At 45.6% G+C, this 144,179-nt stretch overlaps 1 protein-coding gene and 2 pseudogenes across 1 annotated transcript; all 3 read right to left on the bottom strand.

The window, feature by feature from the left end:
* Positions 1-15,007: 15,007 nt before the first annotated feature.
* Positions 15,008-15,911, bottom strand: LOC148519702 (uncharacterized; annotated as a pseudogene).
* Positions 15,912-20,939: 5,028 nt separating this feature from the next.
* LOC148519703 (protein kinase C delta type-like) lies at positions 20,940-66,886 on the bottom strand. The gene is made up of 9 exons (XM_088476196.1): positions 66,574-66,886; positions 54,038-54,135; positions 41,587-41,757; positions 40,739-40,830; positions 38,636-38,698; positions 31,816-31,945; positions 29,564-29,719; positions 28,750-28,878; positions 20,940-20,994 (listed from the first exon to the last, which is right to left on the bottom strand). The coding sequence occupies exons 1-9, from the start codon at positions 66,884-66,886 to the stop codon at positions 20,950-20,952; spliced, it is 1,197 nt and encodes a 398-aa protein (XP_088332322.1). The 3' UTR covers positions 20,940-20,949.
* A 72,002-nt stretch (positions 66,887-138,888) lies between these two features.
* On the bottom strand, positions 138,889-139,805 carry LOC148519704 (uncharacterized; annotated as a pseudogene).
* Positions 139,806-144,179: the final 4,374 nt, after the last annotated feature.

Raw genomic sequence — 144,179 nt, forward strand, 5'->3', positions numbered from 1 at the left:
GTAGCACGAACCCGGGAGATCCGTGCTACATGCATCTGTGTGATTGGCACAGAGCAATGACAGGTCCGTGAGACCCGTCTGTGCTGCTGTGGTAAAAAAAAAAAAAAAAACCTGTGTAAAAAAAGAAAAAAATGGCGTGCACCCCCCCAAAAAAGAGCAACCAGCCCCGGGCATTAGTAACCCAGTGCTGGGTGTGCTTAAATACAGGGGACAAACGACGTAGGGGTCCCCTGTACTTAAGCACAACCAGCACCGGGCTAGTCAGAACCAGCGCTGGTTGCCAAAATACGGGGGACAAACGACGTAGGGGTCCCCTGTATTCTGCGCAACCAGCTCTGGGCTCTGATCCGGTCCTGGTTCTGGAAATATAGGGGACAAAAAATGAGTAGGGTTCCCCTGTATGTTCCAGAACCAGCACTGGACTTTTTCTAGCGGGGGGCTGATGCCACAGCCAGGGGAGCCCTTTCACCGGGCCCCCCAGCCGCAGCATCAACCCTGACCGCTAGTCAGCCCAGGCCGGGGATCCCTGGAGAGCTGGGGACCCCCCCAATAAAGGGGTCACCCTCTCCAGGGCACCCCAGGCCCAGGCTGATAGCCCGGGGCTATCCCCGCCACCCCTGGTGGCGGTGGGTGGCGGGTTGATTGTGTGGTGTGGTGTAAATAAAGAATATCAAACATTGTCTTTACAAGTAGAACTGCAAGTCCCAGCTAGCCTGCCCCGCATGCTGGTACTTGGAGAACCACAAGTACCAGCATGCAGGGCATTAAGGGCCCACTAGTACCTGTAGTTCACCTGTAAAAAAAATGTTTAAAAAAACACAGGACACACACACCGTGACAGTATAAGTTTATTAAACATACATACACACACACACATGTACACATACTCACCTATGTAACCTGTAGCATCGGTCCACTTGTCCGGTAAAGTATCCCTAGGGGACCTGTGAAAAAAAACATACTCACCATCTCCTATGCGAGGTTCTGTCCTCTTCGTTCCAAAGTAGGCATCCCCGGACTTGGCAAAAAAAAAAAACGAAAACGCGATCCACGAACTTAGTACCGTTCTATAGAACGGTACTTCCCGAATGAGAGCTTAGCGGCGGGGTATCACCATGGAAACCCCGCTGCTAAGCGTTCATTGGCTGAGAGAGGTCATCTCCCGTCTCTCAGCCAATGAACGGCTCCCTCCATTGTAGTCAATGGTGGGAACCGCAGGGTAAACTTTAATAACCTTGCGGCTCCCAGCATTGACTACAATGGAGGGAGCCGTTCATTGGCTGAGAGAGACGGGAGATGGCCTCTCTCAGCCAATGAACGCTTAGCAGCGGGGTTTCCATGGTGATACCCCGCCGCTAAGCTCTCATTCGGGAAGTACCGTTCTATAGAACGGTACTAAGTTCGTGGATCGCGTTTTCGTTTTTTTTTTTTTGCCAAGTCCGGGGATGCCTACTTTGGAACGAAGAGGACAGAACCTCGCATAGGAGATGGTGAGTATGTTTTTTTTCACAGGTCCCCTATGGATACTTTACCGGACAAGTGGACCGATGCTACAGGGTTACATAGGTGAGTATGTGTACATGTGTGTGTGTGTGTGTGTGTGTATGTATGTTTAATAAACTTATACTGTCACGGTGTGTGTGTCCTGTGTTTTTTTTAAACATTTTTTTACAGGTGAACTACAGGTACTAGTGGGCCCTTAATGCCCTGCATGCTGGTACTTGTGGTTCTCCAAGTACCAGCATGCGGGGCAGGCTTGCTGGGACTTGCAGTTCTACTTGTAAAGACAATGTTTGATATTCTTTATTTACACCACACCACACAATCAACCCGCCACCCACCGCCACCAGGGGTGGCGGGGATAGCCCCGGGCTATCAGCCTGGGCCTGGGGTGCCCTGGAGAGGGTGACCCCTTTATTGGGGGGGTCCCCAGCTCTCCAGGGATCCCCGGCCTGGGCTGACTAGCGGTCAGGGCTGATGCTGCGGCTGGGGGGCCCGGTGAAAGGGCTCCCCTGGCTGTGGCATCAGCCCCCCGCTAGAAAAAGTCCAGTGCTGGTTCTGGAACATACAGGGGAACCCTACTCATTTTTTTCCCCTGTATTTCCAGAACCAGGACCGGATCAGAGCCCAGAGCTGGTTGCGCAGAATACGGGGGACCCCTACGTCGTTTGTCCCCCGTATTTTGGCAACCAGCTCTGGTTCTGACTAGCCCGGTGCTGGTTGTGTTTAAGTACAGGGGACCCCTATGTCGTTTGTCCCCTGTATTTAAGCACACCCAGCACTGGGTCACTAATGCCCGGGGCTGGTTGCTCTTTTTTTGGGGGGGAGGACGCCATTTTTTTCTCTTTTTACACAGGTTTTTTTTTTTTTATTTACCACAGCAGCACAGACGGGTCTCACGGACCCGTTAGTGCTCTGTGTCAATGACACAGATGCAAGTAGCACGGATCTCCTGGTCCGTGCGTGCATCTGTGTCATTGAAATACACAGCAGCACAGACGGGTCTCACTGACCCATCTGTGCTCTGTGTCACTGTCAATCACACAGATGCATGTAGCACGGATCTCACGAGTCCGTGCTACATGCAAATGAGCACCATAATGCTGATTGGCTGAGAGCCGTGACAGACGGCTCTGTCAGCCAATCAGCACTTTGCCCATTAAAGGCAAAGGCATTTTTTTTTAAATGGCCGCTCGAGGCAAAACCTCGAGATCCGACAGCAGATCTCGAGGTTTTGCCTCGGGAGAGGGATCCGGGGCAGACAGGGAGATCCGAGCTTGGGCTCGGATCGCCCCGGATCCCCGAAGTTCGGGTGGGTTCGGTTCTCAGGGAACCGAACCCGCTCATCCCTAATATATATATATATATATATATATGTATATATATATATATATATTTTTTTTTTTTTTGCAGAGGTCACGTGTGTGTGGGCTCTCCACTACCGCAGTACACAGTTATGCCAGCAGTTATTTAGTATCCCATGCATAGAGCTAGGCACTCCTGGCTCCGCTGACCCAGAGAGCTGCCCAACACTGCGTCAGTTATTACCACAGTTGGGACCATGGCGCACGGAAAAAGTGTAGAGAGTGTAGCGCCCACCCCTGCACACACACTCCCTGTACTGAACTGAGCTAGTGGGGTATGACCAGCCTGCGGGGGAATACTGGAGAGAGGAGTAGAAAAAGCAGACAGTGGCAGTTTTTCTACTGGGCATTGAGGTCCTATTGGTGTAATAGAACGCTTTAGTGATGCACTATCTGACATTAATGGGTTGCTGCTTTGACACTGCCTTATTTAAGTATAGCACCTAGGATCTAACTGTGATCTCCTTTGAATCATTGATATAAATTGATGAAAGAGATTGTATTATTTATTCTGAGCATTTAACTTACATTGGCAGAATACATGTGCTATAGATAAATTCCACAGGGTGCACAGTATATAACTGCAATTGCTGCCCTAAGCAGCATTCGCTGTAGTGGGAACACTTATGTTAAGCTACATTCTTAGCTATGCTCCTACTTAGAAAATATATATTGCACCTATAGTAATGTGAGTAATACTATTCATGTTCTGTCTACCACCATTATTATTAATCCAGGTCTCCTAATAACAATAAATAAATATCCACCTATTTAGGTTATAGTGCAAACTAACCCCTATGTGTTTCCAGGACTTTTTATGTTTCTTACATACTCTGAGAGCTTTTCTTTTAACATTCGAGTGTTCTTGCCCATATATTTGTGTTTGCCGCCCCCTATGTTCCCTCCCATAGGAACATGTGATATCCATAATAGTGAGATCGATACATAGGAGGGTTATGTAGTCAGGAAGCCGGCTTCCTGACTGTGAAATCCCGGCATGGGACTAATGATAGGCGTCTACATACCGACGCCTATCATCAGCCCCATGCCGAAATCCCGATGCCCGGAATACCAAATGTAGGTAAGCCAGGCGACGGGACCTGTTAGCCGCGAGGGGGGTTAGGTTTAGGGACTCCCGGAGGGACATAGGGTTAGGCACCCCCCTGGGAGGGTAAGGATTAGGCTAGAGGAAGGAAGGGTTAGGGTCAGGCATCCCTGGGGGAGGTTAGGGCTAGGCACCCCCCCGGAGGGTTAGGGGGGGTGAGAGGGGTATGCAGTCGGGAAGCCGGCGGACCTAATCCCGACAGCCGGCTTCCCAACTGTCATATCCCGGCAAGGGTCTAAAGACAGGCATCGATATGCCGGTGCCTGTCATTAGACATACGCCTAGAGCCCGACGCCTGGCATCCCGAGGAAGGGACGCCGGGCGCCAAGCGTGGATAGCCATGGGGGGGTTAGGATTAGGGTTCCTGGGGGGGGACTTAGGGTTAGGCCCCCCACCGGGAGGTTAGGTTTAGGCTAGGGGAAGGGGGGTTAGTGTTAGGCACCCCCGGGGGGGGGTTAAGGGTTAGGCACCCCCCCGGGGGACTTAGGTTTAGGCGGCGGGGAAGAGGGGGTTAGGTTTAGGCACTTAGAGGGGGGATTTCGGTTAGGCACTGGGGGGAAGGTTAGGGTTAAGCACCCCTAAGGGAGGGTTAGGGGGTATAAATAGGTTAGTATATACAACCTTTGATGATCGAGATTTCCTCCTCTGCCCGGATGCCACTGTCGGGATTCCAATCGCCGGGCATGGGTCCGGCGGTAAATCATACCGATTCCGTGGGAGGGGAGGGTTAGGATACCTACCAGACGCCGTTGGGATCTTCATCTGCCGGACTTTCGGCATCGGTATTTCAACCGCCGGGCTTATGTCCGGCAGTATGTCATACCGATTCCATAGGAGGAGCCTAAAAATACCTCTGTGTGTATGCATCTCACCACTATTAGGTGAGTGTAAAAAAATCACATTTCCGTTTTGGGAATGAAAACATTGACTATTGAAATAACAAGGTGTTTTGTCTTCTGAGAATATTAAGAACCAGCAGGAACAACAACCAAAATAGAGAAGACACATTATTTCCAGGAGACTGCGGTTGTTGGAGCACTCATACTTGTTTGTGTTATTGGAGGGGTGGTGCTCCTGAGTGTGGACTAAGCAGCAGTCCCAGGGCGCAGGTTGAAATATCTTTCCTGTCTATTGTAGTTAATAAAAAAGACATGTAACCTTTATATAGCTTAGATACCATGTGCAGATCGGCGGTCCCATCCTGGCTTCCGGGCGTGTGCATGGTGACGCACATCGGACGTCAGCTGGTGAAGGTTGTTACTAAGACTCCCAGTATAGTTGCAAGCCAGACAATAAAGAAATCATCAAGTATATAAATATTTACAGAAGAATTGATAGATAAATAATCTTGTTGAAGACTATACATATATACATTTGTACAACATACTATTATGTATAACATGATTGTCCAAGATTTTCATTTAGCCGTATTGGAGCCACAGTGTCAGATTAAAGATTCGATGTATTTCCAGCTGAATTCGTTTTTTGTCTCTGTCCCCTCCTCTGGCCAGAGGGGGTCATAGTTAGTTAGTTTATATGTCAGAGACAGCTAATGAATGTCTAGGAGCTATAAAGTGGCAGGTCACAGGCTGATCCACTAATCTCTGCCCTTCAACACCAGTCATATTCAGATCTGTGTTGAGCAGCTCTTTCTTTTAAAATGACATGTAATTTCTGGCTGTAGGGTCCCAATCACCACGAGGGGAAACCAAAGAGGACCTGGGAGATCCCAGCCAGGGTTGTACCAGGGTGAAGTTCCTCCGCTGAGTGCAGGACACCTGGAGCCATGGATACAGAGAGTGCAGGCCCTCTTAGGGCTATTTCACACATGCTGGCTTCTGCCGGCCGGGCTTGTGCTGCTGCTGCTGCGCATGCCCAATAGGAAAAAAAACCCCTCACATAAAAAGCGGATCAAAGCCGTTGCTTATGAAAGGCACTGAGTGCCTGAAAAAAGTCGGCCGGCTACCGCTCGGTTCTTGCCTGGCTGGCCAAAACCGTGGAACAGAAGGCAGTACAGCCGTACCAGGCTCCATGGTCATACCTCGCTGCAGCATTCCCCTGTGGCCGGCTCGTGTCAGCTTCACTGTAATGTTATACAGATGGGGAGTGGACCCCCACACACACAAGGTACATGCCCACCCTCCTCCCAGAGACTCTGCAAACCTCCCCTCCCACACACACACATCCAGTAAACTCTCAAGCACCTCCTGCTCCCCCACATATTAAAACCCAGGAGTCGCCACCTGTCCCCCCACATCCAGAGACCATCTATTTCCCTGCACTCCAGGGACCCTGCACACACACCCTGTGTCCCCACATCAAAAGACCATCTCTGTGCCTGCAAACTCAGGGACCCTGCAGACACCCCCTCTCTGCCCCCCACATCCAGAGACCCTAAATGCACCACCTGTATGCCCACATCCATGGTCTCTGTCTCCGTATGCCCAGGTTACCTCCATACACTCTGTCCCCCCAAATCCAGTGACTGTTGCTGTCCCTATCCTGTGACCCCCACTGTCACTGCAAATCCAGAAACCTGTTTCTGGGGACCCCATCTGACTGACTTATTGTAAGTGGTGATGAAGAGCTGAGCGCTGGATCTGGCCTGATAGACTGCCTTCTGTGCTCCTTTGCTCACCTGCATATTTCTGTTCCATGACACAGGTATCTCACGGGACAACTGGCACAAGCACAGCAAGACAAGAAGCCCTATCACAGAAAGTATGAATTGGGCGTCCAGCTGCTAACACCAAGGTTGGAAACGTGTGTTTATGTTTACATACACCGCATGGGTCGCAATCTGCTTAGCATATGGGTTTTTGTGATTGTTCCGCACTGTTGTGTGTATATTTGCCGGAAATTTGGGATTCTGTGTTAGTATCATGGGGGGAAGGTATTTGGAATGTGGAAGTTTGGGGTTTGTCACTGCAGCTTAAAGGTTGGTGAGTGTTGGGGCCACTACATTACCAAGCATATTGATACCAACCGCTTCACACAGGTGTAATGTTTTTCTAATCCCCCCTACTTTGGTTTGGTTTTGACCAGGTTAACCTATAACTATGCCCAGTCCAGATGTTAGTGTCGTCCCACCTACTAATGAATATGTTTGCATAGCTAGGTGTAATCCTGGTCCCCACCACTGCCCCTGTCTTTTATAAGTAGTGTTCTCCTTAAAGCCAGAAAATGTTATATTTCAGAATGTATTCTTCCATGAATTGTGAAGTGGTTCAGCTTAAGGTCTATGGTGTCATCTTCCTGACAGACCTCTGTATATCCAGGTAGGTTTCTTATATATTAAGGCCATTTTAGGAAGAAATCTGAGAGCCTTCAGTGAGTTGACCTGGTTCTGTGTACTAGAGTTGGTGCATATACTGTTTTTGGCCTCCCCTACATTCTTCTCTAATACTTTTAGTTATCATTTGTGAGTGTTTGGGGTTGTAGTTGTGTCCCTACTAGTTCTGAGCACAAATATAACAAATGGGTCTTCCATAATTACTTGGTCTGTGTTTGATATATATTTATGGTTGATGGTCTTGTTCACCAGTGTTTTTTTCGGGCTAGGCTTGTGTTGTCTGAGTGATTGTGTGCCTGTATCCCTCCCCTATTTGCTGTCCCTCTCAGTATTCATGGGTACTCCCTGATGATCTAGTGTGAGTAAAGTAAGGGGTTTGTTGGGTTTCCCACCGAGTGCTGGGTCTTTCTATTCTTGGCTGTATTCTTGATACTAAAATTATCTCTTGATAAATATGGATCTATTAATGTTTATGATATGTTCTCCTCTTGTTTATCTGTTTCTAACTATTGTTTCAAGATTGGTATTGTTTCCTTTCTGTAATTCTGTAACTACACACCTAGATTGTGTATGGTCTTGTCTAGGGGGTTCATTCTTTGTTGTGTGTTGATATTAGTCGAATGAGTCAAGTGGAGCATTCAATACAGTTAGGGCCATATGAATTTGCACAATGACACAATTTACATAATTTTAGCTCTGTACGCCACCACAATGGATTTGAAATAAAACAATGGAGATGCAATTGAAGTGCAGACTTTCAGATTTAATATAAGGAGTTGAACTAAAATATTGTATGAAATGTTTAGGAATTGCAACCATTTTTATACACAGTGCTTTATTTTCAGGGGCTCAAAACTATTCTAAATAAAATGTTCATTTTTAATACTTTGTTGAGAAACCTTTGCAGGCAATGACAGCCTGAAGTCTGGAACCCACGGACAGCAGCACATGCTGGGTTTCCCCCTTTGTTATGCTTTGCCAGGCCTTTACTGCAGCTGTCTTCAGTTATTGTTTGTTGTGTGTCTTTCTGCCTATAGTTTTGACTCCAGCAAGTGAAATGAGATCAGGTAATTAACTCGTTTATTGCAGAATATTCCACTTCTTCGCCTCAAAAAACAAATGGGTTGTGTTTGCAGCATGTTTGGGTCATTGTCCATCTGTACTGTGTGAAGCACCATCCAATCAATATTGCTGAATTTGTCTGACTCTGAGCAGAGAGCGTATCCCTTATACACTTCACAACTCATCTGGCTGCTTCTGTCTTCTACCCATTTTCCAACACTTTTTACTTTTTCACCCCAATAATGGAAATTAACCACTTAACTAAAAAAATTTCCCAGAAAACCACTCAGAAATGGTCCGGTTTCTTTTATTATTTAATAAAGTTTAAAAATGATTTTTAACAATATATTTAAATAAAAGTCTATCTATCTATCTATCTATCTATCTATCTATCTATCTATCTATCTATCTATCTATCGGGTGTATTGCAACCCCCCATCCCTTTGTGTCCATAGGCCTTCACTATACAATAACTGCCCACCCCCTATAGATAATAGACCCCCAGGTGTCATAAATCCTAATAATAATACCTCCACACCCCCATTAGTAGTAATAAATATCCCTATTTTTTAAACCACACCCACCCTATAAAAAGACAATTTTTCTATTCCCACCTCCTCCTCCTACCCTCTGACCAGTATTTATTTTTAATTTAAGCCCCACTCCCCCCTCCAGAGTCAAATTCTCTTTATTAGCCTCCCACCCCCACTGATGCTAGATCCCCCTCCCCCCAGTTAGCCCCATCCCCCAGAGGCATATACACCCCACCCCCATATGCAAAGTGAAGCGGAGCGTATGTCAGGGGGAACCGATCATAAGTCCCCCCTGCTGAAGCTGCTCTCTGTACTTACAGAAATCATCTAAATAGTGCTTGGAGGGGATCGAAGTTCCCCTTCTCGCAGTGCGATCCCCGGAACATGCGCCCCAGAGCTCTGTTCGCACGGCATTCTGGGGCACGATTCCGGAAGTGATGTCAGTGGTCATAGACAGCCGCGTCATTTCTGGGGTGTCAGAGGAGATCCGTTATGCACATGTGCGGAAAAGGGTCTTCTGCAAAAGCCGGGGGAAGCAGCGGGGCGGAGTGGTTGCATGTTTTTTTCTAATTAGTCATTTAGGAGGGTGTCCCAGTTATTCTGAATTAAGTCCTTACATTTTTAGCCAAAAATAGGGGTTTTGTACAACTTATCCCCTACTCAGAAGGTGGTGATAACATTTTGCATCATAACGCTATGGAGAATTCACTCCCCAAGTGCATATCTATAATGGGTGCAAGGTATGCAGTGCACACGAAGCCTTGGGACCAGGGGGCCCACACACCGCAGACCCTGCACCCAATGAAACCCAATTTAAAATACTTACATCTCCATATATTTACCTCTCCACGACGCGGGTGCCATGTTCCCGGAGACCTGCACATGCACAATGCCAGAGTCTACTGCACTGCCGGAGATGAGGGAGCCCGATTGGATCCTGCACACAGGCCCCTCCTCTCTTAAAGCGACTCTGTCGCACCCCCTTGACACCGCGGCTAATTGGGTTGCACGATAATCATTAGTTACAAAAAGTTCTCACATATGAAATGGGGGAAAAACGGGTTATTGCGGCTAATAGGATATGGCCCTAAATCTTTAATATCTAACCAAATGTTTACATTTATCATTATAATGTTCCTAATCTCATTGCTCCTCTCTTCAGCATCACCCTGTACTTTCTAGTGAAGACAATGGAAGAAAACTGTTACTTGTAAATATATACAGTCTTATTACATAGTGATGTATCAAATACTGCAGATAAAAATAGTTACAGTATAATAGCAGTAGCTTTACCTATTAAGGTATTATATGTAGCGCAATTGGTTACACTTTGAGGTGGGTTATTGGAAGGAAATGAGGGAGTCTGTGTTACCATACTGACAAATCTGTGTTCTCCAAACACTTTAATAGTCAACTTGTTTCTACTGTCCAGATGTTACTTTTATGTGGACACTGGGGGGGCTATTTATGTAATGTCAGGCTACTGGTGGTATCAAAGTTTTTTTGTAAAAAATGTAATTATTAATGTAATGGGTTGGTGGTACCATGAACATATTGTAGACACTATTGATGCAATATGGGATCACTATTACATGCTGGGTTATACAGTTTTGTTGGTGCATTTTAGGAAAATAAGATTTTTTTATTTGTTATTAATTTGATATTGGGGCTGGTTGGAGGGAAATAAGTGTGTTTATATAATGTGAAAGCTATGAATTTAATATTAAACATTACTTGTGGGGAAGGAAGTATATATATATTCAACATGGTTGCCTTTGATTTAATGTCTGAGCTAGTTGGTGGAGGGAGATCTTGGGGCAGATTCACTAAACTCACTAACATGTATTTTTCGTGTAACCTTATAATTCCTTATAAATAATGCAACTTCTGAGGATACCGGGTGTATGCGTGCATTATTTTCACCTAATCGCCCTTCACCACCTTGTACAGTACCCCGGTTCCTTTAAAGAGTCCCTTTAGATCGCACAGGAAATGAGGCAATAGCAAAGGTACGTTACCTTTATTTACATACACACTAATTCTACATGTAAAACAGCAACTACAAACTATTATACAATATATACAGAAATGCCAGTAGTATTAGCTACACTTTGGGGACCCCACACATATGTCCCTACAGCAGAGGCCCCTGTTAGTGTAGAAATGTGTACAGTTACTGTGTCCTGCATAACCACCTTGGCTGGGGAAAACTATGCTCGAGAGAGGCTGCTGTGTGACTCCACACTTCTCAGGGAAATGGCTTTTCCGTCCTTGACTTACTGTTCCCGGCCTGATTGTCCTCTGCTCACCAAGAGCAGGGCGTGCTGGCCAGTCACCTAGCTCCAGCTAGCACACCAGCCGCACACCTCGGGACCGCTCCGGTGGTAGCATACGCGTTGGCTGCATATCTTTCACCAGACCTCCTCCTTATAGCCAGGTCTGTGGATGGCAGGATCTCCCGACTCCTGTGCCCAGCCCTGCCTGTATCCTGCCCCTCCGGCTAGGAACTCCACTCAGATCTCAGATCAGAACTCCCTGCAAAACCCTCAGTTTGCCATTTCCCACCATGAGGTGTCACCCCTGAGCCCTATTGGGTGAAGTTAGTGGTCATGTCTTACCTCACTCCAGAGGTGAGGATTCCGGTGCCCATGTGTCTGGCATAGACCCCTTAGGACAAAGGCTACTCCATCACATTGACAAGGGGATTTAGCATATCAGGGCAATAAAACCAGACACTGTTAACCCCTCATAGTCATTTGTGGTGTCACAAGCCATTCAGCTGGCTATGATTTCCTTTGGGGGATTTCAGCAGGCATACAGAGATACCTGGCTGCCTGTAAATGCCAGTGGGAGGGGGGATGTCTCCCCCTGCATTTTTGACTATAAGTTAAACTAATATTGGTGACTGCACAAAAAGAACGCACATGACAATAACCACAAACAGATCAGACAAACACACACACACACACACACACAAGCCAAGCATTGGTGATCAACTCTCCTTTCTGCTCAGCACCCTTCAGGGTGGTATAGCCATTTCCCATCCAGGACAATTGGCTGGCACCTTACGCTTTCTTTCTTTTATTTTTATTTATTTTTATTTCAGTAAGGAACATTGGAAAATGACACAAAAATGTTTTCTTCAACAGTGTCACAATTAACATTATATAATTGAGAAATAAAGTAGATAATGTATATAATCAAGAACAAAAGTACTTCTCAATACAGAAAAGGAGTGAGAGAGACGTAATAAAATCAGAGATCGAAATCAAAGCCAATAGGCGTGGCCGGCACATCAACCAAATAAAATCTAAAGTACCGTTGTTTGCATAGTTTTTGGTGCATCTCCCAATAACAATCTGGTTTCGTACCAACTTGTGGAGTGAAAACATTTATGTAATTGATTTTTTAGGTCCCCTGATAGAGAATCAATAAACCTGCCTTTGCTTTTGTGAGATCCAGAGGGTCATGTTATATTTGGTAGTATGTAGATATGGCCTTTCCATCAGACGATGGTCTAGTTAGTGTGACGTTGAGAGGGTTGTACCAATCATTTGCAGAGAGATGTCTCACAATCGAGCTAGCATAATGCTGAGCTGATATATAGCTAGAGCGTGTGATTTGGGCTAGGTATATTTTTCTGCCATTACTTGTATATGAAGAGTTAAATGAGATGTGTGATCTACTAAAGCTGTAACCTGAGATATACCTTTAGAACACCAGGAAAGGAAAGGTTGCGCTGCTTGGCCATTTGGGAATTTGGGGTTGGCTATCAATGGAAGAAATAGCGAGTGATGGCTATTAAGACCCATTGTGTGTCTGGTGGTGTGCCAAACCATCCAAGAAGACATCAGGAGAGGATTTTGCATATACTATGGGAGTTATTTCCTGTTGATGATTGTGTAAGAACAATAAGAGGTGCTGTTGTGGTAAGAAGGATTGATCAATATCAGAAATTGTGCAATGATCCGTACCGTGAATCCAGTCTCGGATGTATCGGGGACACCTGCCTGGTTATACTGTATAGTTTTATATCTGGAAGATTTATCCCCCCACATTGTCTATAGGCTGTTGTAGTTTGATTTAACTTATGTGTGGTCTCCTATTCTGCCAGATACATTTTCTAAATGTGAAGTTTATTCATTTTGTATCCGCTACAGACAGCAGAATCGGAAGTATCTGAAATGGGTAAAGGATTTTTGGGAATGTATTCATTTATAATATATGTACCCGTCCCAGGTAGGATAACATTAAATGTTGCCTTTTCTCCAATTCCCCTAGTGCTTCTTTAATTATCTTTTGTATGTTCAAACTATATAAATTATGTATATTTTTGGGAAGGAAAATTCCAAGATATTTAATAGAATTGGAAGTCCATTTAATCCTATCATCTGCACACCAAGGGGGGGGGGGGGGGGGGGTTGGGGTTGTGTGATCCTGGGAGCCTAGTAACTTACCCTGTGATTTATCATGATTAATGGTAAAACCAGAAATCTTTCCATAATCTCTCAAAATATGTAATACAGATGGTAAAGTGGTTTCCGGATGTGGCACCTTACTCTTTCAAGGAGAGCGCACCCACTAAGCATAATTACTCACATAACTTACCAAGTGCTGTTCTTTTCTAGCAACATACAACAAGCCTCAAACATACAATCAAACAACAAAGAGGGAGCGAGGGTGGGAAAACCTGGAACAAACAGACAGATTTACATGAAGCTCTCCCTTAAATACCCCTAGGCTATCCCCCCATGAGTATTCATTGGCTGCCTAAGACCATCTTGACTTAAAAGGGCGCTAACCAACACCTTATTGTGGCAACACTCAAAACACTCGTGGTTTAATGTCCCTCATGCCTAATTGTCAGCCTTCGGGAATACTAAACTCACTAACATGTTGTTTTCGTGTACCCTTATAATACCTTATAAATAATGCAACTTAACTGCTAAAATAAATACACAGACAACAGTGTTGGCGTTTTAAAATCTGTCAATTTTATTTTTGACAAACACTAAAAATTTTGACTATAAGTTAATATTGGTGACGGCACAAAAAGAACGCACAAGACAATAACCACAAACAGATCAAACAAACAAACACACACACAAAAGCCAAGCATTGGTGGTCAACTCGCCTTTCTTCTTAGCACCCTTCCGGGTGGTATAGCCATTTCCCATAGAGGACAATTGGCTGGCACCTTACTCCACTTTTAAGGAGAGCGCACCCACTAAGCATAACTACTAACATAACTAACCAAGTGCAGTTCTTTTCTGCCAAGCGAGGCCTAAACTGATGCGCCACCATCATACCTCAAACCTACACACAGAAACACCGTATCCAGCAGAAAATACCTTCCAGAAAAATAGCCACACCTGCAGAACTAAGGTGCACACCATCACCCCGATACAAGTGAATATCGTGAAATTGTATTAATACATGCTCTACCACACCACCACCAGTCTCTAGCATGTACCCTCCCACTGCAGTATTGACTTTCTCTCTAGCCACATCAAGTCACGCAGCAGACTCAGCATTCCTCCACACACGCCTAGGGACAATGAAGGACCACACCAACTTACAGTAAGGCAAAGTTTCCGCAATCAAATGAAAGTCCCTGATGATAACAGAGCTCAAATCTAGAGCAGTTCGCTTACCTAAGTCATTCCCACCCAGATGCAACACTATCACCTTAGGCAACCCATAAGACCACACAGCAGACAAACCTACATAAAAGAGAGTCCCAGCACATCCCCTGAAAACCTAACCACCTAATTAAATGCAGCTGAGAGAAACTGCTAGTATCATAAGCTAATGGGGATCGAGCAGCCCAGAATATATAGGAATGCCCTAACACCCAGATCGGCTTAACATAAAATCCACCTGAAAACATGTGAAAAAGAAAGGTAAACATGGAAAGAAAAAACATACAAAACAGCCAAAACACACACACGCCATACCAACAAGACATGGAAGCATAACATAAAGAAGGGCAGGGGAAGGGGAACAACGTAGCCAACCGGACTTGAGGCAAAAACTAAAAAACCCCGGAGTAAACTATTAATCACGCCATTTCATGTAATTGAGAATCCAATTGGACCCTGGGGGAAAAATAAAAATTCCTCATAGACTCCCGCAGTATGTCGGCGAATGGTTAGGCCTCCGGTGAGCTATGTTGGAACACAGATAAACCCAGACGAATATAGCGACGAAACACAGCAGAGCGCCACCGACCCAGGGATTGTATATCCCTGTCGGATAAACCAGCAGAAGCTGCAGTTGTAGCAGCTCCATTTCTTAATGAGTGAGTGCCGAACTTACCCGCCTCGAGCTCTAAAGATGCCAAGCAACGCTTCAAGACATGACAAAACTGGTATTTCGTAACCGGGGACCCATCCTTGTGCATCAACCATGCCCCATCTCGTTCACCTCGCACATGTTCGAAGGCGCGCACCAGCGCCACTCGACATACCGCAGGAATGGAACATGGATGAAGGGAAAGCTAGCGCCCTCTACCAGCCTGGTCCGTCTTGGAGCGTCCTATAAGGCAAAGGACTGCGCCTGGACGTACAATCACATCCGCAACAGTGAGTGGTGGGTCAGCCCTCTTAGAAGGGGCAACTAATTCACAGACCCGAAACGCTCCGTAAAAAGCCATGGCAAAACTCAACTGAAATAACAGGCATTCGACCTGTGAAAAACAAACTGCAAGGACCGCAGCCAACAAGCGATGCAACAGGGAAATGTCAATGGAATGCCTGGAGTCGACTGCTGTAGGGGTCGACCTGGACCAACCCCTCAAAGCCAACGAGACAAAGAAGGACCTTGAGGGATCGGGCATGTTATATAACCCAGAGATAAACGACACGCCTGCATTATACTCTACATCACAGCAAGCGCCCTTGTGAGTACAGATCACAAATAAAAGCCAGCATGACTTGCTGCAAGCTCTTACCTGCCTGGGCCACCGACACATGGAAACGCTCCCATTCCAGCCAACCCACCTGATAACAGCGCAAAGTCCTGGGGGCAATGGCCCTTAAAGCTAGTTCCTCCATGCCAGCCTGACGATCTGCCAAACATAATGAGGACACAGGTCACCAGACAACTCAGCCTGGGGAGCTTACTCCCTAAACCGGTGCCAGTTGAATTGTGATAAAGCATCCGCCATCGCATTTTGTACACCTGGCACATGACGGGCAACAAAATGGACATTCAGCAGCATGGCAACGCAGCACCAGTCTCGCTAGCAGACGAACAACCGGAAGAGATTATGAACTCTGACGATTGATCGCATGCACTACATCCTGGTTGTCACACCAAAATGTGATGCTAGCGTTCCTCAAGCGGTCCCCCCAGAGTTCTAGAGCAACTACAATGGGGAACAGCTCAAGCAACAGCATATTGTTAGTGAACCCTTCCGCAGCCCACGTCAACAGCCAAGGTGCAGCACACCACAGACCGTTGAGGTAAGCTCCAAAGCCAGTCGCGCCAGCCGCGCCTGTAAATAGTTGCAGCTAAGTGTTACTGCGCGGTGGGACAGGCCATATACTTACACCATTAAACTGGGCAAGGAACACATTCCAAACAAGCAAATCGCGCTTGATCTCAGCTGATAAACGGACAAAATAATGAGGGCGAAGGATGCTAGCAATAGACCTTTCCAATTTCCGGCAAAAGATCCTCCCCATAGGAATGACCCTGCAGGCAAAGTGGAAAAGTCCAAGCATGGACTGCATCTGATGCAGGGTGAGTATACCCACGGTTAATGCAAACACAATAGACCCTCGCAACATATCCAATATGAGACGGCAGCAACCAGCCAAGGTATCGATCTCAATACCCAGGAAGGAGAGCTGCATCACTGGACCCTCCATTTTTTCGCTCGTGACTGGGACCCTGAAAACACAAACAATGACTGCATTGAAAAAAGTAGCTTACTGCAGCGAGGGGAATCAGCTGGACCGATACACAGGAAATCATTGACGTAGTGGGCCACCCTGACCTCTCCTGTGCCAGCAATAACACACCAATGGAGGAATGTGTTGAAACACTCAAAAAAGGCGCATGATATGGAACAGCCCATAGGCAAGCATTTGTCTATGTAGAAACCATTCTGCAGACGAAAACCCATGAATCTAAAGGTATCCGGGTGTAGTGGCAACAGGCAGAATGTCAATTCAACATCAATCTTAGCCAACAAGGACCCAGGGCCAGATGCCTGATCCAGCTCCAAAGCCTGGTCGAAGGACTTTAACTGCACGTGACACAATTCCAAAGGAATAGCGTCATTAACCGAGGATCCATGCAGGTAAGACAGGTGCTGAATGAGCCTAAATTTACTCTACTCCTTCTTATGGATGATGCCCACAGGTGAGAGAACCAGGCCCGACAAAGGGGGGGTCAGGAAAAGACCAGCCATCAGTCCCAGTTCTACCTCCTTCATGACTTTCGCGAGCACAACTTGTGGTAACTACGACGCAGACTTCAAATTCTTGGGATAACCAAGAGACACAGGGCCAGAAAGAAGTAAATGAAAACCGTTGTGAAAAACCCCAAAACTAAAACTCAGCCACCTCCCTATGGGGATAAAGCCACAGCCAGCACAGCATGCGACTCAGGCGTATAGGGGATGTCGCCTTATATAGATCCGGCACTGGCAGCTGGATGGCCGTGGGCTGTACCAGACTTGGCACGGAAGCAATCCTTTGCAGGGTAAGGCACCCCACATCGAAGGCAAGCATTCCGGAACCTGCAACGGGCTCCTGCAGTGCAGCTGGAACCATTGAAGGCATAGCACCGTCCAGTAGTAAGCGATGGGGGGGCCCTCGAAGGCAGCTTGTGGGCGCCTAGGGGGAGGCACCGAAGGGGCAGGGACCGGCTGAGTCACCTCCAGCCAGACCTCCACGTCCTTGCAACCAAAATCAGTGATCGAGGAACCCGACTGCTTACGTTGGAATTCCTAATCATATGTCCTCCAGGAGGAGATACTTACAGAACGGAACATTGAATGCATCAAGTGAAGATACCTAATGGCATTAAAGTGTTCCTGTGGGCGGGATTCCAGATGCAGCAAATATAAAGAAACCCGCCTGCCAATTCAAGTACGAGCAATATGTCTCTTCCCCCATACCCCCGTGGCGTTTTACCGCCCTGAGTACCTTCCTAGCTTTTGCCGTAAGGGTAAAAACATTGACATATTTTCCCCTATTAATGTTGTCATGGATCCTCCGCCGCAGCCCTCTAAGCACAGCCGTATTGTCACAGTGCACCCCGCCACCCTTAGATGCCCCTGGAGAAACTGAAATATGCTCACTAGAGGATTGTGACCTCTTAGACCTACGGAGGGAATGGCGACAGCGTCTACTCGACCGCTTCCTACCCCTATCCCCCGAGCTAACAGTGTCTGAGCTGGATGGCGAGGACAAAGAATACGCTCGCTTACCACCCTTACGAGCAGGCGCAAACAACTCACTGGGAGGACCGGAACAGGCAACAGCAGCCAATCCAGTGTTTGCCGCAACAGGCACGTCTGTCATGGATGTGGAAGAGGTACCTGCAGGAACAACAGCAACACCAAAAGACACAGGTGCTGCAAGAGATATAACAGGTATAGGTGGAGCAGAAACCAGAGGAGGCGATAGAATGGGGGTCTGTATGCTAAAGCAGAAAGGAGTTGGGCAGCCAAAGGGGCCGGTTGTGCAGGCACTTGAGATGGCGGAGACGAGGACAGTGTTACACAAGCACAAGGAGAGACCGACGTGGCTGACAACAAAGGAGTCAGCGCGCCCGCCAAAGATGACAACGTACGTAGCGCAGTCATGGCCTCGCTAGAGTCCAGGGAACAGGACAACAAGTCAGGTGCTACCGGAGGCGATGCAGGTGTCGCCGAGTCGTCCTGCATCCGCAGAGCTCCCATCCAGAAGGTATGTGGCCAGTGGGGCAGGGGGACCTGAAATGTGTCGGGGGCGAGGCATGGCAGACAGGAGAAATAGGAAGGATGAAGGAGAATAAAAGGGATATTAACAATGACAGGGAGAGTGAGGAGAGGAGGAGAATCAATATAGAGTAGAAGAAAGAATTGAATGAAAGAACTAAATATTATCAGTAGAATAAACTGTAAATGCACTTCTCTGTCCTGGAAAAAACTGGAAGAATTAGACAGATTTACATGAAGCTCTCCCTTAAATACCCCTGGACCACCCCCCTATGAGTATTCATTGGCTGCCTAAGACCACCTAATCTTAGAAGGGCGCTAACCAACACCATATTACACTGGCAACACTAAAAACACTCATAGTTTAATGTCCCTCAAATAAAGTTTATTTTGTCTAAATATAGATATTATTTTAATAACAAATTGGCCTAAATGGAGTCCGGCCTCCACCTCCCCTGATTAGCCGGACAGTCTCTCCTCAGATGTTATTCATTACATGTCTTACCATATTATGTTTTCATTATTAATTTTAATGTTAATATTTAATATAACGTGCATTAAATAAAATGTGCATGCTTAAAATATGTTTGCACAACATACTTAAATTATACTATTATTTGTATTTATTATTTTATTATTAAGTTTATTTTGTCCTAAATATTGGCCTAAATAAAATATTTTAGTTAATGGTCTGGCCTCCACCTCCCCTGTCTATCTAGCCAGTCTCACTCCTCCGATGTTTTTCATTATATAGCTTACTACATAATATTTTCATTATCAATTTTAATATTTAAAACTATTTTAATATTTATTATTAAATATTAATTAAATAAAATATGCATGTCTAAAGATATTTTCAAAACATATAAAATTAAAATAATACTATTATTTATTTTTTTGTTATTAAGTCTATTTTCCCTAAATCTAGAAATTGTTTTATTTACAATATAGTATTCTGCTAGTGTATATTTATATAACATTAACAATATATTGGTCTAGATAAAACATTTTAATTAAGGGTCCGGCCTCCACCTCCCCTAACTAGCCGGCCAATCTCACTCCACTGATGTTATTTAATAAGTTTACTCTCCTCCAAAGTTTTTCATTATTTAACTTTCTACATAATATTTTCATTATTTTAATATTTAATCTATTTTAATATCTACTATAAAATCTTAATGAAATAAAATATGCATGTCTAAAAATATTTGCAAAACATGTACAATGAAAATAATTATATTTATTATTTTATTATTAAGTTTATTTTATCTAAATATAGAAATTGTTTTATTTACAATATAGTATTTTGCTATTGAATATTTATATAACATTAACAACAAATTGGTCCGATTAAACATTTTAATTAAGGGTCCGGCCTCCACCTCCCCTGACTAGCCGGCCAATCTCACTCCTTTGATGTTATTTATTTAGTTTCTTTTGTCCAAATTTAGAATTTATTTTATTGTTTATTATTGCATATTTATATAATGAGACATATTAATGAAGGGTTAAGGGTCCGGCCTCCACCTCCCCTAACTAGCCGGCCAGTCTCACTCCTCTGATGTTATTCATTATATGTCTCACTATATAATATTTACATTATTAATTGAAATATTTAAACATTTAAATTGTAATATAACAAGTTATGCAACTAAGTTGATTAAAAATGCACATCTGAAAATATTAACCAAAAATTTAAATAAGACTTATTTTCTATTTTTATTATTTTACTATTTTTTTCTTAGTATATTATTTAGTATTTTTCTATTTGTATTAATATTTTGTCTAGGAAAAGAAGAGTTTTTACATTTGTTTATTACCTGACCTTACCTTAGTTAATTAGACGCTGTGAGTGCCTCAATCTCTGTCTCCAGTACTTTCAGAGCTTTGGAGAACATAAGTGTGTTAACTGATGATAGGCGATGTTTGCCACATTACATAACTCGGACTGACGGTGGGGCCGGATGTTCTTATCGGACTGATCTTGTATTGCAGCTTCTTATGAATGGAATGGATGTTAACTGATGATAGGCGATGTTTGCCACATTTCATAAGTCGGGCTGACGGTCGAGCTGGATGTTCTTAAGCGGGCTGATCTTGTATTGCAGCTTCTTATCAATGGAATGGAATGGAGGGCTGCCCACTCCTGTGTTTGATATTTATTCCTCCAGCATCTGGGGAGGTGGAGGTCCCTTCATTGGTGGCTGCAGGTAAAAGACAGACAAATTGCACAAAAAAGAAGTAAGGGAAATCTTCTGGACACATACGATAACTAAGGTCTATCTGTAACTAGTGCTGCATAAAAAGTCTAATTTCTTCAGGGTTCATAGGGCTCCACAGGGGGACACTGGGGTGTAGGTGGGACCAGGAGGACCGTACACCAACAGCAAAGCTTTTTAATCCCAGGATGTTCCAGTCCTTCCCCACATAACCTGCCCACAGCCTGAGGGCACTTCAGTTTCGTTGATGTCCGGTAGGAGCTGGACCACCATTATAACAGAGGGCTGCATTAAGCAGCCCAAGCTTTAATTTTATGATTTCATTTATTTTATTTTTTTTTACCAAATGGGCGAGCAGCACCAGGCTTTCCTCCAGATGTCTGTGCTGGTGCCCTATCACCCCTCCACAGCGCCGTTACACCAAGCCTGTGCTAGGTACTCCCGGTGGGGCTCCAAGGGGGACGAGCCAGCAGGCTCCCTGAAACCCAGTCTGCAGCTGGGAATCCAGGGTAAAGGTAAGGCGGTTAAAAATGCCACCTTGCTGATTCATACTGCAACCTCCTTGAAGGAGACCACAGATAGACGTATAGAAGCATGTCATAAATCTATATACTCTCTTACAGGAGCTATTACTCGTCCTGCTAGGGCTACGGCCTGGGTGGCGAAAACCATTGAGAATTGGGCAGAGGCCCTAGAACAGACTTTCCCCCTGATGCTTTGAGGGAACAGCTGTCCTACAGATCTCATTTTAGAGATGCAACCTTCTACTTAGGTGAAGCAGCTATGGATATGTCTCTCCTGGCCTCCAGAATATCTGCCACTTCGGTAGTGGCCTGCCGTATTGTTTGGCTATGTTCTTGGAAAGCAGATTCAGAATCAAAACAGGCTCTAGAGTCTCTGCCTTATGCAGGAGACATCCTATTTGTTCCAGAATTGGATAAAATTGTGACTACTTTGGCGACTAACAAGATGGTGTTCCTGCTCTTTGCTCTTTGCTGTCATCGTTTAGGTCCTTTCACCCTCAAGGCAAAGCCAAGGGTCAGTCCTTTCCACGGCAACAAACATCAGCCAAGGCTTCCAAGCCTAGGGCCAAACAAGCCTGGGCTACTAAACATCCACCTGCCAAGTCTGAGGACAAGCCTACAGTCTGACGGGGAGGGCCTCTCCATGGGGGTTCACAGGATGGGAGGCCGCCTTCTTCAATTCACCCAAGTTTGGCATTAAACTACGTCAGATGCCTGGGTAAGATAAGTGGTCTCCCACAGATACGCCCTCTCCTTCCCCAACAGTTCTTTTGCACAGGACCTCTATTGGACTCAACCAGGGCCCTGCTGCTCCAAAAAGCCATTCAGTCCTTACTGAATTCAGGAGCAATAATTCGGGTCCCCTCCTTACAACGGGGCAAGGGCTATTATTCTACACTTTTCTTAGTTTAGAAGCCCAAAGGTTCTCATTGACTCCACCTCAAGTCTCTGAACGTGTTTATCAGGGTGCCCAGGTTTCGTATAGAAATTCCCCTGTTCTATTATCCTAGCTATGAAGCCTGGAGATTTTATGGTATCCCTAGACATTCAGGACGCTTACCTACATGTACCTACAGCGCCTTCTCATCAACAATATCTCTGGTTTGCTACACTGCAGCAACATTACCAATTCCAGGCTCTGCCGTTTGGCCTCTCAACATCCCCTCTGGTCTTTATCAAGATCATGGCAGTTATGGTGGCCTTTCTTCGTCGTGAAGGGATTAAACTGTTCCCGTACTTAGACGATCGCTTTCTGTTGGTAAGCTTCCCAGAGACTCTCCATAGCCATCTGCAGGTAACCATTGCCTTTCTACAAATGCACGGTTGGCTGATCAACTGGAAAAAGTCTTCCCTGACACCCTCTCAAAGGATGGTACATTTGGGAGCCCTCCTGGACTCTCAAGTTCAGAGAATCTTCCTGACGGCGAACACGATTTCAGTGCTACAGGACGGACTACTCAGACTGCTTCACAATCGCAGAGTGTCAATTCACTCTGCAATGCAGGCCTTGGATAAATAGTGTCCACCTTCGACATGGTAGAGTTCGTCCAATTTCACTCCAGGCCCCTCCAACACCTGATCCTTTGCAGGTGGAATGGGGCTACCCCTTCTGCTGAAATCCCAGATGATGAGCCTCCTCCCAGAGGTTCGCCTGTCCCTAGCGTGGTGGCTAAAGACTTCCTATTTGAACCAAGGTTGTCCCTTTTGGATCCCGGACTGGGCTGTCCTCACCACAGATGCATCCTCGGAGGGTGGGGCGCAGTAAACGGCCAGCACTCCTTCCAGGGCCCATGGTCCCCAGTCGAGGAAGTGTTGTCAATCAACATCATGGAACTTCGAGCCATCAACAGAGCTCTCACTCTGGCTCCGAATATTCTGAAAAACAGGCCAGTACAAGTATAGTCCGACAACGCCACGGCTGTGGCCTACCTCAATCACCAAGGGGGCTCTTGAAGTCAGTCAGCAAAGTCTCCCGCATTCTCACTTTAGCTGAACGCAATCTCCCAGCCATCTTTGCAGTGTTCATCCCGGGGATTCTCAATTGGGAGACGGATTTCCTCAGCCGTCAAGACATGCATGCAGGAGAATGGTCTCTACAGTATATCCAGAAGTCTTTCAGCTTCTAGTGGACAAATGGAGTCTTCTGGAGGTGGATCTCATGGCCTTCAGACACAACAACAAACTTCCAATTTATGGAACCAGAACAAAGGACCACGACACGCCTTTCATAGAAACATTGTCTGTGAAATGGAACTTCCATTTAGCATATCTCTTCCCTCCATTATCCCTGCTTCCTCGAGTGCTTCGAAAGTTCAGACAGGAGGTAGACATAATCATGTTAATAGCTCTGGGCTGGCCCAGACATCACTGGTACTCCATAGACGTTTCTATTCAGCTTCCTTTATGAGTAGACCTGTTGTCTCAAGGTCCATTTCTACATCTGGACCTAACCTGTCTGTCTTTAATGGCTTGGCTCTTGAGACATCCCTCCTAACGGCTAAGGATTTTTCCAGCTCTGTGGTCCAGACTATGCTAAAAGCATGTAAACAATCCTCAGCCAGGATTTACCACAGAATATGGCATACATATTTCCAATGGTGTGCTCCAGAAACTATGACCTTCAGGTGTTTAAGGTTTCTAGTAGGGATGTGCAGGCTCGGATAGGTTCGAATTTGCACCACGAGTTCGGATTTTTGTCTCCAAAAAACGGGACTCAGAAAGAGGCAAAATGTCATCTTGCATGGACAAACATCATCATTCCTGGACTTGTCTCTTTCTGAGTCCCGTTTTTTGGAGGGAAAAATCCGAACTCGGCGTGCAAATTCGAACCTATCCAAGCCTGCACATCCCTAGTTTCTAGAATTCTTGCCTTTCTTCAAGCTGGATTGGATCTAGCCCTCTGCCTAGCATCTCTGAAAGTGCATGTCTCTGCTTTGTCTTTTTGGTTTTTAGTGCAGAATTGCTGCTATGCCGGGTGTTTAACCCTTCATGCAGGGTGTTCTACGAATACAACCTCCCTTTGTCCCTACTCTGGCTCCATGGGATTTGTCAGTGGTGCTCCAAGCACTTTAAGAGCCTCCATTTGAACCCCTGGAATCAGTGGATGTCAAGTGGCTCACTGAGATGACTCTGTTTCTTCTGGCTATAACATCTGCCAATAGGGTATCGGATCTAGGGGCACTTTCATGATGCTCCCCCTTTTTGATATTTCATCAGCACAGGGCTGTTCTTCGAACATACACCAGGCTTCCTTCCCAAGGTGGGTTCTCACTTCCAGCTGAATGAGGAAATTGTGGTTCCGGCCTTTAATTTACCAGACCTCTCGACTGGTGAGGCCTCTTTGGATGTGGTCAGTGCTCTAAAGATCTACGTGGACGTACTGCTTCCATCCAGAAACCGGACTCCCTCTTTGTCCTATATAGATTCCACATGAAAGGATGGCCAGCTAACAAACAGATAGATTTGCATGACTATCTCACAGGCTTACACGCAGACAGGCCTTCCGGTCCCGACTACAGTCTCTACTCATTCTACTCGCTCTGCAGGTCCCTCGTGGGCAGCCCGGCATGACACCTCAGCTGAACAGCTATGCAAGGCAGCCACTTGGTCTTCTGGTCTTGGGTTTTCTTCTCCTGGTCACTTGTTTCATTCTCTGTGTGAGAGTGTGATTCATCATTGTACCAGTCTTCCTTCTCTCCTATCCTGCTCCTGCCTTGGGCTTGTTAACAAAACTGAAATGGTCTCAGGCTGTGGGCGGGGTATAGGGGGGAGGATCGGAGCATCCTGGGATTGAAAAGCTTTGCTGTTGGTGTCCGGTCCTCCAGGTCCAACCTATACCCCAGTGAAGACCCTATGGACTTCGAAGAAAGAGAGTTAACCAAGGTAAGTTTTACCATAAGTCTACTTTTTTTGTCTTCCCTGTAGTGGAAGCATAATCAATTACAGCTGTGACATTATTGCTGTCTTATGCATTGTCATTACTACGTTTCTGATTACTCCCAATGATATAAGTTGTTTTATCCTGTGACAGCTGTTTGTATCCGACCAGTTCTAATCCAAGGTATATGTCTGTGGGCACAGGGTCTGGGACCACTGGGCTGTAGATGAAGCTGTGTTGAAATTGGCGAGTGCTTTAATGATGCTTATTGCTGGAGTAGACTCTGGGGGTAACGAGCTAGACAAATAACCTGGCTGTAAGTGGTAACACTGGAATTGGGAATACTGAATATTGGTTTGATACCGGTGGGACTGAACTCCAGACTGGACTGGTGACACTTGAACTGAACACTGGGCCAGAACCGGTGGAACTGGACACTGGGCTAGAACCATTCGACGAGAGCTGGACACCGGGCTGGAACCGGTGGTACTTGATGCTGTGGTAGCAGTGGAACTGTAGCTGGACACCGGGCTGGTACCACTGGTGCTGGATACTGGACTGGGACTAGTGGTATGTCAGCTGGACACTGAGCAGGCCTTAGTGGAACTGGAGAAAAGACAATGATGGAGATGTTGCTGTACACCAGTGGTGTCAAACTCGGGCCCTTCAGCTGCAGTGAAACTACACATCCCAGCATGCACTGCCAGACTTTTGCTATTACGGCATGCTAAAACAGTGGCAGGGCATGCTGGGATATGTAGTCCCACGGCAGCTGGAGGGCCCGAGTTTGACACCACTGCTGTACACTGAGCAGTACTCAGCGGTGCTGGAGGTATTGCTGTACACTGAGGCCGGGAACCCAGCTACAAGATAAGATCAGCATGTCACCTATGGCTAATTGCCTGTCCGGATGCTGTGAATCCTGAGAAGAATAGCTGTGATCCCTCCAAGTGCATTATGTATTATACAGGGAGCAGCATACGTCAAATCAATCATTTTAATAATACATTTTTCTCTGATATCAATGTAGCTAGTAGAATATATTCTATTCTATATTCATATTTATATGCCAGTCATATGACTTGTGCCGTGCTTGGGTACCAAACTTATTCACAAGGCACCCAGTATCTACCCAAATAATTTATCTAACTTATTCATGTTCCATATGTCTATCATATGCCTACGTGCATATATTTATATTCTGTTTATTTATACTAATATTAACACTTGTTATTTTTAGGACACACTACATCATCCTTGGGCAGCAGGGATGGCATAGTGGTTAGCACTACTGTCTCCCAGCACTGAGGTCATGAGTTCAATTCCTAGTCATTGCTGACCCTAGTGTGTGTGTGTGTGTCCATTTGATAGGGAGCATATATTGGAGCATGAGCTGATGTGAATTACTGAAATATACTGTTAAGCCATGTGGAATATGTGTGCTATATACATAACGGCTAATACATAAATATATATTTATACTAAAAGTGTATACCAACACTCCACCTGCATAATTTCACAAGTAGAGGGTTGGTTTTAGGCAAGGAAGAGAACATTTAAAAAACATGAAATTACTGTTGGAAATTGTCAGTGTTGGAGGTCAGCCGCTAATGAGGTACAGTCCATCTTCTAGCATTCCCCCAGGCAGCAGAACAAGAAAAGTACTTGAGTTTTATGTTTTTATTCTTTCCTAATTTAATAAACTATTTTCAATTATCTGGATGTCAATATTTTATCCTCTTGTTTAATAAGCCTGGTGAGTCGTCTTTGTGTCCTTAAAGAAGTTGCATGTGCATTAGGTTTTGTTATTTTACTGCTACATTTAAGCAGATTATTAGGTTTACAATAACTCTTATGAAATGAGGTTGATATTGTATTTTGAGATAAGTCAGGGATGAGACTTCCTAAAGAGTTAGCTCTCCAGGCAAATCTTAAGGAGCATTCACACTGGGCAATCAAGGAAAGACAGTACGATTACGACATCGTAATCGTACCGTCGTTCCTGATCACCTGTAGTGTCTGCACTGAACGTTCAGATGTTCAGTGCAGACACGGTCCATCATTCCTGAACATGCCAATCTGTAGTTATCGGCAGATTCACCTGCACGTTCAGGCGATGGACAATGTTGGAAACGACGAGCGGGCGTGCGCATCGCTGGTCGTTTCTCACATAAAAGTGCACGACTTGTGCACGATTACTGAGCGATTGCACGATTACTATGTCGTAATCGTGCAATCGCTCAGTAAAATCGGCAAGTATGTACGCACCATTAGTGGTGGCAGAAATGGGTATTAAATAGGCAGTGCGAGATACAATTATGAGGGAATTTTGTCATTCTTAAGACACACATCCACTAGACGATTAAAGTGAGTGATTGAACGATAACAATATTGTTAGATAATCGTTTGAAAATCTTTGGTGAGTTAGAAAGCTATCATCGTACAAATATGTTGTACAACCTGACAATAACGTCAGGTTCAGCATGTTTGCAGATGATTGATGTGACCACTGCTCGTTCAGTGTAGGCACATCACAGACAGACAAACGACTGCACGATTACAATGTCGTAATCGTGCAGTCTTTTGCCTGTCGTCTAGTGCAGGGGTTCTCAAACTCGGTCCTCAGGACCCCACACAGTTCACATTTTCCAGGTCACCCAGCAGGTGCACAGGTGTATTCATTACTCACTGACACATTTTAGAAGATCCACAGGTGGAGCTAAGTATTTGACTTGTGATTAGATTATGAGGAGACCTGGAAAACATGCACTGTGTGGGGTCCTGGAGACCGAGTTTGAGAACCTGTGGTCTAGTGGATGTGTGCTTTTAGATGACCTTATGGTTTTGTTTTGACTAACCCTTACGTGCTGATGTTTGTCTTGTTATAATTAGAACAAACACGAGTGGTGATAAAAGCCCAGTGTCTATTTGAAAATGTACTAAGAACCTATAATTTAAAAAAAATGCCCAGTGTCTGGTAACACAACATAATGCCAACACCTCTCCCCATGAAAGGATTTATACCAGTGGTTCTCAATCTCAGTCCTCAGAACCCCACACAGTTCACATTTTCCAGGTCACCTAGCAGGTGCACAGGTGTATTCGTTACTCACCAACACATTTAAAAAAAATCCACAGGTGAAGCTAATTATTTCACTTGTGATTCTAATTATTTCACTGGTGATTCTGCGAGGAGACCTGGAAAACATGCAGTGTCGAGTTTGAGAACCTGTACTTTAGACTATCCCTCCCATGACTCCCATAATCTAATGAGGGTTGTGATTAGCAGGTGAACATGATGAGATTCCTATACGGTACCTTCCAGTTCTATGCACTTACTCTGCCGGGTATGAATGGAGGCTGTACTCGCAGATCTTCTAACGCCAACCAATCCATACCCGCGAAGAAAGGATGATAACAAATTTCTCCATTTACTCCCAGACGGATCTGAGGATCTGTACACAGGAGCTGAAAAAAGCAAAAAAAATGCATCTGAAATGACAGTTCAGCTATAATTTGTTCCCTTATAACTACATATTTGGTAGCTATATAATTAATTCAAACAAGAAAGCATTAATCTTTTACCCTAATCAGAGGATGTGCATCTAATTTACACTAAAACTAGGATAGAACATGTCAGTGGTAAAGTGACTCCTGCAGCACTGATAGATCTGGCTTGGAGTTTTCTTCAGTCACCACTTGTATATGAGTGTTAGATAGGTGAAGGGGGCGTGGCCTCTCAAAAGGGGGCGTGGCCTTAAAGCCCCCCCCCCCTTTCATCACTGCCGGGGGCCCAGAGTGAAAAGACGATGACTGTTTCAACATAAGTTTTCCCACCCATGGGACACTGCGGCTCGTGAATTTAGACAGCAGCCGTCCATCTGTTTCAGCGGGGTGCCACCATAAGTGCTGGGCACACTTTAGCATTTCAAAATCGGGCAGGGCGCGTTCTTTGCTAAAACAGCCTAGCGGAAACGCTATAATACAGATAAGTTCTCCATTTATAGATGACTGATCGTTCATAGCAAGAATAACTACAAGACAGGTACTAGAGAATGGAATGTGTATGAACATAACATACTGATTATAGGGACACATTGTTCATGATATTCTTGTAGGTAATGCTGAGTCCCAAGTATCTACTCACACTGACCTGTTCAAGGATGTCTTCTGCAATAGGACTTAGGTGACAGTCCGGCAACACAGAGAGCTTGCAGAAGAGCCGGGGTTTTCCTGTGGTCAGTTGGAATAGTACCACCCCAAAGGAGAACCAATCTACCCCGGCATCATACTGCTGTCCTGAGAGCATCTGTCAGTAAGAGGAAAACAGGTCACTAGGTTAGACGGTATTATAAATAGGAGAACACAACTGAGCCGTGAGCACTGTACAATAGTCACATAAAGGACACAAAGAGGGACAGTACTTCATACTACATGGAAGTACAAGGTATCATACCTGCTGATATTTTGGCTGCTGCCTCTGGGAGGGGGCAGCAAGAAGTGAGGAGGGGTGTGTGGTGCAGCAGTTTCAACATTGTGGACCCTCCTTCACTATGCAGTGCTGCAATTCCTGGCATTGTACAGCGAGGATGGCACCACAATGATGGGATTCAGTGATAATTACATAATGAAGCCACCCATAGCAGACCGTACTGTACCATAAGCACATAGAGAAAGTACCAAATATTACTATCACACCACAGACTGGGACAGACAGTAAGCAGGGGCCAGGGTAGGGCAACTCGCTGAAGCTAGCAGAAGTCCGGGGTGGGAACCCATTTAGACACGGTCAGAGGCAATGATGGGGAGGAGACAGTGGAGCAGAGCACTGGTGACATAGGGGTACATTTACTAAATTGAGAGTTATTAGAAGTGGAGATATTGCCCATAGCATCCCGTTGTTTGTGCATGTGCAGTGCAGGGAAAATGCCCAGAGTCTATAACTCCGGCGCTGGCCGGGCACAGATCAGAGCGCTGCCGAACAGAGAGGAGGGGGCCCGTGATGGAGACTGCACTCGGGCCCTCACCTCACTAGAAACGCCCCTGCTTCCAGCTCTATGTCCTTGTCCTGTATTGTCTAGTACTGTAAGTCACTGTTTTCTTTTTCGCTAAGTTTTTCATGTACTGTGTAAGACGCTGCGGAACCATTGTGGCACCATATAAATAAAGGATAATAATATGGTGGTCACTTGGATGCTCTCTGTATTGTATGACAGTCACTAGGGTGGTAATTCTTCTTGGGATAAGCGCACACCTACTACCATGGCCAGGGTTCTGTCATTCTTTTAGTACATGTATGCACAGGCAATATATATATTTTTATTACCTTGTTCTGCTTTACAGCCAGCCAATCATAGGGCCTTATTCAGAGATGTACGTTAACCCAATGGTTAGCGCACATCTAAGATGGTGGGTGTACTGCGCATTTGCAGCCCATTGCCTGCGAGTTCTCAGTCTGATTGACAGGCTGCAGCGTTTGGGAGGCGGAGCGGGGACGTTCCCTGGCAGCATTCCCGGAAACTGGGGGGTGTCGCCCAGATTCTGAGGCAGGGATGAGGCCACGGTCTGTGACAACATTTGCGACTGATGGTCGTGATTGTTCCGATGGTGACCAGGGCTGCGACCTCAGTCACAGCGCTGGGATCACGCAGATGCAGCAAGGACGTGTCTGACACCACTTTCTTTATTTGCATTTGAAATGGACGGAATTGCACAGCCGCTTGTGTGCGCTCTGCAATTCCGTCCATCACTGAATCAGGCCCATAAGCCACCAGGAATGGGAAAAAGCCTGTGATTGGCTGGCATGAAGGGAAATCCTTATTAGATGCAATTTAGATCATTAAGCAGTGACTGTGCATAGTATGCAGGTTGCTCATTTCTTATGAGAATCTTTCATCTTTTATTATTAGTACGTTAGAGGATGATCACCCAGTGATAAAATAGGATTTAACACATTCCGCATCTGTAAATTGGGTGTTTCTGTGTTTTGAATCATATTACGTAGTGTTCACTCTAGGTCCGGCAGCGGGCAGGGCGCCGGACCTAGAGCTAGGACACTTCTGTGCGTGCCCAAATAGGGGGCATGACCAAAGAAAAGGGGGCGTGTCTTTATGACGCGTCCCCTTTTCGTCACTCCTGGGGGCGTGCCCGGCACTTACGGACATGCCAGGCAGCCCCCAAGCTGGCATCCATTCACCGGTGGTGACTGCTGTGCCGCCGTTTTGACTACCCGCAGGACACTGTGAACCGCGGGTGGAGACAACCCGCAGGCTGGCAGGCACCCCGCTAAAACCGCCTAGCGGGAACGCTATTACGGCCACACTGGGAATCATCAGATTGGGCGATTTGATCATTGCACATGCTGCATGGTAGTGATGTACCATCTGTATAATATTATAGCCTTACCTCTGGGGCAATGTACCCTGCTGTTCCTGCAATGCCCGTGGCTCCATGAAAGGTGGTCACCGCCAGCCCAAAATCTGCTATTTTAATATGGCCGGCGTCATCAATGAGTATGTTCTCTGGTTTTATATCTCTGTAAAAGGGATATTTTGCATTTAGAATGTGGATCATAATCTGTCATAGCAAACAAATACCAAGTACTCAATGAAGAAATACAAAGTATTATAAGTGAGTAAGGCTAATTTGTGACTGTGGAAACATGCGCCACCTAGAGGATAAATGCCTATTACACCTGGCCGGATCAGGGCAGTCCATGTTATGAGGCCAGTACCAAGGACTGTGATGGGCAGTGCATCTGGGCAGAAGGGAGCAATCCCTCTGGCATCAGTGCCACCTACTGCACATCTGTCTTCTGTGCAGGCGCCAGCACCTTATTTCTCTGGGGGGAGGGTCCCATGCAAATATCTTGCACACAGGTTCCCTGATTTCTATAACAGCCCTGATGAAATGGGTGTGCGCCTTGTAGTGTGGTTGGGCTGCTGGTATAGTCCTAGAATGCTGAGGAAGCCGCTGACAAGTTGTGGAGGCAGGGAAATGTGTTATTGCCACTAAATGACACCAAGTGGTACCTATTTGTGCCCTGGAAGTTTGCTGCACTTGGAGTCCTGCTCCCCCCGGTATGGCTGCATTCTAGGTCTACACCAGCAGCCAGGAGGTGCTGAATCAGGACACCGCATACAGGGCCTGATTCAGAGCCGCTCGTAAGCGGCCGCTCGTTCGCTCTGAGCGATGTTCGCAAAACTGCACATGCGTATGGGTCGTAATGCGCATGCGCAAAACAGTCATTGCGGTCAGAAATCGTGCGCTCGTAAGACAGCGAAGGGCTGCTACTTTGATTAGCAGAATGTACCGTTTGTGGGTGGTAACAGGGGAAGGTGTTTGAAAACGGGGGAGTGGAGATCCGAGCGCAGGCATGCCTAACGGTCAAAAGGGCGTTTAATGGGAGTGCATAATTAGTAAAGGAGCATCATCGACCACGTCACTTGGTTGTCTTTCAGCCTGAACTGCTCGCAGTGATAGCGGTAAGTAAATCCTACTACAAGCACTGCGAGCAGTTCAGATGCCTTTCGATGTACCCAATTAATTTAATAAATACCGGAGATGACGTGTGATGCGAACGGCAAAGTGGCGTCTTTACAAAATAGCGAGTGCATTTTTCGGACGCTCGCTCAGACATAGAGGCGTCAACACACCGCAAAGAGTGAGCACTCAATTTAAATATCTGGCCCCTTTTTTAGAACGAGCGCCCGGCTCTGAATCATGCCCACAATCCCTATGAGAATGACCAGGTAGAGTAACCATTGTATACATTACTAACCAGTTCTTGATGAGTTATACTAATCCAAAGTTTCCTGGCCAGGAAGAAATATAAAATAACTCAGCAAGTAAAGCAACTTACATTAAGGCCCGTATTCAGTTTGAGGTGAAAACCAGTTATCGGCGATAATTTATCGCCGAAAACGTAATTTCCACCTGTTTCAATTATCCCGTATTCAATTTCAAAGACTTTTCGTTGGTGCAAAAAGTCTTTGAAAAAAAAGGAGATAAGTTTTCTCCACTGAATAGGTGGCAAAAAAAAGTGCAGAATCGGGGTTTAGGGGTGCAGGCTTGAAAAAAATAGCCTGCACCCCTGGGAATGTCCCTTAAAAGTTTCGTGTGTCAAAAAAAGTAAGAACAAAAAAATTAGGACACCCCAAAAAATGAACTTTAATTTTGGGGGTGAATAAAAATGGGGGACAAAGTTTTAAACTAGCGAAATTGATTCCAGAGGGGTTTCCATGTATGCGGCAGGTGTTTTCAAGAATGCGGGTGGTAGTGGCAGGTGCATTTTTGAAGCATTTTTTAAAATTAGTTTAGGGAATTAAAAATATGCTTACATCCATTTTCATGTACCCCAAATTTGATAGACATAGTTATTTTTCCCCAAAAAAATAGCTAAATGCTATTCTTCACCCCTTCTTATGCACCTGCCGCGGCTGTTTTAAAACCCCGACTACCTTCTGCAGGCAAAAACGGGGGTAACCATAGTGAACTCCCATGTATGAACATCTTTAGGTGGGTGCCAGGAACATTTCCCGAAAATTCCCTATATTTTTTAATACTTACATTTCCGCCGGGTCCCGTTTTCGCTGGATCCTAATTGAATACGGGCATAAAGCGGGCGCGTGCCCAATACTTTATCCATGAAAAACCTGCGATGATGAAAATTGCTGATTGTCATTTGCTTTCATACCTTACCAGATTTTCATTCCAACCAATCAACTAGTTGGCTGGTTGGACAGATAATCTTTAGATGTGTGGCCAGCTTTACTCTGGAGGTGCGAGAAAAATAGATGCTGTGATTTACTGCGTCCCATTTTTAGTCCCCTAATTGAAAAGCAAAATGCAGCGGCTGCGTAACAAACCTTGCACCGCAAGTTTTTTAAATTTCCCTCCCGCAATTGGATACCCCCATTAATGTTGCTTCACTAACAGAATAGACCATTACATGGTCTTGGACATCCCTAGGGCTGCTAACTATGGGCCTGATTCAGCAAGGATCGCTATTCTGTTAATACGCACGCTATGCATGCGTAATATCAGCTGTGAAATCGATTATTTGTAATCGCATTGCGATCACAGCCTGACATAAGGGCTCCCACTTCCCCTTACTCACATCCATATACTTGGGCAACTTAGCAAAATAATCAGTAACATCAAGTAACATCGGACCCATACGCACAGTTAGGGCAGGTCAGACCTCACTCAGGAATTGCTAACTTCAGCACACGCTATGAGGCCTCAGGCTGCGTATGGCCACGAAGTAGATCATTTATGCACACCCCTTCAATGGCCTTGCAACGCACTGGCATGCCTGCGTTCGCCCGACCACCCCCAAACTGCGCTTACTGCCAATCACTCTGCCATGGGTCTGCGTAGCCTCTGCAAGCACAGTTCCCATCATAATTGCTAGTTCGCGTACTCGCAATGCATGCGCAATGCAAATTAATCAACCGATTGTGTGCGTATTGGCAACTGCGTTCAGGCCCTATGTGCTGTGTTTTCTTATAAACCAGTTTATATATATTGTGATAATTATATGAATACCGGCTGGTGTAATTTTCCATATTGCGTGTTATTTATGTTGAATACGCTTGTGATAATAAATGCTGATTGCTAGCACTTCCTTCATCTTGATTTGTATTCTTAATTAACGCCCCCATAAATCAGCAATCGATTGTGGCAATTCTGCAATTTGCAATCGATTGTGTATAAAAATCTGCAATGTATGAGCTTCACAGATCGCAGATTGCAACCAAAAAGTGATTGGAATTGTTATATCAGATTGTCCAACATGTTGGATTTCACAGATGGATTGGGGCTGCAGATTGCTAGTGTATGGACATGATCAGCAGATTTGCAGACCGTTACTAGTAAAATGATGGGCCTTTCAAGATTGGCAGATCTGTATTTGCTGCAATCGATCTGCAAATCACTGAAAAAGATCTGTAATGTATGGGCGCAGATTGCTAGGTTGGGAAATCCTAAAATCGGGCAATAAATCTTCAAATTGTTCAATTGTGGTTTTCAGATTGCTGATGTATGGGGACCTTTACTTGTATGGGTTGAGTTAAGGGCCCCATACATTAGAGACAGATTGCCGCGATCCTGCGATGCTGGAACCCGGGATCGCAGAAATCCAACATGTTGGATTTTCTTGATTTGTTGATTGCGATCAAAAAATTATTGTGATTGTCTAATCGGGGATATTTAAAATGTAAAATTTCAGCGATCCGGTGACGGAACGCTGAACAGCGATGGTGGCCGGCCGGCATTTCCACCTGGAAACTCTGCATTTCCCATCGCATCGCCGGATCGCGACAATCAGTCGCTGATGTATGGGCACTTTAATCGCTATTTTGGAAAGCAGCAGGCAATCAGTAAATTGTACTAATTAAAATTGGTGCCAGGTGCAATACTTTTTGTATGCAGTACAAGTCTGCATTTTCTGTGGCTATTATTATAGAATATCATTATACTGATCATGGATTATTTTACTCCTTTTGGTAGTTAATAATGAGTATTGCCTTCCCTGCATTTTCTGTGGCTCATATAGAATATCATTATACTGATCATGGAACATATTACTCCTTTCGGTAGTTAATAATGAGTATTGCCTTCCCTGCATTTTATGTGGCTCATATAGAATATCATTATACTGATCATGGATCATATTACTCCTTTTGGTAGTTAATAATGAGTATTGCCTTCCCTGCATTTTATGTGGCTCATATAGAATATCATTATACTGATCATGGATCATATTACTCCTTTCGGTAGTTAATAATGAGTATTGCCTTCCCTGCATTTTCTCTGGCTCATATAGAATATCATTATACTGATCATGGATCATATTACTCCTTTTGGTAGTTAATAATGAGTATTGCCTTCCCTGCATTTTCTCTTGCTCATATAGAATATCATTATACTGATCATGGATCATATTACTCCTTTCGGTAGTTAATAATGAGTATTGCCTTCCCTGCATTTTCTCTGGCTCATATAGAATATCATTATACTGATCATGGATCATATTACTCCTTTCGGTAGTTAATAATGAGTATTGCCTTCCCTGTATTTTCTCTGGCTCATATAGAATATCATTATACTGATCATGGATCATATTACTCCTTTCGGTAGTTAATAATGAGTATTGCCTTCCTTCCCTGTATTTTCTGTGGCTCATATAGAATATCATTATACTGATCATGGATTATTTTACTCCTTTCTGTAGTTAATAATGAGTATTGCCGTCCCTGCATTTTCTCTGGCTCATATAGAATATCATTATACTGATCATGGATCATATTACTCCTTTCTGTAGTTAATAATGAGTATTGCCGTCCCTGCATTTTCTCTGGCTCATATAGAATATCATTGTACTGATCATGGATCATATTACTCCTTTCTGTAGTTAATAATGAGTATTGCCTTCCCTGCATTTTCTGTGGCTCATATAGAATATCATTATACTGATCATGGATCATATTACTCCTTTTGGTAGTTAATAATGAGTATTGCCTTCCCTGCATTTTATGTGGCTCATATAGAATATCATTATACTGATCATGGATCATATTACTCCTTTCTGTAGTTAATAATGAGTATTGCCTTCCCTGTATTTTCTGTGGCTCATATAGAATATCATTATACTGATCATGGATCATATTACTCCTTTCGGTAGTTAATACTGAGTATTGCCTTCCCTGTATTTTCTGTGGCTCATATAGAATATCATTATACTGATCATGGATCATATTACTCCTTTCGGTAGTTAATACTGAGTATTGCCTTCCTTGCATTTTTGTACTTTGCACTTGTGTAGTTATTCAGTATAAGACAACACGCTAATGGGAGCCAAACATTATCAGCCCCACATATACACCAATAGCATACAGTACTTCCCATGTGCCCAATGTCAGTGGGATAGTTGGGAGGTATTATATTCCCTTCTGCTGTGCTCTACCAAAGGTGCATGCAGCAGTGACAGGGTGGTAGGTCTACTGGAGGGAGACATAAGGGTAAGCCTACTGCTCCACACCATGGTAGTGTGGCCATGCCCTTCTGATACCCAGCCACACCACTCCATTACATGGTCACACCGCTGTCCCAATCTTTACACCTTCAGTGTTGGGAGGGAGGGCAATAAGGAGGCAGTTTGAATGGTGCCATGGCACAGGGAGGGTTGCCCTGGGGGCAGATCTGTCCATGTTCTTCCCCCAAGGTAACACCACCGCAACCTGTGCCCTCTTGGCTTCCATGCTGTGTGGGGAGAGTTGTCATGATGTCTCCCACAGTGCAGTGGAATCTGTAGTATTGCCCCTCGGATCATCGTTAGTATACTCTGAGCAGCAGCGAATGTATTTAATAATGACACTAGCAAAAAGGACAGCATATTTTGGAGAAATCAGTCTGTACCCCAAAAAAAGCCTCACTGACCCTTGAAATCAATACAGAAGAGTATTAATAGCCCTAATAAGTATTGAGTGATCTAAAATTTAGTCAAATGGCTGTTATATGTATGTTTGCATAAGTGTGAAAAAATTATATATTGCAATTTTTTCTTGAGCAAAATAAGTACTGCAGGTAAATCTGGGGTACATGTAAATGGGTGCTCGTATGTTTTGGTGTCTCTAAAGTGAAGATTTAAAAACTCAAAAAAATACACCTCCTGCAGCTTCCTGCAACCTTATACACCTGTCTCTACCTTATAGCCCCCCAAATACTAGGCCCACTGCTTTTTACCCATTTTCCAACACTTTTTACATTTTCACCCCAAAAATTACGTTTTTTGGGGGGTGAATTAAGATAATGTAACTTTTTTTTTTTGCATAATTAATCATTAGGGGAGTGTCCAGGGTGTTCAGGGTTCTGAACCAAGTCCCCACATTTGTACCCCAAAATATGGATTTTGTGCTTCGTTTCTCCTGTCCTTTGCTGGAGAAACTTTTTCGCCTGTTTTTGCCTATGAAGTTTTCGTCAAGGTGACAACTCCCGGGAACTGAATACGGAGATACTTTGAAAACAGGAGAAAAGCTGAAATCGGTGAAATCTTTTCGCCGATCGCTGCTTTTCACCTTTTTTTCTTTTCTAAGGATGTAATTACTTTCATTCATTTAACATTGTAAGAACAGTTACTTCTGGGTATCATGGTATGAACATGGGAATCCCAAAAGTGCCATTTCTTCTATACATAATGACATGAGGAGAGAAAGGTAGTTACCGATGTATGAAGCCCATCATGTGGAAGTACTGGAGACCGGAGACGATCTCTGCAGCGTAGAATCTGTAACAATAGAAATGTAACATTATTGTAATGTCCCAGATCCTGTTCTCCATGAGGATTCCTTACATACAGAATTAGTGTGTACATGGAATATATAATAAGTGTGAGGACTGTATAGATTTGCTATCTGTCTGGTTTTCCTCTGACATCTCTTCTCTATCTCACACATATGGGGTGTACACACGGTCAGATTTTCTGGAAGATATGAACAATAACGATTGCAAAAATCATTATATCATTCATATCGTTGACATGTTTGACATGCATCGATGAACGATGCGCGTGCCCGCATGTCAGATAACGATATCTGAAATCAACTGTGATTGCAGTCAGATTTGGACGATTTCATTCATTTAAATATTGTCAGAAATCGTTCATGAAATCGTTGGTAGAATCGTTCAAATCACATATAGTTGATCTAGCAAGTCTGACCGTGTGTATGCACCAATACTTAGTGTAGTGGATTTCCCAGTAGGCACGTGCATAGGGGCGCCACCTGCTGGGGGTGGCACAGCAAGCCATTCCCTTCACTCAACCCCGCATCAGAGCAGCTGCTGATCCTTTTTTTTATGTAGCAGTACCAACAGGAGATGGGGGAGGGGGGTCATGGGTGGCAAATGGGATCAGTGCAGTACAGGTTGTGCCATATTTATGGGACCATAAGTCACAGGTATAAGACCCTTATAAAGGAGGTGGTGTGAATGTACCAGACAGCCACTGCATAGTTACTATAGCACCAATCTGCTTACTTCCTCCCCCATGGCCAGGCTCTCCTCCTATCTGGTCCCGCAGTGTGTACATAAAGAGGTGCAGTAGTTATTACATGGTCTCTGATATATATTGGGCAGTGACTCGGAGGTGGCTATTCAGATGTAGGAGATACACTGTCTGATGGGAGTGTCACATAACTGGTCATACACTCAGAGGCTTAAATGCTTACATTGATGGCCATAATCTGATGGAGAATGGGCTCCTAGCATGGGACAAGAATCTACATACACACAAACTGTACATCACAGTCAGACATAGGCTTGTACACCAGGGGAAGGGATGATACTAGCATTAGTATAAAGTGGCAGACGCAACTACGGCAGAAGATGGTAATGCGGTCTCAGAAGAGTGCGACTGACTCAGCCCCATACTGTGTATATGGGGGATAGAGAGACACATTGTGGGATGGGGAGAGTGTAAGGGAGCTATAGAGAAGGGAAATAAGGACAGTGTATGCAGGAGAGAGTGAGAGATTAAATGATGAGTGACCAACAAGTGGGGAGGGGATAACATATATTGCTCATGTGTGTGTGTACATGTGTGTGTGTGTACAAGTGTGTATGTGTGTGTACATGTGTGGCTTTGTATCTACACGTGTGGCTGTGAATGTGTACATGTGTGGATGTGTATATGTGTACATGTGTGTGTGTACATGTGTGGCTGTGTGTGTGTACATGTGTGTGTGTACATGTGTGGCTGTGTGTGTGTACATGTGTGTGTGTGTACATGTGTGGCTGTGTGTGTGTGTACATGTGTGGCTGTGTGTGTGTACATGTGTGAGTGTGTGTACATGTGTGGCTGTGTGTGTGTACATGTGTGGCTGTGTGTGTGTACATGTGTGAGTGTGTGTACATGTGTGGCTGTGTGTGTGTACATGTGTGTCTGTGTGTGTGTATATGTGTGGCTGTGTGTGTGTACATGTGTGCCGGTGTGTGTGTGTACATGTGTGTGTGTGTACATGTGTGGCTGTGTGTGTGTGTGTACATGTGTGTGTGTACATGTGTGGCTGTGTGTGGTTTCTGTCCTATTTCTTCTTTTCTATCTGTAATGTGGTTGTACCTTATGGAACACACAATGTGGTGATCAGTGGTGGCCAGTGCTGGTATAGTCAGTAGGGTAAATGTAATGAAGGCAGCGTATGATAACTGTTCTGCCACTGCATGTATTACATAATGTATCTCATTCCCCACACTGTAAGCTCCTATGTCTCACATTGTCCCTCGCACATAATTACACAGAGGCTCACGTCAGCTCATTGATGGATCTTACCTTGCAGCGTCCATCTCAAGACGGCCTCTTTTCTGCAGGAGCTGTAGTAGGTCTCCTCCGCTGGCATAGTCCATGATGATACCTAAATGCTCCTATCCCAGGACACAGACAGAACAGTCACATATGTGCTATTTACTCTAGCACAGTCATTTATTCTCCATTTACCTGGTCTGGGTGCCCAGAGCCTACAGCAGGTACCATACTCTCCACCATATTACACAGTGACAATTACTGTATGATATGTCGTTTTGAGGCATATTGCAACGATATGTTGTACAGATCGCTGTTGGCCGTGCTGTATGGTCAGTCAGAGGATATCATGAACGATGTGGTGCGCATCGTGTAGTGTGTACGACCAACCGGGCAACCAGGGGATATGTCGTTCCGATTTGGCTTCTGAAGACGCCTGGTTGTTCTAGTGTGTACAGGAGCAACGATAAATCATATACAAACCTCACATTAATTTGTTCTTCGCTTGAAGGATTACACAGTTTGTACACTCAGTATTGTTTGTTCTGGGATGAAGGGACATTGGGACGTTAAAGATATTTTCAATGATGTTAAGGAAAATCGTGCAGTGTGTACACCCATCCAAAAGACCATAAGATATATTGGTCCAATCTTTCCTCTGTCGACATCACCTGAACTACCAGGTATCTATACAATGATCGCATAGTGTGTGCAGGAGAAAAGACTAATTGGATACAATCCTCTGACATGATATATTGTGCTGTCGTTTGGAAGATTGCATCGTGTGTACGGTATTTATTGCTTGTTCGGGGATGTAGGGAAAGTGGAGTGACCATCGCGTTATTTGCATGTTGTTCTGATGTGTATTATGGTAATACCTCGGTCTGGAATGTCAGGAGGCTGTGCATGAGGAAGGGGCTTCCTGATGTAGCTTGCAGAGCTCTCCTCTCCATCTCTGCGCTGCCCACTTCTCTCCCTGACATCCCGATCTTCTCCAGGAGCTTCATGGCGACGTTCTTCTGTGCCACCCTGTCGTATGCCAGCAGGACCTGAATGTGTCAGAGATATAGATATATTACAGGGTGGGGAGCACAAATGGCCGTTCCAGTGTATAATGAAATATTATGAATATAATTAATGAGGACTATTTGCACTGTGAATACTTTCCATATATTAGACACTAAAATGAGCTCCTAAATGTGATGCAGGTGGTGACATCAGCTGCTTACATAGGCTGCCTTCAGTCCCGCCCACATTCATAACGTTACCTATAAGGAAGACGCCCAACCAAGAGGGACTCTCAACCTAGATCTCTGTTTCCATCTGTTGAACAGTGACTCTAATGCCTGTAGTGCGAATAACTAGCCCAGTCTGCAGGATATCCCTGACCACATAGCTCTTTCTAAGGAATATAAGTGTTGGCAGTGGCAGGAGGAACATTGTTGTGAGAAACAGCTGCACTATCTATTCAACAGCATAATTATTGCTGGGAGAGAAGCCTCCCGCACATCTGTATTACTTAGGTGAGGCACTTAAGCTAATTGCGGCGGTCGAAATCCCAACGCCGGCATCAAGACAGGGTTAGGATACCGACACCTATTGTTAGGTATCCTAACCCTCCCCCCTCTTCCTACCCTAACCCTCCTTCCCCGGTGCCTGAAACTAACCTTCCCCCCTAGTGTCTAAACCTATTCCCCCCCGCCACACCCTAAACCTAACCCTCCCCCCATAGTGCCTAACCCTCCCCCCATAGTGCCTAACCCTCCCCCATAGTGCCTAACCTTCCCCCCATAGTGCCTAACCCTACCCCCATAGTGCCTAACCCTCCCCCCCATAGTGCCTAACCCTCACCCCATAGTGCCTAACCCTCCCCCATAGTGCCTAACCCTCCCCCCATAGTGCCTAACCCTACCCCCAGCCCCGCTACTTACCTTCCAAATACAAGTCTGAAATATCTCTGCTTCCTTCTACTTTGCTGTGTTTTATCAAACCAAATGTGTATATTGCACTATTTGTACAGCTCTATGCTACTTTATGTGTCAGAGTGGTAATAATTTGTTATCAGACTGACTAACAAAACACAAGTTACGCTACTGTTTGCACTGTGATGTAATTTAGGATTGTGTATTGTGTGGTGCAGTGGGTCTGAGTACATAGATGCTAGTACATTGTACACAGCAGCACTGTAAATACCAGGTTACATAATATTGTGCCATGTCATTTGTGGAATGGCCATGACACTCCCATGATGATCCTACTAGAACGATCAGATTCGTACATACACAACATCACTGCCCAGAAACACCTATCTCACGGTTAGTGTAGTTTGTCTGAGCATGGATCATTCTGTACATAATGTTGACCTCCGTCTATGTGTTATTAGTCTGATTAGCTGTATGCGCAGCTGCCAGTTTCTTTCTATAACCAATAACTGGTGTGGTCGCATGTAATGTGACTGAGCCAGAAGTGCTTCATCTGGCAGGGCTGCATTATCATGTGACCACACCAGCCCTCCCCCGACTTCAGCAGGGGGGATACGTTCTGCACAAGTGGTCTGTGACTGCCAACATCACTGCCAGAATCACACCCCAGAATGCCTTGTGAACAGTGCACTGGAGGTCATGAGGGGTCGAAAGTAAAAGTGCAAGGAGGGAACATAGGGCCTGATTCAGACCCAATCGCAAGCCTCGGAGCGAGAGAGAAATTCTCTTGCTCCGTGGCTCACTACATAAGGGCGGTTGTCGATGTTGATCGACAGCTCGCCCCATTTTGTAGGCGTGGTGGGGGGGTGGCTTCACAAACGGAGGCGTACCCATGCGAACGCTTGCCGTTTGTGGGTGGCCCCATTGACATCACCAGTGATGTCAGTGGGAGAGCTTCCGGCTCTGTTAGAGCCAGAAGCTCTCTGGGGCTTGCGGCCACGAGACCCTACCACAAGGGTCTCGTCGCAAGCCCGATGGTCGCGATGGTCTTGACCATCGCTACCATCATCCTGGCCACTCGCAATAGCTGTGGGTGGTTACCCACAGCTATGCGAGTGTGACACCCATGAAACGGACACCCCTAGGACTGTGAGGGGTTAATACCACTTTGGGCAAGGAAGGAGTTAATACATGTCTCCCCAGCATGTGTGAAGCAAGGGGACAGCTGGTGCTGATTGGATGAGCCTGTCCTGTCTCTCAAGCTGGGGGGTGTGGTCAGGTGCCCGCGAAGAAGAGGGTGAAATATAGAGGGCGTGCCAGGAGCTGAGGAGAAGTGTGGTGTGCAGCACGAGGACAGCGGGCAGAGACCGCCAAGCTGCAAAGCTCTAGTGGAGTGTGGAGCAGCCGAGCCGGGAGCGTGGACGCGGAAGATAGACCGGGTCAGGTGAGCCACAGCAACGAAGAGCAGCACACCATTAAGGCGTCCAGCGCAGCAGCAAGAGCCGCTCGTGGAGGTACACAGCCACAGTGGCAACACGCAGTACAGGGTAATCATCCCCCCTGCCCCATACCACAGCAGCAGCCATCATAGGGTAACTTCAAAGCACCCTCATTTCAGTTATACTACTTATAAGAGAAGTCGCTGTCCTATTGTGATTTATAACTTTTTCTGCCAACCACAAGATGGCCGCAGGCCAACAGCAACAATTGCTTTGAGTTGCCATGCTGCCAACCACAAGATGGCCACCGATTTACTGCAGTATAGACATACAGCTCCAGCAGTGGAAAAGTTACATAGCCTTGCACCAGAGGTAGCTACAGGAGTGGTGAGTGGAAGATTGATTGCACCACAGGCAGAGCTGCACTGACACTCAGTAGTACTGGACTTTCTCATACCTTGTTGCAAATAGCAGAACCTCAGTGTTACTTTCACTTTCAGTATATAGGAGTTATCTGCTTCACTGACCAAGCTCACCAATATTTACCCTGCATGTTTTCCGGATCACACCAAGACTGTCCTTGATACTTGAAAGCTGGAATACACTACTGAAAGGAGATAATATAGCCCTTCAACCTGGGATAGAACTGCGGGACACTTTACAGTAACAGTTGTTTAGGAATATTGAATAACCTGATTGCCTGAGAATTGAATGTGCTTATAGAGAGAAAAGTGGAATTAACATTCAGTGACTGAATTGCTGTACTGTGTACAGGACTTCCATATACACATTGGCGATTCTTCCCTCCCAGATTTAATACTAACAAATGCTACACTAAGTGGGACTAGTACCATGGTCAACTTAAACTGATCTATAAGAGCTCCACCAGCTGCAGCAGCGAAGACGGGTAGGAATACAGTGTTTTGTGTTTAAGGTCATCTGGACATTGAAACTGTTAGTTTAGTACTGACATCATTGCTGAATTGTTTTCTTGTAGTGTGCAACCGTTTGAGATAAGAATGTATGCTCAATACTGAATTCAACTGTGAATAGTAACGTAAAAGTTGCCTTACATTGTATGGTCATACTGCCGAAGTATTATTACACCAATCCATATGGTGCCGTACAAATGCCATTGTTTTTATGTGTAATCTCATTATTGATGTTTTTTCCCACTGATGCAATACAAAGGCTGCCTCATTGAGTGAGGTGTGTTATTTATGCAAGTGCCCTGCTGACTCTCTAATAAACCTGTGTTCACAAAATAAAAACCACAAGCTGCCTCGTCACCCCTTCATGTGCTTCCATTACTCTCACCTCTCCGTAAGTCGAGTGAAGATTGAACCACAACACACAAGGTAAACTCTTTACTTACCACGTAAAGTCAAGGTTACCACAACTGGCGTCACGAACAGGATTAACGGAGTCCAAAGTGAGAAGGTTGGAAGTATAGAAGAGCCATGTCGACCGATCCACCAACCCAGGCAGTACCGCCTGCTGGCGCAGGAGCACCGATCAACCCACCTGTGGCACAGATCAATCCTATCACGCTCCCCTATTACTTCGGAGCCCCGTGGCTCCCCACGTATTCTGGTGAGGACCATGGCACAGAAGGAAGCACTCTCACCGAGTTTAAAAGGAAGATGACCTCCATGTTCCGCTTGTACCCGCTAAGTGATCAGCAGCAGGTCGAGATACTCATTGGGCAATTGAAGAATTCGGCACTCAGGGAAGTGACGTCCTGGCCCGCCAGAGAAAAACAGAACGTAGAACAAGTCCTTAAATGACTAGCGACCACTTTTGATGCCCGTACCTTATCCACCTTGAAAATGAGGTTATATGCATGTAAACAAAAACCTGGGGAGAGTCTGCGTGACTACGCCCTCACCCTGCAGGAGGCCTTGAGGGCAATCCAGGCTGTCGATCAGGAAGAAGTCAGGAACCCGGATGAGACCTTGGTCACCCAATTGATAGAGGGAGCTAACAGAGAAGGAACACGAGTTCAACTGCGACTACTGTGACTACAACTTCCGACGCATACTTTCTTAGACTTTAAAGAAGTGGCTATCAAAATGTTGGGCACGGTCGAAGAGCATAATACGGAATTCCCAGAATTACCAAGTCAGTCCTACTCGGCAGAAGCTGGATTACGGAATGCATGTCAGGCACCCAAAGAAACCAACCCCGCCTCCCATGGGCTGCAGCTGCCATCCCCTGACCCAATACAACTGTTGAGGAAACAGATGGAAGAAATGACATTGGGAATGGCAGAGATACGTAGGGAGGTGCATAGCCTAGCTCAATCCCAACCAGCGGATTATGAAGAGCCGCAGTGGCGGCCGAGAAGACAAAGGGCTGATGACTGGTGGGAACCACCACGGGGACAAGGGAGAAGATCAACAGATCGGTTTGATGCTCAAGGCTGTCCCATCTGCAGGCGGTGCCAGAAGGCAGGTCATGTGGAGAGACACTGCAGGCAAGAGGAGACGTTAAACTGCAACACCCCGAGGGTGGGGGTCAAGCCTCGGGGAGAACAGGAAGAGTAGACCCGAATCCTGAAGAGTGGTGGCCCCGGTATGTCGGGACGTGTCCGACAGTCCCAATTGTCATAAATGGCGTGGAAGTTTTGGCCATGTTAGACACAGGATCCCAAATCACCACCATACAGCTACCTGCTTTTCAACGCTATTGGAAGGAGGGGCAGTTGCTGATGCCACCTCCCTCATGGCTGCAACTAATTGCTAGTAACGGACTGGGGATCTCCTGCGTGGGGTACTGGGAGGCTAATATGCAGAGCTGAGAAACCCTCCTTCCACTACAGGGGTGTCTGATCACTGAGAGCAGTGAAGCTAAAGTAGCACCGGTGATTCTAGGAATGAACATCTTACAGCAATGTCCGGAGGAGCTATTGGCCACACTAAGGAGTGAATTGTCTCAGTTGGTCACCGGGGAGCGAAGAATCATACAGAAGACTATCAGGGTGCTTCAAGGTCACCAGAGGTTCGCTCATAATGAGGGAGAGATTGGAAAGGTTAGACTAATAAATGGTACGCCCATCAAATTGCAACCCAATTCAGAGACCATCCTCTGGGGCAAGGCACGATGCGGACCAGCTGGCAGAAGCTATGAGGCCTTAATTGAACCCTGTTTAACGTCCGCTCGCCAGGAGGCAGTAGTAGCTAGTACCCTAGTCACTGTGAAGAACGGACGAGTCCCAGTGCGGATCTTAAATCCCCATAATTATGCAATCAAGTTGTATCGACGCCAGCCACTGGCCCGATTATTGTGGACCTCATTTCAAGATGTCGTATATCCATCCTTACAAGCTAATCGGTGTCAAGTAACCACGGAGAGTAGTACAGCTGACGAGCAGGAAGATGAATGGTGGGCAGAGATTCAGGTAGGGGATGGCAGTACACCGAGAGACCATAAGGCCGGAATCCTCCAGGTTGTGAAGAATAATGCTGAGACTTTCAGCCATAGCCCTACAGATCTGGGTATCGTGAAGGAGATACACCATCGTATCCTGACAGGGGATGCCCCACCCATAAAGGAGCGGCATCGCCCATTGGCACCAGCGCTATATCAGCCCGTACGGCAACTGTTGGAGGACATGAAGAGCAATGGCATCATCAGAGAGAGTCATAGCCCATGGGCAGCCCCATTGCTGTTAGTTCGCAAAAAGGATGGCCAGCTAAGATTCTGTGTAGACTACAGGAAGCTGAATGCTATCACACATAAGGATGCCTATCCTATACCCCGAATTGAGGTGTCTCTGACGGCGCTTAAATCTGCCAAATATTTCTCAACCCTAGATTTGACCAGCGGCTACTGGCAGGTTCAGATGAAGGAAGAGGACAAGGAGAAGACTGCCTTCGTCACACCAATGGGGCTCTATGAATTCAACCGTATGCCATTTGGCTTATGCAATGCTCCCGCACCACCTTCCAACGCGTGATGGAGCATTGTCTAGGACATAGGAATTTCGATGTGGTTCTCCTATATTTGGATGACATTATCATCTTTTCAAAAACCTACTCTGACCATCTGCAACACTTACGGGAGGTTTTCCAACAGCTGACTAGATTCGGTCTGAAGCTGAAGCCATCCAAGTGCCACCTGCTCAAGCCCCGAGTTCAGTACTTAGGTCACATTGTAAGCCCTGAGGGTGTGACCCCGGACCCCGAAAAGGTGAAAGCGGTATTGGAATGGCCCATCCCACTGACAGTCAAAGATGTCCGACGGTTCCTTGGATTTGTAGGATATTATCGACGGTTTGTGAAGAACTTTGCCAAAGTCGCCGCCCCTCTATTAGAAATTCTACGAGGGATCCCTAAGGATAAGTATAACAAACGAATTCCCATAGAGTGGACGACTGAACGACAGACAGCCTTCGACCTGCTGAAGAAAGTCTTGACAGAGGCCCCTGTGCTGGCCTACCCAGATTACAACCACCCGTTCCGGCTGTACACGGATGCCAGCAAGCAAGGGTTGGGAGCTGTACTTGCCCAAGTTCAGGAAAATCAAGAGCGTGTGATCGCTTACGCTAGTCGCAGTCTACGTCCCACCGAACGGAACGACGCCAATTACAGCGCCTACAAACTCGAGTTTCTTGCCTTGGTGTGGGCAGTGACAGAAAAATTCAGAGACTATCTAGCGGCAACACCGTTTGTAGCTTATACGGACTGTAACCCACTGGCTCATCAAGCCACCACCCCTCTAGGAGCTTTGGAACAAAGGTGGTCCTCCAGACTGGCCAACTACCAGTTCAAAGTAGTATACAGAAGTGGGCGAAGTAACGCGAATGCCGATGCACTCTCCTGGCTACAGACGGGCGAAAGTGAATTGGAAGGAATAGACAGGTGGGAGCAGATTGAAACTCCCAACTTCAGTTTGAAAAGAAGAGCACCGGAACAGAATGCTATGGTTCCCATCCCTGCGAGAGTGCAGGAAGTTCAGGGCTTGGAGATGGAAGGAGATTGGACTGTCTGGCAGGACGCAAGCCCAACCTTAAAAAGGGTGAAACAGTTGCTGGCCTCTCGTCAGGGGTTGACCCGAATTCAGAGACAAGCTGCAACCCCGGACCTAATCCAATTGTGGCGGCAAAAGGACCGTTTGATGTTGCGAAGAGGCCTATTGCTACGACAGAGCACAGATCGAAAGACAAATCTGTTGATTGAGCAGTTGGTGGTGCCCCCTGCGAAAATCGATCTTATCCTACGGGCCTATCATGATCACTCTGGCCATTTCGGCTGTCAAAAGACCGAGACGACCCTACGTCGAAGATTTTACTGGGGGAATATGCGTCAGGATGTGGAAGACTGGTGCAAATCTTGCGACATATGCACAGCACGTAGACCGGCTCCATCAGAAGAGAAAGCACCGCTGCACCCCATTGTTACCCGACAACCACTAGAACTCGTAACTATCGACCATGTGAAGCTAGAACCAAGTAGCAATGGATATCAATATGCTGTAACCATAATTGACCATTACACCAAGTTTGCCGTTGTACTGCCAGTTCGGGATCTCACGGCAAAGACGACAGCAGAAATCGTCTGGTGAGCATTTGTACGGCCCTACGGGTACCCTGCTAGTATTCTGACGGATCAGGGGCCTGCGTTTGAAGCCCTACTCTTCCAAGAACTATGCCAGTTGTACGGGTGTGTGAAATTGCGCACTACAGCATACCATCCTCAGGGCAACGGGGCCTGCGAAAGGATGAACCAAACTGTGATAAATTTACTCCGAGCTGTACCCCTTCCACAAAGACGTGAGTGGCCCACTCTGCTAGCAGAACTGATCTTTGTCTACAACAACACTGTGCACAGCTCCACAGGATACACGCCATATTATCTGCTTTTTGGACGATCTGGGAAACTACCCGCTGACGTTCACTTAGGCCTGGCTTCGGATGATGCCACAGATTCTTGCTTCCAAGGGGATTGGGTCGTAGAACACCAGCGTAGATTACAGACTGCTCGAGCTCTTGTGGACCAACGTATGGATGCTATCCGTGATCGACAAAAGGATCGATACGATGCGACCGCACATGCCAGACCATTAACCGTAGGAGAAGTCGTGCTAAGGCAAAATAATCGGCGGCACAGCAAATTGGATTCGCAATGGGAGCCTGATCCATATGTAGTTACCGGCATTCCCAACGCTGAAATAGCCGTGTACCAGATTGATAAGGTAGAAGGTGGTCAACCGAAAGTTGTACATCGGGATCAACTCAAATTGTGCCCTAACCCTCACAGAGCTCCAGAATTACTACCTGATTCTCCACCATCACACCCAGCCCGAGATCAGTTGTCGATGCTAAATGACCCATTGAGTCTTGTCCTGAGTATGTATTGGCCTGTCGTGGCCGGTACCCCGACCCCAGAAATGAGGCAATCGCCTGTGGTTGAGGAAGTCATTGCAGACGTCCCTGAAATTGGTGAAGTGAGACGCTCGACCAGGAGCACCCAAGGAATACTGCCCACGCGTTACAGACAATAGAGAGGTCAGTAGAGGCACCTTTAGTACTGTTTATATTTTCCTGATTGCACTAATCTGTTTGACATTGATATGTTGTATTTATGTGTACATTTGTGCTAGTGTGATAGTTAATGGTTAGGCGTAGTCAGGATCATGATCTATTCATCCTATGTTCATTGATGCCCAGGATTTGTGACTTACAGATGCCAATACTCTGTTATTTGGGAATTATCCTTTGTTCTGTTTCCCTTTATTATTGGACCAAGCGTGAGGACACGCATCATTTCAGTATGGAGGGATGTGACACCCATGAAACGGACACCCCTAGGACTGTGAGGGGTTAATACCACTTTGGGCAAGGAAGGAGTTAATACATGTCTCCCCAGCATGTGTGAAGCAAGGGGACAGCTGGTGCTGATTGGATGAGCCTGTCCTGTCTCTCAAGCTGGGGGGTGTGGTCAGGTGCCCGCGAAGAAGAGGGTGAAATATAGAGGGCGTGCCAGGAGCTGAGGAGAAGTGTGGTGTGCAGCACGAGGACAGCGGGCAGAGACCGCCAAGCTGCAAAGCTCTAGTGGAGTGTGGAGCAGCCGAGCCGGGAGCGTGGACGCCGGGGACCCGCGGAAGATAGACCGGGTCAGGTGAGCCACAGCAACGAAGAGCAGCACACCATTAAGGCGTCCAGCGCAGCAGCAAGAGCCGCTCGTGGAGGTACACAGCCACAGTGGCAACACGCAGTACAGGGTAATCATCCCCCCTGCCCCATACCACAGCAGCAGCCATCATAGGGTAACTTCAAAGCACCCTCATTTCAGTTATACTACTTATAAGAGAAGTCGCTGTCCTATTGTGATTTATAACTTTTTCTGCCAACCACAAGATGGCCGCAGGCCAACAGCAACAATTGCTTTGAGTTGCCATGCTGCCAACCACAAGATGGCCACCGATTTACTGCAGTATAGACATACAGCTCCAGCAGTGGAAAAGTTACATAGCCTTGCACCAGAGGTAGCTACAGGAGTGGTGAGTGGAAGATTGATTGCACCACAGGCAGAGCTGCACTGACACTCAGTAGTACTGGACTTTCTCATACCTTGTTGCAAATAGCAGAACCTCAGTGTTACTTTCACTTTCAGTATATAGGAGTTATCTGCTTCACTGACCAAGCTCACCAATATTTACCCTGCATGTTTTCCGGATCACACCAAGACTGTCCTTGATACTTGAAAGCTGGAATACACTACTGAAAGGAGATAATATAGCCCTTCAACCTGGGATAGAACTGCGGGACACTTTACAGTAACAGTTGTTTAGGAATATTGAATAACCTGATTGCCTGAGAATTGAATGTGCTTATAGAGAGAAAAGTGGAATTAACATTCAGTGACTGAATTGCTGTACTGTGTACAGGACTTCCATATACACATTGGCGATTCTTCCCTCCCAGATTTAATACTAACAAATGCTACACTAAGTGGGACTAGTACCATGGTCAACTTAAACTGATCTATAAGAGCTCCACCAGCTGCAGCAGCGAAGACTGACATCATTGCTGAATTGTTTTCTTGTAGTGTGCAACCGTTTGAGATAAGAATGTATGCTCAATACTGAATTCAACTGTGAATAGTAACGTAAAAGTTGCCTTACATTGTATGGTCATACTGCCGAAGTATTATTACACCAATCCGTATGGTGCCGTACAAATGCCATTGTTTTTATGTGTAATCTCATTATTGATGTTTGTTCCCACTGATGCAATACAAAGGCTGCCTCATTGAGTGAGGTGTGTTATTTATGCAAGTGCCCTGCTGACTCTCTAATAAACCTGTGTTCACAAAATAAAAACCACAAGCTGCCTCGTCACCCCTTCATGTGCTTCCATTACTCTCACCTCTCCGTAAGTCGAGTGAAGATTGAACCACAACACACAAGGTAAACTCTTTACTTCCCACGTAAAGTCAAGGTTACCACACAAGCAGCCAGGAGGCCGCTCCAAAAAAAACAAATGCCCTGATTCAGAGCGATTGCTCTTTCAGAGCGTCCGTCTCTGAATCAGGCCCATAGTTCCCCTCGGAGCGCCAGTATGCTGATCTCTGTATGTGCAGAGGGACTGATGAGGGACCTAAATGACATCTGCAGCAGGGGAACTGATAGTCAGTCCCCCCTGCCTGACGCTCCACTGCGCTCTGCAAATGTCAGGGGGGCGGGGCTAGTTGACAGGTGGGGGGTGGGGCATCTTTTGGATCTGAGGGGAGGGTGGGTTATGCAGGCAACTAAAATATTTTTTTGGGCTGGGGGTGACGGAGTTATCTAAATTAGTTTTTTACATATATACAGAGACGCATGGGGTGGGCGAAACTTAATTGGGCACCGAATGTCCCTGGGGGCGAGGGTGGGGCTTTGCCACAGGGCCCTATTAGCACTAGGAGGGGGGAAGTTGTTATTGCTGGGGATATTGTGACACTGGGGGGGCTAATTTTGATGGTGATGGGACGTAAAAGTACAATGGAGGCCCACGGACACGGTTGTTGGGGGGGATGCAAAACTACCCCTATGTACATTTGTTGTATATAAAAAGTTTAAATATATTAAAAAAAAACACCTTTTAAACTTAATTAAATAAAAATAAAAAAAATAAACATTTTCTGAGCTAATTTGATGAAATAAATGAATCAGATAAGTGGATAATGCAGGCACAGTTTGCTGATATCCTCATTACCACTTGAGTCCTGCTCAGAATCAGCCTCAATGACATATACAGACAAGTGTTTTTACAATGATTCTCCCTGAAGAAACTGCTAGATGATATGGATTCCGTAGTCACATGTGCACAGGCAGTGTAATGTAGGTACAGAGCTGTCATACAGTCACCTATAGGGAGCTGTCCTTTATGGTGCAGCGTATAGTACAGATATTACTGCTGTACTGTAGGTACAGAGCTGGCTTACAGTCACCTATAGGGAGCTGTCCTTTATGGTGCAGCGTATAGTACAGATATTACTGCTGTACTGTAGGTACAGAGCTGTCATACAGTCACCTATAGGGAGCTGTCCTTTATGGTGCAGCGTATAGTACAGATATTACTGCTGTACTGTAGGTACAGAGCTGTCTTACAGTCGCCTATAGGGAGCTGTCCTTTATGGTGCAGTGTATAGTTACAGATATTACTGCTGTACTGTAGGTACAGAGCTGTCTTACAGTCACCTATAGGGAGCTGTCCTTTATGGTACAGTGTATAGTGCAGATATTACTGCTGTACCGAGATTCAGGAGTCTCCCAGGCATCCCGGGAGAGCAGGTAAGTATGGTACAGCTAGATCTACCTAGTAATGTATTGGTTTAAAAATCACATATCTGCAGAAGGTTTAGATGGTTTCTGATTGGGAGAAAATGACTGTTACAGGTTTCCCATTTTATATACTGAATAATGTATCTATTTGCATCTGCATTAAGATACTACATATACTATAGTAACGTCATGAAACTTACTACTCCGAAGCTGCCCCGGCCGATCTCACGTCTGATCTTAAATCTATTGATGGAATAAGAGGCGTCACCGGGGCAGGCTGGTGAGACGCTGCTTGGTTCTTGGGGAATAAAATAAGAGACAGATAATTAATTTATTGTTTAACAAAACTATAATAAGGACACAGTAAGGTGATGGTGATAATTACTGCCCTGGGATCATTGGGAACACTAAATAAAATGCATTATAGGGCTCTTTTACAGCTAAAAATCAATCAACATCGATGTTGTGTTATTGGTGCTATTAAATGTGTGATTTAGCCCCTGAAACACAACATCAGTGTTGATTGAATTTTAATCGATTAAAATGGACCTTTAGTAACATTACCCGGTATAGTTACTTGGAAGCACCAGAGGGTAAGTTTACTAAAATGACTGAGGGGCCTGTTCATTAAACCTAAAAATTCTCTGGAGATAATTAGCTTTAGAACTCGCCTGGAGTTCTACCTAATTATAGGTGGAATTCATCATTCCACCTCTCCATAATTATCTATTCCGAAAAGCTGTCATTTTTGCGATGACAGCTTTTCGAGAAATAGATAATTTTCCCTGCCTACACTACCTTATCGCATCTGGAAACAGTGCTGCGCATGCGCTGTTACATCTGTAAAACCAGCACATGCGCAGCACTGCCTACAGATGCGTTAAGTTTGTGTACCCCCCCGACCCCCTCCCACCCCCCTCCGCTCACCTCCCCCCCCCGACTTACCTATCCGTGCAGCAGCCTCCGGCTCCGTCCTGCTGGTCTGTCATGTGGTTTCCCAGCAGACCACATGACAGATTAGAAAAAAAAAAACTTTTTTTTTTTTGTCTAAACTTTCTTGTGCTCTGCTGGGGAGCACACATGTCCGACCAGCCTCCGGAGCCTGAGGACGGAGCAGAGCGCCGGAGGGACTCGTCGGGGGACCTGCACACGCAGATACAGGTAAGTTTCACCTGCTATTCGCCACCTCACAGTGGCAAATAGTAACTGCATCAAATTCCGAAAATTTATAATTTTCGGAATTTGATGAATACCACAATTTCCACATCCCCATACTAATGTACTAATGTATGGGGAGTGTGGAAATTAACGCAGGGGAACTTAGCAAGGAGATATCTGTGATATCTCCTGTGCTAAGTGGCTACATGAATACCAAAATAATGTTATTTAAGGAAAATGTCCTTAAAAACGTTATTTTAGTGTTGATGAATAGGCCCCTAAGGGTAGATTTGGGCTAACAGTGTAACATAGCATTTTGCATGCAGGTACACCCCCAGTCACACAGAACATAGGGATGCCGCATATCATTGTAAACAGTAAAAGCTGCTTGTGTGTCCCGTATGCATAGCTGTGCGGATAAGATGCATTTGAAGGTAAAAAGTCACACGAAAAAAGAAAACAGCTACCGAGTCTCACTGCTGTCACACTTTATGTAATGTGACTTGTAGCGCACAGAGGATAGACGTATGTACACACATCTGTATGTATTCTATTATAACCTCCCAGTTCCTATGTGTGTACATGTAGATGGGTCTCATATCAGTTCATCACCTATCAATTCATATAAAGCCACAGCAGCCACCTCAGACCTAACTATGCTGACAGTGATGTAACACAGAGACACAATAATGTCACCACTTATTGTCATATTATGGAATATAGCTCATTATACCGTCCAGGTGATTACTAAGTGTGGCTATAACGGCCCTAGTAAGCCCCGGTGGGCCCCAGTGCACAAGAGCTTGAGGCACAAGATGACTGAACGGACCCCCCTGTTACCCTGGCCACAAGCATTTTGGATATGGGAGACACAACCTGTACAGTATCTCATATCTTCCTGTATCTTTCTGGTCATTGTCTTTTATTTATTTTCTTGCTTTACCTACTATTCTGTCTGTGGCAGTTTCTCTTTTTTTCCATTGTCTATGCCAGCCTATCTACCATCCCCTCTCTGTGTCAGCCTCTCTACCCATCCTGTATGTGCCAGCCTCTCTACCCATTGCCTATTTGTGCCAGCCTCTCTACCCATCCTGCTTGTGCCAGCCTTTCTACCCATTGTCCGTCTGTACCAGCCTCTCTACCTATTCCCAGTCTCTGCCAGACTCTCTGCCCATGCTCAGTCTACTAGGTTCTCTGCCCATGCTGAGTGTGCCAGCCTCTGCCCATTCCATGTTATTTTGGAAATGGGAGATGTCTTTATAGGTCCTGATTTTGAGGAGTTAATTGATATATGAGCACTGGTAATTGATCAAGTGATTAGTTGCTGTGAGTCAGCAGTTCCATTGTGTCAATTAGCGTATTAGACATTCCACCATGTAGCATACAGATGTGCTCTCATACACTATTGCTTCAGTTGTGCCAAATTGCCCTTTTCTGCGTGACAGGTCTCGTCTTACTTGGCTTGCGCTGTGCGTCTCTTTCATAGGTTTTTTACCTGAAAATGCATTATAGTCGCAAAGATGTGAGAACCCGCTTCCCGATACTGCACAGACTAATTTGATATGCGACGCTTGTATATCTGTGTGTGTCTGTGTCTGTATATAAGTGCTACAGTGCAGCGGCCGCGGCTTTCTTCCATGCCAGGGCCTGTTGTGGTTCCTATACAGATTCAGTCGCACACAGATATAAGCGTCACATATAAAATAAATCAGTGCAGTCTCCTGGAATGTTTTGTCATTTTTTGAGCGAAAACATTTTTAAGAAAATCCTTGGCGCACACGGAGTAGCACAGGACCTGGCGTCTCACGCCGCATGGCATATTGAGGCTAGGTGTATGATGACACATCTGTATGTTAATACTTAAGGTGCATACACACGTAACGATTTTGTAACCAACGCTCTGCTGTCAGATTTTCCCTTGAAAAAGTGAACGATTTTTTGAAGTGTAATGAACGATTTTGAATAATGTTCTTCCCTTAATGAAAATTGTCATGTTGGACAAATCTGAAATGGACGATGAACAATAACTATAAGCGCATTTGTGATTATCGGTCATCGTTATAAACGAAATGATATTTTTGAACGATTTAACGATAATGACGTCATTATCGACAAATCGATCAAAAAATCGCTACGTGTGTAAGCACCTTTAGTCCGTTGTGGCATTGTGTGTTATACAATTTCATTATGAAGGAAAAGGAAATGTGACACTTGGGATATAGGAGCTCATTCAGACCCGCTCGCAAGTTGTGGTCGCTCACTTGCAAAAAGGGGCCGGATATTTAGTGCTCGCACTGCGTCGCGTAAGAACGCCCACTATGTTTTAGCGAGCTATGGCAAATTGCCCTCGCAAGTGTCTAATGATGCCCCCTTGCCACTTGCAACACACGTCATCTCCGGGAAATGAAGGATTAATCGGGACCATCGTGAGCCATCGGAGCTGCTCGCAGCCCTTGGGGTTGCCTTAACCTGCCGCAAGCACAGCGATCAGCGCTGGCTGTAATACATGCAGGTGACGTGTACAATGACGCTACTTTGCTAATTATGCACACCCTTTAAACGGCGTTTTGGCGGACACGCCTGCGTTCGCACATCCACTCCTCCGTTCACAAGCACCTTCCCCTGTTACCTCCCACAAACAGCACTATCTGTCACTCAAAGCAGCGACTTGATAGTGGCTTACGAGCTACCAAAATCAGATTGCAACGAATGGCTTGCGCACACGCACTGCGAATTATACGCATGCGCAGATGGGCGAAAATCGCTCAGGGCGAGCGATTGCGCCTTAGCGAGCAGGTCTGAATCAGGTCCATAGTCAGTCTCACGGCTGACGGGATGCCCGCGGTCTAAATACTGGCGCTGGAATACCAACAGCAGTCAGGATCCCGAATCGAAAATACAGACCATCGGCATCCCGAAGGTAAGTATGGGTGGTTCGGGGGAGGGTTAGGCACTAGGGGGAGGGTTAGGTTTAAGGTGCAGGGAGGAGGGGTTAGGTTCAGGCACTAGGGGGAAGGTTAGGATTAGGCACCACAAACAGAGGGTTAGGGTAGGGAGAGGAGAAGGGTTTTCATACCAACCAACAGGTGTCAGTATGTTAACCCTGTCGGGATTCCGGTGTTGAGAATCTGACCTCCGGGATCCCGACTGCTGGCAATCCATACCGGACACGTGACGCTTTAATTGTTCTGATGAATGCTTGGTTGGTTGGTATACGGCCACTGGTGATTTAACTTAAGGTGGGTCTGATTCCAGGAATGGATGATGATGATGTTGTGTAATCTAATCATAGGTCATCACTTCACACCAGCAGTAATTACATGTAACAGTGCTTATGAATGTAAGGTGACTCCCTTAGAACCAATTGCCAATTTGCATATTTATTTTGGCCTGGCATATTTTTACATTGTATTTCCAGAGAACACATGTGCCAAGCTACAATATGGCATAATGCCCATTCCTGCATTCACTTTCAGTAAGGGGGAAATCCTATATTTTTAGAATGCCAAAAATTTAGTACAGGACAGACCACTTATCTTCAGGCTAACAATGATATGCATGGGCAGTGTAATCACTTGTCTAGCGTGGTCCCATGAGACGTGACCACACCAGTTGGGACTTTCTTTGACACAGTCGCATCTGATGTGACAGTGTCAGAGGAGCCTCCCGGCGGCTGCTGTATACTAATCTTCCAGCAGACACCTGGCTCAGTCCACCCAACAGACCCCTCAGTTACCATAAATCCTCCCCTCTTCCTCCTTCCAGCCTAAAAGCATCACCCACCCCCTGGTGCTGGAGATATCATTTAGTTACCCTGCTTTCACGTCATTTATCCATACTGTGATGCAATATTTCTGGACGCTACAAGTCAGAGTGTAGGATAAGGACACAAACAGTACAACGTAATAAGGGTCTCTGACTGCACTTCCTAATCACCATGCTGTGCTGCCTATTCCTAATCTGAGGGTCCCCTCCCTGAGAATATAGAGATTCACTAGTAAATGGGAAAATGTGGCGCTGATTACAAGTATTTTCCCTGGTCATTGCTTTCTATCAGGGAGCAGCGATGCTGGGAAATAATGCTATTGGCATCAGGGCTGTCTTATAGCAGTGTGGGCCCTGGGCAAAGCAATTCCCTGGGTCCCCTTACCCACCCATGATATGGTATTATTGCAGCAATAATCCCCGTCATAGGCCATTATTCAATTTGATGGCGAAAAGTCAGAGGTCGGACTTTTCGTCATCATCGCCATTTTATGCAGGGATAAAGTATCTGGCGTGTGGCGGCTTATCCCCGCATTAAATTAGGAATCAGCAAAAACTGGTGCCAGCGGAAAGGTAAGTATCGAAAAAATCCTGGGAATTTTCGAGAATTCATCCTGGCACCCCCCTAAAGATGTCCTGACTTGGGGGATCACTATGGGTGCCCCCGTTTTTGCCTGCTGAAGGAAATGGGGGGGTTTTAATAGCCACGGCAGGTGCATAAATGCGGCTTTAGAAGAAGGGGTGAAAAATAGCATTTAGGTTTTTTTTTTTTTAAATAACTATTTTAATGAAATTTGGTGTACATGAAAATGGGTGCAAACATATTTTTAAGTCCATAAAGTCACTTTTTAAAAATTCTTCAAAAATGCACCTGCCTCTATCACCCGCAATGAAGAAAACACCTGCCGCATATTTGAAAAACCCTCTGGAATAAATTTCGCTACTTTAGGATTTTGTCCCCCATATTTATTTATTTTTTTAACCCCAAAATTAAACTTAATTTTTTGGGGTGTCCGATTTTTTTTAAAAACATTTTTTTTGACACACATTACAGGAGTGTAGGCTATTTTTTTTTTATGCCTGCACCCCTAAACCCTAATTCTGCATTTTTCTTCGCCATGTATTACATGGTGAAAACTTAATCCCATTTTTTTACAAGGATTTTTCGCACCTGCAAAAAGTCTTTGTAATTGAATACGGGTATAATTAACAGGCGAAAATGATATCACGGTTTTTCGCCTCAAATTGGATTTGGCCCATAGTGAGATTTTATCAAGCTATAGGATTGCGCAGTGATTTGATTCATGCTGCGCAGCTCAGCCCTTATCTTTGCGGAGCGAGTGGCGACACCCCAGATACATTACTCTACCCCCCAGATACATCACTATACTCCCCAGATACATCACTATACACCCCAGATACATAACTATACCCTCCCAGATACATTACTATACCCCCCCAGATACATTACTCTACCCCCCAGATACATCACTATACACCCCAGATACATCACTATACACCCCAGATACATTACTATACCCCCCCAGATACATTACTCTACCCCCCAGATACATTACTATACACCCCAGATACATCACTATACACCCCAGATACATTACTATTACCCCCCAAGATACATTACTATTACCCCCCAAGATACATCACTATACCACCCCAGATACATCACTATACCCCCCAGATACATCACTATACACCCCAGATACATCACTATACATCCCCAGATACATCACTATACACCCCAGATACATCACTATACACCCCCAGATACATCACTATACCCCCCAGATGCATTACTATACACCCCAGATACATCACTATACACCCCAGATACATCACTATACCCCCAGATACATTACTCTACACCCCAGATACATTACTATACACCCCCAGATACATCACTATACACCCCAGATACATTACTATACACCCCCAGATACATTACTCTACACCCCAGATACATTACTATACCCCCCCAGATACATTACTCTACACCCCAGATACATCACTATACCCCCCAGATACATTACTCTACACCCCAGATACATTACTATACACCCCCAGATACATTACTATACACCCCCAGATACATCACTATACACCCCAGATACATCACTATACACCCCAGATACATTACTCTACCCCCCCAGATACATTACTCTACCCCCCAGATACATTACTATACACCCCAGATACATCACTATACACCCCAGATACATTACTCTACCCCTCAGATACATTACTATACACCCCAGATACATCACTATACCCCCCATATACATTACTCTACACCCCAGATACATTACTCTACACCCCAGATACATCACTATACTCCCCAGATACATTACTGTACTCCCCCAGATACATCACTTTACCCTCCAGATATATTACTATACCCCCCAGATAAATTACTATACACCCCCAGATACATCACTATACACCCACAGATACATCACTATATCCCCCATATACATCACTATACACCCCAGATACATCACTATACACCCCCAGATACATCACTATACACCCCAGATACATTACTATTACCCCCCAAGATACATCACTATACCCCCCCAGATACATCACTATACATCCCCAGATACATCACTATATACCCCCAGATACATCACTATACACCCCCAGATACATCACTATATCCCCCATATACATCACTATACACCCCAGATACATCACTATACACCCCCAGATACATCACTATACACCCCCAGATACATTACTATTCCCCCCAAGATACATCACTATACCCCCCCAGATACAACACTATACATCCCCAGATACATCACTATACACCCCCAGATACATCACTATACACCCCCAGATACATTACTCTACACCCCAGATACAATACTATACACCCCAGATACATCACTATACCCTCCAGATACGTCACTATATCCCACAGATACATTACTATACCCCCCAGATACATTACTATACCCCCCAGATACATCAATATACACCCCAGATATATCACTATACACCCCAGATATATCACTATACACCCCAGATACATCACTATACACCCCCAGATACATTACTATACCCGCCAGATACATCATTATACACCCCCAAATACATTACTATACCCCCCAGATACATTACTGTACATTCCAGATACATCACTATACCCCCCAGATACATCACTATACACCCCCAGATACATCACTATACACCCCAAATACATTACTATACCCCCGAGATACATCACTATACACCCCCAGATACATCACTATACACCACAGATACATTACTCTACCCCTCAGATACATTACTATACACCCCAGATACATCACTATACCCCCCAGATACATTACTCTACACCCCAGATACATTACTCTACACCCCAGATACATCACTATACTCCCCAGATACATTACTGTACTCCCCCAGATACATCACTATACCCTCCAGATATATTACTATACCCCCCAGATACATTACTATACACCCTCAGATACATCACTATACACCCCCAGATACATTACTATACCCCCCAGATACATTACTGTACATTCCAGATACATCACTATACCCCCCAGATACATCACTATACTCCACAGATACATCACTATACACCCCAAAAACATTACTATACCTTGCCAGATACATCACTATACACCCCCAGATACATCACTATACACCACAGATACATTACTCTACCCCTCAGATACATTACTATACACCCCAGATACATCACTATACCCCCCAGATACATTACTCTACACCCCAGATACATTACTCTACACCCCAGATACATCACTATACTCCCCAGATACATTACTGTACTCCCCCAGATACATCACTATACCCTCCAGATATATTACTATACCCCCCAGATACATTACTATACACCCTCAGATACATCACTATACACCCCCAGATACATCACTATATCCCCCATATACATCACTATACACCCCAGATACATCACTATACACCCCCAGATACATCACTATACACCCCAGATACATTACTATTACCCCCCAAGATACATCACTATACCCCCCCAGATACATCACTATACATCCCCAGATACATCACTATATACCCCCAGATACATCAATATACACCCCCAGATACATCACTATACCCCCCATATACATCACTATACACCCCAGATACATCACTATACACCCCCAGATACATCACTATACACCCCCAGATACATTACTATTCCCCCCAAGATACATCACTATACCCCCCCAGATACAACACTATACATCCCCAGATACATCACTATACACCCCCAGATACATCACTATACACCCCCAGATACATTACTCTACACCCCAGATACATTACTATACACCCCAGATACATCACTATACCCTCCAGATACGTCACTATATCCCACAGATACATTACTATACCCCCCAGATACATTACTATACCCCCCAGATACATCAATATACACCCCAGAAACATCACTATACACCCCAGATACATCACTATACACCCCAGATACATCACTATACAACCCCAGATACATTACTATACCCGCCAGATACATCACTATACCCCCCCAGATACATCACTATACATCCCCAGATACATCACTATATACCCCCAGATACATCAATATACACCCCCAGATACATCACTATATCCCCCATATACATCACTATACACCCCAGATACATCACTATACACCCCCAGATACATTACTATACACCCCCAGATATATTACTTTTCCCCCCCAGATACATCACTACACCCCCCCAGATACAACACTATACATCCCCAGATACATCACTATACACCCCCAGATACATCACTATACACCCCCAGATACATTACTCTACACCCCAGATACATTACTATACACCCCAGATACATCACTATACCCTCCAGATACGTCACTATATCCCACAGATACATTACTATACCCCCCAGATACATTACTATATCCCCCAGATACATCAATATACACCCCAGATATATCACTATACACCCCAGATACATCACTATACACCCCAGATACATCACTATACACCCCCAGATACATTACTATACCCGCCAGATACATCATTATACACCCCCAAATACATTACTATACCCCCCAGATACATTACTGTACATTCCAGATACATCACTATACCCCCCAGATACATCACTATACACCCCCAGATACATCACTATACACCCCAAATACATTACTATACCCCCGAGATACATTACTATACTCCACAGATACATCACTATACACCCCAAAAACATTACTATACCTTGCCAGATACATCACTATACACCCCCAGATACATCACTATACACCCCAGATACATCACTATACATCCCAGATACATTATTATACCCCCCAGATACATCACTATACACCCCAGATACATCACTATACCCCCCAGATACATTACTATACACCCCAAATACATTACTATACTCCCCAGATACATCACTATACCCCCCAGATACATCACTATACACCCCAAAAACATTACTATACCCCCCAGATACATCACTATACACCCCCAGATACATTACTATACCCCCCAGATACATCACTATACACCCCAAAAACATTACTATACCCCCCAGATACATCACTATACCCCTCAGATACATTACTGTACCCCCCAGATAAAGTACTATTTACCCCAGATACATTACTGTACACCCCCAGATCAGAGCCGTAACTAGACTCTTGGTGCCTTGTGCCAGAGAGAGCATTGGCATTTAAATAGGGAAATAAGATGGTGCACTTGAAAAAAGGCCATGGCCTCATGGGGAAGGGCTAGGGAAGAGATAGGGGAGGGCAGGAGATGCTGGGGATAAAAGATGAGGAAGCTACAAGTGAGAATGATAATAAATAGGAAAATTGACAGGCCTAACAGCGCCCTCTGCCCTGTGGTGCCCTGTTCCAGGGCACAGGTCGCACCACCTTAGTTATGGCCCTGCCCCAGATACATTGCTATACACCCCCAGAAACATTACTATACTCCCCAGAAACATTACTATGCCCCCGAGATACATTACTATAAACCCGATACATCACTATACTCCCCCAGATACATTACTATACCCCCCAGATACATTACTGTACCCCCCCCAGAAACATTACTATACCCCCAGATACAACTATAAACCCCCCCAGAAACATTACTATAGCCCCCAGATACATTACTGTACCCCCCCAGATACATTGCTGTACCCCCCAGAAACATTACTATACCCCCCAGAAATATTACTATACCCCCCAGATACATTACTATACACCCCAGATACATCACTATACACCCCCAGATATATTTCTGTACCCCCCAGAAACATTACTATACACCCCCAGATACATCACCAAACACCCCAGATACATTACTATAGCCCCCAGATACATTACTATACACCCCCAGATACATTACTATACACCCCAGATACATTACTATACCCCTAAACACACCTCTCCCACCTGATACATTTCCCTCCGAACCCACCACACCCCCCAGAAAGTATGTTTAAACCCCCCAGATACATTTCACCTCCCCCCATATAATAGAAGTGTACACCCCCACCTAACATGGATACAGAGCCATCCTTACCTGTGTTTGCAGCATTGTAGGTGGCTTTTCCCTCACACACTGGAAGCTGTCAGGACTCTGCGGGGAGATCCCCCAGGAGAAGGATAGCTAGCCCGGGCAGGGAGGGACGGGGACTCGGACAGACCAGGCAGAGCATGAGGGGGCGGGGACACGGGGAGGGACAAGGAACGTAATTCAGCAGCTGCAGTGCAGATAGGAGATCATCTGCAGATAGGAGAAGGATGGACAGACCCGGCAGCTGCAGCACAGCACAGACTAAAGCCACGCTCTCCTCTGCTTTGCTCTTCTATGAGAAGGGGGCCCGTCCCGCAGTTGCTATGCTAGCCAGTAGTTACAGTGACTGACGGGGCCCGAAGCGCACCACTTATTTTATTACCAAACTACTTTGAGACGTCTGCGGGCCAGGTACATTAGTACAGCAGTACCCCCCTGATGGCCACCCTGGGGGAAAGATCGGAATACAGTGCTCCGGCGGCCGGCTTTTATAAATATCAAAAATTTACCAACTGGCCGCGGCTGCAGACATCTGACGGGGTCACGCTGGGTACACCCTGCACGGCTGATCAGGAGAGATTAATTCCATTAGCCGCTGATCATAAAGGTGTGTACCCAGCTTATTTCACATACACAATGTTTACACATGATACACAACTTAAATATATATACAATGTAGCTGGTATGAAACGGTCATTACCAGCAGTATAGCCGTTTATAAAATTAATGAAACGTTGTTACCAGTAAAACTTGGTGGTTTTATTAACTAATATGCATATTTGTTAATAAAATGATACTGAATCAGGAATAAGTAGTTATCATTTACATCATTTCATTATATAAAAATCAACAATTATGGGGACAGTTTTGGAGCATTAAGAAAAGAAATGTAGCAACAAGTGACCTTCATTATGGCAGCTCATATGTTACATGTTTCTTACAATGCAACATTTTATCCAATTATATCATACGTAAGAAAGATAATAAGCACAGGTAGTCCCTATTGTACTCTGATACTTATGACAGTTAATACTCAAGCACCTATAATCCCTCAATTAGACAAGTAGTCCCTATAATACTTAAGTACCAAATATTGATTATATAGTAACATTTTAAAGATAAAGTGTTGTCAATGTAAAATAATGAATTGAATATAACAACTCTCCAACTACACTTTGTGCCTCTGATACTGCTGCGGTTCTACAACTGCCCCATACTAAGAATCGTTTTACCTGATAAAACCTCCTTCCCCTCTCTACCTGGTCTTGGCTGATCTCCATCAAATTCTTCAGCCTCTCTCGCTGCGCTCTTCCTCTTCTTTGCCAGAGACTCCCCCGATCTGTGTTTTCTCTTCCTGCTTTTCTTTACTCTCCTCTTCTCTTGACCATCTTCAGGACATGGCTTCTTCGCTTTTGGCTCCATATTGCTCCTCTTTCTGCTCCTCTTCCCTCCTGCCATCTTCTCTTTCTTCTGTGGCGGCTCCAAAGTCTGCTTATTGCTCCTTTTCCCTCCTGCCATCTTCTCTTTCCTCTGTGCCGGCTCCATGGTCTCCTTATTGCTCCTGTTTCTGCTACTCTTACTTCCTACTGTCTTCTCTTTCTTCTGCGCTGGGTCCTGCTTCTCCCCACTGGGCTCCGTCTTCTGCACCAACGTCAGTTGGATCTTCTAACTGCCGCTGCCAACTTTGAAAGTAAACAACTCTGTTGCCATGACTACAGGTGCATGAGGTCAGGCCATGGTTTCATGTGATGTCACCTGCTTGCTGCTCTCTCAAATACACTGTAATGTATATATTATCCATGAGGATACGTGTTTGATTGGTAGAGAAATTTGTGGATGGAAAGTTTTTTTTTTTTTAGTATTTTGCACTCAGTGTAAGTCGCACATTATTTATGCCTTACCGGAAGTGCTTCCCATGATCATATTCCTACTTTATTTTTATATTTTTATAACTTGCAATAGTGGAATATAGGCCAAAATGTACATATATTATAAATTGTAACTAATTTTCCAGGATAATGAAACAATGAAAAATGAATTAGCAAAACCTGCAGTCACACAGTGAAAGTTGTATTGGAGAGGTTGTGGCTATTCTTAAGGAGGTACCAAGAATGATAATGTTTATTGATATTCATAAGTGTCTCACCTCTCATGTAAAAAACTAGTCATATACCCCATGGGGGATGCATGCCAAATTCATAGACAATAGACCAATTTGTCAGGTGATTGATGGATTAAAATTATTTGCCATATATGGAGGATCAAGAGACATATTTCTAACTTATAGTAGCTCTATGATCCTGGTTCTTCCCAGGCTCAGGTACAGAGGTGGATTGACCGTAGGCCTCACTGGGAGTTTTTCCATAGGCCGTCAGCCCCATGGCACCATTGGGTCACATAGTGCATCTTTTAAAAACGCTTGTTTCTTGTTTGTTTATTTTTCATACATCTTTTCATTGAACATTTTAAAAAAAGAAACAGAATGTACAGATAGCAGATTCCAATGATATATGGTATTGTATAGTAAGGACAGACATGAAAATAGTCCAATCTTCCAATAAGTGAAAAATTGTACCATTCATAAATCTGCTAGATAAATATATATCATTATTGTTATACATTTATAGAACAGAAATAAATAAAAATAAAAGAGAGAGTGTAGGGTCAATTAGGTAAACACAGGGGGGTTTCCAAGATGCCTTGAACCCCCCCCTCCCCAACATACACCGTGACCACAATAGAAATAGTAATATTATAGAATTTTACTAGTGCTGCATGTTCTTCTCAGTATCACAAATGAAATGAAATTAGCACCAACTGTGGATCTTTTAACATGTGTCAGTCAGTAATAAATACACCTATGCCACAACTAGGAGATCTGGAAAACATGCACTGTTAGTGGTGCACTGCTATAGACCATTTATAGGCTTAATTATTAATACTGTATAATAATACACTATCCAGTGCATAACGAGACCAATATGTACACATAGGTCTAGGGCAGTGCTAGGTTCTTCTGCTGCTCCCCCAGACTCCTGGACTTACTCCAATGCTCTGGAATGGTGCCCACATCTAAAATAATACCATTCAGCTCAGGCTGGATGGACCTTACTGCTGCATTTAATGGCTTACTGTGATCGCTGGTCCTGTATATGCTGGAATTATGACAAACAATACACTTTGTATGACGCAGAGATGATTAAGTAATAATTATGCCCTCTTCATGGACTGACCACACTCAATCTAAAATCAAACATTGGAAACCCCCTCAAGAAAGAAGAACAAACAAACAGAATAACCTGGCGCTAATCTTAATAAAAATCACAACTGAAAAAAACAAAATGTGCTAAATCTGCAGCTCTCTATATAGGAGATCTACTCACAACCTCCTGATCTAGTACATAGAAATAAATAAAGAAAACAAAGAGAGCGCTGATAGTAGCAAAGTAATTTAAATATAAATTTTATATCAGGGGTTTTTTATTTAATATGATTAAATTTAGATTTAAATTACTTTGCTACTATCAGCGCTCTACATTGAAAGCGGATTATAGGTAACATACGATATTTGGCATTGTGTATCCCACTATCTACGGTAACATAGTAAGAAAAGTCTGCGTCTTATTGATAGAGAGTTATGCAGAAGCCAATAATTGGTGAGGTAAATACCATTCAGTATGTTCAAATAACTTAAATATATGTTGTTGTGTTTGAGGTTACAGTTGAGAAATATATGCCCCCCATTTGTCATTAAATCTCTTTTTCTATATGAAACATAACTGATCTGCGATCAAAATATAAATATTGCAGTAACCAGACTGTTACATCTGTAAGCATAGGAGCAGATTTAGAGATCCATTTCCGGAGAATAGCCTTTTTTCCCACAGTGATAATGGCTGTAAGTAATGGGAGAATATATTTTTTTCTTTTGACCTAGGTTCCAATTTTTTAAATTGTCACATATGAGGGCTAGGGGCTCAGGTTGTACTGATATCTCGAATAGTGAGTTAATAAACTTGGTTATTTTATTCCAAAACCTGCGTATTATTGTGCATTCACAAAAATGATGGAAAAAAGAAGCAGAATGATAATGGCATTATGGACATGGACCAGTTTCATCTGATACCATATGTTTTCCACATAGTTGAGAGATATACAGGAGGCCCTATTGATAGTTTTAAAATGAACTTCCTATAGCATTGCAGAATGTAAGAATTTCATTATGGAGATAAAATAGCATAAAATGTCAGAGTGAGAAGAACAAGTAGAGATATCTTTTCCCCAGTTATTAGCAGTAAGGGGTAAATTTACTAAGATTCGAGATAGGTCGAGATGACCATCTTGGGTGATTTATTGATTTTTTTTCGCTGCTTGCAAATTTACTAAAGGCAAAGTCAGGTGAGTTAGAGAGAGATTTCTGTCATCTCACTCATAAAACTCGGGTGAGATAGCAATCTCGAATCAAATCACCATTGGGCCAAATCGGAAGTACTTTTCACCAAAAACATACATCTCTCAAATTTACCAAAAATCGGGATGACGAGCTTGGGTGAGATAGGAGCAAACTCTCAACCCCCTGAGCTGCTAGATGGTCAGAAACATACACAAATCATTCTTTCTATAAATGGTGAAAATAGGGATCACTGTGTTAATGTCTGCTCGTGACTTCAGTCCCGGGCCACCGGCCAATCAGCGGCGGCTAACATTAGTGGCCGCTCATTGGCTGGGACCCACGTGGAGAAGCCACTCATTGGCAGACATTAACACAGTGTAACACCATGCAGAAGCATGTTGTTACACTGTATCCGCCCCACGTATTGGAATTCTGCGGAGAACATCGAGGGACATAAAGGTGAGTATTGGATCTTTTTTTACAGGTAATTCGTACAGATACTTTACGTTGACAAAGGGACATGAACATCTGGAAACAGGTGAGTATGTGTAAGTGTTTATGGATGCAATAAAGCTTTATTTTCACGGTGTGTTGTGTGTTTTATTAACCATTTCTTTACAGGTGAACTACAGATACCAGTGGGCCCTTAATGCCCCGCATGCTGGTACTTGTTGTTCTCTAAATACCAGCATGCGGGGGAGGCTTGCTGGGACCTGTAGTTCCTCTGTAAAGACAATGATGAAAAATCAAATTTTTCACTATCAACTAACACTATCAACCCGCCACCCACCACCCAATGGGTGGTTGGATAGCCCCGGGCTATCAGCCTAGGCCAGGGGTGCCCTGGAGAGGGTGACGCCTTTATTGGGGGTGTCCCCAACTCCCCAGGGATCCCTGGTCTGGGCTGACTAACGGTCAGGGCTGATGCTGTGGCTGGGGGTTCGGCGAAAGGGCACCCCTGGCTGTGGCATCAGCTGGTTTTAAATATACGGGGTACCTCACGTAATTTTTTTTCTCTGTATATATAAAACCAGCTCTGTCCCTGCTGCCTGTTGCTGGTTCATAATTTACAGTGGAACCCTACACATTTTTTTTTCCTGTAAATTAAGAACCAGGGCAGGCTTGCAAACCCAGAACTGGTTAGTGTTTTAGGGGGGACCTCACGCCATTTATTTTAAAAGCATTTATTTATTTTTTACAACTTTTAACACACAAGCAGCAAACACATATCTCACTGATATGTGCTGGCTGCTAGCTCGGGAGAGATTTGCAGAGAGAAAATCTCCTGCAAAATGAGTTACTCGGGAGAGATATCTCCCTCTGCTTCACCATCGGCAAACTCGTTTAGCCTCAAATCGCCGGTTGGTAAATTTACAAAAAAAAGGGATTAAATCACCCTACCAGAAAGATAAATCACTTTGAAAATCGGGACCATCTCGGATCTTAGTAAATTTACCCCTAAGAATCCACAGCTTTTCTTGATCTGTTGTAATAAGTTCCTTGTAAAGATATGCAGTCTGATATGAATTTTGATGAAGGAAAGTAAGGAGTGTTGTTATAGGGTCAGGTAAATGTGCTACTGACATTGTTGGTGGTGAGGAAGAAATAACATTACGTATCTGCAAGTACATACAGTACTGTTTGTGTGATGTGCCAAAGTTAGTATTTAAAGGCCCCATACTGTACATCTGCCGGCGGATTGCGCGATCCTGTGATTGAATCGCATACGCCGGTCGGTAATGCCAACCATCGGCCATCGATGTTGCACGATCCATCGAAGGATCAGAGAAATTCTACATGTTAGATTTCACCGGTCTGCTATTCACGATAATTTTTTGATCATGATCGGCATATCTGTGATATCCACCATGTTGATTTTCAGAAATCGTGCAATGCTGGGTTGCAGGATCGTTACATCGCGGTGATCCGTCGCAGATGTATGGGGGTCTTTATACAGCAAATGATCTCAATATGTCCACCTGGGTCAAATAAATCTTTGATTCCCATGATGCCCCTATCTCTGCACGTCAGAGACAAAACATTGCTTAAGGCTCGTTCAAAAAAGCAGGTTTCCCTAAAAAGTGGTGTAAATGGAACTATGTTGCCGTCTTTTCAGTTTGCGGTTTATAAATAACCAGGCTTTGTAAGTGTCTGCAAATAAGGGATCAGATAGAATAGAGGAAGGAATAAGGGAACGAGAAGCATGGAGTAAAGCACTTGGAGAAAAGGGTTTTGTTAGTGCGGAATCTAATTCATTACCAGTGTAATTGTCTTTGTTTAAAAACCAGTCTGAGATATATATAAAACAGATTGCTGCTGAGAAGGCTGTTATATATACATGGAACCCCCAATCCTCCATCACATGTTACCTTTATGTTTTATCTATAGCTATTTTGGGTTTTTTATCTACAGGTGCGTATCCACTGCGCAACCCCAGAACTATAACATCATAATCGTACCGTCATTCCCCATCCCCTGCAGTGCCTACACTGAACGATTAGTCATTCAGTGTAGGCCATGCTTGCCAACCGCGGGAGGCTCCCGTTGTTGTGTCAGTGCAGAGACGTCAGTCTTGGCGGCCATTTTCCGTCGTTTGAACAGCGCTGGGAGACCTGATGCAGGACTTCGAAGAGGTAAGTAATACAAAGCATGGGTGCAGGGAATGCGGTGCAGGGCCCCGCTAGACCCGGAGACGTTTGTGCACCACACACACCATTATAACAGAGTTGCCTACCTTTTCAGATCTCTTCCCGGGAGAAGCCCGGGTAAGAGAAGCAGGAAGGGGGTGATGGGGGCGGGGCCTGATGATTAGCGTCATTAAGCCCTGCCCCCTCGCGGTAAAATTGCCGCGATAGGGTAGAATTTGCATAGGGGCGGGGCCAAATGAGATGATTCATGTAGAATCATGTTTTAAGCCCCGCCCCTACACGGAGACCCGCGATCGCCGCGGGTATTCTCATTCTGCCCACTTCACTAGGAAGTGGGCAGAATGCGGGAGAAATGCCTACCCTTCCGGGGGTGCGGGGGGTTACCCGAAAAATTGGGAGCCTCCCGCGAAAACCGTAAGGGTAGGCATGTATGCATTATAGATACGACCCTAAACAGTTTGTGTATATATGTGTGTGACTGCCTCTCCTCCCCATTGCCAGGGTCACCTCATATTGCAGGAGTCCTTGCTGTCAGCTGTAATTACCACTGAAAGTCAGCCTACTCCCACCTGCCCCCATGGTTGCTGCTATTTCCAAGTTGCAGAATGAACCTGTGTGAAGTCACAACCACGTGACCTCTGGAGAAGGGCCGGACTGCTCCAGTGTTACCATCCACGTGGGCATAGAGGGGGAATATATTTTTGTGGCGAGCATAGCGAGCCACCGTGCCCGAAGAGTGGCGAGCGAACACTTCAGGTCCCCGTTCTGAGCATTACCCCTCCCTCTGTGGTAGCGGGTCATGTGGGTGTGATGTTAGAGGTCCTTTGCAGTACCCAATTCTAGACCTAACCCTCCCCCCACATACCAGTGGTAACCTCACCCAGCAGGAGGCAGTGGTGGCACCTGTGACTATTATCCTTCTTGTGCCCATGTTGCACTATTACAGCCTAATATACTGAGGCTAACTGTTAGCTCCCTCCTGCACCCCCTTTACCCTCCTCCCACCAATGCTAGGGTTCACCTTACCCTGCAGGATGCATTGCTGGCACTGTAATGACCCTTCTGGTGCCCCCTTTTACACTATTACACCAAAATACTACTAAGATCAGCTACTAGCATTCTACTGCCCCTCCATACCCATGTACCTTGCCCATGCTGCTCTTAGTACTACACTTTTCACCTGCCACAGCAGGACACATCCCTGAGTGGAAATACATTTGTCCATAGGTGGAGCTAGATAGGCCTTTTGGGCTGAGCACAGAGACGGCCCTAGGCATAGACAAACTAACCAAATGCCATGGGCTTTTGGAATGCCTAGAGGCATTCAAGCCTGCCTAGGGCTGGTGGAGGTTTGGTGCAGGCACGGCCGGGGCACCTGCTGCCAGCTGGGCATAGACCCTGGCAGCTGCTACTACCACTGTGCTGCTTACACGATCGGAGCTCAGCTGACAGCTCTGATAGAACAGCAGCAAACAGCAGCAGCAAACAGTGAGCGGGCAGCGAAGGAACAGCTGGCGGCAGTTTGCGGGGGTGGAGCACCTGGACGGTGGCTAGTGGTTAACGCCGGGCCGGCTCGGAGGTGTAACTGTTAGGGCACATGCGTAACTCTTTTGAGTATAATCCAGCTACAGCCTTGAGAGCTGGAATTCTAGGCTAGATGCGGCCATACAACAGCTTTGAGAGCTTTAGGAAGACTTGGCTTGTTGGGCCTGAAGGCCTTAGATCGTAGATGATGAAGTGGCATTTGAGCCATGCCACAGCCTTGAGGGCTGGTATCACTTGGCTGGTTGTGGCCATTGGGCCGTGCAGCAGCCTTGAGGGCTGGTATAACTTGGCTGGATGCAGCCCGTGGGCTGGAGAATATGAAGCGGCCTCTGGGCCGTGCAGCAGCCTTGAGGGCTGGTATAACTTGGCTAGATGCAGCCAGTGGGCTGTAGAATATGAAGTGGCCTCTGGGCCGTGCAGCAGCCTTGAGGGCTGGTATAACTTTCAGCCCGTGGGCTGTAGAATAATAGGTGGCATCTGGGCCGTGCGGCAACCTTGAGGGCTGGGAAAACTTGGCTAGATGCAGCCAGTGGGCTGTAGAATTTGAAGTGGCCTCTGGGCCGTGCAGCAGCTTTGAGGGCTGGTATAACTTGGCTGGATGCAGCCCGTGGGACTGCGCATTAATGTTGCTGGAGTGCGACCTGTGCCGCCGGGTTGACACAAGTAACTGACGCAGTAGTGCCACCAAGTTGACATAGATAGCTGACGACATAGTGCGGCCTGTGCCGCCGGGTTGACACAAGCAGCTGACGCTGTAGTGCGGCCTGTGCCGCCGGGTTGACACAAGTAACTGACGCAGTAGTGCCACCAAGTTGACATAGATAGCTGACGCCGTAGTGCGGCCTGTGCCGCCGGGTTGACACAAGCAGCTGACGCTGCAGTGCGGCCTGTGCCGCCTGGATGACACAAACGGCAAAGGGACAAACTTGCGTACCATGCTGCCTAGATGACACAACCGACAGGTAAATAATATGCAGGACTGTGCCGCCTGGATGATACAATCGGCAGAACAACATTATACTATTGGAGGCAAGAAAACTGGAGATCAACTGGAAGACAGGAGACAAAGCCAGAACCGTAAACACGAAAACTCTATCACCGGCATCGGAGCAACATTAACGCCAGCAGGATATAGATGCAGGAGCCAATCTGGAGTGATCCACAGAATGATGGACAGGAGGTAGGCGGAGATTCAGTGAACACTTGCCCTGTGTACACCTCGCACAGTGTTCGCAGTGCGGCGGCTTGTGACAGTCACATAACCAGAATGATCTTCTGCGCATGAGCAGAGGCTTATTCAGGACTTTAAGTAATGGTCGCAGGAGGGCTGCTGCACCATGGACCGTTGTGGTGATAGGAGTAGTGAGTCGCACCTCATGGCTCTGGGCTCCGCCTCCAGCAATCAGCATGCACACCTGCGGCCTGCCAGCCTGAGACAGGAAAAGCGGGTACTCCGAGATAGGGTACACCCTGTTTAGGTGGACGAGAAACCTTCTTTGCTGTGGATTGAAGATTTAGATATAAGAAGAAACCAAGTTAAAGTCCGCACTTATTATTGAAGAGGAAGATGTGTGTATATATCATTTAGAAAGCAAACCTTGGAAAATAATGCGTTATTATATAATTTAGGAGCATATACTTTACATATGTTATAAGGTGTGTCATTTATACGCAGGCCTATAATCAGGAGGTGACCAGCTGGATTACTATAAGAACTATTAACCAGTGTCTGGAGACATTGATGTGCTAAGAGTATTACTCCGGGAGACTTAGATGAATATGAAGCTGAGGACATCACCTTCCAGCCATGCATATTAAGTTTAGAAATTATAAGCTCTAACAGGTGTGTTTCCTGCAAACATATTATATCTATCTTTAGTTTATTTAAGTATGTGAAAATCCGCTTTCTCTTAATTGGGGAATGTATGCCCCATACATTCAGGGAACCAATCTTAAGTTGCGTCATATGTAAAAGTTAAAGGTAGTCTGAGGTAAAGTGATGTAAAAACCAGGTATAGCAGCTAATTACATACACAATCATGACTGCCGAAAAAGTTCCGTTATAGCATTGTCAAAGCCGGATAATTGGCTGAGACTGAATCTGCTAAAATTAAAATCTGCACGACGCCATTTTGTGAATGGCCGCAAGATGCCATTTTGCGATGGCCGTTCAGCGCCATTTTAGCGAATCTCACACATAAGTACATACGGCGATACTATTATTCAGCGTCGTGCGATTTCCACACAATAGAACAATATTAAAAGTCCTCATCATATAAATACATACATTTACTAAAACATATACTATGACCAACCCTGCAGAACACGTACCACGGTGTACTCCACAAACACGTAGTCACACAACGCTAATTAGCGTCTTTTCTTAATATCCCAATACTTACACACTGCACACTTCCTTAAAAAGTTCACTAGTATGAAGGTTAATATTTAAGGTTTTATTCATTACTACATGTTATTTGATATCTGAGGTTTAGTACATGATAAGCAGACCGTGTTTGGTATAATTCTAAACTACTGTGTATTTGCAGATTTCCGGTTCCATTGGTGAGGAAATCGCAACATGTGTCTGCAAATTATGGATCATAGAGAGTTAGGATTTAAAATGCACTCTAATGCAGCCAGTTTAGACTTGTTATTCAGCGGGAAAATGGACACAAAGAGCTGTTGGAGGCTGGACTGTGATCATACAAACTGACCTATGAACTGTACTGTAACAGAAGAACCAGGAAGAAGAACCAATGGAATCATGCCAACCTGTTCTATTGTATTGCCTATCTCTGTAAAGGTATATATGCAAGCTCTCTGAAACTAGATGGCAGTCATAATTTCTTTGCTGTTGACGGAGGCTTCATCTTTAATGCCGGAATCTGCGCATGTATATGTAACAACTCTACCTTGTGATTGTATAATTTGTTTGCGTTAATTGTATTTAGATCACAGCTTGTAACTATCTGCTTTTTGGTGAATAATATCTTTTTGTGCTTTGGAAACACAATCAAAGTCTGAAGAGTAATTATTTCTTGTGCGACTTACAATGCTAACTAGCAACATTCTGGAGTGTATAGATAAGTAGGAATCAATAGCATAATAATCACATTGGTATACCAAAACATACAGTCAGGTGCATAAATATTGGGACATTGGCAGATTTTTCATATTTTGGCCTCTATTCACCACCACAATGGCTTTGAAATGAAACAAACAATATGTGCTTTAACTGCAGACTTTCAGATTTAATTTGAGGGTAATTACATCCAAATCAGGTGAACGGTGTAGGAATTACAACGGTTTCTATATGTGCCCCCCACTTTTTAAGGGGCCAAAAGTAATGGGACAAATTAAACAATCCTAAATCTAACTTTCACTTTTTAATACTTTGTTGCAAATCCTTTGCAGGCAATTACAGCCTGAAGTCTGGAACGCATAGACACCACCAGACGCTGGGTTTCATTCCTGGTGATGCTCTGCCAGGTCTCTACTGCAAATGTCTTCAGTTCCTGCTTGTTCTTGGGGCATTTTCCCTTCAGTTTTGTCTTTATCAAGTGAAATGCATGCTCAATCGGATTCAGGTCAGGGGATTGACTTGGCCATTGCATAATATTCCACTTTTTAGCCTTAAAAAACTCTTTGGTTGCTTTTGCAGTATGCTTTGGGTCATTGTCCCATTGTCCATCTGCACTGTGAAGCGCCGTCCAATGAGTTCTTAAGCATTTGACTGAATATGAGCATTTAATATTGCCCGAAACACTTCAGAATTCATTCTGCTGCTTTTGTCAGCAGTCACATCATCAATAAATACAAGGGAACCAGTTCCATAGGCAGCCATAAATGCCCAGGCCATGACACTACCACCACCATGCTTCACTGATGAGGTGGTATGTTTTGGATCATGAGCAGTTCCTTTCCTTCTCCATACTCTTCTCTTCCCATCACTCTGGTACAAGTTGATCTTTGTCTCATCTGTCCATAGGATGTTGTTCCAGAACTGTAATGGCTTTTTTAGATGTTGTTTGGCAAACTCTAATCTGGTCTTCCTGTTTTTGTGGCTCACCAATGGTTTACATCTTGTGGTGAACCCTCTATATTCACTCTTGTGAAGTCTTCTCTTGATTGTTGACTTTGACACATATACACCTACCTCCTGGAGAGTGTTCTTGATTTGGCCAACTGTTGTGAAGGGGTTTTTTTTCACCAGGGAAATAATTCTTCTGTCATCCACCACAGTTGTTTTCCGTGGTCTTCCGGGTCTTTTGGTGTTGCTGAGCTCTCCGGTGTGTTCTTTCTTTTTAAGAATGTTCCAAACAGTTGATTTGGCCACACCTAATGTTTTTGCTATCTCTCTGATGGGTTTGTTTTGATTTTTCATCCTAATGATGGCTTGCTTCACTAATAGTGACAGCTCTGTGGATCTCATATTGAGAGTCGACAGCAACTGATTGCAAATGCAAATGTCACACCTAGAATCAACTCCAGACCTTTTACCTGCTTAATTGATAATGAAATAACGAGGGAATAGCCCACACCTGTCCATGAAATAGCTTTTGAGTTGATAGTCCCATTACTTTTGGCCCCTTAAAAAGTGGGAGTCACATATAGAAACCGTTGTAATTCCTACACCGTTCACCTGATTTGGATGTAATTACTCTCAAATTAAATCTGAAAGTCTGCAGTTAAAGCACATCTTGTTTGTTTCATTTCAAAGCCATTGTGGTGAATAGAGGTCAAAATATGAAAATTCTGTCAATGTCCCAATATTTATGCACCTGACTGTACATCATCACTAATAGAATCAATAGGAGAAAGAGACAACCGGGAAACATATTTTGTAATACAAGAAAAACAATAGGAGCTGGTATAGGCTCTCAGGCCCTTGAGCAAGTGATAAAAATTTGACATTAGAAGATAACCACGTTAAGATAAACGGACGGCTTCATGTGCAAAAAGTTAAATGCAAAAATGTTATCATCCTCATTGTGTTTGAGAGAACAAATTGTGGTGGTTGTTTGTGATTCATAGTGTTATGGGTAAGTAAAAGTTTAATGGAAATAAGAACAATAAGTCAAGCATACAATAAATATGCTAGAAATATCAAACCGTATTAAGCTGGCCACACACTAGACCAATTTACATCCAACCATCCAACTAGTTGGCTGGTTGGATGAAAGTTGGTCTAGTGTGTGGCCAGCTTAGACATGAAATCTTCTGATGGATAATCGCAAGTAGTAAAGCACTAGCATTGATAAAGAGTAGATCAAAAGTCCTACTTTCCAAAACAAAGCATCTTCAGGTTTCTTCTACTTTAGCGTTATCAGCAGAATTGGCCGCAAATTCCTAATATAGAAAAGCTTCGGCATCTGATGGTTTGGTGAAATCTCGGCATAGATTCTATAAATACATATTAAAGATCTGAATGCCATAGACTTAACAGGTGAGGACTAGGAACATAATTATTGCTATTGTTCAACCAGTGGTAATAATTAGATGCATTGTATAAAACATATAAATTTAATATATCTCAATTATGGCAAAAAAAAAAACTATTGGGTGGACATAAACCTTTCTGTAATTGCTTATAACAGTAATAAATAACAGCCATCTCAGGGGGACATGTAAGAAGAAGAAACTTGATTTGTCTCATCTCCCTCTGTTGTATAGAAAGTCATTAGCATTAGACAGTAAAGTGAAACAATATTTTGATATCTATAGTACTTAGCAATGCTCCAACCAGTGCTATTATTGTCATTTGTTCTATGCAGAGGGGTTATGCTATTGTTATTGGTTCTATGCAGATGGGGTTATGCTATTGTTATTGGTTTTAAGCAGAGGGGTTATGCTATTATTGTTATTAGTTCTATGCAGAGGGGTTATGCTATTTTTGTTATTGGTTCTATTCAGAGGGGTTATGCTATTATTGGTATTGGTTCTATGCAGAGGGGTTATGCTATTATTGGTATTGGTTCTATGCAGAGGGGTTATGCCAGAGGTTCCCAAACTTTTTTGAATCACAGCGCTCTAGAGTATCAGCATTGTTTTCATGGCACCCCTAAGCCAAAAGTTTGTTATTAAGAATTCAGAAAAAATGTAGTAAAGAGAATTAAATTGTGCTTACCTGTCATACTTAGGCTCGAGTTATGTGGTGGTGGACAGGTTTGAGCTTCTGTTTGTCCACATATTTACATTACACCGACGATACATAATTTGATTTTGTGCTGGACCACCAACCTGAGGCACCTCTGCATGTCTCCCAAGGCACCCCAGGGTGCCACGGCGCACAGTTTGGGAACCACTGGGTTATGCTATTATTGTTATTGGTTCTATGCAGAGGGGTTATGCTATTGTTATTGGTTCTTCTATATAGTGGGGTTATACTATTATTATTGGTTCTACGAAGAGGGGTTATGTTAATTGGTTCTATGCAGAGGGGTTATGCTATTGTTATTGATTCTATGCAGAGGGGTTATGCTATTGTTATTGATTCTATGCAGAGGGGTTATGCTATTATTGTTATTGGTTCTATGCAGAGGGGTTATGCTATTGTTATTGGTTTTATGCAGAAGGGTTATGCTATTGTTATTGATTCTATGCAGAGGGGTTATGCTATTATTGTTATTGGTTCTATGCAGATGGGTTTTGCTAATTGGTTCTAGGCAGAGGGGTTATGCTATTATTTCTTCTATGCAGAAGGGTTATGCTATTGTTTTTCGTTCTATGCACAGGGGTTATGCTATTGTTATTGGTTCTATACAGAAGGGTTAAGCTATTGTTATTGGTTCTATGTAGAGGGCAGAGGCGGGCTGGGCCGAGGGGCAGGTTACCATGTGCCCCCGGGCCGCAGTGCCATATACTGTCCCGGGCCGCGGGCAGTCTGTATCTCTATGACACAGCTGCACCGCGCATGTAGTGCTGACCTGACGGAGTTCGGTCAGCACTACACAGTGAGTGACAAACACACTGCTGCCGGCACCAGCAGCAGTGTATGCTTTAATTAGCAGCTAATGAGAGTCTGCGCCCACTGCCGGAGCTGGGCTGGAGCTCACTCATGAGCTCCATCTTCTGGCTCCCGCAGTGGGTAATGGGAGAGACGTCATGACTGGGAGGACGGACAGAGGAGCGGATGGCAGTGGCGGAGCAGGATCGGTGATTCAGGTAAGTGTTTTTTTTTTTTTTATTACGTGTGTGTCCTCTGGGAGGGACCACTACTGGGGGCACTACAAAGGTGGGATTACTACTAGGGGCTACTACTAGGGGCACTACAAGGGGGGGACTACTACTAGGGGCGCTATAAGGGGGGGACCACTACTGGGGGCTCTATATGAGGGGCAATACTGGGGGCACTGCTTACGGGGAGACTACAACTGGGCCACTATTTAAAGGGCACTGCATAAGGGGTACCACTATTGTGGGCACTGCATGGCGGGAACTACTACTGGGGGCACTATATAAGGGGCACTGCATAGGGGGTACCATTACAGGGGGCACTGCATAGGGGGACTACTACTGCTGGGGGCACTATATAAGGGGCTTACTACTGGGGGGCACAAGAGGCACTGCACAGGGGGGACCACTACTGGGGGCACTGCATAGGGGGATCACTACTTGGGCACTACTGAAGGCCTGCATAAGAGTATTAGCATAGTTGCACGCAATAATGAATGTTTGCAGAGTGGAGTGATTATCGGTAAATCAGGTCCACTGTCTTGTACATGCTCCCAAGGCAAAAGGTTGCCAGCCAGCCCCTGGCAGAGGAGTTATGCTATTGTGGACCTAGTTGCATCAAGGCCATCTTTATGATGGCTCACACTAGCTTATCACAGCTTGTCACAGTTTGCATTTGAGTATTTTTATTGAGCTACTGTTTGGCTGGGGTTGGGTGTGAAATCCCGGCTGTCGGGATGCCGCTGTTCAGAATACCGACAGCAGCATTCCGACAGCCAGAATCCCGACACCCATAGAAACGAAAGGTAAGTATTTTTCTAACCCCTACCCTAACCCTCCCTCCCCGGTGCCTAAAACTAACCCTAGTGCCTAAAACTAACCCCCCCTTCCTAGTGCCTAAAGCTAACCTCCCCCTCCCCGCACCCTTAAACTAAGACCCCCTCCCTGGTGCCTAAACCTAACTTTGCCCCCTAGTGTCTAAACCTAACCTCCCCCTCCTCCCACCCTAATTATAACACTCCCTCCCCGCACCCTAATCCTAACACTCCCTCCCTGGTGCCTAACCCTAACTCTCCCCATAGTGACTAACCCTAACCCCGGTAGCTAACGCTAACCTCCCCCTAACACCCCGATACTTACCTTCGGAATGCCGATGGTCGCGATATTGGCGCCGGAATCCCGACCTAACGGGATTTCTGCGCCGGTATTTGAACCGTTGGCATGCCGCACGCCGGTTTGCCGACTGCATCCCGTTGGGCTGGTGGGTCCATATGGAACATTAAGTGCTGTCTGCACTATCCTCTTTAATATCTGACCTGTAGGTCTATGGGTTGTTTGTCTGTGTGTGTGTGTGTGTGTGTGTGTTTGTTTTTTGTCTTCGTTTTGTTTTTTCTTTGCTTATTTCTTGTATTTTATGTCTAGGGGGGTTGATGAAGAGGTGAGGGGAGGGTTTGCCTAGGTAGAAGACTGTGGTTGGCTGTTTGGGGTATCTAAGGTATGCCTCGGTTGGGGATTGGTATACGTGTAGGGGCTGGGTCGTTTTCTAGTTAGGGTTTGTTATGTGAATCCTTTGTGTAATTTGTATACTCTTCTGCTCATTGTATAGCGCTACTATTGTTTACATTACATGCTATATTTGTTACTTGCAGTGTTGCCATATGTTGGATGGTTACTTAACCATTGATTCTCTATTAGGCATGGGATGGTTAGTCCTACCCATGTTTTTTGTGTATCTGTTGTTGTTTTTGGGTATAGTTCCTATCTCCGGTGTGATCTTCCTTTTTTACACATGTTGGACCCAGTACGAGTGGCGTGGGCCTGTATAGCACCTTCAGGCCTTCTCCTTATTGCTTGAAAATCTCTGGCTTTTGATACTGTGGGTATTTAGGGTTTTTGCTGGTATATCCTAACTACACTGACTTGTCTCCGATCAAGTTGGGCTATGTCCTTGTCTGTTATTAGTATTCTTGGTATGGTGCTTGCTGGTCCCGATGCTTCCCATAGCTTCATACAGCATTGAGGGGTCTATTTACTAAGCAGTGTTAGGAGACAGAGTGAAAAGTGATAAGGTGCCAGCCAATCCGCTCCTAACTGCCATCTCACAGGCTGTGTTTGAAAAACAGCTGGGAGCTGATTGGCTAAATTAGTAAATAGACCCCTGAGTCTCATACTCCTGTACAGGGCCGGCGCTTCCACTAGGCAAGCTTAGGCACCTACCTAGGGGCGCCGGCCACTGGAGGGCGCTTCTAAGTCCGCCCTAACTATGGAGGGTGCAGGGGGTGCGATTGCTATGGCGCGATCGCACCCCTGCACCCCCCATTTGCCGGGTGCCCTCTGAGATTGTGTTACAAGCAGGCGCCTGGCTCCTCTCCCCCCACAGCGGCAGCCGGAGGGCGGAGCTCACTCCTGAGCTCCGGCTTCCGGGTGCCTCAGTGCATGATGTCACTCCCAAAGTTCCGAGGAGCGGGCGCTGGGGTCAGCAGCAGGCACTGGAGCGGGGTTTAAGGTAAGTATTTTTACATTTTTTGTGTGTGCGTGTGGAAGGCTGTGCTGTGCACGTGTTTGATCCCAGCATCAGCCGAGGTGCAGGGGCAGGCAGGGGGGATGTGTCCTCTGCGGGACACATCTGTTGCCGGCGCTGGGACAGTAATGTTCCTAGCGTCGGTGCAGATACCGCGGGCACCTGGTGAAGGGACCGCCTGGTCCCTTTCACCAGCGCCGGCGGTACTGTGGCGCCGGGAGAAGCTTGGCTCCGAGCGCAGGCTCAGCGGAGCTTGGCGCCCGGCAGCCAAGAAGCGGCGGGTAGCCGGCGCTGGGAGAGAGTACCTGCTCCCAGCGCCGGTCAGGCGTTGGGCGCGGCAGGCGTTTGGCTCTGGCCGCGAGCCAAACCTGGCTCGCGGGCCAGCAGCCAATCAGAGGTGGACGCGACGAGCCAATCGCGGCTCGCCGCATCATAGCCCCGCCCACTCGCGCCGTCTTGTATTAGACGGCGCCGAGCGGGAAAGTTCAGTTCGGCGGCGGAGAGGGAGGAGAGAAGACCTCCCGAAGAGCAGAAGTTCGGCGCGTCAACAGGGGCGGCGGCCGCGGAAGAGGCCAGAAGACGCCGCTGTCAAGAGAGAAGACAGGCAGCGCCGGCTGGAGGAAGAGAAGAAGAGGCGGCGCCGCTGGCCAGGACGGGCCAGCGGCAGAAGAATGCGGCTGAGGACCGGAGAGGACTGCGGGGGAGGGAGGTAAAAGAGCGTCACGAAGTTCCCCCCCGCAGCCTCTTCCAACGTAGCAGGTAGGCCCTCCGTGAGGCCCACCATATACCCCCCTCCCTAGACCGCCAGGGTTGTCGGGCGCTAGGCCCGTGGAGCATTGTCGGGCACTAGGCCCGTGGGCAATTAGTCGGGCACAAGGCCCGGGGCACAGCAGCGGGCATTAGGCCCCATAAAAGGATTTTCCCCATAACTAGGTGTGAGTGGCCTGGGTACTAGGCCCAGGTCACTATATAATAAAGTAGGCAGGCAACTGCCCGAGCACCCAGAATATAAGGTGGTCTAGGCATTAGGCCCAGACCGCTAGGTGAGCCCCACAGACAGGCAGGCAAATAGGCCTGAGCCCCATAAAATGTGGTCTGGGCATTAGGCCCAGACCACTACCAGAGCCCACCGTTTGGCAGGCACCTAGGCCTGAGCCGCAGGTAAGACCCTGGGCGTTAGGCCCAGGGCCCTGAGCCCATTAGCTGCAGCGCTAACAGAGGCGGATGAGAGGTGTGAGCAGTGGTGGAGAGCTGTACGGCTTCCACCCATGAGATAGTGGTTTCCCTAGTCACCGAGAAGAGGAGCTGGCCAGCTCTGGATAGGTAGCAGACATTTAAAGGGACAGTACTGTGTTTTGCTCTTGTATATTTAGTCTGTGATTGGTGTTCCGTGCAGGGCAAATGTTTAGTTGTTGTTATATCTGTCGCACTACACACACTGTAGGTTGAGGGTGATGCCGTTTTAGTACGTGTAGTTGCTTGATATAGGTTTAGGCCCTGCACGGCTGTGTTGTGTATCTCCTTACAGGGACCTGTAGGCGAGTGAGCGGACGAAGAGCAAGAGTGGACACGGTGAGGAATATCTGTGTGTACTGTCTCTCCCTGTTTGTCACTATCTATCTCCTTCCTTCTGGGCGGACGGTGAACCTTGCAACCCGGTGCAAGGACGGATCTTCACCTGGTACGTGAGTACCGATAGGTGAAAATTCGGGATCTGAGGCCAAAAGTGCCAGTGATGATCTTCACTTAAAACCTGAATTTATCCCCCGGTTCGGTAGGGCGCGTCGGTCAACGTGAGGAAGGACGGTACTCACCTCATCTCCTTCCCCCTAGGTCATCGTGTCCGTGTTCTATTTGGAGGTTCCAGGATCGTCTGCTCAACACACGGCCTGAAGGTGAGAGGGTGCAACGCAAGGTAAGTAACAGACGTACACCTGCACGGCAGCAGGCTTTGCACCGCACCCACCCCTCACATTTTGGCATAGTCGGCAGGATCACGGACACGATGTGGACCACCGGCAAGAGGACCCCCCTACGGACAGCTCCGGAGTGGAACCATCCCCGGGCATATGAGGACAAGAGAGACTGGATTACGGTGTCGGGAGAAGACATCATGAAGATGGTGCAGCGGTCGGTACAGCGCGGCAAGGAAGAGCGCCGGGAGAAGGGGCGCAAGAAATCCGCTGTGACCCCCTGCAAGACGTGTCAGCGGCTGGGACATGATGCCAGCGAATGTCCCTGGCGTGAATTTAGGGTGACAGAAGAGGAAGAAATGTCCCCGTTGGAGATCACACAGATGGCCCAGCAAGCGGTCCAGAGATGTGGTCAGAAGAACTCGGTGAAGAAGAGACTCTGGTGTATGCTCTGCGGAACCTACGGGCATGAGCATAATAGCTGTCCACGTGATGAAGAGTGGCTCCAGGATGATGAAGAATTCTGGTGTGAAGGATGTGGAGATCCAGAGCATGAGCTTCGAGATTGTCCGTGGGACGAAGACTGGATGATCTTGGATTGCAGAGCCCAGAAGTGGATAGAAGAAGCCAGGGAAGTGGAGCAGAAGAGCCTGCTGGAAGTACATTCGCAGGTGCCCATTGTTCCTGAGCAGGAGCCGAAGGGTAGAGACCCCTTTGTGATGAAGATGGCAACAGCACCCCGTGCTGGAAGTGTCGGCGGCAGGGACACTTGGCCCATGAGTGTCCCTGGGAAGATGCAGTGGCACTGTTATGCCCCGAAGAGGTCCCAGTGAAGAAGAATCTTTGCCCGCAGAGGACGGATGTGGATGACTGGGAGGTGCCGCGCTATAAGGAAGAGCGTGAAGACCCAGTGGCAAAGAAGTCTAGGATCTCCCCATGCTGGAAGAGTCCACGACCTGGATACCCGGAGATGTCAGCGGAAGAGATGGAGTACGCTGAAGAAGGAAATTGTCGCCTGCTGCAGGAGTCTGTGGAGAAGAGTCCAGATTCTTGTAAAATGTCGGCAGAGACCCGGGAAGAAGAGGATGCCCCAGAGGAATTGACTATTGAGTGGTGGTTAGTGCCACACCCTGAATTCAGTGAAGATGCTCCAGCCAAGTTGGAAGAAGAGTGGGTGGCTGCGGCACCCTTAGAAGAAAATTCCCCATGGTGGCCCATCGTGAGTGGCACTTCCGAGTTGCCACTCCCACAGAGGATCCGCAGAGTGAAGTCAGGAGGTACGAAGATGGAGAGCCCGGAGCCAGTGGAGAAGGAATGTGGGGTCATGGTCGGTCCCGGATGGGCCCTTGAACAGATCCTCGCTGGAGGGACCATAGAATACCCTGACCCGCGGACGATGGAGATCGAAGAAGACTTTGTAGGGACTACAAAGGAAAAAGGGGGGGGAAATGTGGAAGGCTGTGCTGGGATCACGTGTTTGATCCCAGCATCAGCCGAGGTGCAGGGGCAGGCAGGGGGGATGTGTCCTCTGCGGGACACATCCGTTGCCGGCGCTGGGACAGTAATGTCCCTAGCATCGGTGCAGATACCGCGGGCACCTGGTGAAGGGACCGCCTGGTCCCTTTCACCAGTGCCGGCGGTACTGTGGCGCCGGGAGAAGCTTGGCTCCGGGCACAGGCTCAGCGGAGCTTGGCACCCGGCAGCCAAGAAGCGGCGGGTAGCCGGCGCTGGGAGAGAGTACCTGCTCCCAGCGCCGGTCAGGCGTTGGGCGCGGCAGGCGTTTGGCTCTGGCCGCGAGCCAAACCTGGCTCGCGGGCCAGCAGCCAATCAGAGGTGGACGCGACGAGCCAATCGCGGCTCGCCGCATCATAGCCCCGCCCACTCGCACCGTCTTGTATTAGACGGCGCCGAGCGGGAAAGTTCAGTTCGGCGGCGGAGAGGGAGGAGAGAAGACCTCCCGAAGAGCAGAAGTTCGGCGCGTCAACAGGGGCGGCGGCCGCGGAAGAGGCCAGATGACGCCGCTGTCAAGAGAGAAGACAGGCGGCGCCGGCTGGAGGAAGAGAAGAAGAGGCGGCGCCGCTGGCCAGGACGGGCCAGCGGCAGAAGAATGCGGCTGAGGACCGGAGAGGACTGCGGGGGAGGGAGGTAAAAGAGCGTCACGAAGTTCCCCCCCGCAGCCTCTTCCAACGTAGCAGGTAGGCCCTCCGTGAGGCCCACCATATACCCCCCTCCCTAGACCGCCAGGGTTGTCGGGCGCTAGGCCCGTGGAGCATTGTCGGGCACTAGGCCCGTGGGCAATTAGTCGGGCACAAGGCCCGGGGCACAGTAGCGGGCATTAGGCCCCATAAAAGGATTTTCCCCATAACTAGGTGTGAGTGGCCTGCGTACTAGGCCCAGGTCACTATATAATAAAGTAGGCGGGCAACTGCCCGAGCACCCAGAATATAAGGTGGTCTGGGCATTAGGCCCAGACCACTAGGTGAGCCCCACAGACAGGCAGGCAAATAGGCCTGAGCCCCATAAAATGTGGTCTGGGCATTAGGCCCAGACCACTACCAGAGCCCACCGTTTGGCAGGCACCTAGGCCTGAGCCGCAGGTAAGACCCTGGGCGTTAGGCCCAGGGCCCTGAGCCCATTAGCTGCAGCGCTAACAGAGGCGGATGAGAGGTGTGAGCAGTGGTGGAGAGCTGTACGGCTTCCACCCATGAGATAGTGGTTTCCCTAGTCACCGAGAAGAGGAGCTGGCCAGCTCTGGATAGGTAGCAGACATTTAAAGGGACAGTACTGTTTTACTCTTGTATATTTAGTCTGTGATTGGTGTTCCGTGCAGGGCAAATGTTTAGTTGTTGTTATATCTGTCGCACTACACACACTGTAGGTTGAGGGTGATGCCGTTTTAGTATGTGTAGTTGCTTGACATAGGTTTAGGCCCTGCACGGCTGTGTTGTGTATCTCCTTACAGGGACCTGTAGGCGAGTGAGCGGACGAAGAGCAAGAGTGGACACGGTGAGGAATATCTGTGTGTACTGTCTCTCCCTGTTTGTCACTATCTATCTCCTTCCTTCTGGGCGGACGGTGAACCTTGCAACCCGGTGCAAGGACGGATCTTCACCTGGTACGTGAGTACCGATAGGTGAAAATTCGGGATCTGAGGCCAAAAGTGCCAATGATGATCTTCACTTAAAACCTGAATTTATCCCCCGGTTCGGTAGGGCGCGTCGGTCAACGTGAGGAAGGACGGTACTCACCTCGTCTCCTTCCCCCTAGGTCATCGTGTCCGTGTTCTATTTGGAGGTTCCAGGATCGTCTGCTCAACACACGGCCTGAAGGTGAGAGGGTGCAATGCAAGGTAAGTAACAGACGTACACCTGCACGGCAGCAGGCTTTGCACCGCACCCACCCCTCACATTTTGGCATAGTCGGCAGGATCACGGACACGATGTGGACCACCGGCAAGAGGACCCCCCTACGGACAGCTCCGGAGTGGAACCATCCCCGGGCATATGAGGACAAGAGAGACTGGATTACGGTGTCGGGAGAAGACATCATGAAGATGGTGCAGCGGTCGGTACAGCGCGGCAAGGAAGAGCGCCGGGAGAAGGGGCGCAAGAAATCCGCTGTGACCCCCTGCAAGACGTGTCAGCGGCTGGGACATGATGCCAGCGAATGTCCCTGGCGTGAATTTAGGGTGACAGAAGAGGAAGAAATGTCCCCGTTGGAGATCACACAGATGGCCCAGCAAGCGGTCCAGAGATGTGGTCAGAAGAACTCGGTGAAGAAGAGACTCTGGTGTATGCTCTGCGGAACCTACGGGCATGAGCATAATAGCTGTCCACGTGATGAAGAGTGGCTCCAGGATGATGAAGAATTCTGGTGTGAAGGATGTGGAGATCCAGAGCATGAGCTTCGAGATTGTCTGTGGGACGAAGACTGGATGATCTTGGATTGCAGAGCCCAGAAGTGGATAGAAGAAGCCAGGGAAGTGGAGCAGAAGAGCCTGCTGGAAGTACGTTCGCAGGTGCCCATTGTTCCTGAGCAGGAGCCGAAGGGTAGAGACCCCTTTGTGATGAAGATGGCAACAGCACCCCCGTGCTGGAAGTGTCGGCGGCAGGGACACTTGGCCCATGAGTGTCCCTGGGAAGATGCAGTGGCACTGTTATGCCCCGAAGAGGTCCCAGTGAAGAAGAATCTTTGCCCGCAGAGGACGGATGTGGATGACTGGGAGGTGCCGCGCTATAAGGAAGAGCGTGAAGACCCAGTGGCAAAGAAGTCTAGGATCTCCCCATGCTGGAAGAGTCCACGACCTGGATACCCGGAGATGTCAGCGGAAGAGATGGAGTACGCTGAAGAAGGAAATTGTCGCCTGCTGCAGGAGTCTGTGGAGAAGAGTCCAGATTCTTGTAAAATGTCGGCAGAGACCTGGGAAGAAGAGGATGCCCCGGAGGAATTGACTATTGGGTGGTGGTTAGTGCCACACCCTGAATTCAGTGAAGATGCTCCAGCCAAGTTGGAAGAAGAGTGGGTGGCTGCGGCACCCTTAGAAGAAAATTCCCCATGGTGGCCCATCGTGAGTGGCACTTCCGAGTTGCCACTCCCACAGAGGATCCGCAGAGTGAAGTCAGGAGGTACGAAGATGGAGAGCCCGGAGCCAGTGGAGAAGGAATGTGGGGTCATGGTCGGTCCCGGATGTGCCCTTGAACAGATCCTCGCTGGAGGGACCATAGAATACCCTGACCCGCGGACGATGGAGATGGAAGAAGACTTTGTAGGGACTACAAAGGAAAAAGGGGGGGGAAATGTGGAAGGCTGTGCTGGGATCACGTGTTTGATCCCAGCATCAGCCGAGGTGCAGGGGCAGGCAGGGGGGATGTGTCCTCTGCGGGACACATCCGTTGCCGGCGCTGGGACAGTAATGTCCCTAGCATCGGTGCAGATACCGCGGGCACCTGGTGAGGGACCGCCTGGTCCCTTTCACCAGTGCCGGCGGTACTGTGGCGCCGGGAGAAGCTTGGCTCCGGGCGCAGGCTCAGCGGAGCTTGGCACCCGGCAGCCAAGAAGCGGCGGGTAGCCGGCGCTGGGAGAGAGTACCTGCTCCCAGCGCCGGTCAGGCGTTGTGCGCGGCGGGCGTTTGGCTTTGGCCACGAGCCAAGCCTGGCTCGCGGGCCAGCAGCCAATCAGAGGCAGACGCAACGAGCCAATCGCGGCTTGCCGCGTCATAGCCCCGCCCACTCGCGCCATCTTGTATTAGACGGCGCCGAGCGGGAAAGTTCAGTTCGGCGGCGGAGAGGGAGGAGAGAAGGCCTCCCGAAGAGCAGAAGTTCGGCGCGTCAACAGGGGCGGCGGCTGCGGAAGAGGCCAGAAGACGCCGCTGTCAAGAGAGAAGACAGGCGGCGCTGGCTGGAGGAAGAGAAGAAGAGGCGGCGCCGCTGGCCAGGACGGGCCAGCGGCAGAAGAATGCGGCTGAGGACCGGAGAGGACTGCGGGGGAGGGAGGTAAAAGAGCGTCACGAAGTTCCCCCCCGCAGCCTCTTCCAACGTAGCAGGTAGGCCCTCCGTGAGGCCCACCATATACCCCCCTCCCTAGACCGCCAGGGTTGTCGGGCGCTAGGCCCGTGGAGCATTGTCGGGCACTAGGCCCGTGGGCAATTAGTCGGGCACAAGGCCCGAGGCACAGTAGCGGGCATTAGGCCCCATAAAAGGATTTTCCCCATAACTAGGTGTGAGTGGCCTGGGTACTAGGCCCAGGTCACTATATAATAAAGTAGGCGGGCAACTGCCCGAGCACCCAGAATATAAGGTGGTCTGGGCATTAGGCCCAGACCGCTAGGCAAGCCCCACAGACAGGCAGGCAAATAGGCCTGAGCCCCATAAAATGTGGTCTGGGCATTAGGCCCAGACCACTACCAGAGCCCACCGTTTGGCAGGCACCTAGGCCTGAGCCGCAGGTAAGACCCTGGGCATAAGGCCCAGGGCCCTGAGCCCATTAGCTGCAGCGCTAACAGAGGCGGATGAGAGGTGTGAGCAGTGGTGGAGAGCTGTACGGCTTCCACCCATGAGATAGTGGTTTCCCTAGTCACCGAGAAGAGGAGCTGGCCAGCTCTGGATAGGTAGCAGACATTTAAAGGGACAGTACTGTGTTTTACTCTTGTATATTTAGTCTGTGATTGGTGTTCCGTGCAGGGCAAATGTTTAGTTGTTGTTATATCTGTCGCACTACACACACTGTAGGTTGAGGGTGATGCCGTTTTAGTATGTGTAGTTGCTTGACATAGGTTTAGGCCCTGCACGGCTGTGTTGTGTATCTCCTTACAGGGACCTGTAGGCGAGTGAGCGGACGAAGAGCAAGAGTGGACACGGTGAGGAATATCTGTGTGTACTGTCTCTCCCTGTTTGTCACTATCTATCTCCTTCCTTCTGGGCGGACGGTGAACCTTGCAACCCGGTGCAAGGACGGATCTTCACCTGGTACGTGAGTACCGATAGGTGAAAATTCGGGATCTGAGGCCAAAAGTGCCAATGATGATCTTCACTTAAAACCTGAATTTATCCCCCGGTTCGGTAGGGCACGTCGGTCGACGTGAGGAAGGACGGTACTCACCTCGTCTCCTTCCCCCTAGGTCATCGTGTCCGTGTTCTATTTGGGGGTTACCGGACCGTCTGCTCAACACACGGCCTGAAGGTGAGAGGGTGCGACGCAAGGTAAGTAACAGACGTACACCTGCACGGCAGCAGGCTTTACACCGCACCCACCCCTCACATGCGCACAGGGGGGTTTACTACAGGGAGCACTACAGGGGCCTTACTACTGGGGGCATCATATGGGGGCACTATTGGGAGCACTACAACTGGGGGCGCTACAGAGGCCCTTACTAGTGGGGGCGCTTCAAGGGGCATTACTACTGGGGGCACTGCAGGCAGCATTACTACTGGGGGCACTGCAGGGAGCGTTACTACTTGGGGCACGACAAGGGCATTACTACTGGGGGCACTGCAGGGAGCGTTACTACTGGGCGCACTATAAGGGAGCATTACAACTGGGGGCACTGCAGGCGGAATCATCCCTTTACTTCGGGTCATGTGAATATTATCAGGGCGCTGTGTATGTGTCTGTGAGCTGGGCGGAGGGTTTGGGGGAAAACAGGGGCGGCATTGTGAACCTTTGCCTAGGGCGCCCTGAAACTTTGCACCGGCCCTGCTCCTGTAGTATGATCTACTATCACCGCTGTTTATTGGTAACATCCTACTGTCATTTTTCTATAGGTTTTATGTCTGTGTGTTAACTTAATTGCTGTTCTCTTTTCTCCTGCCCCATATGTCTGCTTATATACTGTTTTATGTTTTCCTTTTTGTTTTATATGAGTGTGTTATGTATTGTTGAAAACATTTTCTATAAATAAAACTCAACTGATTACATCCCAGGCTTGTAAGGTAAGATATTTAGCTCTCAAGAATTGTACTTCCAGTTGTAATAATAAAAATAAGTTTTGGAAAATAGAGTTAGATTAAAATATGAACATTGCATTATTAGTTGGCACATGTATGAAAAATGTAATGTAACACCATGGGGTAAATTTACTTAGAATTGTGTCTGGTCAAGAATGAACATGCTGGGCATTGCTGACACGTGTGAGTTTTTCTCAGTCAAACACATGGATTTACTAAGAATCTTACTTAATTCAATCGTGTTTTTCAATAATCTATGCCATTGGTTTTGAGTGTATGCGAGTTCAGCCGTATTGGGCTGCAATGAATAGACCGCGCCGTGAGCAATGTGTTCTGCAGAAGCACTGCACAGATCAGTGCCTAAAGCTAACCTCCCCCTCCCCGCACCCTTAACCTAAGACCCCCTCCCTGGTGCCTAAACCTAACTTTCCCCCCTAGTGCCTAAACCTAACCTCCCCCTCCTCGCACCCTAATTATAACACTCCCTCCCCGCACCCTAATCCTAACACTCCCTCCCTGGTGCCTAACCCTAACTCTCCCCGTAGTGACTAACCCTAACCCCGGTAGCTAATGCTAATCTCCCCTTAACACCCCGATACTTACCTTCGGAATGCCGATGGTCGGGATATTGGCGCCGGAATTCCGACCTAACGGGATTTTGGCGCCGGTATTTGAACCGTTGGCATGCCGCACGCTGGTATGCCGACTGCATCCCGTTGGGCTGGTGGGTCCATATGGAACATTAAGTGCTGTCTGCACTATCCTCTTTAATATCTGACCTGTAGGTCTATGGGTTGTTTGTCTGTGTGTGTGTGTGTGTGTGTGTGTGTGTGTGTGTGTGTGTGTGTGTGTGTGTGTGTGTGTGTGTGTGTGTGTGTGTGTGTGTGTGTGTCTGTGTGTGTGTGTGTGTGTGTGTGTGTGTGTGTGTGTGTGTTTGTTTTTTGTCTTCGTTTTGTTTTTTCTTTGCTTATTTCTTGTATTTTATGTCTAGGGGGGTTGATGAAGAGGTGAGGGGAGGGTTTGCCTAGGTAGAAGACTGTGGTTGGCTGTTTGGGGTATCTAAGGTATGCCTAGGTTGGGGATTGGTATATGTGTAGGGGCTGGGTCATTTTCTAGTTAGGATTTGTTATGTGAATCCTTTGTGTATTTTGTATACTCTTCTGCTCATTGTATAGCGCTACTATTGTTTACATTACATGTTATATTTTTTACTTGCAGTGTTGCCATATGTTGGATGGTTACTTAACCATTGATTCTCTATTAGGCATGGGATGGTTAGTCCTACCCATGTTTTTTGTGTATCTGTTGTTGTTTTTGGGTATAGTTCCTATCTGCGGTGTGATCTTCCTTTTTTACACATGTTGGACCCAGTACGAGTGGCGTGGGCCTGTATAGCACCTTCAGGCCTTCTCCTTATTGCTTGAAAATCTCTGGCTGTTATTAGTATTCTTGGTATGGTGCTTGCTGGTCCCGATGCTTCCCATAGCTTCATACAGCATTGAGGGTCTATTTACTAAGCAGTGTTAGGAGACAGAGTGAAAAGTGATAAGGTGCAAGCCAATCCGCTCCTAACTGCCATCTCACAGGCTGTGTATGAAAAACAGCTGGGAGCTGATTGGCTAAATTAGTAAATAGACCCCTGAGTCTCATACTCCTGCACAGGGCCGGCGCTTCCACTAGGCAAGGTTAAGCACCTACCTAGGGGCGCCGGCCACTGGAGGGCGCTTCTAAGTCCGCCCTAACTACGGAGGGTGCAGGGGGTGCGATTGCTATGGCGCGATCGCACCCCTGCACCCTCCATTTGCCGAGCGCCCTCTGAGATTGTGTTACCAGCAGGCGCCTGGCTCCTCTCCCCCCACAGTGGCAGCCGGAGGGCAGAGCTCACTCCTAAGCTCCGGCTTCCGGGTGCCTCAGTGCATGATGTCACTCCCATAGTTCCGAGGAGCGGGCGCTGGGGTCGTCAGCAGGCATGGGAGTGCGGTTTAAGGTAAGTATTTTTAAATTTTCTGTGTGTGTGCGCATGGGGGGTTTACTACAGGGAGCACTACAGGGGCCTTACTACTGGGGGCATCATGTGGGGGCACTATTGGGAGCACTACAACTGGGGGCGCTACAGAGGCCCTTAGTAGTGGGGGCGCTTCAAGGGGCATTACTACTGGGGGCACTGCAGGCAGCATTACTACTGGGGGCACTGCGGGAGCATTACTACTTGGGGCACGACAAGGGCATTACTACTGGGGGCACTGCAGGGAGCATTACTACTGGGCGCACTATAAGGGCATTACAACTGGGGGCACTGCAGGCGGAATCATCCCTTTACTTCGGGTCATGTGAATATTATCAGGGCGCTGTGTATGTGTCTGTGAGCTGGGCGGAGGGTTTGGGGGAAAACAGGGGCGGCATTGTGAACCTTTGAATCGTGTCAGGTCAAGAATGAACATGCTGGGCATCGCTGAGACACGTGTGAGCTTTTCTCAGTCAAACACACGGATTTACTAAGAATCGTATTTAATTGAATCGTGTTTTTCAATAATCTATGCCATTGATTTTGAGTGTATGCGAGTTCAGCCGTATTGGGCTGCAATGATTAGACCGCCCCATGAGCAATGTGTTCTGCAGAAGCACTGCACAGATCAGTGTGTTCTGTGCAGGCATCTGTGTCTTGTAGGTAAAAGAAAGTAAAAGAAAGTGTTAAAATTTAAGAAACAAAATGGTGTGGGGTCCACCCCCCCACTCTTCAATCTCCCAGAAGAATAACCAGCCCTGGACCTCTGAGCCCATTCTGTTACAGGAAAATTGGGACTAAACCGTCATGGGGTTCCCCCTATATTTCTAATGCCAGCACTGGGCTGAACCAGCCGGGGTGGTAATGCCATAGCAGGAGGACACACAGCTTGGGGTCCCCCTGCCAAAGCATTCACCAGCCCCAAACTGGTTAGCCCAGGGCTGGCAATGCTCAAAAAGTGGGGATCCCAAAAATAAAATGTGGCCCACCCTCCCAAGGATCAACCAGCTCTTCTCCGCATCCCTGGAGGCAGTGGCTGCGAGGGTAATGTGCACAATATAGAAATAATATTGTTCTTCACAGTGGGACTACAGGTACCAGCAAGCCTGCCCTGCGACACATGTTGAAACAAAAGTGCCTGCAGGCCGCTGGCACCTGTATCCCCACTGTGAATAAAAAAATTTTTAAACACAGTACACAGGCACCAAATATTTAAACTCTATATTACACATTCACTTGCTCACTTACTCACTCACACTACATACTTACCCTTACTCCATGGCGCTGGCCGGTGCTCTACTCCAGTAGGCATCCAGGGGCTTGGCAGCACAATGAATATTTACACGATCCAGCAGATACAGAAGCGCTGTAGTGTATATACATCGCTTCCATGGAGACTGAATGAGTATGCGAATGAATGTGTAATTAAGGGTTAAGATATTTGGTTTTCGTGTACTGTATTTTTTTAAAATATTTTCTTGACAGTTTGGGTACAGGTGCCAGCGTCCTGCTGGCACTTGGGGTTCTAAAAGTGCCTCAGGGCAGGCTTGCTGGACATGTAGTCCCACTGTGAAGAACAATATTATTTTTATATTTTATACATCACTCCCTCCACCCACTGCCACCAGTGCAGGAAGGGCCATTCAGTCCCGGAACGGTAGATCCTCTGGAGGGGGAACCCATATTATTTTTGAGGTCTTCACTTTCCAAGGATTGTACACCCTGGGCTGACCAGTTGGGATTGGTGAATGCTTTGGCAGGGGGACCCCACGCTCTGTGTACCTGCTAAGTCATTACAACCCTTGCTGGTTGTAAGAAAATAGGATGAAGCCCACATCAGTTTCCCCACGATTTTCTTGTTCCAGAACGGGCTCAGAGGTCAAAGGCTGGAATTTTTTTGGATTGCTATCGGTCCATAGGGCTCCACAGGAAGAAAATGGGTGTAGGTGGGACCTGGAGGACCGGACACCAACAGCAAAGCTTTTCAATCCCAGGATGCTTCGGTCCTTCCCCCTATACCCTGCCCACAGCCTGAGTGCAACTCAGTTTCGTTTGTGTCCGGCAGGAGCTGGATCACCATTTTTAACAGTGGGGCTGCTTCGGATCCAGGAAGAGGTAAGGCGGACCTCCACTTGCATCTTTATGCAGTGTTGTCTCCGGTCTCAGGAGATGGACCGGAGGCGCTGTTGTGGTCACTGGTGCGCCCACGATTCCACTAGACCACCGGGGCTTTAATATACTGGCGCAGGGTATATTCAGAGGCCAGGGGACCCAGTGGTTAATGTCAGCACGGGGAGAAGGCGCTCTCCCTGCAGCCTTTCCCCCAGCTCAGGTCTCCATTCCACTGCGGTCTAGTTGTTACCTGAGGTGCTCATTCCTCACCCTCCATCACCTCAGAGACACGCAGCAGCCATTTTCTGCTTCACAGGTCTCCGGGAACGCTGGGTCCAGTCTCCCTGTATACCTCTTCCACGAGTCAGGTTATACAGCGCTATATCCTACCAGCCACTGCGGTCTGTGTAGTTGATTGTTGGGCCAATTGCAGATATATTGTGTATTTTTCTGCGTTCTGACTTGTGCTAGCGCTGATCTCTAATTTCTATAATGTCCAGCTTATCCCGCTACCTTTATTCTAATATACCCTGACATACTAAAGTATAGGGGCAGTTCATTGTACCTCACATCTCCTATATATTTGTGCGGGCTATCACATACTATATAGTGCGGTTGCACACTTCCCTGTGCCATATTACACATACTGCAGGGTGTTCACTGCACTGTGTATTTTATTATTCTTGTGACTATGTCTGGCAGAGGAAAGAATAAGAAGCGGGCTGATGCTGCAGCTCCTACTCTGGTGTTTTGTAAGCCCTGCTCAGCGGGCTTAGCCTCAGAGGACCTCATTCAGGATGGTCTTGCAATTGTTACACAGCCTCAGGCCCCTCAGCCCCGGTGTCTCCTCCTCATGACCCACCATGGACTGCCGTTTCTCAGGTGCTGGCAAAGATTGCGGACCACTTAGCAGTCCCCGTGGTAGCTCCCCCTGTGGATTGGCCACAGCAGGTACTCCCTGCAAACCTTTGCCTCCCCCATGGGTAGACATACTGTTTACCTCAGTACAGTGTTTGGCTAATACCTCTACAAAGCTTCAAAGTTTTTGAGCAAATGCTGCAAAAGGAAAGGCCTTTACCTACTAAACGTGCTGTGATATCTTCCCAGTCCACCCAGTTATCTGATTCTGATATATCATTTGAGGAGGCAGAAGACCCCCGACCTCTCTGACTCTATCTCAGGAGGTGAGAAGCCACTCTCTAAATTAAATATATCTGCCCTTGTGAGAGCTGTAAAGTCTATATTCCAAATATAAGAGGAAGAACCCGCTCCTAAAAAAAAAGCAACAACTTTTTAAACAACACGGTAATTTTACCAGAGTTCCCTCACTCTGACCAGCTATCTGATCACATGAGATATGCATGGAATATGCGTGTTAAAAGGTTTCAAATTCCAAAGCACTTAAGTTCCTTTTACACTCTTTCAGCTGCCGATTGCACTGAATGGGAAGTTCCCCCAGCAGTGGATTCTCATGTAACACGTCTGGTTAAGAATGCCACCTTACCCAGCTATACTGCAACCTCCTTGAAGGAGACTACAGATAGACATATAGAAGCTTGTCACAAATCCATATACTTTCTTACAGGAGCTATGACTCGTCCTGCTAGGGCTATGGCCTGGGTGACAAAAGCCATTGAGAGTTGGCCAGAGGCCCTAGAGGAGACATTTCTCACTAATGCTTCAAGAAAACTACTATCCTACATATCTCACATTAGAGATGCAGCCACCGACTTGGGAGAAGCAGATATGGATACGGCTCTCCTGGCCTCCAGGACATCTGCCACTTCGGTAGTGGCCCGCCATAATATTTGGCTCCGTTCCTGGAAAGCAGATTCAGACTAAAAAAGGGCTCTGAAATCTCTTCCTTATTCTGGAGATATCCTATTTGGTCCAGAAATAGTTAAAATTGTGACTACTTTGGCAGCTTCCAAGACAGCGTTCCCGCCCTCTGCATATAATGCAAAGCCTCGGACGTCATCCTTTCGGTCCTTCCGCCCTCAAGGAAAAGCTAAGGGTCAGTCCTTTCCACTGCAGCAGGCATCAGCCAAGGGCCTACTGAATTCAGCGTAATAGTTCTGGTCCCAGTTAAAAAGGGATGATATGGTAAGCCTTCTTATTCACTATGGGTTTTGTGAACAGACAAGTCATATTACCTGAAAGACCATGGAGGCATTAAAACATGCATTTAAGGGGCATGTGGGGGTATCAGATGGGCATTCTAGGGGCATGTGGGGATGTGTGGTGGCATGTGGGGAGGTCTGAGAGGCATATGGGGAGCTCTAAAGCATAAATTATGCTGGGACCAAGAAATTATCAGGTAGGATCCCATTTTTTTAAAGTGGTGGGTCCCTGAGTCCCACATATTTTGTCACTCACCATGATCACTGGTACTTCTGCAGAACACGCAGCTCACAGGGAAGTCTACTGAAATCTTCTTTTTTGCTCCATGTCCCATCGTGTTTTTAAACACGATTCTTAGTAAATCTGTGAGTTTATAATTGTCAGTGGAAAGTACTTGCGTGTTGTTTGATGATCTGTTGATTTCCATTTGCGTTTTTGGCCATCTATTTCTGTTTGGATTGTGTTATTACACTCGTGCTTTGCTTTAGTACATCTCCAAGTTGCTATATCAGGGAAAACTCACATGGGAATGTAATCTCGACCAGACCCTGGGCCTGATTCAGCAAGGATCGCTGATGCGATTGTGGCAGCAAGCATATACGCAGTTCTGCTGCGAAATTATGCAAATATCTGCGATCGCAATGCTGCCGCAGCACGACATAAAGATGCCCACTTCCGTCTGTGAATACATCGTACCATCGAGTACCACGGAGCCTTACACACAATTAAGGCAGGTCAGACGTCACTCACACACTGCTAAACTTCCTGTCGGTATCTAGAGCTCAGGCTGCGTATGCCGTCGCAGGGGCTTAATTATGCACGTCCGTGTAACGGCGTTGAAACGCACTGGCATGCCTGCGTTTCGCCGACCATCCCCCCATCGCCACCCCCAAACGGTAGTTCCTGTCAATCACTCCGCGATGGATCTGCATAATTACCGCGATTGCAGTCCCGATCGCGCTGGCTGTTTCGCGCACTTTAGTGCATACGCATGCGCAGAACGCAACAAACGACAGGGTGCAGGCAGTTTTGCACTTGTGATTCTTGCTGAATTAGGTCGTAGATATACAGTATAGCCAGATGAGACTCAATAATAACTCACAAATTATTAGGCTTAATCAGTCACACTAATTACATTTCCATGACAATAGTCTTTACAACATCTATGATAAAAAATCATATTACACTTTTTTTTTATTGTTTTAGCAGATAGTGAAGACATAAAATAATTATAATGCCACCAAAAGCGCTGTTCACCATAAACATGTCCAAGTAAATAGTTTGTAATGGAAAGTAATCACCCTCTTACTGATGTAAAGTCCTGTCCAGCTTTTTCTAGATTTGTTGTCCACAAAATAGAATACCACAGTTCCAGGTGATCCTTACTTGAATCCCAACAATTGGATAATCAATCTGAAAAATATAAATCCTATCTCCCATTTCCCATGTCATATGGAAAGAAGTTTGGCTCGATACATATAAAAAAGTGCTAGTGTAGAGACCTTTTGACAAGGGTAAATATTTAATATAAAATCAAAGCACTCACAATAGAAACAATAAATACAGGCATGTAATCAAATCTTCCTCCAGTTACCAAGGATGGGAACCAAGAACTCTCCTACCCAGGATCCAGATGAAATATGGATAAAATCAGCACAATAGTCCGGACATTATGTGTCTTTAACCAGGTGGCAAGAGAACTCAAAGGGCCTGATTCAGAGCCGGACACTATTAGCGCTCGCTCGTTCAGAAAAAAGGGGTGGCTATTCAAATGAACAGTTCGCTCTTTGCGGTCTGTTGACGCCTCCATGTCTGAACGAGCGAACAAAACATGCGGACGTTTATTTGAAAAATACGCCCCCTGGCCGCTCGCATCATACGTCATGTCCGCTATTTATTAGATTAATCGAGTACATCAACCAGCGTATGAACTGCTCGCTATTCTTGTGGCTGGTTTTTCCTACCACTATATTGCGAGCAGTTCTGACAATAAAACAACCAGGTGACGTGGTCAATGACGCTGCTGTATTAATTATGCACACCCATAAAACGCCCGTTTTGACCTTTAAGCACGCCTGCGTTCGGATCTCCACTCCCCGTTTTCAAGCACCTTCCCCTGTTACCACCCACATACACCTCCTCTTGTCACTCAAAATAGCAGGCATTCGCTATATAGCGAACAAACGATTTTCGGCCGCACTGACTGGTTCGCGCATGCGTATTATAAACCGTACGCATGCGCAGATGGGCGAACATCGCTCGGAACGAGCGTACTGCCGCTTATGAGCGGCTCTGAATGAGGTCCAAAGTCCCATCCAACATTACACACACGGCTTAGCGCGTTTCAGACACCTCAGTGTCCTTCTTCAGAAGCATATGCTTCTGAAGAAGGACACTGAGGTGTCTGAAACAAATCTAGAAAAAGCTGGACAGGACTTTACATCAGTAACAGGATGATTACTTTCGGTATACAATCGGGAAGCCCGCTGCCTTAATACCGGCAGCCGGCTTCCCGACTGTCATATCCCGGCGAGGGCGAAATGCTGGGCATCTAGATGTAGACGCCTGAAATTTCCCCGACGCTGGGAGACCGGCGCCCGGCATCCCGATCGAAGGGATGCCGGGCGCCGCGAGCGGACAGCCGAGGGGGGGGGAGGGTTAGGTTTAGGGCACCCGGGGGGAACTTAGGGTTAGGCACCCCCGGGAGGGTTAGGCTAGGGGGAGGGAGGGTTAGGCACCCAGGGGCGGACTTAGGGTTAGGCACCCCCTCGGGGGACTTAGGTTTAGGCAGCGGGGAAGGGGGGGATTAGGGTTAGGCACTTAGAGGGGGGATTAGGGTTAGGCACTTGGGGGGGAGGTTAGGGTTAGGCACCCCTAAGGAGGGTTAGGGTTAGGGGGTTAGGTTAGTCAATACTTACCTATCGACGATCGGGATTTCCAGCGCTGTCGGGCTTCCGCTGCCGGGAACTCTGCTTTGGTCGGCCAGGCGCTACCGGTATTTCATACCGATTCCTTACTTTCCATTACAAACGATTTACTTGGACATGTTTATAGTGAACAGCCCTTTTGGCGGCATTATAATTATTTTATATGTTTTTCTGTTAGGATTCTTTTGAGAAATCCTTTTAGTGTCTATTAAGCTGCTATTTTATCATTTTATTGCGCAAATTTTACTTAAATATTATTCAACAGATAGTGAAGACTGACATTCAGAGTGACTGATGAGTAATAAGTAATACAGAATGTAACTAATAAGCTGATAATATATACCAGATAATCTAGTAAAAACACTTTAAATAACTATGGATGATACTACATATACTGAATTATCAAAAGAAAATGCATTCATAAAATAATTTGTTGCAATTTAATGAATTCATATACAATTACACAATAAAAATTAATCAAAAGTATATAAATTCATATAGATAATTAGTACTTGCACCACAAGCATGCTAATTAATCCAAGTTAATAAAAGTGTTGTTTCAACCATAATGCAGCAAAGTTATGAAAGTCCGCTACTGTCCATACCATATGTATCACACAATAGCTGGTAAATCTTTAGGGCGGTATCCAATTAGTCCTGAACATTGGGGGTGATTCAGTAGTGGACGGAATTGCAAGTTGCACACAAGCAGCTTTGTAGTTCCGTCCTTACAAATATACAAATACAGCATGAGGTGTCTGACAACCCCTGCTGCATTTGCAATCCCAGCTCTGCGATAGAGTGTTACAGATGGGTGGGGGAGCGCTGGTAGCCGGAGATGTACTGACTCCTCTCAGGGACCGGCTGCCAATGTCAGAGTCTCCTGGTGTTACAGACGGGTGGGGGAGCGCTGGTAGCCGGAGATGTAGTGACTCCTCTCAGGGACCGGCTGCCAATGTCAGAGTCTCCTAGTGTTACAGACGGGTGGGGGAGCGCTGGTAGCCGGAGATGTAGTGACTCCTCTCAGGGACCGGCTGCCAATGTCAGAGTCTCCTGGTGTTACAGATGGGTGGGGGAGCGCTGGTAGCCGGAGATGTAGTGACTCCTCTCAGGGACTGGCAGCACGGTCAGAGCATCCTGATGTGGGTGAGGGGCAGCAGAAGTGCTGTCATCTATGGGTGGTATCAGTAGTCTTAGACACGTCTGTAGTAGTAAAGAATCGCTCCACTATATCCCACGTTGGCAGTGTGTACACCTCTCAGTCAGGTTTATATAATGTTTGTTGTCCAAATACATTTCAGTCTGAGTAGGTCTGAAAGGATAAATGGTTTCTCTGCAGAAGAGAGTTGAGTGGAGGAAGCTTGGGACATGGAGAAGCACTGTCCCATTACATGGGCTACACCTCGTGATGACACTTATGGGCTCAGGACATTTCTCTTGACAGCTAACTTAACAAGGAAAGATAAAGAGAGCTGGTGTCTAAGGCAAAACCCAGGGGGAAAGTCAGAGAGGCCCTTAGAGAGGATTTTTTAGTTTATTATGAACCTGAAGTTTAAAAATGAGATGTTAGGACCCTGTTGGCACTGGCGGTCTGGCTGTCAAGATGAATAATTAGGATATATAAGCGGATCAGGCAAAGGTCACCTTTCTGGCCAAGATGAAAGACAATAACCTTTATTTTTGTACAGACAACTGGGGCAATTGACAGGACAAAAACTGCTCCTGGCCCAGAATGAATTTTCTTTAGGACCCATTTGTGTGAAGTAAATGATTGCCTCCCTGCTAAACAATCCTCCTTTCAGGTGGGAGGCGCTATGATTAAAGCTATAATTACGGTGTGTCCTTTTCTTTGGAAAGTCCTGATGGTGGTACCACCACCTCTAGCGGAGCAAGAGGAATATTTGTCTTCTCCGGTCTGTCCATTGGTTACTGACCCTTGTTTCCGAGTACTGACCCTTGTTATGTAAGGTGTCCTAGTTTGATATGTAATGGACCTTTTGCAATCTGTGAAAGATTTCCAAGCTTTGTTTTATGTGCAAAGTCCTCCAGCCCCCATAGGTTTACAGTTGGTTGGTGCTTTATCTCTCTCCATTTTATCTCTTTCCAAGCTTAGATAAATCTCCACCTAAGTACCCAAGTAACTGTGCTCTTTAGTAAATAAATGTTCTCTGTGCCACTTATTATAATATAAAAACATCTGTGCCCCCTCTGTAAAATAAAATTTTAATTATGTCTCTTTATAAAATAAAATGATAATTGTGCCTTCTCCTATATGCAAATGACAAATATAACCCCTTTATATAATGAAATAATATATCTGCCCCTGTTATATAATGTCATATATATTTACGACCCCTTTATATATTTATAAAGACTCCTATTCTTTTTAATTAATATACAGTATGTGCCGCCCTAATTATATACTTTGTATCATATTTATAAGAAAAGAAAAACCTGCCCTCCCAATATCTGTAGCGTAGTGGGTGTATACAGTATTTGACTTTATGGTATAAAGGGGGCACTTATCTGAGGGTATTGTGTGTGCATATGGGAGGAGTGTAGGTCTTAATGTACATCAGAGGAGGGTACCTTTGTAGAACAACAAGTGCCCTTGTGCTCTTTCAGGACATGATGGGACTTGTAGTTCTCTAACATGAAGCAAAGCACAGTGTGCGATATCTCAGAGGAATTATGTCCTCCTTTGATATGGTAGGACAGGTGTAACATGGAGGCAGAAGATACAGAAGACTTTGGAGAGAAGATAGAATAAGGTAGTGTATGGTGAGATAGGAGTAAATGGTGGAGAGATGCTGATTACTATGGGACATCATATTGCATTATAATAGTAATTAGCACTAGTGTGGTGGGCACATGTCTGGTAATATTGCTGCTGCTCCATTTGTCACTGACAGCTACACTGTGCAACCCTCCTCAGCCCATGTGATGTGCGCTGCACTGAGGAACACTGTTCATTACCGATTGTCTCTCTGTTTGAATTATGATGTCACAGTGATTAGCTATCTCAGCCAATCAGGGATGAGTATTGCATACCACCTGATAGCTTTTCCCCAGTCAGATGAGGAGTTGACAGCAGTGGCTCTCCTGAGCTCTTTTATGCGCTCTAACCACCCGGAGCCCACACAGACAAATATGATATCTCTACTTGCTCATCTGCACCATGGCAGTGGTGTTGTATGGTGACCCCCAGAGGATGATCCTGCCTTTAATTACCTGCAGGAACCGGGTAATCAACACTTTCCTCCACTGCTTCTTGGGGTCCCCAGAGGACGTTCCCGCCTCCAAATGCCTGCAGGAACCAAGTAATGAGCCTTCTCCTCCACTGCTCTTGTGCTGCTTAACTCTATGCCCTCCTGTGCTTCTCTCTCTCTCGCTCTCTTTCACTCACTTGGTGTTAAATGCACCATCTGGGGCTTTGGGTGGGGGTTACACATAGATTCCGGGCACTTAATATGGAATCCATGTGTTGATGCATGTTAGCCACAGGTTTACCACATAATAAATATCTCCAGGCATTAAACCCAGAGCATTACCCACACTGTACACACCGCTGCTAATTTAATTTTCCCCAGTGTTATAGAGTCCATGTCCTGCTGCACTTTATCCTGACTTTCCATACGAGTACACCTCATGGATGTGATGTCTCTGTGCCTGAGTCAGAGTTGGACGGTATTTCACTTTATTAAATTTCTGATGTTGTCAGATCTGCGCAGGAGCCGCACTGCTCATATGCAGATCTGGTTCTGTGATGTCGGTCTCAGTGCCTGGAAAGCACAGCATGATTGACATGTTACTGGTATTTTGGGGTAGCATTACAGAAAACGGGGATTTGTCGGCCCTGTTTTCTGGGCGTGCTGAACCTAGTGGCTGCGTCCTTGGATGCCACTTCACTGGCCCTGGCAGCTTGTCTAGCCGAACATCCTAAGTAACCTGAGGGTTACTCAGATGTCTGATGGGCCGGTGATGGGTACGCAGTGGATCCGATGTTGCATCTTCGGATGCAGGCATCAGATCACTTAATTTAAGATGCCGTCTGTGGCTTTTGCATATTTTAGCACAGCTGCTGCATTCAAAGACACAGTGCTTTTACCGTCCACCTCTGTATCAGTACCTCTGTTCTGCTACATAGAAGGTAGGTGGCATTCTTGCCATGTGTTTCGTGGATACACCATGTCTTAGTACTGTAAATAAATCACTGTGTGACGCTATTTTCGGTTCGAACAACTCCTTTTCCAGCATGATGGAGCACCTTGCCATAAGGCAAAAGTGTTAACTAAGTGGCTCAGGGAACAAAACTTCAAAATGTTGAGTGCATGACCAGGACACTCCCGAGACCTTAATCCCATTGAGAACTTGTGGTCGATCCTCAAGAGGCCAGTGGACAAACAAAAACCCAAAAATTCTGACAAACTTCAAGCATTGAAAACAAAAAGTATGGTGGTCGCTCACACCAGCTTAATGACATTGCACAGGTGCTTGTAAAGGGCGGGGTTTACACTGAACTACAGAAAAATAAAGGGATTTTTCCCTCCAGCACACTGCAGCAATATCAACAAAAATACTTGAATCCTACATAATAATAGAAATTCAGAGGTATTGGTTACATACATTTGCAAATATATGAATACGCGCTGGGCCAACGTCAAGGCTCCTCTATACCGGCGTCCCTAACATTATGGGGTTCACGTCCGAGGTGCAGGGAACCCCAAAAGAATCCATCCCAGGGCATCACACGAAAAGGGGAAAAAAGGTGAAAGTGAAGTGTAAAGTATAGATGTGTAAAGATAATCAATAAGTGGTAATATAATGAGAAAGAGTTAAAATTACATAAATAGACAAATAGAAAGGTGATGAAAAAATATCTATGTGAATTAAGTGGTGATGCCTTGAAAAAGGCCCAGCCAGAGCAACTCCGGGGGCCCCACGCCCAACCCCAAAATAATTGTTGCTGCCTAATAGTAGCACCCACTCTGGGTCATATAATTAGAAATTAATGTACCGTATATACTCGAGTATAAGCCGAGTTTTTCAGTACATTTTTTGTGTTGAAAAAGTACCCCCTCGGCTTATATTCGAGTGAAGTGTAGCGGTGACCGGACGGAGTTCAGTCAGCGCTACACAGCACAAATACACAGCCGCCGGAGCCGGCAGCTGTGTGCTGTAATCAGCAGCCGCTGAGAGTCTGTCAGACTCTCATCGGCTGCTGCTGCTCCCACTGCTGGAGCCATCTTCCGGCTCCAGCAGTGGGTAATGGGAGAGACGTGGTAAATGTAGGTACCTCGGCTTATATTCGGGTCGACTTATACTCGAGTATATACGGTACTGCATAATAACAGCACATGTATAAGCCGAGAGCTGACTCACCTAGGAGGTACCCCAGAAACCTCCAAATAGCACTATAACACCAAGCATTGATTAGGCAATAATGGGCAGCTATCAGTCAGTATGTGGCCCAGAATTTGATTGACAGCATGCCAGGGCGAATTGCAGAGGTCTTGAAAAAGAAGGGTCAATGCTGAAAATATTGATTCTTTGCATAAACTTAATGTAACTGTCAATAAAAACCTTTAACACTTATACAATGCTTGTAATTTTACTTCAGTATACCATAGTAACATCTGACAAAAAGGTCTAAAACCACTGAAGCTGAAAACTTTGTGAAAACCAATACTTGTGTCATTCTCAAAACTTTTGGCCATGGCTGTAGACTGATGTGAACCATCTCATATGCTCCCATGTCACCCACACAGGCACAGCTGAGCTAATCCGTGAGCCAGCACTGTTGGAGAGTAGGCTTCTCCTTGATTACAGCCGTTGTGACGTGAGCAAAGCGGCACTTGAGCTCTGCGATGTAAGCCCGAAGATTGACATTCAAGCATGAGGGACATTAAACCACAACAGGGCAATTCAATTTTGCTCGAAAAGTCATTTGTTGCGATAATGACGTAATTTTCGCTGGTTTTGGTTTTACACCGGATTCAATTTCAAAGACTTTTCGCAGGTTCGAAAAGTCTTTGAAAAAAAACGGGGATAACTTCACCAATGAATAGGTGACGAAAAAAAGTGCAGAATTGGGGTTTAGGGGTGCAAGTTTAAAAAAAATAGCCTGCACCCCTGGGAATGTCATTTTAAAATAAACTGTGTAAATAAAGTTTAAAAAAAAAAATAGGGACACCCCAAAAAAAATATTTAAAATTTGGGGTGAAAAAGAAAAAAATGGGAAAAAAGTGTTTAAAAATAGGGAAATAGGTTCAGGGCTATTCTGCAAGTATGCGGCAGGTGTTTTCTAGAATAGGCTATTAGCGGCAGGTGTATATTTGCAGAATTTTTAAATAAAGACTTTAGGGACATAAAAATATGCTAGTGCCCATTTTCATGTACCCCAAATTTGATGGGACCACTTAAAAAAACGAGAAAAAAAACCTAAGTGCTTCTCTGCAACACTTCTTCAATGTCAGGAAAAAAACACCTGCAGCTGCTATTTAAAACCACGACTTTCATTTGCAGGCTAAAACGGGGGCACCCATAGTGATCCCCCATGTTTTTATAGCTTTAGGGGGGTCCTACAATTTATTCCTGGAAAATTCGTTTTTTTTCGCCGATCCTACTTCGTCGGGTCCCGTTTTCGTAGCTTTTATATTGAATACGGGGATAAAGCGGGCGCGCGCCCGATACTTTTTCCCTGGAAAATCTCCGATGTGGAGCGAAAAGTCCAGCACAGACTTTTCGCTCCATACTGAATACCTCTGATAGTGTTTTGAGTGCTGCCAGTTTAGTAACATGTTGGATATTGCTCCTTTAGCTTTAGCTGGTCTTACACAGCCAATGAATGTTTCATGGGGAGTGGTCTAAGAGTATTTAATGGAGTGATGTATGTAAATTTGCCTCTTTGTTTAAGTTTTTCTCCAGGACAGAGAAGTATAATTTGTGATTTATATCTCCTGTATAAATCTCCTTTTTCTCCTTCTCCTGTTCTCTTCCCTCCTGCTATTATTTGTTCTCTTCCCATACACTTTCATTCTATTCACTTATTCTCCCATGCTTTCCCTGTCTTTCCCACTGTGATTCCTTCCTCTCTCTCTTGCTCTTCATTATGTCCCCCCATCGCTCCTCTGTTACACTGTCCGCTGTCTTTATGTCCTGCCGGGCTACAACGGCAGGCTCCCGTGTTGCCACCCCAGAAAGGGGTCAATCTGTACATCTATGTCCAGGGCAATGCACGGTTTCTTTTTCTGCCCTCCCCCAGATTCCCCAACTTGTTCAAAATGATGTGTAATGGAGCCCACATATGTAATAAAAAGATTCAGCTCAGACAGGATGGCTCTACTTCTACATATAATTGCTGACTGTGTTTGCTCGTCCTGTCGGTATAGGCCAGAATTATTTCTTTCCGTACATTCGTCTGATGCCTGTTACTGCTGGTGTAAGTGCTGCTTATGCCCTCTCACTGGTTACATGTTAAAATCAAGCATTTAAAAACCCCTCTGAAGAAATTGCGCATTTGCCTCTGAGCCCTGTTCCCTTTACAAACAAGGGCTGTTAGGATTGCCCAAGCGGGAGGCACAGGCAGACCCCTCCTATATATCGCAGAAGTCACGTGTGTGTGGTCTCTCCACTACCGCAGTACGCAGTTATGCCAGCAGTTATTTAGTCTCCCATGCATAGAGCTAGGCAGTCCTAGCTCCGCCGATCCACGGTGCTGCCTGGTCAGCTGCCCAACACTGTGTTAGTTATTGCCAGAGGTGGGACCATGGCGCCTGGGAAAAGTTATGTCATACCCCCCCCCCCCCACACACACACACACACACACACACTCCCTTTACAGATTGGTGGAATAGAATGCTTTAGTGATGCAATATCTGACATTATGGGGTAGCTGCTTTGACACTACCTTATTTATGTATAGCACCTAGGATCTAACTGTGATCCCTTTGAATCATTGATATCAGTTGATAGAGGAGATTGTATTATTTATTCTGAGCATTTCCCTTACACTGATAGAATGCATGTGCTACGGTGGAATTCCACAGGGTGCACAGCTTATTAGTGCCCAGAGCAGCTTTCACTGTAGTGGGAACACCCATGGGAAGCTCCGTTCTCAGCTATGCTCCTACTTCACAAATATATATTGCACCTATATTAATGTGAGTACTACTATTCATGTTCTGTCTGCCACCATTATTATTAATCCAGGTCTCCTAATAAATAAATAACAATAAGTAAGTATCCGTAACTTCCTTAAAAAAACAATAAACAACAAAAAAAAACAGGCGGCCGTTATACGGCGCACCATGAATTCCGGAATTCTGTATGGCGCCCTCTGTCCATTTCATGCTCCACTGGAACCACCCTCGCTACTCCCCTGGTTTTGTCTCCCGTGGCTGTGGTGCCCCCCCTCCCTCCTTCTTACCCAGCTGCTGCTATTGCCTCCCTCCATACGCGGTCATCTCGGGCCAGTGTTTTTTTACCCCTTTGCTAGCATCCCAGTATTCCACACCTGTGCCATCAATTGATCAATCAGGCTGGCCAGTGCTTGCTGCGCTGGGGGGGCACAGGTGAGGAGGCCAATTGCTCCTACCTTAATTGGCAGGTGGGTTTTTTCAATATATTTGTAGCGTGCTACCCTGAAACCCGCCCTCAGGAACTTTGGGGAGTCACCCTAAAAAGGCTTGCTTCCATGCTGAATTTGGTACCGCCCCCAGCCGTCCAGCTGTCGACTGCGGCTCTCCTTAAGACAGCACCCCCTGTATACCTCGGTCATATGTGGCGCTGGCTACAGCTATATCCCCATAGGGAGGTGGCTGAGTACTCCTGCAGTAACAGCTCCAATTTTACTGACGCAGCTGTAGTGACTTGCTTTTTGAGCTTACCTAAACGGTTTGTGGTGCACTTTACCTTGGTCGTTGACGTGGGTTGCGTAGGGGTTCACTGAGAACATACTGTTGCTTGAGCTGTCCCCCATTGTGGTTGCTCTAGAACTCTTGGGGGACCGCTTGGGTAATGTGAGTATGGTTTTGTTGCGACACCCTGGGCGCGTTGCACGCGCTTTACCTCAGATTTTGTCCTCTCTTCTGGTTGTTTGTTTGCTAGGATGAATTGTTCTGTGTTGCCTGCTGCTTAATGTCCATTTTGTTGCCAGGCTTGCGACTGATACATAGATTGGGATTGCGGATGCACTGTCCCCAAGACATTGCGCTGTTAGCAGGTGGGTTGGCTGGAATGGGAGCTATTTCTGGTTTGGTGGCTCGCACACTTAAGAGCATGCAGAGAGTTGTGCTGACATTTATTTGGGATATGTATGCGCCAGGGCACTCGCTCGCTGTGTTATAGCATAATTTAGCAGTCGTGTCTATTTTCTTTGCGTTGTATGATGGGCCCGGCCCCTGCAGGTCCTTCATAATTTAGAAGGCCTGTGGGGGTTGGTCCAGGTCGACCCCTAAAGCAATTAACTGCAGGTGTCCCATTGACATGTCCATGGTGCCTTACTTGCTGGCTGCGGTCCCTTCAGTTTTTGTTTTTTTTTTTCAGCTTTTTAATACTTGCTGTTTCAATTAGGTTTTTATACATCGCTCCAGTGCGGACCAGGCTGGTAGAAGGCGCTGGCTTCACTGCAACCATATCACATTCCTGCAGTATGTCCGGTGACGCTGGCGGGCTCCTTTGAGCAGATGCATGGCGATGGTATTGGGGCATGGTTGATGCACGAGGATTTCTCCCGGTTCCGAAATACCAGTTTTTGTCATGTTTTTGCAACGTTGTTTGGCTTTTTCAGAGCTCGAGACGGTCAAGTTCGGTACTCACTCATTTAGAATAGGAGCTGCATCATCTGCAGCTTCTGCTGGCTTATCCGATGGGAATATCCAATCCCTTGGTCGGTGACACCCTGCTGCTTTCCGGCGTTATATTCGTATGGGTTTTGCTATTTTTGCTCCAACGTAGCTCACCGGAGGCCTAACCACTCGCCGACCTACTGCGGGAGTCTATGAGGATTTTTTTTTTTCCCCAGGGGGCTCAATTGGCTTCTGAATTATATATGATATATATATGATATGGCGTGATGGTTAGTTTACTCCGGGGGTTTTTTATGTTTTTTGCTTCAAGTCTGGTTAGCTACGTTGTTCCCCTTCCCCTCTCTTTGTTACGTTGTTTGCAATGTCTTGTCAGTATGGTGTGTCTGTGGTCAACTGCTTGTTTTGTGTTTTTCGTTTCCGTATTATAGGTGCCGCATCTGTGTGTGAGTGAACATATCTACTTATGTTGTGATATGTGGACATATATGTACTCCATTTAACGCAGTGCTATAATTAATGTTTGAAATAATACTGACACTGGAATTTGGTTTACACAATTTTTATTGCAATAGATTAAATAAATAATATATAGATATCCAGGATACTACCATATATGTCAGAAAACATAAAAAAACACACCTGTATTGGTACTGAGAATCTATTTTAATTACGCTTTTCTTACCTATATAACACTTACATTTCTTTATTGTAATATTTCATGGACTATATCATGATATACATATTTTAAAGAATAATAAAAATTCTATTTTAATTATGTGCATCCATTGCAGACAGCTCTTTCCCTCTCTACCAATATTGGGAATAATTTAGGTCAGCGAACTACATTGGATTGGCGCTCTATTGTCATTAGATCCATTTGATAGCAGAAGCTCTGCCTTCCTGGCTGTGTTGCTTTATTTCATTGTCCACAGGAGTGTTTGGAGATGTGCGGGTTCTGGTGCCCGGTTGGAGGTTGCTAGGAGGAAGGTAAATACTGCAGTGGTGAGGTACATGTTGGAGAATGGTGGTGGTGTAGTAGAGAATGATGGTTGTAGTGGAGCAGGTGTTTATTCAATTCCGCGATGCACATTCATTTTGTGGAGATGGCGTGCATTTTAGTCCTGCAGGTTTGGATAATTTTCTGCTGGTTTAGGTGTTTCTTGTTACAGGGTTGAGTTATGGTGGCGGCGCATTGGTTTAGGCCTCGCTTGGCAGAAAAGAACGACACTTAGAGTTACTTTATGTTAATAGTTAGGCTTTTTGTGCACGCTCTCATTAAAGTGGAGTAAGGCGACAGCCAATTGTCCTGGACAGGAAATGGCTATACTACCTGGACCGATGGTTGAAGGTAAAGGAGAGTTGATCACCAATGCTTGGCTTGTGTGTGTGTTTGTTTGAGCTGTTTGGTTGTTATTGTCCTGTGCGTTCTTTTTGTGCCGTCACCATTATTAGTATTAACTTATAGTCTAAAATTTAATGACTTGTCAAAAATAAATTTGACAAAATATTTAAACACCAACATTGTTGTCTGTGTCTTTATTTAGAAGTTAAGTTACTTTGTATTTAAGAAGGTTGATATATATGGTAACACGATAATATGCGTTAGTGAGTTTAAAGGTCTGCTGTGAAGAAAGGTGTTTCTTAAAAAAATTAGGGCTGGTGCCCCTTTAAAATGTTGCTATGGAGCCCAAAATGTTCTTGCTGCAGCCATGTTGTGATCAATAAAATAAAGTCTAGATAAAAAAGCAGTTTATATCAGTTTTTAAGGCGGCGATTCAGTTTTTACACAGGAGTTTAGCTCCCGGGCTAAGTGCCCAGAAGTTAATCAGTTAATTCCCACGACTAGCGCAGAGGCTGCATTTATCACAGATTTCTGTTTGCACCCTCCTGAGGTGTGAGCAGAAAGTCACATTACATGTGTCTTCAGGGCTGGTCACTAATGCCAGGCATGCAGTATCTGCATCACACTCACACTAAGCACAGGAGAAGCTGCTCAGCACGGCCAATCCTGTGCATTCTTGTGCAAAATAGTCACCATTAGCTCCTGGGCACTTAGCCTAGATCTGAATTCCCACTTAGCAATTGAATTGCCTCCTAACTGTCTACACTGTTAGGCCAATTGCTGTACATGTAACTAGAGATGAGTCACCAATTTATCAGCAATTCATTGTCTCCTAATTTCACCATAATCTTATATTTCTCTGTATAATTGTGAGTATAAACTCTGTGTGGTTTGTGTGTGTGTAGTACGCTGAGCACTAGTGTACTTATCATGTTTCTGTCTTCTGTAGTGAGAATACAAGTATATCCGCCCCATCCTGCAGGATGTCTCAGCTCATGCTATGGTGCAGCGAGGATGCAAATACCATCACCACACATCCCCAAATGGCCGACTTGGATTTCCCCGGAGGCGTGGCTTATACGGTATTGGCAGGTATGTTGTTTTACCTGTTACAGCTAAAGGTACCAGAGGATATGGTATAGGCAGATCTATTTTTTTTTTATTAGTACATATCCTAGTGCTTGGAAATTTACACTGACCTGGGCCTTTTGAAGAATGGTTACTTTTGAATACCATGTGTGACAATTGTTGTTCTGATAATAAAGACTCTGGGTTGTAGGAGTCGGTATCCTTTAGAATAATAAGATCTGGAGGACTGTAAGTTTCCTGTGTGCACTATCCTCTTGTCCACACTTGGGACATAGTGGCCAGAATATGCACTGATTTTAGTACTGGTTATGTGGTGTGCATTGCACTGATTTTAGTAATGGTTATGTAGTGTGCATTGCACTGATTTTAGTAATGGTTATGTGTTGTGCATTGTACTGATTTGATCAATGGTTATGTATTGTGTATTGCACTGATTGAAGCAATGGTTATGTAGTGTGCATTGCACTGATTTTAGCAATGGTTATGTGGTGTGCATTGCACTGATTTTAGCACTGGTTATGTGGTGTGCATTGCACTGATTTTAGTAATGGTTATGTAGTGTGCATTGCACTGATTTTAGTAATGGTTATGTGTTGTGCATTGTACTGATTTGATCAATGGTTATGTATTGTGTATTGCACTGATTGAAGCAATGGTTATGTAGTGTGCATTGCACTGATTTTAGCAATGGTTATGTGGTGTGCATTGCACTGATTTTAGCACTGGTTATGTGGTGTGCATTGCACTGATTTTAGTAATGGTTATGTAGTGTGCATTGTACTGATTTTAGCAATGGTTATGTGGTGTGCATTGCACTGATTTTAGCAATGGTTATTTGGTGTGTATTGCACTGATATTAGCACTGGTTATGTAGTGTGCATTGCACTGAGTTTAGCACTGGTTATGTGGTGTGCATTGCACTGATTTTAGCAATGGTTATGTGGTGTGCATTGCACTGATTTTAGCACAGTCTATGTGGTGTGCATTGCACTGATTTTAGCAATGGTTATGTGGTGTGCATTGTACTGATTTTAGCACTGGTTATATGGTGTGCATTGCACTGATTTTAGCAGTAGGTATGTGGTGTGCATTGCACTGATTTTAGCACTGGGTATGTGGTGTGCGTTGCACTGATTTTTAGCACTGGCTATGTAGTGTGCATTGTACTGATTTTAGCAATGGTTATGTGGTGTGCATTGCACTGATTTTAGGAATGGCTATGTAGTGTGTATTGCACTGATTTTATTACTGGTTATGTAGTGGACATTGCACTGATTTTAGCACTGATTATGTGGTGTGCATTGCACTGATTTTAGCACTGGTTATGTAGTGTGCATGCACAGTTTATGGCAGAAACTCACTCATGTGCAAAGGTGCTGTGGATACCACTACCGGTGTTCATAGCTAAATGTAAGTAATGCAGCCATCAGAAGACGGGATGCAATGGTTGGCATCCATCACAAACCCAACATCAAATGGAAAAACCATTTCCATTGAGTTGGGAACATCAATGGTTGCTATCCAATGGTTTCCGACATCCATCCCTACACCAAGTAGGGCCAAGAAAGTTGGTATCAGGGAAGGTCATACCCAGGTAGAGTCGTGTAAAATGTTTAGAGATAAGTAAATCTAAAAGGATCTTTACAATAAAATGAGAAATCAATACTCTGCTTATGGTGTGTTAGACATAGATAGAAATGGGTGATGTCTGGCTTTGCATGTTAATATGAATACTTGTGGTTACTGGAAGAGAGCACTGTATGTAAAAGAGCACTGTATGAGACACTGCTGACATGTATGTTCTGGTTCTCCATCACACAGGGCCCAGATCATAGTGGGCTGATGGTAAAATATCTGCATAATCCTCTTGCCCTTATATATATAATACCCGGCCTCTCCTCTACTGGAGATAACAAGCTGGTGGTTTTCAACTCCAGTCCTCATGTACCCACAGCAGATCACGTTTTCTTTAATAAAGCACAAGTGACTTAGTATATTGTGCTAGGTCAGTAATTATCCCACCTGTTTCCACGGATAGAGGCTCCCCTATACCACCCACATGTTTCTGATCTTTGTCCTTCCTCATAGTGTACTGGGGATCACACAAATTCAGCGTAATATACCTACCCTCCATATCACATGTTCCTATGGGAGGGAACATAGGGGGCGGCAAACACAAATATATGGTTACTATAGCTAACATAACCCACCTAGGCCCGTATTCAGTTAGAGGCGAAAAGCCGTAATGATGAAAAAGTTTTGCCTATTGCCACTTTTCGCCTGGTCGGAACTTATCTCTAAATTTAATTCCAGACGTAATTCCCCTAAGCGGAAACTCAATGCAATGTAAGAGGCGAAAAAGATTCGCCTATGAATAGCAGGTGAAAAGAAGTGCAAAATCTTTATTTTGGTGTGCAAACGTAGGGAAATGACCCAGAACCCTTGGCACACTCCCCCAAAGGTCAAATCTGGGGGGAAAAAAAGCTAAGAACACCTCAAAAAGTACATTCAATTTTGGGGCGAAAGAGGAAAAAGTGGGGGGACAAGCATAAAAACTATCAAAATTGACTTCTTGGGGGTCTGCAAGGATGAGTCAGGTGTTTTTGGGATTGCAGTTGCGTTTTTGACATTTTTTAAAACTTAACTTTAGAAACATTAAAATATGCTAGCACCCATTTTCTGGTACCCCAAATTTGACTGCACTCATTTTCACTAAAAAATACTGCTTTATGCCATTCTTCACCACTTTTGCATAGACGCTAATAAGAAGCCATTTAAACTACTTAAGTACCCCAAGCACTTTTATTAGGGGTACTAGTACACATGTACATTGATTCCCTATGTTAATGTATCTTTTTTTGGGGTACAGACTGATTTCCCCACTTTTGACAGTACTGTCCTCCTGTTCCGGATTCGCTGCTTTTCATTTTCGAGTGGTTTGAAATTGAATAGGGTGAAAAGTGGGGACACGCACGAAAAGTTTTCACCTCTGAAACAGGCGAAGGAGGCGGAAAGTCGGTCAGGCAAAACCTTTCCGACTTTTCTCCTCTAATTGAATACGGGCCCTAATCTGAAGAATATGTAAACATAACATGTATATATAACAATATAAGTCCCTCTGGGGTAGAAGTAAGTTCATAAACATTCGATAAGACCGAAGGCTGTCAATTTAAGCTTAAAGGACATTAAACCACGAGTGTTTTGAGTGTTGCCAGTTTAATAACATGTTGGATATTGCCCCTTTAAGTTTAGCTGGTCTTATGCAGCCAATGAATATTTCATGGGGAGTGGTCTAAGAGTATTTAATGGAGTGATGTATGTAAATCTGCCTCTTTGTTACAGTTTTTTTCCAGGACAGGGAAGTATAATGTGTGATTTATATCTCCTGTATAAATCTCCTTTGCTTTTCCCCTGTTGTCTTCCCGTGCTGCCCATTTCTTTCTCTCCTCTCCCCCCCCCCAAACCCCCACCAGAGCAGGCCGCCGCGCTTATCGCGGACAGGGCCTGAGGCAGTGCTTGCGAAGTAGGGCTGGGCCACAGCTATGACCGCGGCTGTCAGCACCTGCCCTTTATCTTTGGTGTTCGGAGGCGGCCGGCGATATCCGCCACCTCCGATCATTCCTCCCCACATGGTGCCCGGCGCGGCCACACGCCTTAGCACAGCCGAGGCCGGAAACTTCGGCCCCGACTGTGCTGTGAGGCGGAGCGTGGGTCAGCATGTTGCCGCTGGTTCCGTCTCTATAGTGTTTAACCAGCAGCAGGCAGCAGTGGATGCCCTGCTGGTTGGTTCAGTGAGCGGCCTGTGGGCCACTGCACGCCCGCAATTAGGGCCGCAAAGGGGGCGTGGCTTTGCCCCGAGTGCAGCCGCCATTTTAATACTGGGGGGCTGCTGCCTGCTCTAGGTGCAGCAGGCAGCCTCCCAGGTACCACAGTCTGCCCTATTAGTGCCCCATATTATAAGGGGCCACAGAAAATTAGGATCCTCTTACTAGTGTCGCTATTTAACTAACTGGCAAACTTCAGTCCCTGTTGCTCTTTTAAAATGTGTCACTAGGAGATATGGAAAACATGCAATGAATATTATTGTGCAGCCAGTAGTAAATAAATTGGAAAGCCAGTAATGAATAACGTGGTGCACCGATTAGGAGATCTAGAAAACATGTAATGAATATAGTGTTGCAGCAAGTAGTTAATAAATCGGGAACTCAGTTATGAATATAGTTGTGCTCCGACAAGGTGATCTGGAAAACATGTACTGTTCGGGGTGCACTGATATAGCCCATCTATAGGATGAATTATTAATACTGAATAATACCCTATCCAGTACAAAAAAGACCAATCTGTACATCTATGTCCAGGGCAATGCACGGTTTCTTTTTCTGCCCTCCCCCAAATTCTCCAACTTGCTCAGATGATCTGTAATGGAGCCCACATATGTAATAAAAAGATTCAGCTCAGACGGGGTGGCTCTACTTTTACATATAATTGCTGACTGTGTCTGCTTGTACTGGCTGTATATGCCAGAATTATTTCATTCCATATATTCGTATGATGCCTGTTATAGCTGATTTTCAGTGCTGCTTATGCCCTCTTACTGGTAACATGTTAACAATCAGGCATTTGAAAGCCCCTCTGTAGAAATTCCGCGTTTGCCTCTGAGCCCTGTCCCCTTTACAGACAAGGGCTGTTAGGATTGCCCAAGCGGGAGGCACAGCAGGCCCCTCCTATATATATATATATATATATATATACATATATATATATATATATATATATATATATATATATTTTATTATTTTTTTATTATTTTTTTATTTTTTTGCAGAGGTCACGTGTGTGTGGGCTCTCCACTACCGCAGTACACAGTTGTGCCAGCAGTTATTTAGTCTCCCATGCATAGAGCTAGGCACTCCTGGCTCCGCTGACCCAGAGAGCTGCCCAACACTGCGTCAGTTATTACCACAGTTGGGACCATGGCGCCCAGAAAAAGTGTAGAGAGTGTAGCGCCCCCCCCTGCACACACACTCCTTGTACTGAACTGAGCTAGTGGGGTATGGCCAGCCTGCGGGGGAATACTGGAGTGAGGAGTAGAAAAAGCAGACAGTGGCAGTTTTTCTACTGGGCATTGAGGTCCTATTGGTGTAATAGTGATGCACTATCTGACATTAATGAGTAGCTGCTTTGACACTGCCTTATTTAAGTATAGCACCTAGGATCTAACTGTGATCTCCTTTGAATCATTAATATCAATTGATGAAAGAGATTGTATTATTTATTCTGAGCATTTAACTTACATTGGCAGAATACATGTGCTATAGATAAATTCCACAGGGTGCACAGCATATAACTGCAATTGCTGCCCTAAGCAGCATTCGCTGTAGTGGGAACACTTATGTTAAGCTACATTCTTAGCTATGCTCCTACTTAGAAAATATATATTGCACCTATAGTAATGTGAGTACTACTATTCATGTTCTGTCTACCACCATTGTTATTAATCCAGGTCTCCTAATAACAATAAATAAATATCCACCTATTTAGGTTATAGTGCAAACTAACCCTATGTGTTTCCAGGACTTTTTATGTTTCTTACATACTCTGAGAGCTTTTCTTTTAACATTCGAGTGGTCTTGCCCATATATTTGTGTTTGCCCCCCCCTATGTTCCCTCCCATAGGAACATGTGATATCCATAATAGTGAGATCGATACATAGGAGGGTTATGTAGTCAGGAAGCCGGCTTCCTGACTGTGAAATCCCGGCATGGGACTAATGATAGGCGTCTACATACCGACGCCTATCATCAGCCCCATGCCGAAATCCCGATGCCCGGAATACCAAACGTAGGTAAGCCAGGCGTCGGGACCTGTTAGCCGCGAGGGTGGTTAGGTTTAGGGACTCCCGGAGGGACATAGGGTTAGGCACCCCCCTGGGAGGGTAAGGATTAGGCTAGAGGAAGGAAGGGTTAGGGTCAGGCATCCCTGGGGGAGGTTAGGGCTAGGCACCCCCCCGGGAAGTTTAGGGAGCGGGAAGGGGGGGTTAGGTTTAGGATCCCTGGGGGTAGGTTAGGGTTAGGCACTAGGGGGGTAGGTTAGGGTTAGGCACCCCTGGGGGTAGGTTAGGGTTAGGCACCCCTAAGGGAGGGTTAGGGGGGGTGAGAGGGGTATGCAGCCGGGAAGCCGGCGGACCTAATCCCGACAGCCGGCTTCCCAACTGTCATATCCCGGCAAGGGTCTAAAGACAGGCATCGATATGCCGGCGCCTGTCATTAGACATACGCCTAGAGCCCAACGCCTGGCATCCCGAGGAAGGGACACCGGGCGCCAAGCGTGGATAGCCATGGGGGGGTTAGGTTTAGGGTTCCTGGGGGGGGACTTAGGGTTAGGCACCGCACCGGGAGGTTAGGTTTAGGCTAGGGGAAGGGGGGGTTAGTGTTAGGCACCCCCGGGGGGGGGGTTAAGGGTTAGGCACCCCCCCGGGTACTTAGGTTTAGGCACTTAGAGGGGGGATTACGGTTAGGCACTGGGGGGAAGGTTAGGGTTAAGCACCCCTAAGGGAGGGTTAGGGGGTATAAATAGGTTAGTATATACTTACCTTTGACGATCGAGATTTCCTCCTCTGCCCGGATGCCACTGTCGGGATTCCAACCGCTGGGCATGGGTCCGGCGGTAAATCATACCGATTCCGTGAGAGGGGAGGGTTAGGATACCTACCAGACGTCGTTGGGATCTTCATCTGCCGGACTTTCGGCATCGGTATTTCAACCGCCGGGCTTATGTCCGCCAGTATGTCATACCGATTCCATATGGAGGAGCCTAAAAATACCTCTGTGTGTATGCATCTCACCACTATTAGGTGAGTGTAAAAAATCACATTTCCGTTTTGGGAATGAAAACATTGACTATTGAAATAACAAGGTGTTTTGTCTTCTGAGAATATTAAGAACCAGCAGGAACAACAACCAAAATAGAGAAGACACATTATTTCCAGGAGACTGCGGTTGTTGGAGCACTCATACTTGTTTGTGTTATTGGAGGGGTGGTGCTCCTGAGTGTGGACTAAGCAGCAGTCCCAGGGCGCAGGTTGAAATATCTTTCCTGTCTATTGTAGATAATAAAAAAGACATGTAACCTTTATATAGCTTAGATACCATGTGCAGATCGGCGGTCCCATCCTGGCTTCCGGGCGTGTGCATGGTGACGCACATCGGACGTCAGCTGGTGAAGGTTGTTACTAAGACTCCCAGTATAAACCATCACCATAAAACAGCTAACGAGAAGAAATAATGAAGGCAATGCACATCAGGAGAATCAGCGCTAGTATTAGAACATATACATGAATAGGCAATTGCATTTATGATCAAGAAGAAAGATAAGATAAATATACATAGTCTAGCCCACATAGTAGATAGTATTAATGACAATAATTAGTCTAAGCACTGGTAATAATTAAGAAAATTATTTTCATTAGAACAGGCAATAAGACTAGTATATATTTTAATAATACCACTGGTAGATAACATAATTATCATAATATTAGGCTATAAGGAGTTGCAAGCCAGACAATAAAGAACCATAATAAAGAAATCATCAAGTATATAAATATTTACAGAAGAATTGATAGATAAATAATCTTGTTGAAGACTATACATATATACATTTGTACAACATACTATTATGTATAACTTGATTGTCCAAGATTTTCATTTAGCCGTATTGGAGCCACAGTGTCAGATTAAAGATTCAATGTATTTCCAGCTGGATTAGTTTTTTGTCTCTGTCCCCTCCTCTGGCCAGAGGGGGTCATAGTTAGTTAGTTTATATCTTAGAGCAGCTAATGAGTGTCTAGGAGCTATAAAGTGGCGGGTCACAGGCTGATCCACTAATCTCTGCCCTTCAACAGCAGTCATATTGCAGATCTGTGTTGAGCAGCTCTTTCTTTTAAAACAACATGTAATTTCTGGCTGTAGGGTCCTACGCACCACGAGGGGAAACCAGAGAGGACCTGGGAGATCCCAGCCAGGGTTGTACCAGGGTGAAGTTCCTCCGCTGAGTGCGGGACACCTGGAGCCATGGATACAGACAGTGCAGGCCCCCTTAGGGCTATTTCACACATGCTGGCTTCTGCCGGCCGGGCTTGTGCAGCTGCTGCTGCGCATGCCCAATAGGAAAAAAACCCCCTCACATAAAAAGCGGATCAAAGCCGTTGCTTATGAAAGGCACTGAGTGCCTGAAAAAAGTCGGCCGGCTACCGCTCAGTTCTTGCCTGGCTGGCCAAAACCGGCATGTGTGAAATAGCCCATACACTGCCATAGAGGCTGCTGTGCTGCCGGCCAAGCACTGGGAGACGTGGAACAGAAGGCAGTACAGCCGTACCGGGCTCCATGGTCATTCCTCGCCACAGCCTTCTCCTGTGGCCGGCTCAGGTCAGCTTCACTGTAATGTTATACAGATGGGGAGTGGACCCCCCACACACACAAGGTACATGCCTTACCCTCTTCCCAGAGACTTTGCAAACCTCCCCTCCCACACACACACACATCCAGTAAACTCTCAAGCACCTCCTGCTCCCCCACATATTAAAACCCAGGAGTCGCCACCTGTCCCCCCACATCCAGAGACCATCTATTTCCCTGCACTCCAGGGACCATGCACACACACCCTGTGTCCCCACATCAAAAGACCATCTCTGTGCCTGCAAACTGAGGGACCCTGCAGACATCCTCTCTCCGCCCCCCACATCCAGAGACCCTAAATGCACCACCTGTATGCCCACATCCATGGTCTCTGTCTCCGTATGCCCAGGTTACCTCCATACACTCTGTCCCCCCAAATCCAGTGACTGTTGCTGTCCCTATCCTGTGATCACCCCACTGTCACTGCAAATCCAGAAACCTGTTTCTGGGGACCCCATCTGACTGACTTATTGTAAGTGGTGATGAAGAGCTGAGCGCTGGATCTGGCCTGATAGACTGCCTTCTGTGCTCCTTTGCTCACCTGCATATTTTTGTTCCATGACACAGGTATCTCACGGGACAACTGGCACAAGCACAGCAAGACAAGAAGCCCTATCACAGAAAGTATGAATTGGGCGTCCAGCTGCTAACACCAAGGTTGGAAACCTGTGTTTATGTTTACGTACACCGCATGGGCCGCAATCTGCTTAGCATATGGGTTTTTGTGATTGTTCCGCACTGTTGTGTGTATATTTGCCGGAAATTTGGGATTCTGTGTTAGTATCATGGGGGGAAGGTATTTGGAATGTGGATGTTTGGGGTTTGTCACTGCAGCTTAAAGCTTGGTGAGTGTTGGGGCCACTACATTACCAAGCATATTGATACCAACCGCTTCACACAGGTGTAATGTTATTCTAATCCCGCCTACTTTGGTTTTGACCAGGTTAACCTATAACTATGCCCAGTCCAGATGTTTTTTTTTTTTTTGCATTCTGTTTTTATTAGAGGTTTCAAACAAAGAACGTACATCATACAGAAGCAAAACATTATCAACGTGTACGTGTCCAAATGTATGCAAATTAGAAACCACTTTTTTACATTTCAATAAACACATCACACAGTATAAAGAAGGTAAAGTAAAAAGAAAAACTATATACTAAGTAACAAAAAATGGGGGAACAGGGAAGGGTCTTCATGTTTTAAAAGTAAGTGGTTAGCCAATATAAAGAAGCTGCAGTCTATATTACGGGGTAATTACGGCTGGAAACATATAATTTCTATATTCCATAGAGTTTTTGTATTCCAACCATGGAAGCCAAGTATTAGTGAGAATAAAAGGGCTATTGATGGAGAGGGTTGAAGAGTCTTCCATTGACATGTAGTAATCGAGTCTTTGGAACCAGTCCCTACGTGTGGGCGGGTTACAAGAGTTCCAAAGAATTGGAATGACAGCTCTTGCGGCATTACTCAAATGGCGCAGCAAGGACTTTTTGTAGTATCCCAGTGAGGACTCAGAATAATTTATTAACCAAAATGCTGGATCAGTGGGGACAGGCGCGCCTAAAATTTGTTGTGAAACGGAAATGACCTCCAACCAATATTTAGATAGCTGTGGACAGTCCCACCATATATGTAGTAATGACCCTGGAGCCCTAAGACATCTCCAGCAACAGTTGGATTTTGTTGGGAACATGGCATGTAATAGTGTAGGGTGTCTATACCATCTCATCAAAATTTTGTATTGCGTTTCCTTGATAATTGAGCAAGTTGAGCTGCAGTGTGCCTTGAGAAATATTGTTTGCCATTCTTGCTCTGTGAGGGTAATGCCTAAATCTAATTCCCATTTTTTAGCCCAAGGAGGTATGATACAGGAAGGGTTGTTAAGGAGTATCTGGTAGATAGCAGAAATTGTGTGGGATGGATCGGTTGGTGAAATGCAAAGTTTTTCGAAAGCAGTGAGATCTCGACTAGAAACATTCATTCTACCCGCAGAGGACAGGTAATGGCGAACTTGCAGGTATTTCCAAAAATCTGAATGAGGTATTGACCACCTTTCCTGGATATCAAGAAATGCTTTGATACCTGACTTAGTCACCAGCTGGCCAGTCCGAAAAAGGCCTTCCCGCACCCAGTTAGGGAATTGATTAAAATCAATACCAGGGGGAAGATCCGGGTTAGCCAAAAAAGAAGTAAGAGGTCCAAAGCGTGAAGAAATATAAGGGAGATTTCTTAAAGAATTCCACACCGAAAGGGAAGGAGAAATTGTTGGATGATGGAAATCTAGTTTAGGAATGGAAGGAAGCCAAGGTGTTATTTCAGGGGGAAATTTCATGAAGCGACCTTCAAGGGCAACCCATTGCTTCACCTCTCTATATCTAGCCCACTCAAGAATTCTATTAAGGTGGATAGTGTGATAGTATGCTTTGATATCTGGGAGTTGGAGACCACCCAGTTGTTTTGGTCGAGTTAGAAGAGTACGTTTAATCCTAGGTTGTTTCCTAGACCAAATAAATTGCTGAATTAAGACATTTAGCGAACGGAACCAGGAATCTGGAATCTGAATGGGCAAAGACTGAAAGAGGTAAAGCAATTTAGGAAGCGTATTCATCTTCACCACGCTTATTCTACCCAGCCAAGAAAGTTGTTTCAAATGCCAATGGGAATAGTCCATTCGAATGGAGGAGAGGATGGGAGAAAAATTAATATTAAAGAGATGCGACATGTTTTTAGGAATTTTAACCCCTAGATAGGTAATATGAGAAGGGTGCCAAGGGAATGGGAAAGCCGACTGCAAACCCGAAACTACAGAAGCATGCGCAGACAGATTTAAGGCCCAAGATTTTGTGAAGTTAATTTTAAAGTTGGACAACTTTCCAAAACGGTCAAACTCATGCATCAAGTGAGGCAGAGACGTCACCGGGTGGGAAACAGTAGCCAATAGGTCATCCGCAAAAAGAGCCAGTTTGTGTTCCTGTTCACCTACCATAATCCCAGAAATAAGTGGATTGGCGCGTATAGATCCGGCCAGAGCCTCCATGCAAAGGATGAAAATCAATGGCGACAGAGGGCAGCCTTGTCGCGTGCCATTGTGTATGGAGAAAGATCCAGACAGCTCACCATTGACCCTCACCCTCGCCGAAGGACAGGAATAAAGGGCCAGAATTCTATGCAGTGTCACGGGACCCAATCCCATGTGTACCAGCACAGACCTCATAAAAGACCAATTAATTCTATCAAACGCTTTTTCAGCGTCGGTGGAGAGTAGGATAATAGGGATCTTTGATTGAGTAGTAGCAAAGTGTACCAAATTGAGGACTTTTGTGGTATTATCACGTGCCTCCCGTCCCTTAACAAATCCGACTTGGTCAGTATGTATCAGCTGAGGAATGAGGGGGTTTAGCCTATTAGCTATTAGCTTGGCATATAATTTAAGGTCCATATTTAATAATGAAATGGGTCTGTAGCTCGAACACAGGGAGGGGTCCTTACCAGCTTTGGGGATGACTGAGATGTGTGCCTCTAGGAATTGTTTAGAAAATTGCGATTCCACTGAGATATGGTTGAAAGCCTTCAACATCATAGGGATTAGTTTATTCTGGAAACTCTTGTAATAACCTATGGTTAAGCCGTCAGGGCCAGGGCACTTTCCCGTAGGTGAAGAGGCTAATGCTAACTCTAGCTCACGCACAGAGAATGGAACCTCCAACGCCAGTTTATCTAGAGGTGAGATAGTAGGAAAGGAAATGGAAGCCAAATAATCAAGAACGTTTTGTGAAGTAAGAGGATTAGAGGATACAGGATTAGTATTAGGTAGGTTATAAAGAGAAGAATAATATTGTTGGAAGCATTCTGCAAGTTTAGAGGTTTCAACTTGAGGCCTTCCCCCACTATCCTTAAGTGTGTGTATGAATCCACATGCTCGCTGGGCTCTCAGCGCTCTAGCCAAAAGACGTCCCGGCTTATTACCCCAGTGATAAAAGCGACTTCTACACTTTTTAACGGACAACTGTATGTTGTTCGAAAGTAATTTGCTAAGAATATTACGAGATTCCATAAGCTTATGATAGTCCTCTTTAGACATGGTTTGTTTATGCGACGCCTCTAGTAATTTAATTTGTTGTAAAAGGGTCGAAATCTGTGCGGATTTTTGTTTTTTAATATAGGAGCCCAATTGTATAAGCTTACCACGGATAACGCACTTGTGCGCTTCCCATATTGAGATTGGGGAAGTTTCTGGTAAGTCATTGTGGGTAATATAGTCAGATAGCGCAGTATCGATTTCGGCTTTACAGTATGTGTCCTGTAAGAGGGATTCATTTAATCGCCACGTCCATTGTTTAGAGGAAAAATGTGGAAGGATCAACGTCAATGAGACCGGAGCGTGATCTGACCATGTTATTGGCCCAATGTCAGCTTCAGCGAGCATGTGGAGGTGTCTATGGCTGAGGAATAGATAGTCCAGGCGAGAGTATGTGTTGTGAGGATGGGAATAAAAGGAGTAGTTACGGCCCGTGGGATATAATGTCCTCCAGGAGTCTGCCAGTTGGTAATTATGAAACAAAGTCTTGACTTTTTTGTACTTAGCAAGGGGATACCTAGGCGCATCCTTAGATATATCTAGTGAGGGGTCTAAGGACCAGTTAAGATCTCCTCCCAAAAGAACAATACCCTGAAGTAGGGGGTCAACCATATCCATTGCAGACCGGAGAAAATCATATTGGCCCTTGTTGGGGGCATAAATATTGATGAAAGTGAAGACCTGATTATATATGTGGCATGTAAGTAAGAGGAGTCTACCCGGAATCAATCTATGTATGTTTACATCAGAAATGGGGAGTTTGCGTGAGAAAATAATTGCGACGCCTTTCGACTTCCCCTCTGGGTTATTATTATAATAGGCAGCAGAATAATGTCTATCACACAAAGACTGAGGGCGCGCTGCAATTTTAAAATGTGTTTCCTGAACCAGTGCTACATCAACTCTATTTGCCCATAGAGCGCGCAACATTTGAGAACGCTTTTCTGGAGAATTTAATCCTCGGGCATTGACGGAGGAGATTAAAATTTTAGTAGGCAGGGACATTATGGATGGCAAAAAAATAATGGCATTCAAAGACCCAAGGGAAAAAAAAGAAAAAACAAATAAAGAAAAAAAAAAGAAAACAACATTGAAAAACAGACATTAACAAGATATGCAAGATAAACAATACTGAAAAACCCGCGACTGAAACCACGGAACAAAAATTATGGTCCGAAGTCTCAGTAGTAATATACATTAAGCGGGTGAGGGGGCACAGGGGATTGGTGTCAACTTCAACCTCAAAAGGTTAGCAAGGTATAAAACTCTAGATATAAACATCAAGACATATTAAAGTTTAGTGAACATTACATTATGGGAAAATATAACACTGTCAATATTAAATATAAATTAGCTCTCTATAGTGAACACTATCCTAGAAAAGGGAAATGGAAATACACAATCAGGTAACTTCTGCTGCGGAATGATCTGGGGAAAACCTGTTTCGACGTTGAGGATTCCTGACCGTCTGCCAAGAGGAAGGCCGTGATTCAGTTGAGGGCAAGTCCCATTGAGCTAATGGTTCTTTCCAATCAGGAGTTTCAATTTTCGGAAGGCCCAGAGCAGAACAAAAGGATAATAGGTCAGAGGGGTTATAGAGAGTGTGCGATTTGCCCGAGAGAGTCACCTGCAGGTGGAAGGGGAATCCCCATCTGTACTTTAATTGGCGTTTGCGCAACTCATCAGTCAGTGGGCGTAGAGCTCGGCGCTGTTGCAGAGTGTGCCACGATAAGTCCTGAAAGATGTGAATAACATCGCCATTAAAATCCACACCATCTAGTTGCCTGACTTTCCGCATTATTTCCTCTTTTTGGGCAAAGTAGTGTAATCGGAAGATTACATCTCTCGGGCGGTTGGATGAGGAGCCACGCGGCCGCAAAGCTCGATGTACTCGGTCAAATTGTAGCTTGTCGTTTGGGTTATTGCCGAGAATTTCATTGAAAATCTTTGTTAAAGCATCGATTAAGTTTGAGGGGAGGACATCCTCAGGCAAGCCCCTGACGCGTATGTTGTTTCTTCGGCCACGATTGTCCAAGTCTTCCATTCTGGTTTTAAGCGAGAGTAGTTCCCTTGATTGTTGGGCAACTATTGTTGTCAACTTAGACAAAGAGGAATCTGTGTGTTCTTGACTATCTTCTAGGGACGTAAGGCGGTCCGACAGTAAAGAAAGATCTTGCTTAACAGACGCCAATTCCTGACGAAGAGTATTTTGGATGTCTGACTTTGTCGGTAATGTCTTGATGTATGTCAGAAGTTTTTGTATGTCATTGTTGGACTTCGCAGAGGATTGCATTGCTGGGGTCTCCATTGACATAGGGCTAGGAGGATTTGATGGATCTGGTGAAGATGCTATTGAGTCAGAGATAGAGTCTTGTTTAGCAGGAGTTGGCAAGAGAAATGGACGTAGGTCAGATTGAGATGGTTCTGTTCTAGGATGAGGAGTCTCTTTCTTGTGAGCAGATTTCCCGGTTTTGCCCATGGCATATAGGTAGCTGAAAATGTAGGTTAATGATAGGCAGTAAACGTTCGTTTAAATGTTACGATGTCATATGAAAAGTTGAGGCAGTCGATCACCAACCCCCAGAGGCCAGGGGATTATTATATAGCCATTATGGATGTATAACGCCTTGTTTCATGGTAGTATGTTAGAGACAGTCATTGTGGTTAAGAGCCTTTTTTACATAAATATCGCTCAAAAGTGTTGTCGACAAAGGTGAAAAATATAAATCTACTGCCAAGTGCTGTTATGGCATGCAATAAAAGCTATGACCACCGGGGGGAGCACCAGTATCACTGGATCAGAGAACACTGTAATGGAGAATAATTACTGAGTCCAGCACAAGTTAAACAGGATAACGGACACCACAGAGGGTTATACAGAGAAAGAAGGCCCAGTCATCTCTTCAGAATGTTCCTTAAGGCAGACGACTCCCTGGAGACAACAACCCACACTTATAGTGAGTATGGACTGGGAGGGGTGTTATAGGTTTCAGTTGGGGCTGGAGGCTGTGTACATGTAGCCAGGGGGACACATCCGTGCGGCCTGCAGGGCTTTGCAAGACCCCCTTAAATGGTCACCAAGGAGGGCGGTGGGGCAGAGCCCAGTGTTAAAGCCTCTTCAAAGGGGAAAGAGCTGTGGGCTGATGTATCACCTCACGGGGCCCAGCAGGAGTCAGCGGCGGCGGCAGCCGCGATTAAAACAGCGCTCCTTAAAGCGGTGTCCAGGGGGCTTATAAGACGGAGTGGGAGAGGCACTCACCGGAGGATCCCCACGGAGGAAGGTAGCGGCACACCCCGGAAGATAGCTGGGGTCAGGAGCGGCAACGTTAGCGGAGGTACAACCCGCGGACCACGGAGGCTCCAAACTCGAGGCCGCGGCTTCAGGGGGAGAAGTAGGCCTCAATCGAGCAGGGGGCTCAAATCGCTCCAATAGTCCGGGCTATGGAGCCAGGGTGGTGTGGGCTCCCACAGGTGTCTGAGCAGCGATGTGTCAAGTGGGTAAGACGCAGGCTCTTCTCTATAAAGGACAGGTAAGGCAGGAGCTGTATAAAGCCACGTCTGTCCACTCTGCCAGTTAGGCCACGCCCCCCCCAGTCCAGATGTTAGTGTCGTCCCACCTACTAATGAATATGTTTGCATAGCTAGGTGTAATCCTGGTCCCCACCACTGCCCCTGTCTTTTATAAGTAGTGTTCTCCTTAAAGCCAGAAAATCTTATATTTCAGAATGTACTCTTCCATGAATTGTGAAGTGGTTCAGCTTAAGGTCTATGGTGTTGTCTGAGGATAGAAAATAATTTTAAGTTTTATGGTCATGGTCAGTGATGGAAAATCATACATAAAAGCATCAGCACTCACTTTGGGAAAAAAACTTGGAACAATCTTTCAGAGATTCTTAATACCAGTATACTGTACATCCACAAAATGATTGTGTCCCAATAATTAGTTAATATTTCAGGGTTCCAGAAGTCGATCATATCTCTTGTGTTACATCACTTCAACCTCTTTAGGAATCTTGCTTCATAGGAAATCACTAATGAAATTAGATCCTAATGGGGTCAGGGCATATCATAAATTAAGTCCTTTAAAGTTGTTAACCCGGAAATGTACAGACCTCCACTCTCAACACTCCCAGAATCCTTTAAGTGTGGTCACAGTATCCTCTACTTCCACCAACACATTTCACCTGAAAGTTCTTTTTCAATGTCATCTTCCTGACAGACCTCTGTATATCCAGGTAGGTTTCTTATATAGTAAGGCCATTTTAGGAAGAAATCTGAGAGCCTTCAGTGAGTTGACCTGGTTCTGTGTACTAGAGTTGGTGTATATACTGTTTTTGGCCTCCCCTACATTCTTCTCTAATACTTTTAGTTATCATTTGTGTGTGTTTGGGGTTGTAGTTGTGTCCCTACTAGTTCTGAGCACAAATATAACAAATGGGTCTTCCATAATTCCTTGGTCTGTGTTTGATTTATATTTATGGTTGATGGTCTTGTTCACCAGTGTTTTTTGGGCTAGGCTTGTGCTGTTTGAGTGATTGTGTGTCTGTATCCCTCCCCTATTTGCTGTCCCTCTCAGTATTCATGGGTACTCCCTGATGATCTAGTGTGAGTAAGGTAAGGGGTTTGTTGGGTTTCCCACCGAGTGCTGGGTCTTTCTATTCTTGATACTAAAATTATCTCTTGATAAATATGGATCTATTAATGTTTATGATATGTTCTCCTCTTGTTTATCTGTTTCTAACTATTGTTTCAAGATTGGTATTGTTTCCTTTCTGTAATTCTGTAACTACACACCTAGATTGTGTATGGTCTTGTCTAGGGGGTTCATTCTTTGTTGTGTGTTGATATTAGTCAAATGAGTCAAGTGGAGCATTCAATACAGTTAGGGCCATATGTATTTGCACAATGACACAATTTTCATAATTTTAGCTCCGTACGCCACCACAATGGATTTGAATTAAAACAATGGAGATGCAATTGAAGTGCAGACTTTCAGATTTAATATAAGGAGTTGAACTAAAATATTGTATGAAATGTTTAGGAATTGCAACCATTTTTATACACAGTGCTTTATTTTCAGGGGCTCAAAACTATTCTAAATAAAATGTTCATTTTTAATACTTTGTTGAGAAACCTTTGCAGGCAATGACAGCCTGAAGTCTGGAACCCACGGACAGCAGCAAATGCTGGGTTTCCCCCTTTGTTATGCTTTGCCAGGCCTTAACTGCAGCTGTCTTCAGTTATTGTTTGTTGTGTGTCTTTCTGCCTATAGTTTTGACTCCAGCAAGTGAAATGAGATCAGGTAATTAACTCGTTTATTGCAGAATATTCCACTTCTTCGCCTCAAAAAACAAATGGGTTGTGTTTGCAGCATGTTTGGGTCATTGTCCATCTGTACTGTGTGAAGCACCATCCAATCAACATTGGTGAATTGGCTGACTCTGAGCAGAGAGAGTATCCCTTATACACTTCACAACTCATCTGGCTGCTTCTGTCTTCTACCCATTTTCCAACACTTTTTCACCCCAATAATGGAAATTAACCACTTAAGTAAAAAAAATTTCCCAGAAAACCACTCAGAAATGGTCCGGTTTCTTTTATTAGTTAATAAAGTTTAAAAATGATTTTTAACAATATATTTAAATAAAAGTCTATCTATCTATCTATCTTTCTATCTATCTATCTATCTATCTATCTATCTATCTATCTATCTATCTATCTATCTATCTATCTATCGGGTGTATTGCAACCCCCCATCCCTTTGTGTCCATAGGCCTTCACTATACAATAACTGCCCACCCCCTACAGATAATAGACCCCCAGGTGTCATAAATCCTAATAATAATACCTCCACACCCCCATTAGTAGTAATAAATATCCCTATTTTTTAAACCACACCCACCCTATAAAAAGACCATTTTTCTATTCCCACCTCCTCCTCCTACCCTCTGACCAGTATTTATTTTTTATTTAAGCCCCACTCTCCCCTCCAGAGTCAAATTCTCTTTATTAGCCTTCCACCCCCACTGATGCTAGATCCCTGTCCCCCCAGTTAGCCCCATCCCCCAGAGGCATATACATCCCACCCCCCATATGCAAAGTGCAGCGGAGCGTATGTCAGGGGGAACCGATCATAAGTCCCCCCTGCTGAAGCTGCTCTCTGCACTTTCAGAGATCATCTAAATAGTTCTTGGAGGGGATCGAAGTTCCCCTCCTCGCAGTGCGATCCCCGGAACATGCGCCCCATAGCTCTGTTCGCACGGCATTCTGGGGCACGATTCCAGAAGTGATGTCAGTGGTCATAGACAGCCGCATCATTTCTGGGGTGTCAGAGGAGAACCGTTATGCACATGTGCGGAAAAGGGTCTTCTGCAAAAGCCAGGGGAAGCAGCGGGGCGGAGTGGTTGCATGTTTTTTTTCTAACTAGTCATTTAGGAGGGTGTCCCAGTTATTCTGAATTAAGTCCCTACATTTTTAGCCAAAAATAGGGGTTTTGTACAACTTATCCCCTACTCAGAAGGTGGTGATAACATTTTGCATCATAACGCTATGGAGAATTCACTCCCCAGGTGCGTATCTATAATGGGCGCAAGGTGTGCAGTGCACACGAGGCCTTGGGACCAGGGGGCCCACACACTGCAGACCCTGCACCCAATGAAACCCTATTTAAAATACTTACATCTCCATATATTTACCTCTCCACGACGCGGGCGCCATGTTCCCGGAGACCTGCACATGCACAATGCCAGAGTCTACTGCACTGCCGGAGATGAGGGGGCCTGATTGGATCCTGCACACAGGCCCCTCCTCTCTTAAAGCGACTCTGTTGCACCCCCTTGACACCGCGGCTAATTGGGTTGCACGATAATCATTAGTTACAAAAAGTTCTCACATATGAAATGGGGGAAAAACGGGTTATTGCGGCTAATAGGATATGGACCTAAATCTTTAATATCTAACCAAATGTTTACATTTATCATTATAATGTTCCTAATCTCATTGCTCCTCTCTTCAGCATCACCCTGTACTTTCTAGTGAAGACAATGGAAGAAAACTGTTACTTGTAAATATATACAGTCTTATTACATAGTGATGTATCAAATACTGCAGATAAAAATAGTTACAGTATAATAGCAGTAGCTTTACCTATTAAGGTATTATATGTAGCGCAATTGGTTACACTTTGAGGTGGGTTATTGGAAGGAAATGAGGGAGTCTGTGTTACCATACTGACAAATCTGTGTTCTCCAAACACTTTAATAGTCAACTTGTTTCTACTGTCCAGATGTTACTTTTATGTGGACACTGGGGGGGCTATTTATGTAATGTCAGGCTACTGGTGGTATCAAAGTTTTTTTGTAAAAAATGTAATTATTAATGTAATGGGTTGGTGGTACCATGAACATATTGTAGACACTATTGATGCAATATGGGATCACTATTACATGCTGGGTTATACAGTTTTGTTGGTGCATTTTAGGAAAATAAGATTTTTTTATTTGTTATTAATTTGATATTGGGGCTGGTTGGAGGGAAATAAGTGTGTTTATAAAATGTGAAAGCTATGAATTTAATATTAAACATTACTTGTGGGGAAGGAGGTATATATATATATATATATATATATTCAACATGGTAGCCTTTGATTTAATGTCTGAGCTAGTTGGTGGAGGGAGATCTTGGGGCAGATTCACTAAACTCACTAACATGTATTTTTCGTGTACCCTTATAATTCCTTATAAATAATGCAACTTGTGAGGATACCGGGTGTATGCGTGCATTATTTTCACCTAATCGCCCTTCACCACCTTGTACAGTACCCCGGTTCCTTTAAAGAGTCCCTTTAGATCGCACAGGAACTGAGGCAATAGCAAAGGTATGTTACCTTTATTTACATACACACTAATTCTACATGTAAAACAGCAACTACAAACTATTATACAATATATACAGAAATGCCAGTAGTATTAGCTACACTTTGGGGACCCCACACATATGTCCCTACAGCAGAGGCCCCTGTTAGTGTAGAAATGTGTACAGTTTGTGTCCTGCATAACCGCCTTGGCTGGGGAAAACTATGCTCGAGAGAGGCTGCTGTGTGACTCCACACTTCTCAGGGAAATGGCTTTTCCGTCCTTGACTTACTGTTCCCGGCCTGATTGTCCTCTGCTCGCCAAGAGCAGGGCGTGCTGGCCAGTCACCTAGCTCCAGCTAGCACACCAGCCGCACACCTCGGGACCGCTCCGGTGGTAGCATACGCGTTGGCTGCATATCTTTCGCCAGACCTCCTCCTTATAGCCAGGTCTGTAGATGGCAGGCTGGCAGCATCTGCCGACTCCTGTGCCCAGCCCTGCCTGTATCCTGCCCCTCCGGCTAGGAACTCCACTCAGATCTCAGATCAGAACTCCCTGCAAAACCCTCAGTTTGCTATTTCCCACCATGAGGTGTCACCCCTGAGCCCTATTGGGTGAAGTCAGTGGTCATGTCTTACCTCACTCCAGAGGTGAGGATTCCGGTGCTCATGTGTCTGGCATAGACCCCTTAGGACAAAGGCTACTCCATCACATTGACAAGGGGATTTAGCATATCAGGGCAATAAAACCAGACACTGTTAACCCCTCATAGTCATTTGTGGTGTCACAAGCCATTCAGCTGGCTATGATTTCCTTTGGGGGATTTCAGCAGGCATACAGAGATACCTGGCTGCCTGTAAATTCCAGTGGGAGGGGGGATGTCTCCCCCTGCATTTTTGACTATAAGTTAAACTAATATTAGTGACTGCACAAAAAGAACGCACATGACAATAACCACAAACAGATCAGACAAACACACACACACAAGCCAAGCATTGGTGATCAACTCTCCTTTCTGCTCAGCACCCTTCAGGGTGGTATAGCCATTTCCCATCCAGGACAATTGGCTGGCACCTTACGCTTTCTTTCTTTTATTTTTATTTATTTTTATTTCAGTAAGGAACATTGGAAAATGACACAAAAATGTTTTCTTCAACAGTGTCACAATTAACATTATATAATTGAGAAATAAAGTAGATAATGTATATAATCAAGACCAAAAGTACTTCTCAATACAGAAAAGGAGTGAGAGAGACGTAATAAAATCAGAGATCGAAATCAAAGCCAATAGGCGTGGCCGGCACATCAACCAAATAAAATCTAAAGTACCGTTGTTTGCATAGTTTTTGGTGCATCTCCCAATAACAATCTGGTTTCGTACCAACTTGTGGAGTGAAAACATTTATGTAATTGATTTTTTAGGTCCCCTGATAGAGAATCAATAAACCTGCCTTTGATTTTGTGAGATCCAGAGGGTCATGTTATATTTGGTAGTATGTAGATATGGCTTTTCCATCAGACGATGGTCTAGTTAGTGTGACGTTGAGAGGGTTGGACCAATCATTTGCAGAGAGATGTCTTACAATCGAGCTAGCATAATGCTGAGCTGATACATAGCTAGAGCGTGTGATTTGGGCTAGGTATATTTTTCTGCCATTACTTGTATATGAAGAGGTAAATGAGATGTGTGATCTACTAATGCTGTAACCTGAGATATACCTTTAGAACACCAGGAAAGGAAAGGTTGCGCTGCTTGGCCATTTTAGAATTCGGAGTTGGCTATCAATGGAAGAAATAGCGAGTGATGGCTATTAAGACCCATTGTGTGTCTGGTGGTGTGCCAAACAATCCAAGAAGACATCAGGAGAGGATTTTGCATATACTATGGGAGTTATTTCCTGTTGATGATTGTATAAGAACAATAAGAGGTGCTGTTGTGGTAAGAAGGATTGATCAATATCAGAAATTGTGCAATGATCCGTACCGTGAATCCAGTCTTGGATGTATCGGGAACACCTGCCTGGTTATACTGTATAGTTTTATATCTGGAAGATTTATCCCCCCACATTGTCTATAGGCTGTTGTAGTTTGATTTAACTTATGCATGATCTCCTATTCTGCCAGATACATTTTCTAAATGTGAAGTTTATTCATTTTTTATCCGCTACAGACAGCAGAATCGGAAGCATCTGAAATGGGTAAAGGATTTTTGGGAATGTATTCATTTATAATATATGTACCCGTCCCAGGTAGGATAACATTAAATGTTGCCTTTTCTCCAATTCCCCTAGTGCTTCTTTAATTATCTTTTGTATGTTCAAACTATATAAATTATGTATATTTTAGGAAGGAAAATTCCAAGATATTTAATAGAATTGGAAGTCCATTTAATCCTATAATCTGCACACCAAGGGGGGGGGGGGGGGGAGGGGGGGGGGTGTATGATCCTGGGAGCCTAGTAACTTACCCTGTGATATATCATGATTAATGGTAAAACCAGAAATCTTTCCATAATCTCTCAAAATATGTAATACAGATGGTAAAGTGGTTTCCGGATGTGGCACCTTACTCTTTCAAGGAGAGGGCACCCACTAAGCATAATTACTAACATAACTTACCAAGTGCTGTTCTTTTCTGCAACATACAACAAACCTCAAACATACAATCAAACAACAAAGAGGGAGCGAGGGTGGGAAAACCTGGAACAAACAGACAGATTTACATGAAGCTCTCCCTTAAATACCCCTAGGCTATCCCCCCATGAGTATTCATTGGCTGCCTAAGACCATCTTGACTTAAAAGGGCACTAACCAACACCTTATTGTGGCAACACTCAAAACACTCGTGGTTTAATGTCCCTCATGCCTAATTGTCAGCCTTCGGGAATACTAAACTCACTAACATGTTGTTTTCGTGTACCCTTATAATACCTTATAAATAATGCAACTTAACTGCTAAAATAAATACACAGACGACAGTGTTGGCGTTTTAAAATCTGTCAATTTTATTTTTGACAAACACTAAAAATTTTGATTATAAGTTAATATTGGTGACGGCACAAAAAGAACGCACATGACAATAACCACAAACAGATCAAACAAACACACACACACAAGCCAAGCATTGGTGGTCAACTCGCCTTTCTTCTTAGCACCCTTCCGGGTGGTATAGCCATTTCCCATAGAGGACAATTGGCTGGCACCTTACTCCACTTTTAAGGAGAGCGAACCCACTACGCATAACTACTAACATAACTAACCAAGCGCAGTTCTTTTCCGCCAAGCGAGGCCTAAACCGATGCGCCACCATCATACCTCAAACCTACACACAGAAACACCGTATCCAGCAGAAAATACCTTCCAGAAAAATAGCCACACCTGCAGGACTAAGGTGCACACCATCACCCCGATACAAGTGAATATCGTGAAATTGTATCAATACATGCTCTTCCACACCACCACCAGTCTCCAGCATGTACCTACCCACTGCAGTATTGACTTTCTCTCTAGCCACATCAAGTCACGCAGCAGACTCAGCATTCCTCCACACACGCCTAGGGACAATGAAGGACCACACCAACTTACAGTAAGGCAAAGCTTCCACAATCAAATTAAAGTCCCTCATGATAACAGAGTGCAAATCTACAGCAGTTCACTTACCTAAGTCATTCCCGCCCAGATGCAACACTATCACCTTAGGCAACCCATAAGACTGTACAGCAGACAAACCTACCTAAAAGAGAGTCCCAGCATATCCCCCGAAAACCTAACCACCTAATTAAATGCGGCTGAGAGAAACTGCTAGTATCATAAGCTAATGGGGATCGAGCAGCCCAGAATATATAGGAATGCCCTAACACCCAGATCGGCTTAACATAAAATCCACCTGAAAACATGTGAAAAAGAAAGGTAAACATGGAAAGAAAAAAACATACATGGAAGCATAACATAAAGAAGGGCAGGGGAAGGGGAACAACGTAGCCAACCGGACTTGAGGCAAAAACTAAAAAACCCCGGAGTAAACTATTAATCACGCCATTTCATGTAATTGAGAATCCAATTGGACCCTGGGGGAAAAATAAAAATTCCTCATAGACTCCCGCAGTATGTCGGCGAGTGGTTAGGCCTCCGGTGAGCTATGTTTGAACACAGATAAACCCGGATGAATATAGCGACGAAACACAGCAGAGCGCCACCGACCCAGGGATTGTATATCCCTGTCGGATAAACCAGCAGAAGCTGCAGCTGTAGCAGCTCCATTTCTTAATGAGTGAGTGCCGAACTTACCCGCCTCGAGCTCTAAAGATGCCAAGCAACGCTTCAAGACATGACAAAACTGGTATTTCGTAACCGGGGACCCATCCTTGTGCATCAACTATGCCCCATCTCGTTCACCACGCACATGTTCGAAGGCGCGCACCAGCGCCACTCGACATACCGCAGGAATGGAACATGGTTGAAGGGAAAGCTAGCGCCCTCTACCAGCCTGGTCCGTCTTGGAGCGTCCTATAAGGCAAAGGACTGCGCCTGGGCGTACAATCACATCCGCAACAGTGAGTGGTGGGTCAGCCCTCTTAGAAGGGGCAACTAATTCACAGACCCGAAACGCTCCGTAAAAAGCCATGGCAAAACTCAACTGAAATAACAGGCATTCGAATGGTGAAAAACAAACTGCAAGGACCGCAGCCAACAAGCGATGCAACAGGGAAATGTCAATGGAATGCCTGGAGTCGACTGCTGTAGGGGTCGACCTGGACCAACCCCTCAAAGCCAACGAGACAAAGAAGGACCTTGAGGGATCGGGCATGTCATATAACCCAGAGATAAACGACACGCCTGCATATATACTCTACATCACAGCAAGCGCCCTTGTGAGTACAGATCACAAATAAAAGCCAGCATGACTTGCTGCAAGCTCTTACCTGCCTGGGCCACCGACACATGGAAACGCTCCCATTCCAGCCAACCCACCTGATAACAGCGCAAAGTCCTGGGGGCAATGGCCCTTAAAGCTAGTTCCTCCATGCCAGCCTGACGATCTGCCAAACATAATGAGGACACAGGTCACCAGACAACTCAGCCTGGGAAGCTTACTCCCTAAACCGGTGCCAGTTGAATTGTGATAAAGCATCCGCCATCGCATTTTGTACACCTGGCACATGACGGGCAACAAAATGGACATTCAGCAGCATGGCAACGCAGCACCAGTCTCGCTAGCAGACGAACAACCGGAAGAGATGATGAACTCTGACGATTGATCGCATGCACTACATCCTGGTTGTCACACCAAAATGTGATGCTAGCGTTCCTCAAGCGGTCCCCCCAGAGTTCTAGAGCAACTACAATGGGGAACAGCTCAAGCAACAGCATATTGTTAGTGAACCCTTCCGCAGCCCACGTCAACAGCCAAGGTGCAGCGCACCACAGACCGTTGAGGTAAGCTCCAAAGCCAGTCGCGCCAGCCGCGCCTGTAAATAGTTGCAGCTAAGTGTTACTGCGCGGTGGGACAGGCCATATACTTACACCATTGAACTGGGCAAGGAACACATTCCAAACAAGCAAATCGCGCTTGATCTCAGCTATAAACGGACAAAATAATGAGGGCGAAGGATGCTAGCAATAGACCTTTCCAATTTCCGGCAAAAGATCCTCCCCATAGGAATGACCCTGCAGGCAAAGTGGAAAAGTCCAAGCATGGACTGCACCTGATGCAGGGTGAGTATACCCACGGTTAATGCAAACACAAAAGACCCTCGCAACATATCCAATATGAGACGGCAGCAACCAGCCAAGGTATCGATCTCAATACCCAGGAAGGAGAGCTGCATCACTGGACCCTCCATTTTTTCGCTCGTGACTGGGACCCTGAAAACACAAACAATGACTGCATTGGAAAAAGTAGCTTACCGCAGCGAGGGGAATCAGCTGGACCGATACACAGGAAATCATTGACGTAGTGGGCCACCCTGACCTCTCCTGTGCCAGCAATAACACACCAATGGAGGAATGTGTTGAAACACTCAAAAAAGGCGCATGATATGGAACAGCCCATAGGCAAGCATTTGTCTATGTAGAAACCATTCTGCAGGCGAAAACCCATGAATCTAAAGGTATCCGGGTGTAGTGGCAACAGGCAGAATGTCAATTCAACATCAATCTTAGCCAACAAGGACCCAGGGCCAGATGCCTGATCCAGCTCCAAAGCCTGGTCGAAGGACTTTAACTGCACGTGACACAATTCCAAAGGAATAGCGTCATTAACCGAGGATCCATGCAGGTAAGACAGGTGCTGAATGAGCCTAAATTTACTCTACTCCTTCTTATGGATGATGCCCACAGGTGAGAGAACCAGGCCCGACAAAGGGGGGGTCAGGAAAAGACCAGCCATCAGTCCCAGTTCTACCTCCTTCATGACTTTCGCGAGCACAACTTGTGGTAACTCCGACGCAGACTTCAAATTCTTGGGATAACCAAGAGACATAGGGCCAGAAAGAAGTAAACAAAAACCATTGTGAAAAACCCCAAAACTAAAACTCAGCCACCTCCCTATGGGGATAAAGCCACAGCCAGCACAGCATGCGACTCAGGCGTATAGGGGATGTCGCCTTATTTAGATCCGACACTGGCAGCTGGATGGCCGTGGGCGGTACCAGACTTGGCACGGAAGCAATCCTTTGCAGAGTGAGGCACCCCACATCGAAGGCAAGCATGCCGGAACCTGCAACGGGCTCCTGCAGTGCAGCTGGAACCATTGAAGGCATAGCACCGTCCAGTAGTAAGCGATGGGGGGAGCCCTCGAAGGCAGCTTGTGGGCGCCTAGGGGGAGGCACTGAAGGGGCAGGGACCGGCTGAGTCACCTCCAGCCAGACCTCCACATCCTTGCAACCAAAATCAGTGATCGAGGAACCCGACTGCTTACGTTGGAATTCCTAATCATATGTCCTCCAGGAGGAGTTACTTACAGAACGGAACATTGAATGCATCAAGTGAAGATACCTAATGGCATTCAAGTGTTCCTGTGGGCGGGATTCCAGATGCAGCAAATATAAAGACACCCGCCTGCCAATTCAAGTACGAGCAATATGTCTCTTCCCCCATACCCCCATGGCGTTTTACCACCCTGAGAACCTTCCTAGCTTTTGCCGTAAGGGTAAAAACATTGACATATTTTCCCCTATTAATGTTGTCATGGATCCTCTGCCGCAGCCCTCTAAGCATAGCCGTATTGTCACAGTGCACCACGCCACCCTTAGATGCCCCTGGAGAAACTGAAATATGCTCACTAGAGGAGTGTGACCTCTTAGACCTCCGGAGGGAATGGCGACAGCGTCTACTCGACCGCTTCCTACCCCTATCCCCCGAGCTAACAGTGTCTGAGCTGGATGGCGAGGACAAAGAATACGCTCGCTTACCACCCTTACGAGCAGGCGCAAACAACTCACTGGGAGGACCGGAACAGGCAACAGCAGCCAATCCAGTGTTTGCTGCAACAGGCACGTCTGTCATGGATGTGGAAGAGGTACCTGCAGGAGCAACAGCAACACCAAAAGACACAGGTGCTGCAAGAGATATAACAGGTACAGGTGGAGTTGAAACCAGAGGAGGCGATAGAATGGGGGTCTGTATGCCAAAGCAGAAAGGAGTTGGGCAGCCAAAGGGGCCGGTTGTGCAGGCACTTGAGATGGTGGAGACGAGGACAGTGTTACACAAGCACAAGGAGAGACCGACGTGGCTGACAACAAAGGAGTCAGCGCGCCCGCCACAGATGACAACGTACGTAGCGCAGTCATGGCCTCGCTAGAGTCCAGGGAACAGGACAAGTCAGGTGCTACCGGAGGCGACGCAGGTGTCGCCGAGTCGTCCTGCATCCGCAGAGCTCCCATCCAGAAGGTATGTGGCCAGTGGGGCAGGGGGACCTGAAATGTGTCGGGGCGAGGCATGGCAGGCAGGAGAAATAGGAAGGATGAAGGAGAATAAAAGGGATATTAACAATGACATGGAGAGTGAGGAGAGGAGGAGAATCAATATAGAGTAGAAGAAAGAATTGAATGAAAGAACTAAATATTATCAGTAGAATAAACTGTAAATGCACTTCTCTGTCCTGGAAAAAACTGGAAGAATTAGACAGATTTACATGAAGCTCTCCCTTAAATACCCCTGGACCACCCCCCTATGAGTATTCATTGGCTGCCTAAGACCATCTAATCTTAGAAGGGCGCTAACCAACACCGTATTACACTGGCAACACTAAAAACACTCGTGGTTTAATGTCCCTCAAATAAAGTTTATTTTGTCTAAATATAGATATTATTTTAATAACAAATTGGCCTAAATGGAGTCCGGCCTCCACCTCCCCTGATTAGCCGGCCAGTCTCTCCTCAGATGTTATTCATTACATGTCTTACCATATTATGTTTTCATTATTAATTTTAATGTTAATATTTAATATAACGTGCATTAAATAAAATGTGCATGCTTAAAATATGTTTGCACAACATACTTAAATTATACTATTATTTGTATTTCTTATTTTATTATTAAGTTTATTTTGTCCTAAATATTGGCCTAAATAAAATATTTTAGTTAATGGTCCGGCCTCCACCTCCCCTGTCTATCCAGCCAGTCTCACTCCTCCGATGTTTTTCATTATATAAAACTTACTAGATAATATTTTCATTATCAAGTTTAATATTTAAAACTATTTTAATATTTATTATTAAATATTAATTAAATAAAATATGCATGTCTAAAGATATTTTCAAAACATATAAAATTAAAATAATACTATTATTTATTTTTTTGTTATTAAGTCTATTTTCCCTAAATCTAGAAATTGTTTTATTTACAATATAGTATTCTGCTAGTGTATATTTATATAACATTAACAACAAATTGGTCTAGATTAAACATTTTAATTAAGGGTCTGGCCTCCACCTCCCCTAACTAGCCGGCCAATCTCACTCCACTGATGTTATTTAATAAGTTTACTCTCCTCCAAAGTTTTTCATTATTTAACTTTCTACATAATATTTTCATTATTAATTTTAATATGTAATCTATTTTAATATCTACTATAAAATCTTAATGAAATAAAATATGCATGTCTAAAAATATTTGCAAAACATATACAATGAAAATAATTATATTTATTATTTTATTATTAAGTTTATTTTATCTAAATATAGAAATTGTTTTATTTACAATATAGTATTTTGCTATTGAATATTTATATAACATTAACAACAAATTGGTCCGATTAAACATTTTAATTAAGGGTCCGGCCTCCACCTCCCCTAACTAGCCGGCCAATCTCACTCCTTTGATGTTATTTATTTAGTTTTTTTTGTCCAAATTTAGAATTTATTTTATTGTTTATTATTGCATATTTATATAATGAGACATATTAATGAA

The sequence above is a fragment of the Taudactylus pleione genome, unplaced genomic scaffold (assembly GCF_031769625.1).
Source record: "Taudactylus pleione unplaced genomic scaffold, aTauple2 ptg000184l, whole genome shotgun sequence".
NCBI classification, from domain to species: domain Eukaryota; kingdom Metazoa; phylum Chordata; class Amphibia; order Anura; family Myobatrachidae; genus Taudactylus; species Taudactylus pleione.

Bases quoted from the DNA above. Each gene is read 5' to 3' on its own strand.
- LOC148519703 (XM_088476196.1), bottom strand. From the start codon at position 66,886: ATGGAGCCGGCACAGAGGAAAGAGAAGATGGCAGGAGGGAAAAGGAGC. The intron at 41,758-54,037 runs GTAAGTTTCATG...TGACACATTCAG, and splicing joins GCCGGGGCAGCTTCGGAGTA to GTCCTGCTGGCATACGACAG. The intron at 31,946-38,635 runs GTAACTACCTTT...TCCCTTTTACAG, and splicing joins ATGATGGGCTTCATACATCG to AGATATAAAACCAGAGAACA.